The sequence below is a fragment of the Ambystoma mexicanum genome, chromosome 8, assembly GCF_040938575.1.
Source record: "Ambystoma mexicanum isolate Mex_15411 chromosome 8, UKY_AmexF1_1, whole genome shotgun sequence".
Classification (NCBI taxonomy): Eukaryota; Metazoa; Chordata; class Amphibia; order Caudata; family Ambystomatidae; genus Ambystoma; species Ambystoma mexicanum.
In genome coordinates this window covers 277,873,131-278,017,309 of record NC_090929.1, presented here as the reverse complement: position 1 = coordinate 278,017,309, position 144,179 = coordinate 277,873,131, and positions in this window count along the sequence as shown.

Below are 144,179 nucleotides of genomic sequence, written 5' to 3'. Positions count from 1 at the left end.
AAGGTCCACGAATACCATGCAGATCTTTATTTTCTGACGACAAGCCCTTTCTTTCAGGATTTGCAGCAGGAGGATGTTAACAGCCGTACCAAGCCCTTTCACGAATCTGCACTAGAATTGATCGTAACTCACAGTAGCCCTACACCAAGCATTAAGATTGTCCAGCAGGATCATACCGAACAGTTTGCCGATAACGTCCAGGAGGGCAATAAGGCGATAGTTACTTGGATCCGACCGGTCCCCCTTCTTGTGGATCGGAACCACTATCGCCCTCCTCCATGTGCTCGGAACTTGATGAATAGTGATAATCTGATCGAATAAGGACACAATTAACTTGGCCCAGTCCTCCAGGTACTCACGAAGCATGACATTTGTGAGACCATCGGGAGCCGGGGCACGCGAGATCTTAAGCTTCATGATGCGAGCCATTATATCATGAATGCCAAGAGTAAGAGCCCAAGAGCCCTAACTCGTAACAGGCCGGACCTACTTGGCGAATAGAGCTTGGAAAAATGACTGATCGTTGAATCCTCGTCAATGGGATTAGATTGATCTGCCCTTGAGGAGAATGTCATTTGGTTTAATGAGTGACCAGAAGGCACGGGCGTCTCTGCTCGCCAGTGTTCTTAGCATTGTTTCAGCATCTTTCTGGCATCTTAGGTGTTTAGATGTGCAGAGACAGTTTTTTTGTAGTCACGCTGGGCTGATTTAGCATCGCTGAGTGCTTCAATTGAGTTGGATTTTGTTGCCAGCCGCCTCAGGTTTCGGACCCATCTCCTCTTCACCACCAATATAGGGTCAAATGCCTGGCGACCAGTTTTAGCAGTGAAGCCGCCCAGTACAGGGCTAGAGCAAAATACTTCCAGCAATGGAGAATAATCAACCATAGGAATAATTTTAGCAAACGAGGAAGAAAAGGCCCTAACTCCTGTAGCCAACTTTCTCAGATGAAGATCCTTGTTGCCAGAGTCAACCACAATCGGAGTGTAGTCACGAACTAACGGACCGGAAGTTCGCCATTCGAGGAGAAGAAGATTGTGGTCACTTTGCGGGGTGGTAATTATCTGAAGGCTGAGTACCAAGGACAAAAAGTTACATAGATGTAGTCTAGGGTGGAAGAAAAAACCCTGCTTTGCCAAGTGGGTTGGGCAGGCACGTCCCCTGTGATAACATAACATAACATTAAATACTGAGTATAATTGTTGATCCTCATTGCAACAATAGAAATACCCTACTGTTACATATTTCTACTGCAGGTGATGAGCGTGTTGCAGTCACTTGTAGATAGTGTTGTGCTATAGTTGTTAATAGGTGTAGGAAAATAAAGAAACATTTCTTGAATAGAGATATAGAATCTGCGAGAAAAAAAATACGAAAAACTTGCACTTTGCTTTATATCATGAGCTAAAAATATTGACTGACCTGGAGTTAAAGATTTTCTCTTGCCAATGTTTTGTATATGTTATATGTAATCTTGATATTGAAGTGTCCATGGATAGATTTTATGATTAGCTGATATTACTGGAAGCCCAGAAAGAATATTGCTTCATCTCCCATCTCAGATATTGTCTTAAAACGATTCTGGCTATTCCCAAATCAACCAACGCCACTGCATGCAGGTGGGAGTTCCAAATAAATGCATAAATGGACTACCATCACTCCAGGTTTAATAATGTGAACTGCTTTGCTACAACAACAATTAGCATTTTCTCAGATCTAGACAATTTTGCCTGGTGCTTTAATGCTCTTTCAATATGTTGTTCCTCACAAATGTACAAAAATAAAATACAAAAATACAAAATTAAAGAGCTACAAGTCCTAGATAATTACTTCTCACTGCAGAAGAAGGCAAGTGAGGGCCTCGCTGAAACTACGCTGGCACTTAACAGAGCAGGTAGGAAGCTCAGTTTGTGTAAAAATTCACAGAAATAAAGCTTAGACAGGGGTGCAAAAGCAGATCCACCTGGGACCTCTTTTCCTCCTGAACCCTTATCCCATGCCTGCAACCCGTTTTATCCCCTCTCACAATGTTTTCTGAGTGTATCGTTAATATTCCACTATTCTAGCAGTATCCATGTATGTCTACCTCATTATTGGATGCCCCTGTTGTACAGTGCTCAGTTGCTTCACAGATATTGTAGGTTTTTACTATATTAAACAAAAACATTGCATGCATACATATATACATACATACCAACTGCTGCTGGGGCAATGCTGGCAGGATACATCCATAGCATAGAAGAAAAGCTGCTAGAGTGGACATTTAGAAATTCTGTTTTGAAGTCATTTCAATTCTACTAACTGGTTCATATCCTTAAGGGCTCGCTTCATGGAGATGAAGACTGCAGCTGAATTGTATTGTGAAAAACTGATCTCTCGTGTTAGTAAAGAATGACAATAAAGAAAGTGTATTTTCCTTTTCTGATCTCCAAGAGATGTATTCACGTTACAGCAGCTCGGCTGTGCCTGCTGGTTTGCAGAGGTTTGAAGCATTGTTTCACTTTCTGGTTGTCTCAACATCTTCCTTTTTGACGAGTAACTTTAGGATAATTGTTATGGAAAAGTGTACTTTATCTTCCTATCGGGGGAAAGTGGTATTCATGTACTACACCCACACCTGCCAGGTTCAATTGGCACCAAGGTCAATTTCACTCAGAAAAGTTACATTTCTTATTTGAGTGACTTTACTTCCAAAATATATATTTCACTGCATCACCCAGGCACTAACTTGAGTGACAATCTATATGTACTGCAACCTTAAAAATCCTTCTGTCAAATATTTGCTTCATTCTTCATGGATGTCACCGGCCCTTAGATCACGCTGGAGACATGCCTGTGTAGATGCTTACAGTAAACAGGCCATCCATCTTTACTTCCTGGACCAGGCTTCAAAAGTCATGCTACCCTCAGCTAACCGCTCTGCCTACCACCCACACATGCTCCAGGAAAGCCCTTGATCACAAGACATCCCCATGGATGCAACTGACAAAAATGATGTGAACAGAAAGGATGACGTACTCAAAACAAAGAGATATTTGCTATAGTCTGAAATCACTAAAGAATACATGTGTCGCTGCTATAGGACTGGAGGTGCAACACGCTGCACCTGGAAGGACGCAATGGTTTTATATAGTCGGATCACGTCTTCCTCCCTTCTGCACAATGCTGCTGAGGTGCAGGGCTATATTGGAGGAGGTTACGTCAGGCGTCCTTTCCTGTACGATAATAAATTCCTCTCTGTTTGCTGAGACAGTCATTAGGTTACTCTCCGTGACATGACCACTCTTCTTGATTAGCTTTTCCACTCGAGTCCTCGGCCAGGAGCCATTCAACGCCAGTCAGCAACTTCCCTTCGCCAAGTAATCAGCCTGGTCAGGGCCCGCCTACGGTCCAGCCTCTTTACCTCAGGCAGAAAACCTTCATGACCAACCACTGATGTAACTCCCTTTTATGGTCATCCTAAGGCAATACCTTTGCCCTGTCTATAGATGACTGTATGTATGGCAGGGGTCTTCAGATCAATTCCTCAAGAGCCTCACTCACGCCATGTTTTCTCGATAACCTCTGACTAGGAAAACATCTTCCATTAAGATTCACTATGGGCTAGTCTCAAAAAAATGTGTTGTCGCAAGTGATGAGATTTGCTAGTGTGTCCAATTCACAAAGGTCATCTGACTGTGTGCATAGTGGAGGCACACATTCAGAGGCTCTTGCATCACCCCTCGTTGCAACTCTGCAATTAATGCGGCATTTCTACACATTTCAATGCACATTCCAAATTCACAAATGGTATGCTCAGTTAAAACATTTCCCTGTGCCTGTTTGGAAGTGGCACAGAGGAATGTGTAATACCTGACAGGGCCAATTCTGACCCTGACATGTATTTTCTTTTATGTGGAACAGCAGCTATATGAATGGCTACAATCTAACTAGCATTTACTTTATCCCCACACACAGATAGACATGTTTTTTCCTTGACATTTCACACTGGCAGGAACTTCAATATGACCGTAACGTATGCAAGACGGCCGGCCAGCGCATCATTTGCACTCACCAACCCCCTAGAAATGTGTAGGTCATCTTTGTGGGAAAGGGAACATTCACATTTCCCAAAGTTGTGCAGGTAAAAATAAAGCATATCCTCCTTGCTGTTTGAGTGACTTTTTGAGAATTTGCCCAACTATATTGAATTGTGTTTTGTTTGGCTATCCGGAAAACATGGATTGGATTTAGCACTTGAGGGTTGGCCTCTGCGATGCCTGATGTGTGGCATTTAGGAGGTGTACGTCGGGGTAACCGGAAGAGTCAATAATGCCAGCAATATCTGTACAATCAGTAGGTAGATGGCACTGTCCACCTTCTGTTCAGGATGAAGTGTGTGTGATCAAGAAGAACTCTGCCTGTACTTGTGAAACATCCAACTGTGCTAGTCTAACTTATGCACAACTATGCCTCTATAACATTGGGCATCTGTTTCCTGTTTATACATCCTGGATAACATTCTACTTGCCACATTACAACTCTTTTTTGTAATTCAAACAGACGTCCATAACCAAGGCAGTGAACAACTTGTAATATTGAAGTGAAGAACTAAACGTTATTAGCTAATTAAGACCAAATTGAACACAGGCTTACAACCACTACACTGAAATCTTATACCAGATGTGAAGAAATGGGCATTTGATTCAGCGCCTGTTACACTGTGTTGGTCTCCGGGTCCTAAGGTTTGTTTGAACTGATATTCCATATTGTTCCCCTTCCTGGGTTTCCAAAGCTTGATAGAAACATAAGAGGGAGGTTTGAGAGGGCAGTGAAGGGAGCGGAGGATGATCCAAAGAGCTACAGGTGGGTAACGGTATCTGGTCATTGCATCAAATGCAATACCATCGAATGCCTTACCATCGAAAAAATGGCATCAAAAAAAGCATGGAATGCATTTTTTAAAGGTAAAGGCTTTAGTTTAATTATAATGGGTTTAAAGGTTAAAAAAGAACCTTGGGGGGACCGCCCATTAAAAATAAAATGCATTCAATGCAATTTTTTTTATGCATTTTTTTAGATGGAATGGTATGTCGATGGTTGGAAGTTGATGCAAAGACTAGGAACCATTCCACTCGGGCTGGGTATGTTTGTTAAAGGCTTGCTGCATATGTACTCAACTTCTCTAGTTCGAGAGAGAGGAAGTGCTGAAATCAAGCAGTATTGGGCTGAGATGTGAATACCTTTAGCATTGTATTCTCGCCGGCAGATCTGGTGCCAGCAGTTGGGTGTTACAAGAGGGAGTGTGGTTGATTGAGCGACAGTCTTCTGTTAAGATCAAGTAGTCCCATGTAGTTTGGCACCCATTTAGTTTGGATGTGCTTCACCTTCCGCAATCCACCCATCAGGGTTAGGGCACAGCAGTGCAATGGATATGCAGTATATGCGTCCACTGTGCAAGAAAGAGGAATTTGAGGGGTCAGGATTAGGGGACGAGTGAAAGAAAGTGGTGCAACTGCACCTGTGTGAAGACAGTCCCAAGTTGGTATGGGTACATTTGTGAGCCTGAAGTGAGAGTACATCTGATTTGTAAGTTCCCTTATTTTTTTTTTTTTATTTCACATTTGACTCCCCTGCGCTGTAACTTTCTCTCTGTACGGCTCTTACTTTCTTGTATTAAAGGTGGAATAATGATGATCCCTGAATTTGGTATACAACTTGTCAGAAACAACAACAAAATATACTTTTAACACAAAATGAAAATTATAGATGAATTTGCTCTATGCAACCAATCAAGAACTGAGAACTTTGCAGTTGCATTTATTTCCTACAGCACAATTTAACATATCACTGTGAGTATCTCTCCAAGCAAGTTGAAAGTTCTAAATCAATAACTAAGCTGTATCAGTCTGCAACTCTCAGTCATGTTTCCTCATCCTGACATTCTCTGAAAACAAAATATATTATATGATGTGATAGTGTAGCGCAAAAGCACCAAGGCTTCAAGCGTGTAAGTAAAAGCCTAGGTACCTCTCTACTCTAATCCTGTTAAAATTCTCAATCTACACTCAGTCTGCAGGAAATACATAATAAGTCTAAATTTCTTACTTACTGAGCTACTGTAATCCTGGGCCTTGAGGTTCCGTTTCTTTCACCCCGTCTTGGAGTATGGTTGTGTTCACCCAGCCTTGGGGTCTCGTTCCTAGTGCCCTACCTTGGGGTCTTCCTTCTTCCTTGATTATTACTTTGTTCACCCCGCCCTGGGCTCTGGTTTCTCTTGGCCTATCTTGGGGTCTTGCTTTTCACACTCGCCTTAGGGTATGAATTTGATCACCCTGCCTTGCAGTTTAGTTTCTCATGCCCTGCCTTGGGATTGTGCTTATATCACTCCACCTTGGTGTATGGTGTCCCTCGCCCCACCCTGGGGTATGGTTGGGCCCTGCCTCCCCTCTCCCGGTTCCCTGCAAAGACCACCTATCCCTTATCTTGTTGCAGCATTCCTTTGGAGACCCGGGGAGTCCAGTCCAGGTGTCACTGATTCCTTCGGGTCATCTTCTTCGCTTCTGATGGTGCTTGCCACTCTCTCCCGCTGGCTCAGGCATGTGTTCTCTATTGCTTGGTTCCTCTTTTGGCAGAGTTGTCAGTGTTGCATGGGCTTAGCCTCAGTCGGGCTCGCCACGTCTGGTGTATGCACTCACCTTTCTGAAACACCTTGCAGGGGAATGGCTCCACCCATCTTCAGCTCTGTGGATGTCTCTCTCCTTTTTCCAAAGCGGATTGCCCTTTTATCCCTCTTTGGGGGGAGGGGGGGTGAATTCCCATGACTCTCTCACTCCCGGCAGCTCCTGTGCACACAGAGGGTCAGAAACCACACCAAACACCTTCACAGGAAGTTTACAGTCATCAGACATTTCAACTCCAACAAAGGCAGCATTGGAATCTTGGCAAAAGGGAGGACAACTAATAACCCCTTGTAGGGACATTCTGTCCGCTAATGGGTGTCACCCCCAATGAGATCCTCCTTCCCCTGTCCCCTATGGGGTGTTAAGATGAGCAGTCGCACCTCCCTGATCCCAATGGGGGTGGCTGCCCCTTGGGGAGAGGGGATGAATTCCCTGGGTTTGTCAAACTGATTACAACAAATAGCAAGAGTTTGTCTTTCTGGTCTTTACTCATCTGTGCCTTTTCAGGATTTAAGAAAAAAAAAAAAACAGTGGAACGTTAAACAAAAAAGGGATGATGAAACAGAACGATTTGAGGCTTAGGTGGTACCTCACCAGTGGTGAAATGCAAATTCCTTCATCTAAAGGTAGACTTAGATAAGGTCATGGGGAGAGGTCTGTGGATAAGGTGCATAACCGTTTTGGTTCACTGTGATTTTATTGCCGAAATAACCGTGACATACAATTACAAAGTGTAATAAAAATTGAATGAAAAAAAATGTAAATGCCTCTTACAGTGCACATTATAAAAAAACCTATTTTCATGGGTGGGTAGCTCCCCCCAAACCTCCCTTACCTGTCCTACTCTGAAACTCTCCTTGTCTCCCTCCCCTATATCCTCAATTTTAACCTAAATATGTTTTTTACACCTAAAACCCACCCCTATCATTACATTGTCTTTTCTTTATCTCGATATTTTGTCTGCTTTTAGGTATTTTTTACTAACTCTGTTATTTATTGCAATATTTGTTCATCTTTGTAAATTCATTCTTTATTATTTCATGCAATATTATCACTGGATAGCAACATCACATTTGTGGGAGGTTAATCAATTGTCCATGATGGGGCTGATTATAAATCCTAAGGACTTAACTACATGACTGAAAGAGGTTGAGTGGTTGCTTTACCCTCATAGTACCTTCATACTCTCTGCAGTTTATGTATGGTTTTCTTCAGCTGGTCGCTACTTCCCCAAAGATTGAATGGAGGCAACCAATACTCCAACACAACTGGTATGCTTGGAATCCAAAAGTGCTGGCCTAAGAAAATAGTATTAGTGTACCTTGGTAATACGGGCACACTCTTATTTGACAAGCAATGTTTTTCAATTCATCATATATTATAATTAGCAAGCATGAACTTTAATATTATTAAAAGGACCATATAGACTCTACAAAATGATTAATGTTAAGGGGTATTTATTCTAAGTGCATACTAATAAACAATACATAACTAATAACATAATGGCCCTCATTACGATACTGGCGCTAAACCATGGCGCTATTAGCTATTAGATAATCAGGAGCTCTTAGGACTGGGGCTTGACAAAGGGCTTTCTTTAGCTTTTCAGCTTCAGCTTTTCAAAGGCTTTTGTACACTCGTCATTCCATCAGACCTTCTTAGGGAATTCTGGTGCTATTAGCACCATGGTTGGTGCTGGTATCGTAACAAGTCCGCCAATGTGCAATGGGGAATTACCACCCCATTCCAAGGTTGGCGGGGCGGTAATTCCCCATTGAACATTGGCCCTTCCCCATTCCCATTTTTGCCCCATAGGGCTCAATGGGGCTGGGGAAGGCGCTAAGTACGGTACCGCAAATTGCAGTACCGTACTTAGCACCAAGGTCCCTTTGCGGGTCCCTACTTTAACAGCTGGTCTAGACCAGCTGTTCTGGTGGGGTCCCGCAAAGGGACCTCGTAGTAAGGCGCTAATGGGTTAACGGCGCAGTGCCATTGAGGTTGAAAAACATACAAAACGGAGTTGCTGCCTTCAAGTCAGAGTAAGTACTTCCAATAAACACATAATATAACAGGGTGAAACATAATCACAATTCATTTAACATTTAGACATGTTTATCAACATGGTACAATAAAGACTTTTTCCCTTAGTGCATGTGAGTATTTTTTTCATGGTGGCTAAAGAAAAGGGGCTGATTCATGGAATTATGTGCGCCGAAAAAATGGGCTTTGTGCGCCATTCTGCCCGCAAATCCCTGTTTCTCAAATGGGGATTTGCGAGCAGAATGGCGCACAAAGGCCGTTTTTTCGGTGCACATAATTCCATGAATCAGTTTATATATATAGGGTGCAGCAGACTGAACCTTTTCCTATCTTCCGGTTGTGAGAGTGAGAAAGGGCTGGGTGTAATCCAGATAAGGGGGTGTAACTCTCACCCATCACCGTGTTAATGCTCTGCAATTCACTCGTCTTAAAAATGTAAGGATAGCCTATGCAATATTGGCTAGTCCTGCTTCTGACCTAACTAGCGCAATGAATAGGGGACATTATGAACCAAGTGTTATGCTTCCAGATTCTACTCCTGCTGTTACATAGTGACTACGTCTCACACAATCCAACATGTGTACCCTAGGTCCTAAAGATAGGGGGTTGTTAATAGGGTGTGGGGGTATGGCAAGTATCGGATAGTGCAGGGGCAGTTGAAAAGATGCATTTAGCAGTTCTGGGATGTTTATAGTAAAGGTCTTAAAATACTGCACTAGCCTGCATTATCAGGGAGGCCCATTATAAGGCTGGCAGACCACTTGAAGCCCACCACACCATTTGCTCTGTCCTCTTTGGGAATTACCCTCTGCTGGCTGCCAGGCCCTTCAGGTCGCTACTCGAGCTTAGCAGCTTTCTCGCTGAATCATTGGACTGCAAGTCTCAGGCCACAATGTAGATGGCCAACAATGACCTCGGAGAAAAGGAAAGTGGGGAATAAAGGGGAAAGCAAGTTTTAATCGGGTGCAAGCGAGGGATGGAGAAAGTGCAGAGAGATATAAGTAAACAAAGAGAAATAACAGGAAAATAACTGATGGATAGTTAAAAAGGAATTGAGAAAAAGTGAGAGGGCAAGAAAGAAATTCAGCGGTAAAAAAACAAAAAGATTAGGCAATGAAGGAAACATTAAACTGGAAAAAAATGGATGATGAATGAAGAAATAAAGATTAATTAAAGAAGGAAAAGCAATATCAAAAATGAAGAAAAAAAAACGTCAAATAGAAAAACTGAGTCGATTGGAAAAATAACTAATAATAATAACTTGTATTCTGCATTGAACATTGGCGCACAGTTGTTAGAGGTGTTACTCTAATGCAATGTAACCCTTTGTCGACAATTAGGCGGTGCAGAGACCTCCAAATAATGGTCCTGTTCTAGGGATTTATAACTTCGAATTGTAATTGGGAGACATAATATTCCCAGCATTTGGGCTCCTGAAGGCTGTTGGTAAAAGGGTTAACAATATTCAATTTATCAACCTTAGAAGGAGTGAGGCCATAGTCAGTCCTTCTGATATTTAAATTGGCTATCTGCAGGATAAACAGGGATCTCTGCCGCAAGCTCTTAACACACAGAGCTATCCAACCGACTGAGCGAGAGGGGCTCTTTAAAAAAAGAACGAATATGGAGGCACAGGAAGTGGGACAGGTAGAAATAGGGATCTAAGAAAAAAAAAAGGTTGACATTGTAGAGAGCAACCTGCCGAAGGATGTACTCTGCAAGGCCAACTTCTCCCTTTCCCGTCCTCCCCTCTGCTTGGGGGTGGGAGGGTGTCGGAGGGGGTCGGGTGTGTCCGTTAGGCAGAATCATATGCAGTACCCTTTGGGAACACCACATACAATTAAGACTACAAGTGTAAGTACAATTTCACCTTTGGTACAAGCCTGTACTACACAGTAAAGTGGTAGCGATGGCTGAGCAGCCAGACTTATCTCAAGAGTAAAGTGAGCAGTGCAAGAAGTTACACAAAGGACAACAATTACTATGATTCAAGCAAACACTGATTCAAGGTTTCAGAGTAAAAGAATATACATTTATTTACACCATCAGTTATGAAACAGTGCACTATTATAAAGCAGCAGAAAATCACAGTCTTAATACCCTGCAACAGCACCCAATCAATTCTGGACAAGTTAGGCAAAAAAATGAAGTGTGAGCAAAATGGAACTCCAGTAATTTAAAAGGGAGAAAAGACAAGGTTATTCAAAATCAACAGCACCAACAAGTTATAGGCAGGGCAATCTAGAAAAGGCTACCACAACTAGGATTCAAGTTAATAGGCCTGGGCCAATGTTAATGGTTCAGAGTCTTTGCAGAGGATCACACAGTTCAAAGTAGTTCACAGTTAAGTCTTGGACAAGAGTTCAAAAAGAAGTTGGTCGGACGGAAAGTTATTCAAAGGAAAAGAGAAGGACAAGCCTTCGGAGAGGCAAAAGATTTCAAGCCCTTTCACCCCGGTCGGACGGAATGAAAGACCAGATTTGCACAGTACCTTAAATGGAGAGAATGCTGTAGATGAGGCAGTTGTTCTTGGCAGTTCCTGCAGGCTCACGGTTCCTGAAGCTTCAGTCGTGGTGACAAGAAGGAGGATGACTGCAGGATCCTGCACTTCCCAGGGAAGAAGCCAGCAGCATAGCAAAATGTCGAATAAAAGGTGCACTCCTTAAAGCCCAACAGGTTCCGTTCCTCCTAGCTATCCGGTTCACTGCAGCGATGCACAGCAAATTTAACCAGGAGAGGGAGGCCGGCGTTCGGTGTTTGGCGAGCTGGTTGGTCCTACCAAGCTCAAAGGAAGAAGATTCCTTGCAGATCTTCTCTGTGATCGAAGTTTTGGGCGATTCAGACCTGCAGCAGGGCTTCACTGGGATGTCCAGTAGTTGCAGCAGTTGTCTTCCTTCTGCTTCTCTTCAGTTCTCTCGATCCAGTGGTGACTCTGCCTTTCAGTCCCAGAGACTGGCTTTTTATGCAGCAAATCCCCCCATTCACAGAGCCTGGCTGTCAATCACACAGAATGGTGGCTGTCCTGGCAGGACAGCCACCTAGCCAATCAAACTAGAGTCCGACTTGTGTCTCCAAGGAGACCCTGTGCCGGGGGCTTCCAACCCCTCCCTCACATCCTGTCCACCCAGACACTCAGGCCGACAAAGGTCGGCGAACAAAGGAACCAAACCTGGTTTGGTGCGCAAAGTAAAACACGAGAAAGACCATTTAAGAAATGGTGAATAAACTTGACGGAACCAAATAAAAATAAAAGGGGTCCAGAGCGTTAGAGTTTGAGGCTACCACCGTAGCCTCTAACGGTACTGAGGATATTATCATAGCTCGGGGTAGAATAAAAATGGTAGATACCACTGCCACCAGCCAAATCTTAGAGAAAGGGGAATATAAAAATGTCCCATGAGAATTAGACAAAAAGGGATAACTATTAACCCTTCCAGTACTCTATTGGAAGATAGGGTGTACTGGGTCTGTAACTTTAAGAAGACTTGTAAAGTCAATGGCAACTTTACATGTTCTGGGAGACAGCAGTCAGTCCCAGAAAATGGAGTTTAAAGTGGGAAGTCTAAAAAGACAACCTTGTGTCACTGCACTAAAGGTGCTTTGTTACACACAGTAAAAAGATTATGCCTATGGAGTGGGTGAGACTCCATAGTCCATGAGCAAAAAATGTACAACACACAGCAAAACACATATAAGAGTGGGAAAAAAGGCTCACACTTTTACCAGGTGAAAAAATTAAACCCTAGAAATCCAGCAAATCTGCTGAGGAACTCAACAAGTAAGGGAAATTAGCCATTCTGGAGAATTCTCCCTAATACTACCACTCCCCCTCCCCCAGACTAAGGTACAGGAGGATTTAATACACTCCTGGATGAATCTTTTCACTTTAGTCGGTCACAAATATCCTAGAGAAAACATCAGCATTTTGGTGGTGACATCCTGACCTGTGATCAATGGTGAAATCAAACCCTTGCAGGCAGATTGACCATCTTAGTAGTTTTGGGTTTACCCCTTTCATTTGCATTAACCATCTCAATGGTTGGTGCTCTGTCTGAATCACAAAAGTAGATCCATACAAGTATGGTCTAACCCTCTTCAGAGACCACACAATAGCAAAGCATTCACGCTCAATGATTGCCCACCTTGTTTCTGGTTCCTTCAGCTTCCTGCTGATGAAGCAAATGGTGTGCTCCCTACATTTCTCATCCAGTTGACTAAGGACTGCACCTAAACCAGTATTGGAGGCATCTGTCTGCAAAAGGAAGGGTTGATGATAATCAGGAGCTCTTAGGACTGGGGCTTGACAAAGGGCTTTTGTCAGCTTTTCAAAGGCTTTTGTACACTCATCATTCCATCTGACCTTCTTAGGGAATTCTGGAGAGGAGACCACATTCAAGGGAGACGCTATGGTCCCATAGTTCTTTATGAAGTTCCTCTAGTACCCAGTGAGACCTAGGAAGGCTTTCACCTGGGTTTGAGTAGTAGGGTTGGCTCAGTTTTGTACAGCTTGTACTTTGCTAGGCAACAGCCTTAATTCACCTCATCCTACCTCATGGCCAAGGTAAACCACTTTGCTCTGTAAGGATATTTGGCGTGTTACAGCACAGAGTACAGCACTACTGCACAGGATCAATGTGTAGCATGTTTTTTGTATGCAGCACCACTGCATGGGTTTGGTGCACTGCTATGATGCAGTTGTTTCAAGCTATGTGTTGCCAGTGTAACATGGACATATAAGTAAGGGCAGGTTATTCAGTCAAAAACTATTTTTACATATAAAATGCAAATACATTTTTCACAGTTAAAAGCACACATCTGTACCTTCAAAATGCACACCATTTCTCACCTGAAATGCCCATGTTGCAAGAGACACATTTGGTAATTAACAAACTAATATCACTAACAAGACTAATAATTATAACTCATTAATAAAAGAATGTGTCTTCACTGCAAAAAGAGGCAGACTCTGAAAATCAGTTTTAAACACACATTCAAGTTTTTTTTTCTTCTTCTTCTTTGCCTTCCTGTGCTCTGTCCACAGTAACTGCAGGAAGCAAAGACTTCGAATAAGCAGGAAATCAGCTTGTTACAGTTGCAACTGTACAAGAAGAACGATTGTTAAAAGTAGGAGGATAGAACATGATTGATTCTGATTGGAGCACGTCACATCAAGCATCATGTTGGAGGCTGTGACTAGTGCTTTGCTGCAGAATCTGGGGGAAGAAAGGCAGAGACATCTTGACACAGCTCGAAGAAGGACGGGGTTGACAGCTGGGGAGGCCTGATTCCTAAAGCAGATTCAACTTGGTTGCAGAGACTGTCTTTTCCAGTCAACAAGCCCCAGTTCGAGTGACGGCAGATGCTTGTCCTTGCTGGGTGAACCCCTCCAGAAGGCGAACAGCCAAAGAAGTTACATGCTGAATAAGCCTGGTAATTATCTCGCTGAGGTGTGGGGGCTGAGTGTGTACGAGAATATTCAGTCAGCGTAGGAAAGGAGATTCCTGTGCTTTACTCACGTGTTTAATGTTGCAAATTGAGTTCTTGTCTCCGCCACTCTCTTTTCAGTGTATCACAGATAATGCTGTTACTGTGCTATTTAATTTATTTCTGTAAAGAGTGAGATCGTGTTTAAATGGAACTTTTATAATACACAAAAATATTTGAAAGCAGACTGGTGGTGTGTTTTATATTTACCAATACAGTGCTGATGATGTGGGGAGATGTTTAGACAGTGCAATTGTCATTTTCAAGGTAGCTAAACATAAGATTTGGCTGCAGCCGTGTGCACAATGTAATTAAGTATGAGCAATTATAACTAACTCTGTGTGTTGTAGTCTGCCGGAGGTCTATGAGTCGGCAAAAAGGGAGGCCTGGGACATAGTTCACTACCGTATATAAGATAGTGAAAATACCACATGATAGCTCACTGCCGTAGATAAGACAGAGAGAAATTGCCCATGGTGGCACACTAAAAATGAAAATGTGGTGTTCCTGAAATGCAAGCCTGAGGTCTCTCTAGTGATTACACGAAAAATCTAAACGAAAATAAGGGGTTCTGGATATTGGGGCCACAAATAAAACAAGGGAATTATGCTCACCAAAATACCACCAACCATGCATACCAACCACGCATACCAACCACGCATACCAACCACGCATGTCTGTGTGCTGAAATAATGCATGTCCACTGTATTATTGTTGTACATGGCCCAATCTGAATACAATGAGTGATTGTTGCTAAATTATTTTTCGGCGCTAACAAAATACCGTCAGGCCCCAAATCTCCACAAAAATACCCAACAGCTCTGACCAATGTGACATTTACTTGCCTTTATGGTCAGATGGGCCTGCTCAAGATCCTGCAATACATATCCTAAGTGGCCAACATGTTCTTTCCAAGTAGGGCTGAACACTGCAATGTCATCCAAGTATGCCATGCAGAAGTCCCCCATCCCATTCAGAACTTGATTAACCATCCTTTGGAATGTAGCAGGTGCATTCTTTAATCCAAAAGGCATAACCTTAAACTGGTAGATGCCTGCTGGGGTTGAAAATGCAGTTCTCTCCTTGGCATAGTCTGTCAGGGCTATTTGCCAATAGCATGACAAAAGATCAAATGTACTGAGGTACTTGGCTGCACCAAGTTTATTCACCAGTTCATCTGTCCTCAGTAAAGGATAGGCATCAGTCTTTGTGACTGCATTTACAGCTCTATAGTCCACAAAGAATCTCAACTCCTTGGATCCTGCTTTTGGTACTAGAACAACTGGACTAGACCATGGACTTGTAGATGGCTCTATAACCCTGAGATCAAGCACCTTGTTGACCTCCTCCTTTATATGGGTCCTTACATGGTCTGACATTTTGTAACCAGTCACCAGTTAGAATCTCATGCTGGCCCCCAGGGGTCAAGCCTGGTGACAGTGAAAACAGGGAGGCAAACTGATTTAACAGAAACTTGCACTCTTCCTGTTGTTCAGATGACAGATTAGAAGAGAGATTAACTCCTTCTATGTTCTCGTCTAAAGGCTGGCCTCTCAGCAGGTCAGGTAGAGGTTCACTCTCCTCCTCCTCTTGAGCTGAAGCTAGAAGAAAAGCTCCCACTTCTGGTCTCGAGACATAGGCCTTCAAATGGTTGGTGTGAAAGACTTGGGGAGCCTCCTTAGGTCTGCCTAAGTCCCCCAGATAGTTCACCTCTCCAAGATTTCCCACAACCTTGCAGGGTCCTATCCACTTGTCCTGCAAGGCCCTCCGCCTTGTTGGCACCATAACTAGCACAAGCTGGTCTTGAGCAAACTCAACCATGTTGGCCTTCTGGTCAACATGGTTGAGTTTGGCTCCCTGTTTGGCACCCTGCTCTGGTCAAACATTCTGCCAATGTTTGACCAGAGCCTGACCTGCTTTCAAGTTATCTCTAGCTTCTGCCATCATGTGTGACATTCTCCTCTGGAGACCTATCACATAGTCAGTCACTCTGATCTTAATCCGGGCCAAAGGATCCCCGGCTGGATGGCCATAAAGAAGTTCAAAGGGACTATATCCAACTCCCTCCTGAGGGACTTCTCTATAAGCAAAGAGAAGTCATAGCAGTAGAAAGTCCCACTTTCTTTTAAGGGGTTCTTCGAAAGCACCTATCATGCTCTTCATAGTATGATTAAACTTTTCAACCAGCCCATTAGTTTAGTCCGTAGCTAATTGAGTTGAGACAGATTTCTTTAGCTGCAACTGATATCCGTTGGTAAAGTGGAGAAGTGTGTTTAACTTCACAAAGAACATTCACGGAATGCTGCAAAGGGTTGCAAAAAGCAGTGGAGTGGTTAACAGTAAAAAGTAAAAGTAGTGGAATACCATTCCCGCTTACTTCGACCACTGCCTTAAGCACAGAACAAGCCTCTGCCCTCTAAAATATGGTCCTGAAATTATCTTTCTGATCAATGTTAGTCTCAGAATTCATTTAAAAACACAATTTTGCATTATTTCTACAGAAAATTCCAAGGTGTAGAATGTAGTGCAGGGCTGATGGCAGGTTGAACTCGAGCCTGCTTGCAAAGTTCTTTTTTTTTCATCCTCTGATGTTTTGTTATGTTGTGTTAAGAGGGCATGTATACACTGCATGCACTCACAGAAGGCTTCTCTGTGCTTCTAAAATTACACAATAGAAACAACACAACCGGGCCTAGCTGATTATATTGGCATTTAACTTTGAAACTAAATGGGTTTTTAGCACGTTCCAGAATTTGATCCGATATAGCTTTAATGTGAACTGTGGGAATGTTCCTAATATCGGTGTGTAACGGATTTAAAGACATAGCACACTCCAGTACAGGACTCTTTCACTGGCAAGGGATGTGGCAAGGGATGTGGCGCACAATAAAAAATGCTTTTAATTTGATTGATTTTGGATTCTGCTTCGAGAAGGCACCCAACCCGTCTCACACCCCCTTTGACAAACACCCCATGTCGCAATGGACCATGAACCAGGCTGGTGTGTAATAATTAAATATTTATTTATTTAATTTAAAATTCAAATGCAAAATCAAACAAATCACATTTAGAGCAGCAATCAGCAGTGGGGAGATAAGATACAGAAAAATGTTATAATACAATTAATTTAACTTTCTAACATCAGATACAGAAGTTTTAAATGGAGATGGAAGCAAGATCATTTTTTGTCATACTTATAGATGGCACAACTGTTATGCATTCCCCCTGCAACACTCCCCCAAATCCCTACTGACTAAATTCTGTGTGAGTGGAAAGCAGTGGCAAGGGGTCACAAATAAGAGGGAAAAAACGGATTTTACTTTCAATCTACCACCCCAGAATGGGAGGCCAAAACGAAAATGAAACCCTTGAAAAAGCAGCACAATGGCACTTGGAACTCACTTGGTAGTTAGAGCTCAGTTAACAAGTGCCGTAGAATGGATAGGACAGGAATTTGTGTGGCTGTACTAAAGAGGAAAGAAAGCTTACAATCTACTGGGCAGGGAACTAAAGCAACATGAATACAGGTAAGAAAATAAACTTTGGGAAGGAAAGCAATGCAGCAAAAATCACAAGTGGCTGAATTGCACTTTCTTCTTTTTCATGGATTTTAAACAAGCAAACAGCTAAGGAAATTAGCTAAACAGTCAAAATCAGAAATCATTTTTTCTGATGCGGTACAAAGGCACATAACATATAAGATACTGAAGTGAAAGGATGACTTTTTATGGGGTAATAGTATGGGTTTCTTTATAGGAAATGAAAATCGGATTTTTAAATGAAAATTATTTCACAGGCAAAATCGGTTTTGTTGACAAAATGATTTGTTCTACTGAGACTGTATTTTAGTGGCTAGATTATTAAAGAAAGACACTGCATGCAAGGAGGTTGATTTGCAATTTTAACCAATTTGCGCCGCTTTCTTCTTTATAGGGGAATTCATTACGATATTTCAAAAAAGGTACTAAGGACTTACACAGATAGCTGAAATGATTTAAAAAGAATTACACCAACACATGGAGACTAACATGGATTCTTCAAAGGACAAGGTAAACAGAGGATGCTGACAGCTTGGGAAATTACTAGGCTTCTTATAGGATTTTTATGGGATTTGGACAGAATGCAAGGTAACAGAGTGGGGTATGCAGTTTTTGGTACTGGGGAGGGTGATACTTATAAAATGCACTTGAATTGGGTAATGCAGACAGCTTAGCCAGGTCTCTGGACAGCGAGGCAAGAATGTTATTACTGGGCAGCGGCTGGGTGCTCCTTTATGGGAACAGCTGGGGAAAAGGGGTCTGTTTTCTGGATTCTCGCAAAGGGGATCAGTGTCCTCTCCTCTTTTCTTCCTGGATTAGTGGGTCTGCCTGGATCTAGATGGGTAGTTATGCCATGATCTAGATGGGTATTTCTGCCTGGATGTGGATATGTAGTTCTGCCTGGATCTGGAACAGGAGAGGTGGTTCTAGATCAACTCCCTCTGGACTTGGTTCTGGATCCTTGGAATCTTGCAGGGTGAATTTTGAATGTCTGTCCTGAATCTCCCTATGCCTCCCTCTTATATAGGTAGAAAGACATCAGACAATGTTTACAATGTAGGCGGAAGTAATCTGAACATCCCCTTGGATGGGATAGGTCAGGCTATGGATGTTGCTACCCGCCTGCAGGTGGATTGGTTCCAGGGAAGTCACATCAGTTTAAGTGTGTGCGTTTTATGACTTGCATTGTTTCACCACAGTTACTAATACCAAAATAAGTTATGTAACACAAATCTTATATTTACAATTGTCACCCCCATAAACATCAGATAGGCAGATCCCATATTTCACAAGGAATATGATGGTTCAAACGCCAAGTCTGTGCGATGCTGCTCTGCCCTTTGGACACCATTTTGTAGTTTTTGGGGAGAAACATGTTATCTAAACTTCTACAAATGCTTCCATATACGCATAATAGTGTCTGGCATATTTTCTACAAATTTAATATCTGTGCCATTTACGCTTTCCACTGAAAACCCTTTTTACTGCCGTTCACGTCCACCACATGCCAGGAAGACACAAATAGTCTTATTTTGCTTATCCAAAAATGACATTAAAACTGTCATAATCGCACATTAATGCTTATTCAGATTATTGAAATAAATGTCTTAATGTAAAAAGTCTTTAAATCAAATGGGCTGGATTTGTCCCCAAATGTGGGCGGTCTTTCCAACTCTCCAGCCAAAATATCTTCCCTTGGTCAGCTTGCACAGGGGTTGCCATGACTCTCCCTTTGAAGTCCTCCAGCTTGAATGCAGAGTAACTCACACTTCTGAGACAAACACTGGGCCTGACTCTTCCTTTGTCCTTGGGAGCATTTCTGCCAGGCAGTCTGAGGCAACCTGTAATTATCACACTTGTCAGGTCCATAGAACAGGACCCCTGCCCTGGCAGTATCAGTTCACGGGGAGGTGTGACATTGGCCTTACCAAACTGGTCTGACAGGACAGCCTGAGTCTCAGCCAGGCTGTTGAAGTTCTTTTTGGGGGGGAAAGCACAGAGCGCAATATACATATGTCTTGCAGTTCCTCTTTCTTTTCAAATGTACAGTTGTGTTTCTGTGCGAGCTACAGTATTATTTCCCATTTAGTTTTCAAAATGTCATTTCACTGCTTTGCAAAAGCAAGTTTACACAAGTTCATTTTTTTCTCATGTTCATTTCACCAAATGCTATTTTCTTTGCATTTCCTTTATGAAGGCTTTTTATAGTTCTGGTCAGTTTCTGTACACAGGGATATGCTTGGAAAATGGGTTCTTGATAATTGACATATAGCAAGAAGGAGAGAGCTTCTTTTGAAGTACTTTGTGTGGGTTCATTTGTTTCCAAAAGTAAATTCAAGCTGTGTTTCAGTAGAAATTTGAAGTATTTGCCTTTCAAGTGATTTCCCAGTACATCAGCTGCTTTGGGAATGTTTTTGCCTCAATAAAACATGCCAGGAAGGGTTTCCATGAAGGGCACAATTTTGTAAAAAATGAAATCAAGAGTAATTTGCAAAGCGGTCTTGGGTACCATATGTGCAGCTTTAGTATTCAGCATGACAGAACAGAAAAGGTGATGCTGTTCTGAGCATAGGTGATTTTCTGCTTCATTTAGATGAAAGAAGAAAATGCAGCCGTTCTTTGTGGTGGCAGTGTTTAAAGCATGCCACCCCTGTGCCAGGGAAAGAAAGCACAGCTGCTTTTGAATGGAATGTGGAAATGTGTTTTTTGTTGTAGGGGGGGTTTCTGTTGCGGCTGGCTAATGTACCCCACAGGTGGCATGTGTTCTAAATTTCCTTCAGCCTACTCTGATTCTTTTAAATTGATTTCTTCAAACAACAGGGGATACTGCCATCTTAGGTTCTCTCAAAGCTACTCGCCCAATTTGCACTTACCATGTTTACACAAGAAGCCGTAACACTTCAGTACAAAACATAATTTGCTGGTAGCCTCAACATCTGTAAAACTGAGGCCCTCAAAAAAAAATCTTGGCCCTCAGAGAAGCACCAAACTAGAGTGTTTCCCACTGGGTTTTGCCATTATAAAACGCTTCCGTGAATTAGGTCCACAAGCTTTTGGCTGGACAGAGTAATTTTGTGAATACCCTATTAAAGATTACATGCCAAGTGCTTAGAAACATGATCAGAGTTCCTTTCCATCCCTCACATATGTCAACTAACATGATGCACAGTGTATGCACCCTAACCACACAATGATCCACAATTTCCTGATTTGTGAATTAAATAGAAGTACCTTTCCAAATGCCAGAACTGCTGGCATTCATGATTAAAGAACCATGCTGTATTTTCTTTGATGTGTTATGCTCCATCAGAGAGGGGCTGCTCCCTTTTCTGAGTTGAGTGCTCAAACCTCTAAACTAACAATGTTGTGACCATGAACCACTTTACAAGCATAACTAAGGTGGCACATTTCAGGGCAGATCACCTGATGTCACAATGCACTTTGCACCATCTCATGAATGCCATTTAGTGCAGCATGTTGCATATTTTCAAAACCTTGCACATTAACGCCAAGCTTTGCAACAAGCACCACACTGTGCATATAATGGAGAGCCGAGGTTCATTTACCTTTAGGTCTGCCAGAGAGGAGGGAAAAGAAAACAAATCTGTCGGAGGCTGCTGGCCAAGGTGAACGGTCTGACAGCGTGATTGACCTGTCCAACTCATTGGAATTCTGAGGTTTCTTGCTCCGCTTCCAGGCAGTCGGGCATATTTTTAGGGTGCTTTCCATGTTTATTCTAACAATCAAAGTTTTAAAAGATGCTGAAAAATGTGTTTTTTGTGAAAGGAAATGTCAGAGAGCTCTATTAAGGGAGCCTTTTAATGTGATCTAGCAGTGCAAATTCCACTGACCAAGACAATTGTCGAATGGTAAAAACGTGGCATCTTTATACTTTGCAAATGGGCGTTAACATTACATTGCATGCATAGTAGCATCATCGTTCAGCAAACTATAGTAGACTCTTAGTAGACCCTTTACTGGTACTTGTCATCTTGTACAAAACGCAGATATGGCTTGCCCCCCTTCTGCTCTGTTTGATTGATTGATTGATATTTTATTTCTATCACGCTCGTACACAAGTGTTTCAGAGCGTGACAAGGCAAGGGAGGCGAACAAGGGAGAACAAAACAGCGATCTTACTAGGCCCAGTGACATTGAGAACGCGCAAGTGCATGGGAGAGGGGGAGGGGGAAAGTGCATGGAAGGAGGGAGAAGTGGAAAGTGCGAAGCAGAGGAGAAACAGATAAATAATAAATACATAACAAAGGCAACAAACAGTGGTAATGCAGCCAGCAATTTGCAAGTGCTAGGTTTAAGTAGACACATAATGGTGCTTGCATTAAGTGAGGTTAATTGCCAGGGTTCTTAGGGGTGGGACAGCCAAAAACTCATGCATATAGCCCCACTGCCTTATATCTTTGCTTCTCTCACCATGCCCTGACCCCTATGATTTGTAAAGTGATGTGTTGCTAGGTCCACGCTCAATAAATACAACTATAGCAATAAAGATAATCATAATAATAATAATAATAATAATAATAATAATAATAATAATAATAATAATAAAGACACTGCTGAGCTGTGTCTTGTTTGGCTCTGAGGGACAAAAAAAGAGCCACGGGTCAAACATGGAATGGGAGATGTTGTAAATCACATAAGTGACATAATTTACGTTTTAATGTTGTAGCCTGTACTTATAATTTAATGTTCCTAATTAGAAATGTGAACTACAGGTACCAGAGTGCAATGAGAAGTGACGCTATATGCTGACACTCAATTACGATGTCCCTCCTGAAATATGACACATCGAAAGCTCTATACATTCTTCACACTACTGTATAGTCCTCGAGAGATACACTTCGAAGGGGTCTGCATGATAAAGTAATCTCATTTACAATATTACTAGACTCGGGTCTGCAGCTAGGTTTGCCTAATGCAAATTAAATAAAATGTCTATGCCAACGAAAAAACGGTTTTTTTGGCTTGTTTTGCCCGTCAAACAAGCAGGCTCCTTTTTAAAATGGGCACATGTCCAGAATCATTTCTACGGGCCCTTTGCACACATAGTTTCATCTGGGCCATTTTGTAGGAAATGTTTCAAGAACCACTTCCACTGAAATGAAAATGTTTATCTACATTCAGAAACAAAAAGCACTCTTCAACCCAAATTACATTTGTGTTTGTGTACTGAGCATATTTTGATTTATTTGCACTAACAAAATGTCTGACTGTCATCAGATATATTTTACAAGTTATCTTTAATATTATTTAAAAAAAAACTGATTTGTTTTATTATAACCTGACTACGTAATCATTCTTATACAGTAGTTGCAGTTTTTTCACATGAGAAATGCAGGGCCACAAGTAGCAGAATACAATGTGAGGTGAGCCTAGAAGTAAGAATGTGCTAATTATCTCACGTAAGACGCAGAAGAACTTGAGATACACCCAGATGAGCCTATGTGATAAAAGGGTCGATTCATGGAAATCAGCGCAAAACTCCTAATAGAGCCGTGTGCCGACAAGGACACAACGTGAGCCTGCGTGGGGATTAAAAATGCACGCCCCTTGTATTCATGGAATTCACTGCGCAAGGCAACCGTATTCACAAGTGGTGCCCAGAACTCCCCTGACATGCCCCCACGCAAAAGCACAAACAGCCGAAACAGCTACCCCCGGACGGAAATACATGCACCCTTCAAACACTGCATGGGTTGCCCCACAAGCAGGCCTGCATCTGGTGGACCCTGTGCATTGTCCACCGTAACTCTTCCCGGCACCCCGACAACATGCATATGAAAAATCGTAACTCAGTAAAATATGAACCACCGTAAACTGTTTGTGCACCCCACTACACTGCGTACGCACACCCCTAAATTAGATCGTATCCCCGTTTGTGTACACACACCCCTATATCTGATATGCAAAACCACCTCTGTGCTGCGATTCCTACGCTCAAGTGTACTTACACCTGCCTTTGGGTGGTGGATAGTATGAAGGACTTGCGTGGCCAATTCCCTGCCGAGAGGTTACGTGCTATAAATCCATGAATACGTCTTATGCCGCTCAGTTGTGGGAGTGCGATGGAGTGCCTGTGGGCCATCCCTTGTTACATGCACTTTTTTGCGTGTTCTTCTCCATTTTCCATGTTTCGAACCCTACTCTGCCCTCTGCGCCAGTCTAACCCATGCTCTGCATGGTGTCTCGTTTAAGGCACTCGACAGCTCGCACAGGCGTGCAGCACCTGCGCAAACTCCACACAAGTCCTGGAGAAGTACCATGCATTCAATTCCATGAATCGATGAATGCTGATTTGCGTGCTGTTTGGCACAAAAGGACTCTATTTGCCGCACAAATATTTCCATCAATCCGGCCATAACCCTCATACTGTTAGTCATTGTTAGACAAAGGTAAGTAACTCATTATGCAAGTTATGAATAAAATGTCCAATCAGACACAAAACTCAAATAGGTTTTGTTGGCTATTAAAAAAAAAAACATGGAGGGATTCCTCATATGTTGACTTGTCTTTGAGAATCAGATGCTTAAAATCTGAACACTTAAAATAGTAGTTGCGGCTTTTCTGAGAAAGGGTCACTTCTATTATACATTCCCCCATTCATGGCTCTGCCTACTGTAGCACCTAGTAAAGAAGTGCCAATGGTATTTGTTCAATCAAAGAAAGTGAACAACGCCATCACAGGTCAAGACTCTTATTGGGAAATTTGGCGAGGCACGCTCTGCCCTCAGGTCTTTCAGGAGCAGTCTGAGGCAGCGCCTGGACTGACAATCTGTTCATAGAGAGTGCTCTGAGATCACTCATCTATGCAAACAATTACTTTTGCAAGCATGTCGAATTCGAAAGTGTGCAGACATGCAAATATAAGTGTAGCCTCTTTATATGTGTGTAACCCTAATGCAGGGGTTTGTGTTGGGCACTGATTTCAGGTTGTGGTTGAGCTCTGATGGACAAACTACAATGAAGCTTGAGAATGACTCCAACCGTAATGGCAAAACATTGAATGGTGCCATCTGTAAGGGTTAAATCTGTAAGTGGCCCAATCTATAATGGTACAAACAGTAAATGGGCTAAACAACTCCTAATAAGAGTGTTCTCTTTGTTTGTTAGTGTTTTGGGATGTGTAAACGGGTGCTGCCCCCAGGGCCGGCCTTAGGGCAGGGGTGCCCCCTGGACATCTTCCCAGGGCAACTTCCCAGAGCATCATCATGTTCCTCTGTTGACATGCTCTTAGATCAAAGGAAAAAGAACCTGAATGGAAAAAGAAAATATAATGGGCAGCTGCAACATGTCTCTGAGAGAAAAAACAATATGGGTGTCAAGCCTTAAAAAACTGCTTTGTTTTCCAAGTTCTCCTCACCACTTCCTTCACCAATGTGGGTGAGCTAGGGGAAGCCTGCCAGAAGGTACCTGGCTGAGTTGTGGCCAGTGTACTAACGCCACAGGCTTGGTGAATAAATGCAGCTCCCTTTTCGTTGGAGGCAGTCTGTCCTGGTATGCCAACTCTTCCCCTTTGCGTGGTAAGGGATATGTTCATTATTATTATTGTAATTAGGGTTGTATTGTTATGTTATGTTATAGTTTCTCGTACCAAAGTACAGCGCAACCAACATCAAAAAAGGGATCTCGGCCCTATGACTGAAAACAACATGTATCAAAGGAAAAGGGAAGCTAGAATAAGGGCGGTTTCAAAGCCTTCCTGAAATGTATTGAGTGGAGTTTAGTTTTCAAAGCCTTCCTGAAATGTATTGAGTGCAGTTTAGTTTTCAAAGCCTTCCTCAAATGTATTGAGTGGAGTTTTCAAAGGCTTCCTGAAATGTACTGAGTCCAGACCTACCTTTTGGAAGCAGCAGAGCGCTTTACAATCACAGCTGGAAGTATATGGTGAGGGAGGCATAGAAACAAGGGAACGAACGGGCAGCTGACAGGGGAAGGGGAGGGCTGGCAGTTTGGTAGCAAGGGATCTACAAGCAATCAGGGGAGGAAACAGTGGGGAGCAAATCACCCAGACACGGGTAGGGTAGGGAGTGGAGACTGTGTGGACCTAGATGTTATGGAGAAGCCATTCATTAAAGAGAGGAGGATTCAAATTTAGTCAATCGCAATGGCAGGGGAATTTCTCGGAGGTTTCCTTAGAAAGGATGATAGTAAAATTACATATCTCCAGGGCCACTGGCCTCAATGGGACTTGTAATGCACTGCTACATCGTGCGCCCGAAGAATGGGCCAAAGCACTCAAAATCTTGTTTTCAAGGATTGGTAAACACGGTATAATCCCAGAATCCTGGTGAGACAGTATTATCCTCCCTATTCATAAAAAGGGCGAGTGGAAAGACCCCAAAAACTTTCAAATGCTAGCAATGCTAGACATTCCGGCAAAAATATTTGTGAAGGTCTTGTTGGAAGATCTGAACCAATGGACAGCAGAGACCAAGATCTTGCCGATCTATCAAGCTGGATTTCACACTAAATCATGCACAATTCATAACATCATAAATTTAGTGTCAGCAGTTGAGTATTCCTGGGAAGTGCGAAAATTACCTGTGTATGCTGTATTTATCGACTTTTCCACTGCGTTTGACACCATTGTAAGGGAAAAATTATGGATTAAATTAACAAAATGGGAGATCCCGCTAGGGTTACTATACATGATACAGCTGCTATACTCAGAAACATCTGTTAGAATTGTCTGAGGCAATCCCAACAGTATGTGGAGTGAAAATTAATCTTTGCTTGGCCGACTGTATGAAGGAGATGGATAAATCCACCACAGATGCGGTGAAGTTGGGTAAGACATACTTAGCCTGGTTAGGGTATGCGGATGATTTGGTTCTGTTGGATTACACGCCAGTAGGGCTCCAAAACAAATTAAATTGCCTGATACAATCTCTGAAAAGAATGGCTTGGTAATAAACATAGCAAAAACGAAGGTGATGGTTTTTTTAGGCACTACAAAACAATCCCCTTACAATATATATAAATGGATGGTGAAAAAGGAAGTCATCAAAAAGGTTGAATGCTATAGATATATGGGAGTCTTAATAGACCAGAAGTTTTCATGATAACTGCATTGGTGCAAGATAACAGGTGCTCTCAGTCAATTCATAGGTAGGCAAGGTGGTGTCTCAGTGAATACGATTGTATTGCTTTACTCCAGTAAAATAATATCATGCCTATTATATGCGGCAGAGATATGGGCAAGTAAGTATTTAAATGAAATAAGTAAACTGGAAGGAAAAATCTTAAAATGGCTTTTTAGAGTACCGTCGTCATGTGAATATATTTGATTTTATTTTATTGGAATGTGATTTTAGATATGCAAGAGATATTTTAGAGTATAAATCTGCTATGTTATACGTGAAGTTAAGTACACTGACTATTAACACCTATGTGAGGGAATTGATGGAAATCTTTGAGGATCGAGAGCATGATAAAGATTTTAAAACTTTGTATGCGCTGTATTTAATTTATGGGAAATGGGCCAAGGGGATTGCCTCAAGATGGCTAGTGTTCTCGCAGGCAAAGATTGATTGATTGATATTTTATTTCTATCGCGCTGGTAAACAAGTGTTTCAGAGCTTGACAAGGCAAGGGAGGAGAACAGGGGAGAACAAAACAGCGATCTTACTTTAGATTAAAAAGTTACTACAAGGCGAGATCTATGGTTGCGCTAAAGAAAGAGACATGATCTCTCCCTCTCTCTCTACAAAATCAACTAGTGGCCTATTTTTAGAACACTGACCCATAGAGGTACCAGAACCAAAATATCAATATGACTTTCCTTATCATTCTATAGTCAGATTGTATCTTATGTTTAAGTTTAAAAGATGTGACACCATGGAGATATTAGGTGCACAAATCGGTATCGAGAAAATATTAAGATTATGCAGACTTTGTGGGATGGAAAAAAGATCGAGACGGCCAAACATTTAATATGTGACTGTGAAAGTCCATGTAAAATGCGTGCCAATTACTGTGTAAGATATAAGAACTCGTGTCTATCAGATGAGATTGAAAAAACATGGCAAAGATTGATGGAAGGAAATGATATTAATCTGATCTTCCATATGATGAGATTCTATGAGACTATTTTAACAATTTTAAAGGAGCTATCTGATGGAATATTTATATATATTAATTTGTTTTTTTGCTTGATGGAAAAATGTAAAATGAGGTTGCTAATAAAGTGTGTTTTGTATATGTAAGCCATTGTTGGCTATGAACATATTATCAATAAATAAATACATTAAAGAGAGGGTCTTGAGCAGCTTCTGGAACTGTAGAGGTGAGGGGGCGAGTCTGATGGCGACAAGGAGATGGTTCCAGGTTCCACATCAGTGATGGCACCTTCTTTTGTGTGCAAGTGCCAGGGGAAACAGGTTGCAACACAGCTCCCTCTCATGATACAGGGAGAGCTGTGCTTACTCACCACACTGGAGAACTAATTGAAAGCACTGGGTTTGGTTTCACATTTTTCCCTCTTTGATGGGATTGGCTTCAAGAACCGTAGGAGGAAATTAGTAGAACCCGTAAACCTAGAAAGGTAAAGTTAAAACATGTAGTTAGTTATTAGAATCCATAAGTGCATTCAAGGAATCAGATGTAGTCAGCCCATTGTACTGATGGATTTAAAGTTATGCAGCAGGTGTACTTTTACCCGCAAGTTTCATTAGTTTACAGGTAGTGGAAATGAGTAAATGGGCCACGAAATAGTCATTAATGTTTGCAAAACTAAAGTGTCCGTTTCTATTCTTCCTATCTCTAGTCTCAAACACATTTGTAGAGCCTACAGCCTGCCCCTCTTGTCCATTCCAAGGAATGTAAGGAACCCAAAATCCCCTGCAGAGCCTATCCTAGTCCCTCAACTCATCTCACAAGAATAATGCACCCTCAGTGTGACGGCAACTTTCCTGTAGGGCACACGCAATCAGAATGTATGTCTCCAAGTAGTAGGCTGGTCCGCCCCTCCCAAATGCCTCTGTCACTGCTGCTCTTATCCAACCTTTAACCAAACGAAAATACAGCACGTTCCTCACCCCTTTATGATATCTTGTTGTTTCTCTAGTCGTGGTTCTGGCAGCAACAGATGGTGTGTTTCTTACAAACTTGTTCCTGGCAACATGACTTTCTCGTGCAAAGACAGAGACAGATACAGAGAGATAAATAGAGAGAAAAAAAAAACGAGGGCGAGCGAGGCGGAGAGATAGAGACAGAGAAATAAAGACAGTGCAGACACAAAGTATGAGAAGGAGGGATTGGGAGAGCAAGAGAGAGAGAAGAAAGCTTGATGGACAAATGAACACTCCAGGTCCATATATTGTCAGTACGTATTCAATGTTTAGTACCTTTATGTGTGACCTTTGGTTGATTTACACATCTAACTTTTCCTGATGTATGACAATTGGCAGGTCAGATAGCCAAAAAAAGAGGGTGAACTAGGGAGAAAGAGTTAAAAGGAGCAAGAAAATTAGGCCTGAGAGGGGGCTCAGTCATGTGTCTTTAGACTAGCACAGAGCTCAGGAAAGGTCAATGAGTAAAAGCATCAGCTAGACCCGAAGGTCCACAGCAGCAGAGTGAGCATAGACAAAGAAGGCCTAGGCCCGAAAAGACCACGCCAGTTTGTGGTAGGAGTTGTGGCGCAAGCAAGCCTCAGCTCGTGTGTTTGCCAGCTATTGACGCAGGGCCTGGTGATGCCAACTCTCCCGAGCTTAGTGATAGTTGAATCATTGGGCCTCATTACACGGAAGGCGGTAATGGTTAACGGCCACCGTTAATGGTAACGGTGACCGTTAACCATTACCTCCTTACTACGAGGTCCCTTAGCGGGTTGGTGCTTTAACGCCTGCTTTTTGCAGGTGTTAAAAACCAACCCGCTAAGGGACCTCGGAGCTAATTACGGCACCGCAAAATTGCGGTGCCGTAATTAGCGCCTTCCCCATTCCCATAGAGCCCTATGGGGCAGAAATGGGAATGGGGAAGGGCAATGGCGGAAGGAGGATTTACCGCCCCTCGAACCTTGGAATGGGGCGGTAAATCCCCTTTCCGCCAAGGCGGTGCCGTTATTTTACCGGCATGAGCCATGGCGCTAATAGCGCCATGGCTCACCGCCTGCCGTGTAATGAGGCCTATTGTTATTTAAGGGGCAATAAATCACAATACATGAGATTTGAACAGCTTTAAGTCAGATTCCATGTTCACAAGGCTCACCTTCCTGTTGATTAAACCTTTGAAGACCAGTAAGCAGACTTGAACCATTTCACATCACATCACATCCCTATAGCTTTGGTGATGAAACATGATGGATCGTCACTTGCTGGGTAGATAGGTGTTGCCACCAAAGATATACCCCCATATATATTAGTAAGGTCATGGGAATCATGTCGAGAATATGGAGTCAGGTCACAATTAGGTTTCTGATTGCCATTTTTTACTCCCTACTAACTCCAATCCAATTCAATGCAAATTTCACACCTGCCTTGGGATAACTGGGGCTTCAGAAGTGGAGAGAGGCCGGGTGCAAAACACAACAGCACACATTTCATATTGGAGAGGTGAATTCCTCCTTGATATGTAAGGAAAACGTTGGCTTATCAGAGAAAGATAACTTCCCTTGCATGTCATTTATTTAGTTATTTGTTCATTTATATAGCGCACCTAAACCTCAGGTATCTGCGCGCATTTTGCAAGGTTACACAATGAGTTTCATAATGTTAAGGATTTTAAAGGGGCATCACACTCCAGACCCGGACTCTTTATACTGGCCAAGGATGAGCGCACAAACAAAACGCTTTTAAATTAATGAATTTGGATTCAACTTGGAGAAGGCAGACAACCTGTCTGACACCCCCCTTAATGTACACCCTGTGTCGCAATGGGCCATGAACCAGGCCAGTGTTCAATAATGAAATATTTATTTATTTTAATGTTAACATTCAATATAGGGCAGCAATCACTGTGTGGTGATAATTTCACAGGAAAATGATAGACTACATAGTGCACAACTGAATGAAAGCAAAATTCCTTATGGGTAGTGCCTTTAAATGGCACCACAGTTAAACATTCCTCCTGCAACACCCACTCAAACCCCTGTTAACCATATTTTCTGTGGGTGGAGAGGAGTAGCAATGAGTCAAGTATGCTATGCAAAAATGGGATTGAAAAATCCAAAGTACCACCCCTGAAAGGGAGGCAAAAATCAGATTGAGCTGCTTTGAAAAATGAGAAAAATGGCACTCGGAATTACTAAAGTTGATGTTACATGTGCGGTTGAATGAATAAGGCAAGAATGAGTGTGGCTGTACTAAAGAAGCACAAAAACTGACAAGCTACAAGGCATTGTACTACACAATGGGCGGGCAGTTTAAAAATCGACTTTGGGAAGGAAAAATTGTGCAGCAAAATCACACGTGGCAGGATTGGAATTTCTTGACTTTTACAGGTTTACAATAGCAAAACGGCCTGGAAAATGAGCTAAACAGTCTGGTTTTAATAGTAAAGGACAAAGCCACATCAGAGGTATGATAAGAAAGTGAGAGGGTGCTTCTGGATGATTGACAGTATGGAATTCTTAAAAGGAAAGGAAACTCGGTTTTAAAACGGGAGCAATTTCACGGGGCAGCTCGGTTTTGTTAGTAACATGATTTCTTTTACTGAAACTATACTTTAGTGACTAGATTGTTAAAGAAAGAAACGGTATGTGAGGAGGTTACTTGCAATGGCAACCTATCCACGGCACGTTCAGCTCTATATTGGAATTAATTAAATTATTCAAAATAGTATTAGTAACTTATACAACAGACTGAAATGATTAGGAAAGAATGGCACTAACACACAAAGATCAACACAGATTTTCCTATGGACAGGATACAAAGAGGATTCTGACAATTTAAGAATTTACTAGGGTATTTATGGGATTTCTTATAGGGATTCTTATACGGTTTCTTATAGGGTTTGACAAATGGCAAGCTAACAGAGCAGGGGATCTAGCATTTTGGTAACTGGGGAAGGGTGATACCTACAACATGGGGTAGTTTGGACCAGGTTTCTGGACAGCAAGGCAAGATCTGGTTACTGTGCAGCGGCAGGCTCTCCTGGAGTGGACAGCTGGGCCTTGTCTGGTCACTGTAGACAGCGAGGTGCATCAGCTGGGCAAAAGAGGTAGTGGAGCAAAAGCCGGTCTGATCACTGGATAATCCCAAAAAGGGTTCCACCTCCTTTCCCCCTTTCTTCCTAAATTATTGGGATTTTTGTAGAGTTTCATTCTGGATTAGAGGTTCAGCCTGGTTAAGAAGTTCTGCCTCATTCTGCTCTCAGCTACCCCTGGCCTGGCACTGGAATCTGGAATCTTGCAGGGTGAATGTGGATTCTGGATCTCTGGATGTGGAGTTGGATTTTGGAATTTTTGATTTTTGAATGTCCTGACTCCCCCTAAGCTTCCTCCTTATAAAGACCTGATGGCATCAGAGGATTTTTACAATGTGGGCAGAACTAAGCTAGACCTATCTCTAAGAATCGGATAGGTCAGCCTGTGGATGTCGCCGCCTCCCTTTCAGCAGCTGGGACAGAAGGCAGTGACTCATTTTGGCTTTTGTTCTGCTGGCATTCTTCCATGATTTCTATGAAAAATACTTGATCAAATATCCTACAAATCGATATGCATGAGCCTAACAGTATTGGGCATATTTGCATTTAAGTTTTATAACTGTAGCATGTGCTCTTCCCCCAGAAATGATAATTTCCTTGCTTTTGCATTCACAAAATGTGAGAAGAACCTACAATGTCTTATTTTAATTGCGCAAAAATGGCACTTAAACGGTCATGATTCCACATTACCGTTTCTTTTGGTTACTGAAATGAATGCTTTCATATCAAAAAGTCCTTTAAATCAAATCGATGGCATCTGTCACTGGAGGGTGGTCCTTAGGGAAGATTTTCCCAGTCATCCTACCCCCCCTGTGTCAGCTCTGGGCAGCAGGACTACCATAGCAACCTTTCATTCTGGAAGAGGCAGCTGAAGAGAGGTGTCACCAGGAATTCACACTTCCCCCTAACAAGGCCAGTTCCCCTGATCCATTGTTCTTGGCTGGAGAAATGCCAGAAAGTCTGACAAAGTCACCACATCCCACACCTTGGCCACTTTCATGTGCCCAGGGGCTGGTCCACTTGGGGAAGATAATTCTGTTCCCAGGGGAGGCAGGGCCATTTGAAACCAGTGTCTGCCAAACCTGTTCTGCTGGTCTCAAAGTAATTTTAATATATTCTGTTTTCCTTTCTTTAAACAGAAATCAAGTCTTTTTGGGAGTACATATCATGTATATTTTAGAGCAAACCCCCATCTTCCATCACATTTCTATGCAAGCACAGGGCATCATTTTAACATTTCATTTTCAAAAGGCATTTTCCTGCTTGGCAAAAACACCATTTTACACGTGGATTAATTTTTCTTGGATGTGACTTTACAGATGTGGTTCTTCCTCGCATCTATATTCTGAACATTTCCATAGCCCTAGTCAATTTCTTATACACAGGAATCTGTTCAATACAAGGGTTCTTTGAAACTGACATAAGCAATGAGAGAGTGAGAGAGAGAGAGAGAGAGAGAGCTTCTTGTGCATAGTTTGCCCATGTTATTTTGTTGCAAACTGGAAAACATTTGCCGTACAGCCTGGAGTGAATTCCTCTGCTGTTTCCCAGATTTTACTTGACATATAATGCCTTTCAGGGAGAACTGCTGGTGTACAACCTGAATATGGATGAACATAGATGTGTCTTAATGGAACTAAACTGTGTAATGTCGAAAAAATGAAAAATGGAAATGGCATAATTTCACAGTCATTTTAAACCCAGAATATTTTCTTTTTCAGTGGGAAGTTTTGGGCTGGCAGCATAGCAGCGCTGCCTATGAATGCTTTTCTTTGGTGCACATGAAGAACATACTGGCAGCCATTCTCAGGGTGTTCCAGGTTCCATCTCGCCCCATATGTGCTCAACAGAGCCAGCACAGCCATTATTTTTGTAACTGCAAAGCGCAGTTTTGATGCAAGGGAATAGTGCTCCGCAGAGCCAGTGCAGCCATTCTGCTTGTAACCGCTGAAAATGTAGTTTGGTGATGTAGGGGAAGTTCTGTTGGGCTGGTAAATGTACCCCACACTAACAAACAAGAGAAGCACTACAGTGCATGAGTTAGTTACAGTTACATTACATAGATGAAGGATATCTAACAATCAAATACAGAATAGCAGGATGGAACAGACAATGATGGAGCCTGCTTAGCAAGTTGCCAGTTGGTTACTTTTTTTCCTGAAGTAGGAGTATGAGGGTTTTGCTCTTAAGGCTACAGGCAGGTAGTGCCATCATTTTGTTGCTAAAACAGGGAAGCTACTGCCCCCTGATTTCTGTAGCTTGAATCTAGGAACCCTAAGGCAGTGTAATTATGAGGACCAAGTGGGTCATTCTGATAGGTTTCTAGTGAATTTACAAGTTGGATATTTAGGGGCTGAGCTAGAAAGGCATTGGTGAGTGAGTGCTAGGGTTTTGAATGCTATTCTGTCTTTAACGGACAAGCATTGGGCATTGTGTCTTACTGATGAGTTCTTGGTATGTTTAGGGCAGTTCTGAGTGTTTATTCTGAAGTGTTTGTAATTGTTTTAGGTTTAGCTTGTTAGTTCCTGGGTTTAGAGCGTTACAATAATCCAATGTATATAAAATGAGCTCTCTAGCTAGAGCAATGCAGCTTGCTGTCGACAGGAAGGGTCTGCAGGTGTTTATTAATTTGCGGGTATAGGCTCTTGCAGAGGCTGTCGCATTGACTTGTCTAGTCAAAGTCAAGGTTGTGTCGAGGTAAACCCTAGTTGTTTTGACTTCCTTGGACACGGTTATGTTGATGCCATATATAATACAAGATTTAAACTGATTGTCTAGTATATTTATTCTGGGTTGGGAACCAATGAGAAGCAATTCAGTATTATCATTGAGTGGCTGTCCATGTCTGGATGATAAGGTACATTTTATTGAGCAATTTTGTGTCAGAGTCGTAGTTCCCAGTGATAGGGATGAGGATGTGTGTGTCATCTGCATAGTTAGTGTAGGTGACACCCGAATGGTCGAGGTCATCAAAAGGGGGCTTGGTAAATATATTATACAGCATCGGTGACACACTGGATCCCTGAGGTGCTCCACAAGTGACCAGTGCTGGATCAGCCGATGCAGTCTGTGCGAAGACTCTCATAGTTCTGTTGTCAAGGAAGAATTATATCCAATGATTTTGTGGCCCTTGGCATTAGACCGGGTTAACAAGGCTGTATAATGTTTGGGTCTGGCAGCATTTGAACAATTGATACTAACCCATCATGGAACATCAAATTTGATTTCTTTTTTGGATAAGGTCTTGCAGAATGTGCAGAATGTATAGTGAGGTTCTAGTTGGAACTTTAAAAGCAATTGTCATTGGATGGGCACGTACTAGAATATATCGGTCACAGTTATGGCAGGACATACCTAAATTTGCAAATCTATGTCTCATAAAGACGCCTGACTAAAGGTGTTTGAGTGGCTGGTTTAGGGCACCATACATGTAACTTGTCATGTATTCCAATATCTGTGGCAGCTGCTGGAGGAAGTATGGCTTGGGGGAGACCCACTTAACATGTGGTGCTATGGTGCTCCTGCCCAAAATTGACAGGATATGTATTCAAGGTCCCTGCTATTATTTAATACACCCTTTGCTTTCCTATACTGAATTATCCAGAGGCAATTGTTTTTGGAATGAGGGACATGTGGTTGGTGGGTATGATGGAAGCGGAGTAATGCATCAAAGCAATATCCATTAGTAGATGGTCAGTGCAGCAGAGTTGAACATTACTAAGCAATCTCTGGTTGACGTTAAGCTACACAATATTTGGGAACTTATGGCAGTCAAATCAATTACATATTCATTTGCTCTTAAAAAAGCTGCCTTTCTCAACAGCTGGAACTCAGTCATTAGTTTTACATGTGCACTTAGGTTTTGCATTTTGAACTTCTTTTGTTGATGTTGCTTTAATAGAAAATGCAATTCTGCACTGCTAAAACAGCAGGAAAGAAAGTGGGAAAGCTACAAGATTGCTTAAGGACACATTTGCTACTGTTTGAAAGTTTGACACCAGGCCGTATGTTGCTATTGATTCAGGCTTTGTGCAGTACATTTTCAAAATCCTCTTTTCTGATTTTGTACAACAGTGTTTATGTAGCCAGTAATGTCCGGGGGTTCCTAACAGGTAACAATGCAACATTTTGTGCAGATTGGTGAATCGTTGTGGAATTGTATAAGGAACAAAACTTTGCCATAAACCCACAAACCCACACTCAACATTTGACTTGTATTACACGTCCCACGATAGCGTGCGTGTAGTTATGGTTAAGTTGCTAAACCCATAGAAGCGCTTTTTGGTTGGCTTATAACTTCGGCTTCCCCTGGTCATATCCTCACCAAATTTTGAAAATGAAGTATATGGCCCGCTCTGAATTGTTTTGCAAAGTTTGGTGAGGTCAAAGTTATAGGGGGGTCCCATATTTTTTTTTTTGCCCATAGACTGAATGGAGAAAAACTTTGCTCACGCCTACAGCCAAAACCGCTGGACGGATTTTCACCAAATTTGCAGCAGAAGCAGTGGCCTGGTCTCGAAAGCATGCTTTTGTAACTTTAGTAGAAATCCGTCCAGTCGTTTTTCTTTAAATGTCCAAAAAGTAGGTCCAAATAAATTGTGATAGCTGGGACTGCTCCGCGGACAGACTTCCCTGTTTGCTCCGCGGAAAGAACACAGATTGGCTAGTGGGTCAACATCATGTCCACGGACAAGCAACATTTTCACTGATTGGTTGGAGTGAAGCGTGAGGTGCATCTAATTTTCTTGATGCGCCCGCCATGTTGGATCCGTGGATATCCATAGACAGTGCAGTGTGGAACAGAGCAGAAATCTAATTTTGGGGAGTGTGTTGGTGTGGAAGAGTGGCTGGAGAGGATGGGGAAGTGAAAGATGGGTGAATTACTGTATTTGTCTAGGTGTAAGAAGGCCGTGATGTGATTGTGGTGTCCGTGGTCACCGTGGTTGTCTGCAGACATATCATACACTGGACAAACTACTGGGTATTTTACTATGCTTGATGTATTGGTTTTGGGTAGTTGCAGAGTATTGGGTGAAGAGGGTATGTATTGAAGAGTTTTTGCATTGGCTGTAATTATTGTTTTATGATGTTAATTGAAGTGGATAGGTTTTGAGGTGGTTGTGTTATGTTTTTGGGTTGTGGTTAGTGGGCAGGTGTTTGCTTGCATGGGTGTGTTATGCTGCAGTGGGTGTCGCCAGGGCCTAGAGTCTTGGGTGCATGGCCGAAGGCCATAGACCGGAGGACATGCATCCAAGTCTCTAGGCGCTGGCCACAACCACCACAGCATAACACACCCATGTAAGCAAACATTTTGGGTTGTGGTTAGTGGTCAAGTGTTTGGTTGCATGGGTGTGTTATGCTGTGGTGGTTGTGACTAAAATCATTGCATACTTACTATTTGCTTTGTTTAGGCTGTATGCAGTTGTTTGGCCAGGTCCTGCTCTCAAGACTCTAGGTCCTGGTCACAACCACTGCAGCATAACAAATCCATGCAAGCAAACATTTTGGGTTGTGGTCAGTGGTCAGGTGTGTGCTTGCATGGGTGTGTTATGTTACGGTGTTTGTGACTGCAATCATTGTATACTTACTGTTTGCTTTGTTGAGGCTGTATGCAGTTTTTTGCATGGTATGGGAAAATGGAGCAGAATTTTTTTTTCATTCTCTGTGATAAAAGAAAAAATCACATGTTAGTGTAGATAGTTTATAATTAGTTATTGCATTGCATAGCAGACATTTCTGTACTTTGTCGACCCTCATAGTTAGTATTTTACAAGTACTATGCTTTAAACCAGTGTTCTGTGCAATTTTCTCAGTTCCTGTGTTTGTTTGTATAATCATTGGGTCTGTGAGAAAAATAAAATCCATGCAGGATGAAAAAAAACCTTTCAACATTATGGTACAATCTTTTTTGGTGGTTGATTTCATTGGGAGGAATCAAATAGGTCTATTGTTTTTGGTTTGGAAGTAGTGGTATTATTGTTGCAGTTATATACCAGTTGGTGTATTCTATTGTGCATTTTATGTTGCATTTTAGCAATATTCATTTATCTGTTTGGTTGTTGCAGAATTTTGGGGCAGTTAGATACCTGTTGGTGTATTTGAACTCTTGATAGTTTTGAAGTTGTTGAGGGTATTTTATACATAGTAAGTGTTGCAGGGTTTCCTTAGAAAAATATATATTGCAGTTTTCTAGCTGTAGTTAGATACCAGTTGGCATATTCTAACAGTTTATAGTTGTTCACTGTTAGATAGCTAGTAGTGCTATGTAGTGCAGTGACCTGCATTGGTTGTGGCTCCTGCGTGGTATTTATTATGTATTTATTTATTTATTTATTCAAAATTTGTAGATTGCGCAGCAGCCCGAGGGCATTGTGGAGACAGGGAGCTTAGTTACATACATGGTACAGAGGAGCACCAGTTAGGTTACATACATACAAATTAGCATAGACTGTTTTATACTGGTTGGGAAAAACATAATGAGGGTTAGATAAACAGGGTCATTTTTATTCTTATGCGGAAGGCAAGGAGAGAGTTTTCCGCTCTGATCTCTCGGGGTAGGGTATTCCATAGTTTGGCAGCTATGTATGGGAGGCCTAGACCTCCGGCTTTGGCTCTGTTTATGCGTGGGATGTGAAGAACGTTGGCGTAGTTGGACCTAGTGGGTCGTGTTGATGTGGATTTGGTTATGGTTTCTGCCAAGTATGAGGGTACTGTTAGGTTAAGATATTTGTGGGTGAGCGTGAGGATTTTAAAAGTGATGCACTCTTGAACTGGGAGCCAGTGAGCTTCCTGTCTGGCACGAGAAATGTGATCCCTTTTAGGTACGTTTAGGGCAGTTCTAAGGGCATTGTTCTGCGTGACTTGAAGTCGGTTAAGGTTTTCAGTAGATGTACCTGGTAGGAGGGCGTTGCAATAGTCTATTTTTGTGCCAGTGCTAGCTCTAGCTATAGATAAGCAGTTAGGCTTGGATAAATATGGTTTGCCTGCATTGATATGTTTGGTAATGTGTTCTGAGGAGGAGGTGATGGCGCTGACCTGTCTAGTCATAGATAGAGTGGAGTCTATATAGACACCTAGGGCCTTTACAGCTGAGGAGACAAATGGTAGAGTATGCCTACTGCTGTGAAGGTTTTCTTGCCAAGTGATACTTGTCCATGTGTGAATCCAGTCAGCTTGCAGTTGTTTTTGCTACAATCTGCATTGTAACGCAAAAGCATTACTATTACGTATTCACTATGTGACTGTATTTTGTAAGGTGGAACGATTATCAGAATTGCAAGTAGTACATAATCTGCCATGGTTTGCATTTGGTACAAGCTGCTGAAATGGAATGGATTGACAGTTAGGTATGGATAGATACTCAAAGCGTTCATTAGGGACTTGTTCCTGTGCCACATGGCTGCAGAGAGTGCATGTATGTTTCCACATGTATGAAATCTGGAATATTCCATTTATAGGTATGTTTTTGTTTTCCAGTGCTCGTAGTAAGTACATTATAACTTCATGTGGATCTTCCTGTGTGTTTATGGTGAATCTGACCATTACAGTCGAATTCCTGCCTTATTCCAGAAACACTGTAAGTGTTGTCAGGAGTGTTGGTTGCATTTCTGTGAAGAACTAACATTTGCAAACATAATTTGTCTGTCCCGTTTAAGTAAATATTTTTAACAATTGGTGGCAATTGGAATAGAATATTGTTTTCTACATTTGGATAGCAATTTACACCAGTTTATTTGGAAAATGTGAGTGGACCAGACAGTTCTGTGTCTAAGTCATTTGATGGAAGTGCACGTTGTTTCTTTGAAGAAGGTAGTTGCTTTTGTTTGTGCAGTAGATTGTTCTTTGTGGTCATTGATGAAGTATTAGCTTCTTTTAATTTCTTTGGAGGTATTGTTGTGAGAACCTGTATAATTTCACTCTGAACTAATTTTCTTTCATAAACTTTTGCTTTTTGAGGAACAGGGTAGGTTTTGAGATGGGGTGCATATAGTGCATGCAGTCTATTGTATTCTACAATGCAAGCAATATCAGCGTTTACTTTACTTGCATCAAAGTTGACTAGAAATAGTCTTTCAAGTGTAAGTAGGTATGCCAGTGCTACATAGCTCATGCCTTCTTTAAACGCTGTGCTGCCAATATCTATCAATGCTTGATTTTGGGCAAAACCTTGTGATTTGTGAATGGTGACTGTGTATGCTAGAGATAGAGAAAATTGTTCTGTGCGTACATACATGTCTTTGAAAACAAGGAATCAGGCTGTTGAGCGTCCTATCCTTCTAAATTCTGACAGTTTGTCAAAATGAATATTGACAAACTGAATGTTGTTGTCATGTGGGTATGTTTGAAAGCCAACAACTGTACCAAGTGCTCCATGTTCCACGTCAAGGTTACGTTTGAGCATTACTCTACAGTTTAAGACAATTTTAATATTTTCTCTAAACCAGCTTTGTTAGAGATAGAGTTTTCTAAGGTATTTAGTCGTTCTGCAGCTTGTTCACACATGGGTAGTGTCATACCGTGCACGTCCAGTTTGTCTGTGGAGTAAATTTGCAATCCACAGAAGTGAGGCCGAGGAATTTGCTCCATCGCCTTTCCTATGACACCCACATTGCTCGCCAAAAGAAGCTCAATAAGCAACGATTTACCATCATAACACATGATTGCTCTCCATTGGCCGCAGAACAGAGAAGAAACATTTTACAGCATTATTATAACTGGTTACGCCTTTGCAAAAAGACACAAGAGAGGCATGATGTTGAGCAGATGCTTGTCACATTAAAAGATTTGAACACCTGAGGAATGTGGAAATTAATAAATCAGCTAGACATTCCTCAAGATTCATTGACAATGTCTCCCATATCACCTGAGACGTGGATTTCTTACTTCAACTCATTTCAAGATCAAGCTGAGAAATCTGTAACATCTAATGTCCCCAGTATAGAGTGGAAGCTAATAGACACGTCTGTTGAAGCAGTCAAGGATGTCATCAAAAAATGGTCTTGATCAAGAGCGTATGGCCCAGGTGGGCTTAGTAACATGACTTTAAAAGAATATCTTGATCAACGGGCCAACTTTTTGTCAGTTCTCTTCGCCTATGTCTCTAAATCGTAGAAGATTCCACCTTCGTGGAAAGAATCTATCCTGATTCATAAGAATGGCAGTCAGCTAGAACCATCCAACTATCAGCCGATAGCCCTTCTGGATGCTCCAGGTAAAATGTTTGGAACCCTAGTTTTAAATGCCCTATGGGCATGGGCAAATCATTCAGGCCACTCTGACCCTTGGCAATCAGGGTGTTGGGACTGCCTTGAATATCTTTTACTAAATCTGCTAAAGAGTCGTACTGAAAAGAGGCAAGACCACATAATTTACATTGCGATTATCGATCTCATGCAAGCTTTTGATAGCATTTTACGTCCTTTATTATGGGTGAAACATTCCGATGTCATGCTGCCTTACTGGCTCCAGTCAAGGACTTTCACCAATATACCACCATAATAATATGACTTAATAAAGCAGGTTTATTGACTAAATCAATTTCCAATAACAAAGGCCTTAAGCATGGATGCCCGAAGGCATCAGAATTGTTTAACCTTTTCATCTCTGACGTAGACCTAGCATTTTCAGACATTAGATGTTTCCCACCATCATTAGCAGATATGCAATTGGGAAGACTTATGTATGCAGACAATGTGGTCCTTATTGACCAGACCCTGGTAGGCCTTCAGAGACAATGAAACGCCTTACAGACCTACATCGGCAAAAACTGACTTACCATCAACCCAAAGAAGACCGTCATCATGCCCCTTGGCATTCGCAAATGACAACCAAGAGCAAAAAAATTATCTTGGTCTCTTTTAGGAACTAATATCCCGGTGGTCCATTCACTTACATACTTAGGGGTTTGCCTGAACACAAGTACGGTAGATGCCCAGAGGTATCAAGTCTTCGCAAAAAAAGCCATACATTTGGCTAATTTAGGGAAGCTTCTGCTTAGATGATATTGCAGATTAGTCTAATCCCTTTGATCAAATTTTATAAATCCAAGGTCATGCCCATCTGACATATGGGGCAGAAACCTCTCTCAACTTTGAGATAAAGAACTGGGCGAAGTTGGAGGGAAACTTCTGGTAAAGGACATTGAGACTACCTAAAGGCAGCACGACACAAGCCGTGAGAATGGAATTGGGTTTGACCTCTTTGACAGCAGTTGCCGAATAGAAGACACTTTCCTTTTATAGGAAATGCATAGTGGAATCTCCCAAAGGAGGGTTTTGCATCTTAAAAAAGCCCTAATGGAACATAGAGAGTTAGGCCTGATCCAGAGGGAAATTAAGTGTAAAATTCTCCTACAAAATTTAGGGGAATCAAGTGACATTTTAATTAACAACCCTGATAAAGTCAAGAAAAAGTTATATTCTGAAGACTGGTTCAGAACAGAAGAAGAAAGATTGACATATAAGGCCTATGGGAAAGCATGGGACCACTGCAGGAAACCTAAGTCCTTACCGAGCTATCTCCAATTATTTCTGCATTCTTTTTTTGGAGACCAACTCTTTAGGTTTCGCTTGAACGTATTTAAGACGAAGGAGACTGCATGGTGCCGAACTTTGGATGCAAACTCTACCAGATGTAGACTAGGTAATGAAGATGATTACATTGAAAATCTGCAACATCTGGTAATGGACTGCACAACCTTGTTACCACAAAGAGAGCTTCTAATGACTGCTGTAATAAATAAATATGGACACCGAAGACTTTGCTGTACTCAAATCACAATTAAACAATGAACAGCGTAGCATTTTCAGAGAAATAACTAAACAAATTGAACATTTTATACAGCACGAAACTAAAACTTGCACCTGTCAAGAGTACAAACCTATACTGCTATATGTGAGTGGTCAAGCTGGTTCAGGGAAAAATATTCTTAATAAAAATCATGCTGTCTTTTATAGCTGAGCTCTTAAGGCCACACCCCTTAGCAAAGTTCTGAATGCCACACCCTGCCACTCCTAGAAGCTAGAAGATGCATGTGCAGATGTAGATGAAGATGGAGACCACACCCGGACTAGTTACACAAATGAGAGTTCTTGAGAGCTCTTTAGAGTATTCTTGCTCATAATAAAATAGTTCCTGTTCATTCTAAGCACTTCTGCTCATAATGGAAATGTCCTGTTTAAGTCCTTCCATGAGCCTGGTGCCTGAGGTGCCAGGACTGTGTCCAACCAGGCCCCCCATGTATAAATGTCCCAAAGGGACGTGCATGCCCCATGATGCCCCCTGCTCCCTCCACTTCATGGTACCGCTCTTGTGATCCTGGGCAAGTGGCCATGACAGTAAGTTGTTATTCAAAATGTCTTGGCTGTTGGGATCATTTTTGGCTATTGTTTCCTTGTCTTCATATGATTTGAGCACTCTTTTTCTGGATGTAGCAGGTCCAAGGCTTAGCCATACTATGTTTTCAGATTTCCCATACAAGGCAGTAATGGTTAAACAGTCTGCAGCTTTGTAGCAGCCACATTCTCTATGGTACAGTGTTTTGTCAGTTGATATGTTGTCCCAGAGGTCTTTAAGATCTGTTTTTTCTGCTTTTTCTGCTTTGGTTTAGTAGGTTGTGGCATATTGTGCACATGCAGTTGCATTGTTTGCAATCTATTGCACATCTATATTTGCATTCCATAGGATATCAATGATTGGATTGTGATCATTGATGTACTTTGGTCCTTCTGTTCCTTTTTTGCAGTAGTGTTCTAAGGTGATTTACCTTTGACACTATGTCTAACTGAAGTCATGAAGTTGTTCACTTGTCCTGTTGTTGAAACTGGTCTAGGAAAACCAAAGCATCATTTGGTGTAATATTTCCCTTTGTTTTTATATTTGCACCGACAATACTTGCCACACTTGTATCTTTGAAGTTGTAAAATGTGTGCATGTAGGTCGGTCGCTATGTCTAGTTTGTGAAGAGATTTCAAAAGCGACATATTTCTGAATGAAATGCAAAACAGTGGCATCACTGTCCTGACAAAATTTAGCAGCATCTTTAATCCACAAAAGCGTGTGGATGTATGGTGCTCCTCTGGCTTGGTATTCTTTTCTCCAAAAGAAGTGTTGCACTCTCCAAGGGGAGGAACTGTTTTATTACTAATCAAGTGTAGCATGGCAATAAAGTGATGATGGAAATATCTTGATACATTTACAGGATCCGGAGAGCAGAGTTCTCCTGGTGTTTTTATGTCTATATTTGTTTTGTTTTTGTTTGCTATGCATAGGAAATTCTGCAAATCTTCCCATGCATACTCTTTACAACTTAATGTCACAAACCATGTGGGTGGGCCAAGGTTTCATATCATATAGCATACTTCTGTGTGTTGTCAGAACTAGTATTCTTTTGTACCAGGCATGTTTGCTAAAGGATTTGTAAAGCTTGACTGTAAAACTTAATCTTTTTCTTGCACTTTTTGTAGTAATTGCATAGCAGACATATTTTGAATTGGTACCTGATTTCAATATGTGTGCAACTCTGTAGCATAGAGTTTCTAGTTCACTTTCAAAGAGATGGTGGAATATGTATTCCACGTTTTGTCTGAATCTGGGGTCTTCAGAATACATTTGTAAAGAGCGGTATTCTGATGCTGTTATTTGTGTGGATCTTTCATCGTACCTTCCTCCTTTTCCAGTAAGAAAGGCTTGTGCTTCTACACTTTTTTCCCATATGCTGATTGGAGATCCTTTGGCTTGCCGCATTTGGTAAGTTTTCAGTGCATCAACTATGGTGTCTTCAGAGTGCAATGGGTGAATTGTATGATAGTCTAAAATATTGGATGCTGTAGTAGGATCTAGAAGTTGAAATTGGCCAGTTCCTGCTGAGTATTGAATTATTTTGGTGGTTTCCCTCAGGTTTTCTTTGATTTTTATTGATTTGTAATATTCATTGTTGTCTTTTAGATATTGCAGGGCTTCTCTAACTTTATATAAGTCCAAATTCTTACAAGTGTAAGTGCTGCCAAATTCTTTTGTATTTTGTAGGTACGCCATTTACTAGGATAATCAAAGATTGATCTATTGGTGTTGCACTCCCAGAGTGTGTACAGTTTCTTTGAGATCTAATGGCAAATAAACTACTTTGCTACCAATGCCTTTCAGTAATTCAGAGGGAGGTACTTTTTCTGTTTTTGGTTGAAGGCGTATTATTGCTTGGAATTGGTGCACTGTTTGAATTATAATGCTCTCATACAAGTTAAGTTGTTGCAGTGGTTTTGGCAGTGGGAATATTGCCAAGTTATTAGTTATAGCCCATGAATGTATTTAGTTGTTGTCAAATTTTGCAGTGCAGTATCTGCAAATTATTGAGGAGTTAGTAATTTCATATTTGTTTTCTGCTATAAAATACAGAGTTAATTGGAACTACTTGTATTCTTCATTGTCTTCTATTTTGTACATTATGTCTACAGTTTTTGTGATATGTTTATAAAAAAGTCCCGTGGCAACACACACACACACATGGTTTGGTACTTCAGCAGATGTGGTTTTAAACTTTAGTATTTCTTTTTTGTATGTGTGTAGTAGAAGGTTGCCATCAGTAAAGTTGTTGCTACTCTGTACTAAAGATATGGAATTTTATAGGTGGGTTTCACTTCCAAAATATTTTCTCAGGATGTTCTCTATTTCTTTGAGTAGTTCATAGTACAGTCTATTAATGAGATTTCTTACAGTTGAATGGTATGTTCCTATCATTTTGATATGGTGAAAGGTGATTTTGCAAGTAGGTCCAGAAATGCAGTCTAATGAATGTCCTTGTAGCCCTGTGTATTTGCGCACTGGCCAGGAGTCCGTAGTTTGTAATACTTTTATTTTTAATTTATCTTTGCCTTTCACATACTGATTGAGGAACTGGTGTAAAGATGTGAATGATGTTTTGTGTATTGATGTGTACGGCCGTTTGTAGACTAGACGTATTGGTTCAGTGGAATGGAGAGCTGATGGCAAGTTTGCTGGGGATATTTTTGTGACCAGCATTTCTTGTTCCATGATGGTATTATTAACCTTGTCATACCCTCATCCACTGCTATATATGGCTATTGGGTTTGTTTGCTTTTGTTTGTGTGCTTCTTCATTGAAATATGATTCTGTGTATGCTGGTGTGACTCCACTCACCTGCACAGATGTTTGTGAAACTATATGTGTTGATATTCCGTTTGTTGAGAAGTCCTTATTGTAATTTAGTACATAGTTTTGTTAGTGGTTTCATTCTGTTTAAAACAAATATATAATTTCCTTTTGCGAAGAATTGCATTGTCTATGAGAGCTTCCAGGATTAGTTTTCTGCTGTAGGTTTTAAGGGTTGAGCATGATTTGTCGCTTATTTTTATAAGCTTCTGAAGAACTCTGTGGCAGAACATTTTTTGTAAAATATTTTTTTTGGTATGCGTACTTGTGGCTAAATCAAGATTTATAGGTGCAGTGTTAGTACTAGTGGTAGTTGCATTCTTTTTAATAACTTTCTGTTTAGTTTTACATTTTGAAAGAGAAATCAAAGTTTCTTTACTGCTTTAGTTTTGCTTAGTGACTGTATTAGCAGTTTTTGTTTGAACATTTTGTTTATATTCTGCTAGAGGTGGATGCTTATTTTGTACACTTTTACTTTGATTTGCTCTATTTCTGCACTGCTTTCTACAGAGTTGCTTTTTGGTAGGCATTCTTTGGTGTCTGTTGGAGAAAAAAAGAAAGTGTGGGTTGGGACATTGTGCAATGTATGTTCGCATTGTGCACACGTTTCTGAGTATGATGATAGGCATGTATGTAGAGGTGTGTGATTGTGGAGTGGTTTGTTATTTCAGGTTGGGAAGGCAATTCTCATATTTGTGTGTTACTATACTGGTGTTCAGATGACAATACAAAGTGTGCGCCTGCTGAGGTAATACTGAATCTAATGCTGTAGTGTTGATACAATTGTTTGTTCTACAATACTAGAACACTACAGTGTTTGAGTGACAGTTAGAACATTATGACATTATTGCACTTACTTTGTGGGATGCAAAGAGTAGGTTTCTTGTGGGTTGTGTCTTGTACTTCAAGCTCTACTGGTTTTCAGGAGTGTGGTCTTCACTGCAATTGTAAAAGAAGGAACTTAGTATATATGTGTGTTAATGGCACAGTAATTTCAATTGAAGCATAGACTATTTAAATTTGTAAAAGCATTTCATTCTAGGAATAGGTGCCGTATGTGTTAAATTGCAAAGCTTTGTATATGAGTGGGAATTTTGGAGCATCAGCTTCATTGCTAAGGGGGTTAGTGGAGAATGTATAGGTGTGTCATATGAGGTGCATTTTTGAAAGTGTATGTTGATGTTGCACTGTTTAGTGAGGCAATAGATTAGTGGAATTTGTAGTAGGGTGAAAAAAAAACTTGGAAAGATGTACAGATTGAAAAGGAGAATATTTTTGTGTGTGAAATTCCATTATTTTTTTGTGCATAGATGTTTGCTACATGGGTGCTGGAAACTTTTCAGTTCTTTTACTTTTGTATCCACTTTCCTATTACCACTGTCCTGAAAGCAGACTTGCATTTGTTTGGTTTTGCAAGGATGGCAAGTGTCAGACACTCTGTTTAAATAAATGCATTGTATGTACTTGCAGTGCTTTGGTAATATACAAGCTGGTTCCCGGTTTTGTGTGCATTCTAGGAATTCATAATAGTGTGTTAAGGGGCAAGATGTTGTAAAAATCACAGAAGGAAATAAGATAATAGCTTGGACATTGCAATGAGTAATATGGGTAAATAAAAATTTGGAAAGCAGACGGATTTGTAAGTGAACTTGATTATGTGAGATGGGAGAAATTAGAGTATGTTTTTTTTGCAGATTATGCAGGGTCAATGGCAGGTACCCTGTTCCCATGCATTTATAAAAGAGTTGCAAATGTACTGTAAACTAAATATTCCTACCTTTAATTTGTCTCGATGTATGTAGATGTGGATGAATCTGGAAGGAGAAATCTTGAAGAGTTTTACAATAGTTTTAGCTCTCAGTGCTTTGCAATCACAGTGCACTTGTACTCAGAGTGATGAACAGTTCATCTGAAGTGCTGAATTGTGATGACAGAGTTAGATGGAGAGTTCTTGGATGTGACTGGTGGATGTTTGTGTCACTGCTTATTTATAGCCAATGAGAGAGTGGTGCAGACAGTGATGTGGAAAGGAAAAAGGGCTGCCCCTGTGTTGTGGGGTCCACAGACACCGTGGTTGTTCGTGGACAGGGGGTGCCACATCAGGGGCTTCTCAGCATGTCTAGCATGGAAAGGGAACTGTGGGGATTAGCCAGTCAGGTGTTGAAGTTGTTCTTTGCCGGAACAGAGGCTGTGTGTGTAGTGAAGATAGCAGGCTTGAAGTATCTGAGGGTGTTGGTAGTTGGAGATGTGTTTGTAAATGTTTTAGAGAGGTATGCTATGTCTAAACATATGGCTGCCAGTTTTTATTTTGAAGGAGTGGAGGTTTTGTGGTCAACTGTGCCTTGTTCCAATATGCAGGCAGTTGTTGGAGTTTGCAAGAGTTTCTTCAAGTGAAACAGTCCAGATGTAGTGGTACTGCATCTGGACTGTTGCTGTTCATTTGGGATACATCAGTGCTCCTAGTTTGCTGAGTGCTCTTGAAAATTTGGTTCAGGCAGGTGGTTATTCCAAATGCCAAGGTGATTTTTTTCTGAAATGTTATCTAGTGTAGTATGGGACAAGTGTTAATGTTTTCTGTCCCCAGCAAAATGGTGCCAGATGTTTGGTTAACAAAGGCATGTCTGTTTTCTTGTTTAGAGCTGGGAGGTTGTCTTGTAATAATGACAATATTGATTTTTTTAATGGTGATTATTTCAAAGCAGATGGCATTTCTTTATCCATACTGGGAAATGCCATGTTATTTCAAAATATAAGGAATGCTTTACAGAGGATAATGTAAAGAAATCTGGAGGAAAATAAGAGAAAAAAACCAAAAATAAATACAAAATGAAAGGTGTTTTTTAGAGGCACTGCTTACATTTTCATTCCCCACTCTTTTTCAGATTTCACAATTTGTCTGCAGATCGCGCGTGTTACATATGGGGATTTTGAGGCTGGCAGGCATGCAAATGAGACTTTGTAGGCCAAGGGGTTGGTCAATAAGGTTTACTGGGTGTGATGTGTAACGAGAGACTTTGGCAGAAAGTCTGTTTCCTAAGAGCAGAGCAGATAGCTATGGCTGTGTATTTCAGAAGGCAGAGTGTCTAGATTTTGGGCAACTCATGGATAAATTGGTTGGAGGTGCATGCAGAGCACTTTGGAGTGGCAGCACATCTTGGATTCCCTCATGTGCATGTGCACTGGTATGGAGTGCCCGGAATGAAGTGGCTGGATTTGGTTCATCTTTGTGCCACTGTGATGACACACCGTCATCCAGACATTACTATTATTCATTGTGGAGGGAACAGTTTAGGACATGTCTCTGGAATCTCTTTGCAGTTTGCAATGAAAGAAGGACTTGGGAAAGTCACGGACATGCTTCTAAACTCCCAAGTAATTTTTTCTTGTATTGCGCAGAGACAAATGTGGCTGTGTTCTTCTTCATTTGGTCCCCAAATGCAGAAAGCGAGGCGCAATATCAACAAGGCTGTTTGCGCTTTTTTGAGAGATGTTGGCATGTCCTCATTTCACAATGAAAATATTATGTTTCGTAGCACAAACATTTTTTGCAGAGATGGAGTTCAATTTACTGATGCTGGGAATCTGATTTTTCTGCGAAATATACAAAATGCATTGTAACCCTTTTTGGAAGTATAGCAATCCTTTTTCCAGTAGCTGTTGAACACTTGAAGTTTTTGAAACTCAAAAAAACACCACAAAAAGGCTCTTTTCAGAGCCACCATTTCTTCCCGGAGAACAGTACAATGGTTTTGATAGCGCCGTACCCCAAAAATTGAAATGTCTGCAGACTTCTAAAAATGCAGAGGGCGCGCCAGCATTTCATTGGCACTTCTATTTTTAAACTGTGAAAGGTGGCTCTGAAAAGAGCCTGGTCTTTTTTTGTTTTTTGTTGTTTGTATTTATTTGGTGTTTTTTAACAAGACACACAAGGAAAGGAAGGGAAGCGAGGGTAAGGAAGGGGAATCAGCCACGGGGATAAGAAAGGGAAGGTGGATAGACGAAAATGTTGGTTTGGCTTCACTTAGGTTGGTGGCAGACTTTCCCATGCGACCGGACCGTATCTTCGAAAGCACTTCAAAGTGTTTCCTCCCGGCAGAGTACCGCATTGCAGTACATACATAATACAGTGACCCTCGAAAGGTAAGGGTCTACTGCGTCGCGTGTGGACTGCAAGGCTGGTTCAGGGATGCACTGCCCCACAGGAGTGTCTCTTGTGGTGGCAGGAGCAGAAACGGAGGATGTTGTAAATGAACTCAACCTACTACGCTGATAGAAGGGGATGAGCCTCCAAACTGCTACCCTGTGGAATGACCTTAGGTGTCGCCACATGGAAATGGTCCCGTAGCTGTACAGACCTGGTTTACCACGACTGAGAACAATGTTTTACTCAGTGCAGAGCACCTTGTCTGCACGTGCCTTGGGTACCCTTCCAATGGAGGTAGACAGCCTCCACACCCAAGACTCACAGTGGTCGGCAGTATTAAGGACTTCCACTACCTCATCCTCATCATCCTCTTCATCCCTCTCTACATCTCCATGCCTGTTCCCCTCTCTAGTCCCTTCGGAAGGTGGTGGTGGTGGAGGGGTGGAGGCGGTGCTGAAGCCAAGGCAGCTGCAGAAGTTGAAGCCATGGTTGCCATCTGGGATGTAGCACAGGCAGGACAGCACAACAGGCAGAGGAATGTTCTGCTCCAAATGTGGCACAGCACACACAGTACAGGAGGCAGAGATCAGCAGCCAATCCAGTACAGGATATCAGCAATATTGAGCAATGCTCTCTCTGGCAGCCAAAAACAGAATAAGGAGCAGCTCTAGGGTGTGGCCTTTTAGAGGGCTCTGGGGAGCACTCTGCAGACACCCACGCTGTCAGTGGACAATTCGAACACCAAAATGGCTGCAAAAAGTTCCAAAAAGTATCCAGATCAGTAGAGGCATAGTCTCTACAAGGGTGAGGTTTCTTTGAAAAACATCTTGGATTGCTCATAAAAGTGCTTTTTTGGTGTCTGGGGGCCCAGAACCTGTCCGCGGTCATGGGCGTACACTCAGCATGGGTGCGGTCACATGATGACATCGTGGACACGTTCGCGAATGGGACGGCTGTCCACAGGACACAAATTGGGAGGAATCGGTTGTACGCATGCGTGCAGGTGTTCTACCGACAGGGTATGGGTCCCTGAACTAACTAAAAGTGTGACACACGTGTGGCGGACAGTTACAGACAGGCACGATGTCCGTAGGACCCCAAGGGTGGGATGTGCATGTGCACAAGTGGCTGCGGGACAGGGATAGGGTTCTCAAACTAATTATAGGTATGTCACAACTTTGCAGATATGCGGATATGTTATGTGTTCTACAGACACTCTATTTTGAATGCGGGCAGTACGAACATGCAAAGTGTCCTTAGGACACCCCCATTTTGGTTAATTGTGGACATTCAGGAAAGTCGCACTGTCTGTGGAATCCCAAACAACCTTCTTTCTTTAAAAAAACAGACACATACAGGAACAGTATACATACCACTTTATTTATATACAAAAATATAGACATTTTGAAAGAGAGGGGGAAGCAGAAATTGAGACATACAGGGGAATTAGGGTTTTCTACATGTAGGGTGTTAGGAGAGCAAGGGATTGAGGTCTAATCAGAACGTTTTTGGTGATGGGGAATTTTTGGGGATAGTTGACTGGGACATAGAGAAGGGGTACAGGTGCATGTGGGACCGTGATATTTAATGTTTTCCATGATATGGTTTTCCTCAAAGTTCTTCAAAATATTGAAATTGGTCATTAATTGATCCATTTGTTCTTCTAAGTGCACTAGATGATTTTCCATACTGGCTGTTTCTTGTTCCATTACTACATGATGTACTCTTTTTGGAGTATTATTCTTATTTTCTGTATATACTGTTAAAGAAAAAGAAATGTGTTAGGTACATGTGAAATAATGTGTATTATTTGGCTTACTTTGAAAACTGCAGTGTCTACCAGTAGTATCACTGTCTTCACTCATTTCATCCCGGGGAAAATTGTCTTCAAGCCACTCCAGAGTGCTAGCCATTTCTGTGTAAAAAAATGATAAATTATTTTTTGTGTATCCTACTAAAGAAAGTTTATAACTATGGGATTAATGTAGTGTACTTACCAGTTTGTTTTTCACTTTTGCTGTTATTGCTTTGTAGGTGTGCTGTGCTGTTGATAGTTGGTTTGAGGTTTCTGTTTAAAGCATCAGTGAGGTAATTCTGCTGGAGGCATATGTAATTGTTTTTGGTGTGATCCATTATGTTTCATAACCTATATATTTGCATTGTTGGTGTCTTACATATACAGTTTGTACTTCTTATTTATTTTTGAATGTAATTCATATATATGCTGCTCTTTGAACATGTTCAGTGTGTTTGTTGTATGATACAACAATGTAAGATGACCCCTGAGCTTTTGGACAGTGTTGATGTTGCCTGAGTCGGTGGACATTCACCCAGTCCACGGACATTGTCGCAATTAGCAGGGGCCAGGGGGTTCAATATGTTGTATGGTATATCCATGTAAATTAAGGGTATCCTGGTGAAAACCTATGAAATTTGTGATATCTATATGTATATTCAGTGAAAATGTTTTGTTTAAGCGGCGTTATGGTTAAGTTGCGCTACTAAAAACCTATCAAATTCAGTGAAAAAGCTTTGTTAAAGGGACATTATGGTTACAAGTAAAACCGAAAACCCCCTGAAATTCACCAGTTATGGTCAGGTAAGCAACCATTACCCGCGCCACCATCATGCGCTGCTAAGACTAATACCCCTGACATCAAAGGTGACATCACAAATATCATTCATGACATCCCTGATGACACCACATGTCTGGCTACCCCTTCTTTTTTGTTCACTAACATATCATGCATTGTAGCGTAAAAGCATTACTTCTACATATTTACTATATATCTGTATTTGTAAAGTGGAGCGATTATCTGAATTGCAGGTAGTACATAATCTGCTATGGTTTGCATGTTGTACAAGTTGGTGAAATGGAATGGATTCACGGTTAGGTATGGATACATATACAAAGCGTTCATTAGGAAGTGCTTCTTGTGCAACATGGCTGCAAAGAGCGCATGTATGTTTCCACATGTATGAAATATCAATGATTTCATTTATAGTTACGTTTTTGTTTTCTAGTACTTGTAGTAAGTACAGTAGACCTTCTTGTGGATCTTCTTGTCTGTTTATAGTGAATTTGACCAATCCAGCACAGTAGTCCAATTCCTGCCTTATTCCAGAAACACAGTAAGTGTTGTCAGGATTGTTGGTTGCATTTCTTTGAAGGACTAACATTTGCAAACACAATTGGTCTGTCCCGCGTAAGTAAATGTTGTGAATAATTGGTGGCAATAGGAATAGAATATTGATTGCTACATTTGCGTTTTACAAATTTACAGTTGTATTTGAAAATTTGAATGGACCTGACAGTTTAATGTCCAAGTTATTTATTCGTGCAGTACATTCTTCTTTGGTTGTGGTTCTTGATGAAGTAGTAGCTTCTTTTAATTTCTTTGGAGGAATTGCTATGAGATCCCGCATAACTTGAGAGTGAAGTGGTTTTCTTTTACAAAGTTTTGCTTTTTGCGGAACATGCTAGGTTTTTAGATGGGGGTGTAGAGTGAACGCAGTCTATTGTATTCTAGAATGCAAGGAATATCAGCATTTACTTTACTTGCATCATAGTTGATTAGAAATAGTCCGTCAAGTGTACGTAAGCGTGATAGTGCTACAAAGCTCATGCCTTCTTTAAACACTGTGCTACCAATATCTATCAATTCTTTATTTAGGGTAACACCTTGTAATTTGTTAACGGTGCCTGCATATGCTAGATTTAGAGAAAATTGTTCTCTGCGTACATACATGTCTTTGAAAAGAAGGAAGCAGTCTGTTCAGCGTCCTATCCTTTTAACTTCTGATAGTTTGTCAAAGAGAATATTGACAAACAGAATGTTTTTGTCACATGGGTATGTTTGAAAGCCAACAACTGTTTCTCCAAATCAGCTATGTTAGAGATAGAGTTTTCTAAGGTGTTTTGCTTTGTTGTGGCTTGTTGACACATGGATAGTGTCATACCATGTATGCCGAGTTTGTCTGTGGAGCAGTTTCAAGTATTGGTTGCATTTCTTTTTATAACATTGTTTCAATGAATTTATAACAGGTTGCAAGAGTTGGCTTCAAAGACATAGAGTTTACATTTTGGTGTGCTAATTGTTCCACGACATCAATAGTACATAAATGATGGCCATAGAGTGCATGGATGTGCCTGGTTTTCAATATAGATTGTGCTTCCTGATTGTGCTTCCTGATAGTACACCAACTCTAATACTTTTCAAAATGTTGGCATATGTGAGGTCTGCAGACTGACGCATGTTTTCAGTTAATTCTCTGTATTGGAAATGTTGCCAAAGGTTGACATTTCCAATGCTGCCAAGGGTTTTACGGCATAGTTTGTGCCCTAAGGTTTTAAAAATAGGTTCACCTTAAACTGGTGTTAATTGAAGAAGATCTCCGAAAACAATAATGTGTTTTCCTCCAAATAGTTCTTCATAGTCTGTTTCTAGGACCTCTTGTAATCTGAGGTGAATTAAGGCTAACATTAGATTGGAAACCATGCTTACTTCATCTATTAGCAGCTTTTTATTTGTTTGAAAACTGAGCGTAGTTCCATTGCAGCTTCTCGAGAAAGTTTGTAATAGCCTAAGTTGTTTTGGTGTTCTTTGGGAAGGAGTAATAATCGGTCTAAAGTGACACTGCCTATGCTTTAGGCAGCTAAACCTGTGGGGGCAGTTACAACAGCTGACAGTTGTTGCTTATCAATTGTTGAAGGAACTTGCTGATGATTTTGTTTAATAATGTTTTGCCTGAACCAGCTTGACCACTTAACAGTATGGGTTTGTAGTCTTGGAAGGTACAATTTTTAGTTTCATGCTGTACACCACGTTCAATTTGTTTTGTTATTACTTGGAAAATGCTAGGCTGCTCATTGTTTAGTTGTGATTTTAGTACAGCAAAGTCTTCGGTAGATTGCTCATACTGACACATAGGGGGTAATTCATAGAATTTAGCGCAGAAGCAGTTCACACGGGCAGCGCAGAGAGGGAGCGTGCACCAGCGTGGGCCAGCCGCGTGCGCCAAAACCCATTTTCACGCACAGCGTATTCATGGATACTTACATCCATAACCAGCCGTGGCAAAGCGTGGCGCAACGACCCTGCAGCAGCACCAGTTATGCTGCCAACCCCGCCCCGTGTGCCAAAAACATTGCACAAATCCCCTACATGGCGCAAAGGCCGATGGACCAGCATGCAGCCCCCAACCATGAAAACACGCTAAAAACGCCACTCAGCTCTCCCGTGACAACCCAATCACGTGTAAAACTCCCCGTGCACCCCTCAGAATTCGAGTACCCCGCTCGCGCCTGCGAAAACACATGTAAAAGTCCCTGCGCACCCCTCGGAATATGCGTATCCCGCTCGCGCCAGCGAAATCGCATATAAACTCCACGCCACCCTCAGAATACGCGTACCCCACTCGCGCCCATGAAATCTCATGTAATTCTCACTCCCGTACCCCCAGATTCACACGGCAGTGTGGTGAGGAGCCACATGCACCCCTTGCAGCCAGACCACGCCACTGGAGTCCACCCTACACCCCACCCCATGCCCTGCAGGCAGCCCATCACCCCTAACCATGCCTCCGAGGTAGCCCATCACCCCTCCCCATGCCCTGCAGGCAGCCCATCACCCCTGACTATGCCCCACAGGCAGCCCATCACCCCTCCCCATTCCCCACAGGCAGCCCATCCACCCTGACCATGCCCCGCAGGCAGCCAAACCATCCTGACCATGCCCCACAGGCAGCCCATCCACCCTGACAATGCCCCGCAGGCAGCCCATCACCCCTGACCATGCCCCGCAGGCAGCCCATCCATCCTCCCCATGCCCCGCAGGCGGCCCATCCACCCTGACCATGCCCTGCAGGCAGCCCATCACCCCTGACCATGCCCCACAGGCAGCCCACCACCCCTCCCCATACCCCGCAGCCAGCCCATCCACCCTGACCATGCCCCGCAGGCAGCCCATCCTCCCTGACAATGCCCGCAGGCAGCCCATCACCCCTCTCCATGCACCGCAGGCAGCCCATCCAGCCTCCCCATGCCCCGCAGGCAGCCCATCCACCCTGACCATGCCCCACATCAGCCCAACAGCCCTGACCATGCCCCACAGGTAGCCCATCACCCCTCCCCATGCCCCCCAGGCAGCCCATCCACCCTCCCCAGGCCCCGCAGGCAGCCCATCCACCCTGACCATTCCCCACAGGCAGCCCATCCACCCTCTCCATGCCCTGCAGGCAGGCCACATGGCACCATGCACTTGGGACCCCCGACTCATGCCCCCCCATTTAAGGGCACCAGCCAGCAGGCCCGATTCATGTCCCCCCAATTGACAGGCACCTTCCAGCAGGCCCCGACTCATGTCCCCCACCCCACCCCATTGACGTGCACCTGCCAGCAGGCCCCGACTCATGTCCCCCCACCCCACCCCCATTGACAGGCACCGGCCAGCAGGTCCCGACTCATGCCCCCCCAATTGACAGGCTCCGGCCAGCAGGCCCTGACTCATGTCCCCATCATCCCCACTACATTGACGGGCACCTGCCAGCAGGCCCTGTCTCATTTCCCCCCACCCTCCCCCTATAGACAGGCATCTGCCAGCAGGCCCCAACTCATGTCCCCCACCCCACCCCCATTGATGGACATGATGCCAGAAGGCCCCGACTCATGTCCCCCCACCCGACCCCCATTGGCAGGCACCTGCCAGCAGGCCCGACTCATGTCCCCCCAATTGACAGGCACCTGCCAACAGGTCTTGACTCCTGTCCCCCACCCCACCCACATTGACGGGCACCTGCCAGCAGGCCCCGACTCATGTCCCCCCACCCCACCCCCATTGACGGGCACCTGCCAGCAGGCCCCGACTCATGTCCCCCAAACACCACGTCATAACTATACAGACCCATTGCCCTAATAACAAACCAAATCCCAAACCACCACCCCCCAGTACAAACACCCACAGATGCACTGCTCCCTAGTAAATTACCCATTCCATGATAGTCTGAAAAAAAACAGCATGCCCATCAACAAATGTCCTACAGAGCCACACAGTGGCAACACATTACTTAGCCAATGCTCATGGAAACATGCACAACATAAATCATAGTACACCACACCAATAATGTAGAATTATGAAATGTATTAAAAAGTATAACAAATGACAAAATGAAAACCATACATGCAAATGAAGAAATAATTAGTGCAATAAGAAAATGAAAGTCAAACCCAAGGAAAAAACAAATCCAAAACATGAAAAAATATAAGTGGTCCATACCCATGGTCCATAGAAAAAAATCATAATTTGAAAAGCATAAAAAAACATTAATCCATGTGAACATCTAAAAAAGAAAGTATGTACATGTCCGGAAAACCTGTAGACGAAAGTCTGCAGGGTCCATTATCCCAAAACAAAAGGAAACCAACCTAAAACCCTATCTAAAATACAACTATATACAAAAAGTGGAGCAAAGTCTGTGGACTCCAAATCATAAAAAAACCAAATGAAACCTAAACCTAAATAACTATATACAAAGACGGCAGGCTAGTCCGACGGTGCACTTATTGATGTCCTGGGCCAGGGCATCATTGAACTCCATGTCGATGTTCCGGAGGCGGGCCTGTTCACTGGCCTCGAGGTCTTGCAGGGATGCAGCTATGGACTCCTCCAACTCCCTGCGAGATGCCTCGAAGCACTCATCCCGTCTCGAAGCCTGGTGCATGGAGTTCTCCACCCAGACCATTGTGAGCCATGCCCTCTACGCCCTCCGCCGCTCTGCATCTATTTGGTGACCCAAACGCTGCCACATGGAAGACACTCCCAATCCTGGGTCCTCCTGCCCGCCGGCCGATGCCTACCCTGATGATGTAGAGGGCCCGAGGCCTCATGCCTCCTACACTGAGCCTGCCGGCGCCTTTCTGCTGCCTGCTGCTGCCACCATGACTGCCTCCGAGTAGATGGCAACACCCGGGACGTCGTACATGTGCCCTGCTTGTATGAGCCTGCACATCGTCCGTTGCCAGAGGTCCAGCTGCTGGGGTGACCACCTGTGCTGGAGCTCTGACTCCCGACTGTGGAAGGGATGGGATCTCCACCAGCCTGGCTGAGTTGGTTGGGGCAGGTCCACAGGGGGCCCTGGTGGCATCTTGGCCGGAAGGCAGCACAGAGAATGACTGGCGTATAGTGTGCACAGAGGAGGAGAGGGCCGCAAGACAGAGCGACACATGGAGGATACCCCCGACCATGAGCCCCCCAAGCTGGGCCACGTTGGCACACATCTGTTCGTGATGACGTGCGTGGTTGCTCCAGGAAGCACGCACTTCATCACAAATGTCACGTGTGCGCAACGCGACATCAATCAGGACGGACTCAATCCTGTCACGGGTCCCCACGTCTGCAGGTAGAGGGGTGCCAGATGATGTGGACCTCCCCTCTACCTGCAGACGGGCCTGGAACGGGGCATCCCTACTGGTGCATGGTGATGCAGTCACAGTGTCAGGGACAGTGACATGCACAGGCCACTCCGCGGCTTCCTGTGCTGCCTCCTGCCACTACCCCTGGACTGCACCACTTGCACCCCACCAGGCCCCATGTGCGGCTCTGAAGCGGCCTCCTCCTCCTCTGTACACACCACCAACCTGGATGGCTCTGCACCATCTTCCGCTGCCACCAGCCCCTGTGGGTCTCACCCGCCCCTTTTGCTGCAGCCACAGTGGCAGACACGGCACCAGTCCCCTCTCTCCCGGGTGATAGAATTACCTGGGAGGGTGACTGGGGCTTGTGTGGCTGGCTGGTAGGGAGGCATCCCTGCCGCTTTCCTCCTCAGCACTGTCTCTGCCCTCTTCTTTACTCGCCGCTGTGTAAAGGCAGACATTGAACACAAGCATCAGGGTACTGTACAATAGTTCCCTAGACACAAAGTAGCACATGAGTGGCACTGTCAAACGTCACTTCCACCATGTCCCTCCACAACACATGGGTTAGTGCAGGCAACACACATGCAGGAACAAGCATGGCACATGCAACAAACATTTGCATCCATTTCCAAGGCACCATAGAAACATCCAATGGTGGGCTGAAACTCACATGCATCATGGGACATGCTGATCATATGCACACACATCACCGGAGGGTCACGCATCTGGCCCTGTATACCCACAGACACAGTGGATAGAAGGATGACTAGGCGGTATCAGTGAATCAACACAACGTCAAGGACATGTATCATGCGTCCATGGCGTTTACCAGTCACTCACACACTACTCAGACACACGGACATGTACACCATGCATGTCCATGACAGCAGCATCCATCTCTCACACCCCAAACATGTCCAAGTACAGACACAAGCATGCATATATGTGTGCATTGCGCGTGCTGCTCTGCATGATGCATTGTAACATATAAACCATCCATGTGGGTCATGCCTGACTGGACTCACATGCAGCACCATCATGTCCCTGCACACACACATCCATACATGACCCATGTCACACATACAGCCAAGTAGCTAACTACCACCACTCTGAAACATGCAGTTTTAAATGGGAATGCATGGGCACTTACCCCTCAACTCCAGAAAGACCTGCATCCTGAGGATCTGGTTGTGAAGCACTGGGCGAATGCACTCCAGGACCCTCATCTGCTGTGTGGTAAAGTGGCCACGGCAACCCAATGCTTCCGCTGCGTCCAAGAGGCGCCGGGCCTTCTTGAAGGTCCTGGACTTGTAGTCCACCCAGCGCTTCTGGACGTGTATGATGTCGCGGGGTGCCACCCCCTCCGTGTTGATGGCACCCACTATGTCTGGCTAGATCCTCTTCCATCCTTCCTTGTCAGCGCATGATGGTGAGAAGAGGGCATCATAATGCCCCAGGACTTGCTCCACCAGGATGCCAACTTCATTGGCAGTGAAGCTGGCAGCCCTCTGCCTCTCTGCTGGGGGGTGGCCACTGGTGCCGGATGGTGTTGCGTCAGACATGGCAACCCCAGAGGCAGGTGTGGGTGGGCAACTGGGTCCTGGGGCTGGGCTGTGGAGTGATGGAACACCAGTCGGAAGTCTTCTGTTCCAGCAGGGGTGGTCACAGCAACTGGGCCCTGCAGATGGCTGATGTGCAGGCACCAAATGGCAGGGCACTGTTGGCAGCAGACAGGCAGGCAGGCAGCAGTAGATGGCTCGTAGGAGGCTCCCCAGGGCTTTGGGGGGGCAGGAAAATGGCCTTCTGTGCAGGAGCGTGGTCTTCTGTGTGTTGTCGCGTGGCCAGCTTGATGCAGAGTGAATTGGCTCGTGAAAAAACAGAATGTCAGTGTGTAATTAGAGGAAAGTGCCTTAGAGCGTAAGCACGTAAATGACGTGATGCACGCAGGAGTTTCCCTCGTACGGGTGCATAGTGAATCTGAATGTGCAAAAACAGCACGTCCGCCTTTGAATGCGTGTAATTCGAGGAAAGGGCCTTAGCATGTAAACGCGCCAGTCATGTTACACGCGCGGGCATTGCCTTCAGCGTGGGTTAAAGGTCCAGCAGGGAAGCCGTCCACTGTACGTGCTGTTTGTGGAGAAAGACGCGTCTGTTTACTCTTCTGGATTCACACGTGATCAGTTCACAGCATTTGAAGTTTGTACCTCTTCTTTTGGCGGGGTGTTGCCCACGCGCACCAGCGTGAGTGTTTTTCTTTTTCTTTTCCACTCAGGGCAGGCGGTGAGTCACGCACGCTATTTTTCCCACTGTGGTTCCCCCGTTCATCGCGTACCATTTTCGAGGTCATAGTAGTCTGCGTATAATCCACGTGTACCTGTTTTTTGTGTCCCTGGGTGCCACACCATACTGCTGGAGGTAAAATCCAAATCCACGCACTTGAGCTTCCGGGGTCGCTTGCACGTTTTTCTTTTGAAATTGTACTATTTTTTAATATTTATTTTTCTATTTTTTCAATTAAAAAAAATGTGGGGCGGGCCTGAGCGTTGCATGACCCATCATTTTTCCCCAGGGGTCACAGACAGCCTTGCAGGAGCACATGGGTACCTATTTGATCCAGTACCCTGCCCCTTTGAACCCAATTGCCCAGGACAATTGTTGAGTGCACCTCCCATTGGCTAGTTACCATCTGTGCCATGGTTGGGAGGCCACCAAAGGGTAAGGCATATGCATCACAACCTGTGGCCCATATGACCCAACAGCAACTCTCATCTGCTGTCACAGGCCCACCGGTGGTGGGAGATGCAGCTGTGGAGACCACCACCCGAGCTTGCGGTCGGGCAGCGCATGTTGAGTTGCGTGATGAGGACTCCCTGGACGATTTCCATCTTGTCAGGAGGTGTGGGTCACATGTGTCCAGTGTAGCTGTGACTTGGGCACACGTATCTGGGGCAGTTGTGACATCTTCTGCCCCAAGCAGCCAGGTGGTGGTAACTGCATGGGCAGATGCAGTCAACACCAACCCGGCAGTGAGTCAGACCCAAGCCAGACCTTCCGTCCTCATTCAAACACCCACTCCCTTGGTCCAGTCCACCAGCACCACTGCTCCCACTGATCAGGGCCACATTGGCCACTCAGGGTCAGTACCACCTCACAAAAGGAGGAAGTGTGCTCCTGCGCAAGAGGCTGAGACCCCAGACACGGCTCCGGCCTCTGGCATGTTGAGGAAGAAGCCTTTCGGCAAGCAGGAACTGGACTTCCTTGTGGACTATGTGTCGGCCCACCAACGCGATATGCTTGTGGGCCCACAGTGCCATACAACATATCACCAGCATTGGGTCCACTGGCAGCATGTTGCGGATGGTGTGACATCCATGGGATTCCAGGTGTGCATGGCTCAGGACTGCTACAAGCGTTGGAATGACCTCTGAAGCCATGCAAAACAAAAGCGTGACTCCATGTCTCGGGTAGCTGGTGATGGGCCAGCACCAGAGGGGGATGAACTTACTCAGCATGAGGAGATCGCTGGAGATTTCATCCCGGAAGAACAAATCCGTGGAGTGGGAGAGAGGATGGATTATGATGCATCGTCTGGTAGGTATTGATGCATGTTACTCAATGACATGTGTGTTTGGTGTGTGTGGCCCTCCCAGCTACATCTTGGGTCCTTCCTTTCATCAATCTCACTCTCTACCTGTGGTGTTCACCAGGGGTCTGACCTCTCAGCCTGGCTTTCCAACCAGCACCTGGTAGCTCTCGCCTACTGCATTTTCATTTTCTGCTACAACTTCCAGTGCTATGCTGATGACATTCAAGTCATTTCCAGGCTACCCTTGGCCACCTCTTCGCCCTTCCTCATTTCTGATTGCCTCATTGACATTTGAAATTGGTGTACTGCCAATGATCTCTGTCTAAATGCCAGCAAGATTGACTTCCTTCTCATCGGGACACCTTCACCATCCTTTCCCCTCATTCTCTGGCCGGCCCCCCTTGGCCCTCTTCCTACCCCCACCTGCAAGGCCAACAACCTCGGGGTCACCTTTGACTCCAAACATTCCTTTTGCGCACACATTTCTGACCTCTCTTGAGATATATTAACTTCTTGCTTAACCTCCTCAGGGGTACTGTGCCTTTCCTCTCGTTCACCTACAAGCTCACGGTTTTTCAAGCTCTGGTTGTCTCAAGGTTGGACTACTGTGACAGGCTCTTTCAAAATTCTACCTGCCTCCACACTCTGCCCTCTACCACTAATCCAGTATAGGACTGCGAGACTTGTCCTTGGCCTCAAGCCCTGGGATCCTATCTTTCCAGCTCTGAAATCCCTTCATTGGCTACCAGTGGATGCAAGGATGAAACTTTAGACCCTCTGCATTGTGCACAAGGATTTCTGGGGCCTGGGTCCAAAATACCTTTAGCTATCCCTCTGCCAATACCTCCCCTCTCAAGTCCTTTGCTCTTCTACCTCACACTCCCTCCGGGTCAGACATTTATCGAAGAAACAAGCTGGGGGCAGATCTCTGTCTAAGGCTGGGACCTCCCTTTAGAACAGCCTACCTGCCACATTGATACTTGAGGAGAAACATCTCTGCTTCCGGAAGCACCTAAAGACCTTCCTATTTGCTCCTGCATTAGCCCCTCTTCTCCCCAGCTGAACTGTTTCCTCTCTTGGCACTGTGTACCTGGACACCCTCTGTCCTTCGGACCCAGGTACCTGCTCACCCTGCCTCCCTCCTGCACTGCCTCCAGGTCTCACATTTCAATGGGTCTTGTACGTGTACCCAAACAGTCCCCCAATCTTCTACTGCACTCATCTGATTTTCCCTATCCAAATGATCTTGCACTTTCCACTTGCTGGCTGCACTACCACCTTTTGAATGTCTATTCTATCATTGGACTTCATTTTCATTCTTTGGTTGCCTCTGTTTGGCATGTTCCACTTCTTCCCCTTCCAGGGTCTTCAACCCTTTATCCCTTCTCCATGCACTTGCGTGTTCTCAATGACACTGTACCCAGTATGATTGTTGCTTATATTTCCTTTTCTCCCTTGTTCCCCTCCCTTTGCTTGGTTGTGCTCTGAGTCACTTGTGTACGAGGGCAATCTTGATGAGATGTCATATCATGTCATATACATCCTTTGTCCTTGGTACAGTGTGTCTCACTCTGACTGTGCTGATCTCAGTGGCTCCCTGTGCACACATGTTCCATGTGCATTCCATGTATGCCCCTAGGTGTTCTTGACCGCCTGCTTATTGTAGTATGTCTCCAGGATGATCCAAGTGTCATGTTATTTGGACAGCCATTTCATGCTCACTGTGGGTCTGTGTGATAACACGCATGACTTTGGGGTGGCCACATCTGTGTCGTGCACATGGCTCCCCCTGTTACAGTAACCACAAAAAGGAGTTAGAGGGCGGTTCCCTCCTGTTTATGCCAATCGTTTATAACACTCAAAACAACAGAAGGTAAAGTTATTGTAAGTTATTCCTGTAGCTAGATCCCTAGCCAACAAATAAGTCTCCCTACCTGTGAATAATCTCAAACCAATAAGAGGGGTCCCTAGTTAGTGCTGCTGGGCCGACTACAAATGGTGTTGAGATCTTCTCCCTGGTCTCTCTAAAACACTTTTCTGGTGTCTAGTATGTGCACACCGGTTGGGGGTCGATTCTTGAATTTTAATGTGTCGCCCCCAATTTGTGTGTCTTATCGTTAAAAAACACAACAAGTGTTGATCCCAGAGTATCTGGTTGAGAAGCCAGATAACAATGGCGAAAAATTAAAAAAGATTTTTTTGTGTTCAAAAAATTGTGTGGAAAGTGAAGATGTTAATTCTTCATAACTCCCAAAGGTTCAGATTGAACCATAAATAATATGGATAACGAATTATGTTTCCTTGCAACAATCCCTTTGTTTTTCTTTTGGAAAGGGAATGTGGGTCTGGGTTATCTTCCAGGCCTTTTCTATGGTCAACCGGTTTCAGCGGGATTCTTGAGTTGCCGCTTTCTTCAGGACGAATACTTCAAGTTGAGGTATCCTCAACAGTGTCTTCAACACTGTTTAGATGATAGAGGGTGTCCAGGGTTTGGTAGGGTAATTACTTCCTAGTCCTGTATGGACAACAAAAACAAGAAAAAATGGGGACTATGATCAGTCTCTTGTACCAACAGTTTCTACTTAAAAAAGATTTTTCTCGAAAAGGAGATTTCTAAGGTACTTCTATCAGTACCACCTCTATAGTGGAATCATATCTCTGTGTTGTAATTCCAGGGTAGCTGTTTGGTTTTTCAGCGGTATCCGCTTTGCAGCCAAAAATACTCGCAATGTAGGTCTTATTTCGTCCTTACTTCTGGATATTGTCCCTCTGGGTACCGAGTTGTTCCTTCCCGAATCGAGTCGTATCCAATACTAAGTTTCCCTGTGTCTGTTGTGCTTTTATAGCTGTGTGCGTAGTCACGTGACCGTAATGTCAGATCACGTGATCATGCACACGCAATAGCGTCTAAAGCGCGAGATCAGGCAACCATGCCCGATGTGGAACCGTGACTCTTAAAGGGGACTCCATCAAAAGCAGATTGTACGGAGTAAGGGCTTAAATGCACGGTGGAAGTTGCAAAAATCTGTACCCTAAAATGGGTCTTAGTTAGCTAAGTCTGTTCATCCAAGGGTCGCCAGAGCCTGCCAGCAGATCTCATCATTGAGGCCAATCACGTGACTGCGTGTTCTGTATATCCACTGTTGTTCCCTCTTTAATAGGAGTGCTGTGATGTTTCCACCTCTTGCTGGTACTTTCACTTTTTCTATTACGGTCCACATAATATCATCTGCAGTGTGATGGTTCTCGATAAAATGTTCTACTAGAGGAGCCGTCCTTTTGCATGTCCTAATGTTGGAACGGTGCTCTCCTATCCGTAGTTTTATTGTTCGAGTCGTCATCCCAATATATTTTTTGTTACAGGGGCATTGTATGAGGTACACAACATTGGTGGAATTGCAGTTGGTCAGAGTTCTTTGTTCCCAGGGATATTTCCAGCCTATATCTATTACTGTAGTACGTTTTGTATATTTGCAAATGGTGCAGTTTCCACAAGGTGTATGACCCTGAGCTTTAGGTGTATCCCATAGTGTGTTCGTGTCCATAGCAGGCAGTGATTCTTTGTAAGTGTGCACTAAAGAATCTCTTAAGTTTTTTCTCCTCCTTATGGCGAACAGTGGTTCCGGCAGTTGTTTCTCATTCACATTGAGTATGTGCCATGCTTGTCGAATTTCCTTCTTAAGGCGGTTAATGATCGGGGAATGGCTGAATACTGCAGTGATGGTCGTATCATCCCTTGGTCTTTTCTCATGTTGGTTAAGAGTCGTTTCTCTTTGTATGTTCCTTGCCCGTTTTCTTGCCTGTTTAACAATTCTGTACGGATAATTCCTCTCTAGTAGGTTGTTCGAGAGCCTGATTGCTTGAATGTCATATTCGGCTTCCGAGCTACAATTCCTTCTGAATCGGAGGAACTGCCCAAAGGGTAGATTTTCTTTCAAGGACCTTTGGTGGAAACTATTATAGTCCAGCAAGGAATTCCTATCTGTGGATTTTTGAAAGACCGTTGTTTCTAAAGTATTACCTCTCCTAATGATCGACAAATCGAGAAACGTTGCAGTCGTTTTACTGGCCTCATGGGTGAATTTGAGAAAGGGATTCAATCCGTTAAGCCATTCCATGAAGTTATTCAAAGTTGATTCATCCCCACTGAACAGTAGAAAAATATCGTCAATATATCGTCGCCAGCTGATTATATTGGCGGAAAAAGGATTTGTTTCCGTGTAGATATGGGTTTCTTCAAAGTTGGCCACATACAGGTTGGCCAAAGTTGGTGCGAATGTTGCACCCATGGCAGTTCCTGCAATCTGTTCATAGAAGGTGTCTCCAATAATGAAATAATTTTTTGTTAGCGCTATTTCCGCCAGTTGCATGATTAGCGTAACAGGCATATCCAGAGATTTTGCTCGTAGTATGCTTTCGATGACCCTTAGTGTTTCTTCTTGTGGGATTTTAGAATATAATGACTCTATGTCCATGGTTATAATGTAGATCTCATCGTTATTTAGGACCAACTCGCTTAAATACACTAGAATGGCAGTGGTATCTTTCACATAAGACCGCATTTTGCTGACCTCTTCTTTTAGAAAAAAGTCAGCAAATTGTGAGAGGGGTTCCAAGATTGAGCCAATCCCTGACACAATAGGGCGACCAGGAGTTGGAAGGACGCCTTTATGTATTTTAGGTAATGCGTAAAAGGCCGGGCATCTCGGAAATTTAGGCGCTAGGAAAGCTGCTTCCTTGCTGCTTATGTATCCCTCTGCTTCTGCCTCTTCAATGATCGGATTAATGAGGCTCCTGAGTCTGTTGGTCGGATCACTGCCAAGTCTTTTATATGTAGTCCGGTCATTTATTAATGTGTTCACCATCCTGTCATAATCAGTTCTATCCATGATAACAATCGCACCCCCCTTATCAGCCGGTTTGATGATAATGTCTTCGTTTTTCTTCAATTCTTTTAGGGCTATATCTTCCTGTCTGGTCATGTTATGGTAAGTACCCAAGTTGTCTTCTGTTTCTATTTCTTCAAGTTTCTTGAGAATAAGTTTCTCGAAGGTCTGGGACTCTACACTTATGCTGTGTGGAGGCGGATAGTATGTAGATTTGTTATGTAATCCAGTCACATCTCGGGGTCCATTGTTTTTATCCTCCGCAAAAAACTGTTTGAGTCTGATCTTCCTCATCAGTTGTGTAATTTCTATTCTGGTCTGGAACGGATCATGAGGAGAAGTAGGGACGAATGAGAGCCCCTTCTGTAATACATCTAGTTGAATTCGTGTGGGAATGAAAGTGGAGAGATTGACTACCAGGGATTGGTTAGTAGGTATTAAGGGTTGTACTGTGGGGTGCTGTTCTGCTGGTACCATCCTTTCCCTCTGTTCCTGGTGACCCTGGGTGATTGATTCGGCCACCATCCTCTGGCTCTGCCTCGTCCTCTCGGGGCCTGAAAACCCCGGGTGCTGCCACCTCTATTTTGTTGGTTACCAAAGGTGACATTGCCTCCTGTTTTGCTGGCATCTTCGTCTGAGCTTCCCCTGTTACAGGCCCACTGCCTCTTTTCAACTGGTGTTGTGTCTTCTGAATGCATGGGTGTACTACTGATGGTTCCTCATCTGTCCTGCATCATGTCCAATTCTCATCGGCTGTAGTGACACTTGACTGACACATGCAATAGACGCATGCCAACACTGTCTGCCAATGCACAGTTCGGTGGTGAAACTTTCATTGCCATGCAGTGCCTCCTTGCTATTGTCCAGAGGGTGGGTGTTTCACGGTATCCATGCTACATGGTGCATGCCATTTGCACATGATGGCTGCAATTGCCCTTACACTGCCGTCATGTTTGGAGATTGACATCACTACATACATGTTGATGTTGGAAGTTGAGGGGGTACACATACGCTGCACCGCACACACCCACTCCTGTGCCAAGTTCAGCCCTTCAATATGCCAATACAATGCTGCTGTGTGATAGTGACCTGCCATGTATGTACCCATGTCCCTCCTTTCACTGTATCGAAATGCAGTAGTGTAGGTGCCTCCTGTGACACATGTACTCTGCATAGTCAATGGTTGTTGAGTGCTGCACGTGGACATGCATGTTACATGTGTCATGGTGTGTTTAGTGTGATTGCCAGCTGTGGCTATTTTTGTGTTCCCACATGCTTATGCTACGTGCCATCTTTTTGTTCCCATCTCTCATTTCTGCCTTGGATATGTGCCTTCTAGAGGTTGTATGTGATGCAGGTGATGGGCAACATGCAAAACATGTGTTGGCTCACATTTTGCACACATCCTATTCTGCTTTCGGGATACCCTTGCATTGCAATGCCACTGGATGCATGTTGGGCTTTGAGTTGCGTGTGACATGTCTGCTTCATGTGTTGGCTGTCAAAGTTGTGATCTGTATGTGTGTGGTATGTGCTACTGACATGCGTGTTCTTGTTTCTTTTGTTTATGTTGCAGGTGATAAAGCACTGGAGGCAGAGGATGAAAATGTTATCCCAGACATAGTCGTCAGTTCACATGACCGTCCAGGAACCAGTGGTGGTCATGGGGTGGCAGTCCATGAGAACCCACTGGTGCTCCAGGCCATCATGTCCAGAGCGGACTCTGAGTCAGGCTCTGATGTATCCTCTGACCACTATGTTGAGACAGATCTGCATCATGACATGTCGTCGCCGGTAAGTGATCCTGTGTTGGATGATCTTCTGTCTGCGACAGCTGAGGTAGGGGGCCAGGCGGGTTGTAATGTCCGCCTGTGGTGGTTACGGGTGCAGGGTCACACTCCACACCAGTTGGCCATGTTCCTGGGGCATCAGGTCAAAGGAGGGATGCAGTCCTGCAGCCGCGGGCGGCACCAACCCAGCAAGGACCACGGCTTCTTGGGCCCGCCGGGTGTCATGTCCGGCAACACGGTGGCCGTGCGCTACCGGTGTCAACTGAGTGGGAGCATGCCGTTATTGCCATAGCACAGCAACGGGGGAGCAGTTGAGATGATGGCTCAAGGTATGGAAAGTGTGGCCCGTTCCATCCTCCCCCCTGAAAGGTAAGTGCAGCGCCAGCAGCAGGCTATGCGGTCCATGTGCTACTCACTCAGGCTGGGCATGGTGGCCTCTGACAAGGTGCGCCGGGCTGGAATGGTGGCTCTGCATCAAGCTATTTCTGCTCAGGCAGAGGCATACCGTGAGGCCCGGAGGATCGAACACCAAACCCTCTGATCTACTCTGGGTGCTCTCATGATGGATGACAGTAGGCGGGCAGAAGACAGGATGGAGCGGCTTGAAAGAACCATCTCAGCTGAACTCCATGCAAGCACGGAGGTACTCCGTATGTCATGTGAGGCCATGCAGGCTGAATTCTGTCTTACACGTGAGTCCTTGCAGGAGGAAGCACGTGTGACACGTGAGGTAATGCATGCAGATCTATGTGTCATTGTCATACAGGACCTGGCTTACCAGACCAGCATGCTTGCTGCCACTGAGGGGCAAGGCACAGATAGGCGTGGTGAAGCAACTGTGCCGCGTCCACCTTCTGATTTCCATCCAGAGGGTGACGATGACAAACTATCTCCCACATATGTCGGGCCATGCAGGTGCTGAGCCCAGTGAGCTTTTTTTACTCTCAACATCTACACATGTGGCTGTTGAGGTGTACCATGTATGTCCCCCCTCATGGGTGCCCCCCCCCAGGTCATATGTGGCCATTTTTTATATTTTGTTCTTATTTTTGTTTCCTGCAAGTAATTTCTTTTTTTTTTTATCGATTGTGCATTCATGTGACAGTGTGGTGCTTTGTGGCATTTAAAGGCATCCACTGTGTGTTCCAGCAGGGCCCATTCAGGCTTGTCTTGTGTATGTGTTTTGCTTGGGGTCCTGACACATATGCTACTCCTGCTTCCCCTTTCCAGGGGCTTGCAAAGGATGGCTCGGTGTGACAGCATCTCAGACAGGGGCATTGGGCTTCCATCATATCTGTGGCCAGCCTGCAGTCCTACTTGTGTGTACACCCCTAGCGGGTATTCTGGATGGCTTTTCCAATGCATGTCTACACTTCATTTTGGTGAGTATTCTGTTGACTGTGCATTTCATCATGTTGCTTATGATTTTTTTATTAATTGACTGTCTATGTTCATGCACTTCCTGCTGTAGGCGGTACCATGCACCCTTTGGCTGTGTAACACACACTGATGGTGGGAGGGGTCCGTGTGCTCACAATGTTGCATTGGGTCACTTGGCCTACAGTGATTTTGATATGCCACATGAATACTGCACGCTAAGTTATCGTTGTCACCATGCGTTTCAACTACCCCCATTTCCTTGCTTCCCCTGCATTGGCCATCTTGCAGCCCTGCCTGGTGTTTTGTTGTGCCATTGGAAATATGGCTGCATTGCTTTTGACTTGACTGTCATGTTTGTGGCCTGGACCTGCTCTCCCCTCCCATTGGTTTCACTTGGCCCTTGTGACAATCCGGCCAACCAGGAGGCTGGAGACTGCCACCACTTCCAAAGATCCACAATGGAGGCCCTGTCTACCCCTGTCCACCACCCTCTGGGTCCCTTGATTGTCCCCCTGTCTCCCCTGCCCACCTGTCTCCATCTGCCCTCTGCCAGTCTCCCCCTGTATCCCCTGCCCCCTACCTGTCTACACCTGCCCCCACTGCCCCCTGACTGTCTCCATCTGCCCCCTGCAAGTCTCCCCCTGTCTCCCTTGCCCCCTGCCAGTCTCCACCTGCCCTTCGCCAGTCTCCCTCTGTCTCCCCCCTTCACCATCACACCCCCTCCCCTTCTGCACCATCTTCTTTCCCTCTGCCCCCTGTGTGTGCTTTATTTCCCCTCTCTCCCTTCCTGCCTTTACACCTTGGCCCCCTCCTCCCTTCTCTCCTCCCTCCCCCTCTCCCTCTCCACCACCCTTTCCCCTCCTCCTTGTCCTCTGTCTTTCTTTTTCTGGCACTACCCCAATTGCCATCAGGCATGGTGATATGTAGCCGCTTGTTCTTTGCAGACACTTCCCCCTCTGCCTCTGTCCATCCACCCCCCACCTTCACTTTTTTGAGTTTTATTTTGGCACTTACTTTTATCATCAGTCCCTCCACCACTGATTACAGGTCATCTGTTCCCCTTTTCCCTTCGGTGTTTCTTCTCCCCTCCCCAGCACTATCTTGATTCTTCATCGACCTTCCATAGTTTGTCACTTATTTTGTTACTCTCCTCACCTCTTCCTTCCTCTTCCCTCATGCCCCCTCCTTATGTGACTCCTGCACTGCAACTATTGCCATCAGGCATAGCAATGTTGGTGCTAGTTTTGTTTTCCCACCTTCCCACATTCCCTCCCTAGACTCTTCCTTATTGTTACAAGCACTTGTACTATGTACTTTGATTTGATAGTTCATTTTCATATTCTGGACTGTTTGAAGGACTTCTATGAATATACTGTCCTTCTCCCTTGTTCCCTCTCTCCTTGAGGTGCTTTGATGCACTTTGTGTGTAGGCCCTATAAGGACTGTCCATGAATCAGTGATTGCTCACTGTCTGCCATTGTCGATATGGGGTACTCTGTACATGATATGTTCTGCTGGTCAATGGCTGATCCTATGTTGGGTTTCATTTTGAGGTGTCATGGGATTGGTGTGATTTAACACACAGGGGGGTCTTTGAGTGCAATGTTCACATTTGCTGTGTACAGGACGCTGAGGCTCACGTAATTTCACATGCATGTATTCGATGCATGTCCCTACTGACACAACACTTAGGCAACGTCCCCCAACACCAACTATGGTGACACCATGCACACACGTGCACGCAGATTGCCTTCTCAGGCATGCTGTATCCCTACAATCCATGTTCACTTCCAATTTATTGATCGTGTACATGCAACACAGGCTACTATTTTGTTGATTGTACTTATTTTTCATGATGCTCAAGTGATTTCCCCAATGCAATTCATACTCACTGTGCTATCCGGTGAGCGGTGTGTTGCAGGGGACACACACGCAGCACACAGTGTTTGTAATGCCAATTTGCTATTGTCCAATGTGCATGGCAACAGGTATTCTGACTTTTGTTGCTTGCACCACTGGTGGCATGAATTTGTGCCACAGTTTTCAGGTGTGACGTTTTGGTCAGTCATTTCTTCAGATTCCATAACAGGTGTAATTGTCTGGTGCCTATTTATATTTCTCATGTGGCACTTCTTGACTATTGTGTCATGTGTTGTGCATATGGTTTCATGTTTTGCTGTTGCATACCATGGTATGGTGTGGCAGATGGGGGTCATGGGGGTTGGGAGGGTTTGGGTGGCATACCAGTACTTTCATGGCCTGTTTTGCAGGGGGGTGGGATATGCACCTTGCATGTGTTCCTTTTGGTCACATGGGATTGGTTGTGTTTAAGTAGCTAGGGATGCACACAATGTGGCACTTCCATGGACACATTCTCAAGGTGGTAAGGTTGTGACAGTTAACTGTCCCTTTCTCATCATCGATTGTCACCTGGTATGTGCCAGGCCTGTGTGCACTTGGCAGGGCTTGGAGTTTATGTGAAAAATGTGGCCACAAGCTGGGTACGGGCTGCCTCCCCACATGCCCTTTCCCCTCCCATGTGCAGCGGCCGTGCATGCAGTTGGGGATGTAGGGGCAGCACCATGTCCACCGGTACACCTCGACATGTTGCAACGTAGTGCAGGACACATGCTGCCACAATGATCCTGCACACCACTGGGGTGCATATAGTAGCTGTCCGCCAGAGCGGTCAAGGGAGTGGAAGCATGACTTGAGCACTCCAAATGTGTGCTCCACTATGCCCCTGCTTGCAATATGGGCTGCGTTGTAACTTATCTGGGGTGGTGTGGTGGGATTCCATATTGGTGTCATCATGTAGGTGCTCAGAGGGTAAGCACTGTCCCCTGGTAAGGTGATAATGGTTGTCATTAGTTGGGCTTTTGTATTTGTCTGTGTGTGACATGCATGCATATGCACAGGCATTTGTACTCAACTATGAGCCATGTGTCGCCATGCTTCCCAGCTTCCAGGGCCCGGCTCAGGGTGGACATTCTGTATATGAAACTGTCATGGGTAGACCCTGGATAGTTTGCATAGACAGAGGTGATGATTCCCTTGGCATCGCATACAACCTGCACGTTGATGGAATTCTAGTGCTTGCAGTTGCAGTAGATGTTTTCAGTGGCCTTAGGTGGACGTAGGGCCACATGGGTGCAATCTATGTCACTGAGCACTTTGGGGAAGTGTACCACCCTGTAGAAGTACTGGACCACGGCCTGACTTTCTGTGAGTGTTCTGGGCATGTATATGTGCCTGCAGACTGAGGGGCATGCAGTGATGATTGCCAACACCTGGTAGAGGCAATGTGACTGCGTGGGCTGTGAGACGCCCCCCACTATGGCATTTGTCACTGAAATGACCCAGTGGCCAAAGAATGCAGTACATTGAGCACCTCCTCCAAGGGGCTCAATGCTTGGGAGCACATGGTGGGTGATGTGAGCTCATCCTCCCACTCAGTGACCAGCTCTAGGATGATATGAGGTGGAAACCTATACCTGCCATAGACCTTGTCATCCGGCATCCCAAAAAGGCTGGTCCTGGGCAAAAAAAAAGCAGGGCCTGGCTATTCTCCTCCTCCTGCGGTGTCCCACGATCATTGCTGCGAGGAATGGGACATTCGTCATAGCTGTGTATGCTTGTTTGTTGTTTACGTGCACTTTTATGCTGGGCGGGGGTGCTTCCGCCTGCTTCCGTGTTGTGGATGTATTTGTGCATGTGAGTGTGTTTTGATGTGCGCAGGTTTTCCCTATTCGATTCCATGAATACCTGTTGTTCACTAGCGTGTGGGTGTTGCATGTGTTTCCCAGTGGTACTTCCCACGTTATGCCTACATTTTCACACGTTGTTCCCCATTCCCTGTGTTCCGCCACCCTTTTTATATGCATGCGCGAGAAGATGTGCGCTTTCCCCGTTCCTGTCGCGCATGCGTTTGGAAAGGAACAGTGACTTGTAAGGTAAGCACGGATTTGGTGCACATCCCGGGAAAAACACACACAGGGCCTTCCATGATTCCCACACTTGCGATTCACGCGCTTGCGCTAGCTTTTTCACACTTGTGCCAGCTTGCACCACAAATTCTGGTGCACATTTATTCCATGAATTATAATCATGGTGTTTTCAACTTCTGTCATGGCTAATTCTGCCTCATTTGCTATTAGTTGCTGTCCAAGTGCTTCTTGGCTTCCTGTGCCAGAAGGTTGACTACTGTCAGGAGTGTCCATTAATTGCACCTGGAGTTCTTCTTCTTGTTGCTGTTTATTGTGCAACATTGTTTTGTACTGTGTAAAGTTTACGTCTGTTATAGTGCTTTCATTTGCTTTGAAAGGAGTTATAGTTATCTAGTAAAAAAAAATTCTCCATGGTTTAAAAAGTTGTAGCAGGGACATGTAATACAGTTCTTTATGTTGAGGAGTTTTTAATGACAATTTGATATGATTAACTAAGCTTTGTTTGGTAAGTTTCACTAAGCTGCCTTCACAATCTTCCACTCTGTTTCTAACTTTCTTCTCATCTGATTTAATATTATTTTTGTATGTGAAGTTTTGGGCTATGTGGTATACACACATGGTTTCCAAAGTGGTACTTCTGTTTGGGTAGAATGTGTATAGTAAATTGTTTTTCAAATTGTCTTGGCAGTTGGGATCATTTTTGGCTATTGTTTCTATGTCTTCATATGATTTTAGAATTCTTTTTCTAGATTTAGCATGACCAAGGCTCAGCCATACTATGTTTTCAGATTTTCCATTCAAGGCAGTACCGGTTAAATGGTCAGCTGCTTCATAGCAGCTACATTCTCTATGGGAGAGCATGTTTATGCCTAAGCTGTACAATTTCTGTGATAGTGTTTTGTCAGATGAATGTCATCCTAGAGGTCTTGGAGCTCTGTTTTTCTGCTTTGGTTAAGTAGGCTGTGACATATCGTGCAACTGCAGTGGAATTGTCTGCAATGTATTGGACATCTATATTTGCATTCCATAGGAGGGCAATGATTGCATTGGAATCATTGATGTATTTTGATCCTTCTGTTTTTTTTATGTAATATGTGGTTTTAGGTGATTTACCTTTGACACTATGGGCCTCATTACGACCCTGGCGGTAAGTTACCGCCAGGGCCGTGACTTTACCGCCATGGTGCTAACTACGTTAACGCCATGGCGGTAAGGGGATTTACCGCCCCATTCCGACCTTGGCGGGGCGGTAAATCCCCAATCCCCATTTACCCTTCCCCATTCCCATTTTTGCCCCATAGGGCATAATGGGAGTGGGGAAGGCGTTAATTACGCCACCGTAAATTACGGTGGCGTAATTAACACCAAGTTCCCTTACCGCCATGGTTTTTTACACCCGCTAAAAGCAGGTGTAAAAACCGCCATGGCGGAAAGGGAACTCGTAATTGGCGGTAAGGGGTCGGCGCAGCTAACGCTGGCGCTAACCCCTTACCGCCAGGGTCGTAATGAGGCCCTATGTCTAACTGAAGACACGAAGTTGTTTACTTGACCTGTTGTTGAAGGTTTATGGAAACCAAAGCGGCATTTGGTGCAGTATTTCCCTTTGTTTTTATATTTGCGACGATAATACTTCCCACATTTGTGTCTTTGAAATTGTAAAATGTGTGCATGAAGATTACCATGTGTCGTTTGTGAAGGGATTTCACAAGTGACATATTTTTGGATGAACTGCAAAACAGTGGCATCACTGTCCTCATCAAATTTAGGAGCATATTTAATCCACAAAAGCATGTGGATGTGTGGTGCTCCTCTGGCCTGGTATTATTTTATCCAAAAGAAGTGTTGCACTTCTCCGAGGGGAGGAACAGTTTTTTTACAAATGAAGTGTAGCATTGCAATGAAGCGATGATGGAAATATCTTAATATATTTATAGGATCTAGAGAGCAGAGTTCTCCTGGTGTTTTCATATCTATATTTGTTTTGTTTTTGTTTGCTATGCGTAGGAAATAATGTTAATCTTCCCATGCATATTTTGCACAACTTAATGTCAAAAACCAAGTGGTTGGCCAAGGTTTCTCATCATACAGCGTGCATTTCTGTGACAACGGAACCAGTATTCTTTTGTGCCACGCATGTTTGATAAAAGATTTGCCATGATTGACTGTAAAACCTCATGTTTTTCTTGCACTTTTTGTAATAATTGCACAGGTGCCATATTTTGAAAATTGGCACCTGATTTCAATGTGTGTGCAACTCCTAGCATAGAGGAGTTGCTAGTTCACTTTCAAAGAGAAGGTGGAATATGTATTCCACGTTTTGTCTGAAGCTGGGGTCTTCATAATACATTTGTAAAGAGCGGTATTCTGATGCTGTTATTTGTGTGGGTCTATCACCGTACCTTCCTCCTTTTCCAGTAGGAAAGAGTAGAGGAAAGACATGTGCTTATATACTTTTTTCCCATATGCTGATTGGAGATCCTTTGGCTTGTTGCATTTGGTATGTTTCCAGTGTGTCATCTATGGTGTCTTTAGAGAGTAATGGGTGAATTGTATAATGGTCTAAAATATTGGATTCTCTAGCAGAGTCTAGAACTTGAAATTGACCAGTTTCTGACGAGTCGTGAATTATTTCAGTGGTTTCCCTCAGGTTTTCTTTAATATTTATTTCTTTATAGTATTCATTATTGTCTTTTAGATATTGCAGGGCTTGTCTAACTTTATGTAAGTCCACGAGTTGTTGCCAATTTTTTTTTGTCTTTTGTAGGTATGCCATTTACTAAGATAATTAAAGGTTGGTCTATTGGATGTTGCACTCCCATAGTGTGTACATTTTCTTTGTGAAAAAATATGCCTTATATGCTTATAAATAGTTCCAGAAATGCAGGCTAAGGAATGTTCTTGTAGCCCTGTGTATGTGCGCCCTGGACAAGAGTCTATACTTTGTAATAGTTTTATTTTCAATTTGTCTTTCCCTTTCACATATTGAATGAGGAACTGGCGTAAAGATTTGAAAGATTTGTTGGCTATGTTACACATTGATGTGCACGGCCATTTGTATACTGGACACATTGGTTCAGTGGAATGGAGAGTTGATACTAAGGGCCTCATCACGACTTTGGTGGTAACCCTTAAATCCGGCGGATTTAAGGGTCCGCCAAATCAGGGCTTCGGCAGATTTCGCCCCAGCTCTGAGCTGGGGGGAAATCCGCTGAAAATTTGCGCTCATACTGCCAGCGGGAAATCGGCCGGTGGTATGAGCGTGAAATTTCTCCATTGAGCCCAATGGGGAATTGGGCATTCCCGAATGGTCTCAATGGGGAATGGGGAATACCATTACCGCCGACTTGTGATCCGGCACTATTAGCGCCGGGGGATCGGCGGTAGGGCAGATAGCGCTGGCGCTAATAGCGCTGGCATTATCGCCCAAGTCGTGATGAGGCCCTAAGTCTTCTGGGGATATTTTTGTTAGCAGCGTTTCTTGTTCCATAATGTTATTCTTACGTTTTTCATAACTTCGTCCACTGCTATGTTTGGCAATTGGGTTTATTTGTTTTTGTTTGTATGCTTGTTCATTGAAATATGGTTCTGTGCTGGTGGTTTGAGCCCAGTCACCTCCACAGATGTTTGTGAAGTTATGTTTGTTGATATTCCTTTTATTGATAAATATTTTTTGTAGTTTAGTACTTAGTTTTGTTAGTGGTTTGAGAAAGATTGCACTGTCTATGAGAGCTTCTAGGATTAATTTTCTACGGTAGGTTTTAAGGGTTGTGAGTGATTTCTCTCTGGTTTATATGAGGTTCTGAAGGACTCTGTGGCGGAAAATTGTTTGTGAAATATTATTTTTGGTATGCTTACTTGTGGCTACGTTGAGATTTATAGGTGCAGTGTTAGCACTAGTAGTAGCTACAGTCTTGTTAATCGCTTTCTGTTTCATTCTACATTTTGAAAAAGGAGGCACATTTTCCTTACTGGAAGCTGTTTTTGTTTCACTTAGTGACTGTATCAGCTGTTTTGTTTGAACTTTTTGTACAAATTCTGCTTGAGGTGGATGCTTATTTTGGACACTTTTATTTTGATTTTGTCTACTTTTGCGTTGCTTTCTACAGAGTTGCTTTTTGGTAGGCATTCTTTGAGGTCTGTTGGAGAAAAAAAGAAAGTGTGGGTTGGGTGTTGTGCAATGTATGTGTGCTTTGTGCATGAGTGTCTGAGTTTGATGGTAAGCATGTATGTAGAGTTGTGTGATTGTGCAATGGGCTGTTACTTCAGGTTGAGAAGGCTATTCTAGTATTTGTGTGTTACTATACTGGTGTTCAGATGACAATACAAAGTATGCAGCTGCTGAGGGGCAAGCAGTAATACTGAATCTAATACTACAGGGTTAATACAATTGTTTCGTCTACACTCCTACAATTCTATAGTGTTTGAGTAACAGTTAGAACATTATGGCAGTATTCACTTTCTTTTTATGATGGAAAGAGTAGGTTTCTTCTGAGTTCTGGTTCGCACTTTAGACGCTGCTGGTTTTCAGGAGAGTGGCCTTCACTGCAATTGTGAAAGAAAGAAGTTAGTCAATATGTGTGTTAATAACACTGTTGTTAATGTAGCATGATTTCTTTTTTGCAGTAGCAGTGCTTTCTGATAACTATGCATAGCATGTAGATGCACTTTCCTTTGTTTATGTGCATTCTGTATATTTTACCTAGAATCTGTCAGTTGAAAGTGCTTTAGAAATAATTACAATAGTAAGCACACAGAGCACACTTGGCTTTTTAAGGTGGCGTTATTGATGTTAAGAAATAGGAGATATAACTGTATGCTTTTCTTGTTAATTATAAAGGGGAAACGGCAGGAACTGTCTGGAAAAGCATGCAATGTAGGCATTTGTGAAGGTGTGGGAAATAAAGTAGCAGGATTTGATGGGCTCATCAGCCTATTACTCTCCAGGATAGTTGTAGGGGAGAAGGTTGAAATAAGAAAACCTGGAAAAGTGGCAATGGGATAAAGCAAGTTTACCTGACTGCAGGTGATTAGCAAACTCCTGGGTGATCCTGTGGTGCTTGGAGATGGTAGAGTCTGAAATAAAGTAAGGGTTGCAATGAAGGGTATGGTTCTTGCATTTCAGACTGAAGGGAAGGGGGAAGATGTTGTATGTGTTGTTTTACTACATTGTTCGTACAGAGTTCTACATATTGTGATAGACATGCCTGCACCTGTGTATAGTTAAATGCTGTGGTAAATTCTAAAATGGAATGGGCAACCAGCTGGAATGAGAGAGCTGTGTAGAAGAACAGTTGTAGATGCAGTGGTGCTGTTTCAGCTGGGAGCCATTCAAATGATATTGGCTATCTGTGTGCATGAGTAAAGATGCATGTACTCATCCTGGCTGCATGTCATTTGATAACACACTACAAAGCCTTCTCCCACAATTATACTGTTATTTTGCACATCTTTTAACAGGAAATGCCACTTTGTTAGGCAGGTGTGTGTGTTGTGTCTGTTGTGCTATTATAATCATTTCTAAAGGAAGTTCAAATGATAGATTTTGTAAAATATCCAGATTGTGTAGAAAGGAAACTGTATGTCATAGCTCTCAACTCACATGCTTTAGGTGGGTGTCACCTTCCTTGTAAACAGCTGACTCACCCGCCAAGCCTCCTGCACACCCATTCATTTCAATTGGGCCTCTCACCCGCCAAAAATAAAATCGGGTGTTTTCACCCACCTTTGCAACATAAATGGTTGAAAGCTATGGTATGTACATCCTATGCACTATAATGCATTAAATGCTATTATAGTTGACATGTGGATAAATAGGTGGCAGTGGTTACACAAATGACAGAAAGAATGAAGAGAATAACAGTTTGCACATTACAGTTAGTAATATAGATAAATACAAATTTGGAGGGCAGACAGCTTTGGAAGCGACAGTTGATCATAGCAGATGAGAGGAATGACAGTAAGCTTTTTTCACAGGTTATACATAGCTCTCAACTCACCCGCTTTGGTGGGTGTTGCCTGCCTTGTGAGAAGCTGAATCACCCACCAAATCCCTCACACGCACATTCACTTCTATGGCCTCTCACCCGCCAAAAAGCAAATCGGGTGTTTTGACCCACCTTGGTGACACAAAAGGTTGGGAGCTATGAGTTATACAGGATAAGTGGCAGTTACCCCATTTATATGCATTTATACAAGAGCTGTACATGTACTGTGCAGAAAATATTTGTACCTGTAGTTGGTGTTCATTCATGTGGGTGTGGATGAATCTGGAAGCAGAAATCTCAGAGTGTTTTGCAGTAGTTGTTGATGTACGCGGTTTGCAAACACAGCCCAATTGTACTCAGAGTGATCAACAGTACATCTAAAGTGCTAAACTGTGATGACGGAGTTAGATGTAGAGTTCTTGGATGTGATTGGTAGACGGTTGTGTGACTGCTTAACAGTAGCCAATGAAGGAATGGTGCAGAGTGTGAAGCGGAAAGGGTAGAAGGGCTGCCCCAGTCTTTATGCGCTCCGCAGACACTGCAGTTGTTTGCGGACAGGGCGTGCCACATCCGGGGCTTCGGAGCATGAAATGGGAGTGTATTTTGGGGATTATCCAATCAGGTGTTGAGGTTCTGCTTCGTATTGAGAGAGGCTGTGTGTAATGAAGATGGCAGAGGTGGAGAAAGTCAGGGTGTTGATGGTTGGAGATATGTTTGTGCATGGTTTGGAGCAGTATGCTAAATCTAGGAATGTGGCTAACAATGTTGACGTAAAAGGAGTAGAGGTGGTGTGGAGCACTGTGCCTGGTTTCAATTTGAGGGCAATGCTACAAGTTTGTCAGGATATGGCTAGGTTTAATAGTCCACATATAGTTGTCCTACATTGTGGTGCTTTGCATTTGGGCTATGTCAGTGCCCCTACTTTGTTGCAAGATCTGGAAAACTTAGTTCAGGCAGTCATGAAAGTACTTCCAAATGCCACAGTATTTTTTTCTGCTTTGGTACCTAGAGCAGTATGGGACAATAGTTCTGTTTTTTGTCCTCAGCAAAATGTTGGTAGGTGTTTAATTAACCAAGGCATGTTCGCTTTTATGATTAGAGCTGGCATGTTCTTTTGCTATAACGACAACATTGATTTGGGTAATGTTGTTTATTTTAAATAAGATGGCATGTCTTTATCTTTTATGGGAAATGCAATGCTGTTTTGGAACACAAGGATTGCTTTGGAGAAGCTAATGTGAAGATATTTGGTAACAATAAGAAAACAACAACAAAAACATTTACAAAATAAAAGGTGTTTCTGAAGCATCTTCAAAAAAAAAAACGTCTCTTTTCAGAGCTAACCTCAAAGGGGAAATGGGGCACATGATTTATATTTTCGTCCCCCACTCTCAGATTGTACGATTTGTCCGTGGACTCTGCGGTTGTCCGCGAACATCGCCTAGTACATACTGGGATTTTGAGGCTGAGAGACATGCAAATGAGACTTAGCAGGGCAAGTGATTGGTCAATAAGGTTTACTGGGTGTGATGTGAAAAGAGAGACTTTGTCGGAAAGTCATTTTCCTGAGAGGAGAGCAGATAGCTATGGCTGTGTCTTTCAGAAGGCAGATTGTCTGGATTTTGGGAGACTCGTGGATAAACTGGCATGGAGTGCGTGGAATGAACTGGCTGGATTTGGTACCTCTTTGTGCTACTTTGGTGACACATCGTCATCCAGACATTATTATTATTAATTTTGGAGGGAACAGTTTAGGACATTTTTCTGGAATCTCTTTGCAATTTGCAATGAAAGAAGGACTTGGGAAAGTCATGGACATATTTCCAAAGTCCCAAGTAATTTTTTCTCGCATTGTGCAGAGACAAATGTTGCTGCGTTCTTCTTCATTTGGTCTACACATGGAGATAGCGAGGCACAATGTCAACAAGGCTGTTTGCGCCTATTTGATAGATGTTGGCATGTCCTCGTTTCGTAGTACACACATTTTTCGCAGAGATGGAGTACATCTTACTTATGCTGGCAATCAGATTTTTCAGCGAAATATTCAAAATGCATTGCAACCCTTTTTGGATTTATAGTAATCCTTTTTCCAGTAGGTGTTGACCATGCGAACACCAGCAAAAGGCTCTTTTCAGAGTGCAATGGTTTTGACAGGGCAGCCCCCAGAAATGTCAATGTCCATGAACTGTCCGTGGACTTCTAAAAATGCACAGGGCCCTGCAGCATTTTATTGGCACGTCTATTTTGAACTGTGAAAGGCAGCTCTGAATAGAGCCAAAGAGCCTTTTCTTTTTTTTTCTTTGGTTTTTGTTGTTTTTATTTTTTTCAGACGTGACACATAAGGAAAGGAAGGGAAGGGAGGGTAAGGAAGGGGCACCAACCACAGGGATCAGAAAGGGGAGGTGGAGAGAGGAAGATGTAGGGTGGGCCCTAATCAGGTAGTTGGCAGTCCTTCTCATGCTCCCTGAACACAGCCTCAAAAGCACTTCGAAGGGTCTCCCCCTACAGATTACTATGTCACAGTACATACATAATACTGTGACCCTCGAAAGGTAAGGGTCTATAGAATCATGTATGGCCTGCGAGGCAGCTGGAGGGATGCGCTGCCCCACAGGAGTGTCTCTTGTGGTGGCAGGAGCAGAAACGTAGGATGCTGCGGAGGAACTCAACCTACTACGTTTATCGCAATGTACAACCTTACGAATAGCCACACTGTGGAATGACTTTAGGTGTCGCTTCATTAGGGTAGTACCGTAGCTGTACAAACCTGGTTTGCCACGATTCAGCACCAGCTGGCACAGAGTGCAGTGAAACTTGTTTGCTCGAGCTTTGGGTACTCCATCAAGAGTGGTTAACAACTTCCACCCAAAACGAACAAGGACCGACGCTTAGCATGAGTGAAGTCACATGATGATTTTGCGGGCATGTTCGCGAATGGGACGGGTGTCCGTAGGACATCAAATGAATGGGGTCGGGTTTACGCATGCGTGTGGGTGTTCTACGGATAGTGTTTGTTTCCCCAAACTAATTAAAAGTGCGACACACGTCACACATGCAGCAGACAGTTACGGACATGCGCAATGCTCGTAGGACCCACAGGTGTAATCCACATGCGTGCGGGTGTTCTACGGACAGAGTTGAGGTCCCCAACCAAATTAAATGTGTGTCACAACTTTGCGGACAGGCAGACGGGGTATGTGTTCTACGAACATATTCATTGTAGTTTCGGACAACTCAAACAGAAGGTTTGTTCCAAGGACACTTCTTTGTGAATAGTTGTGGACATGCGGACGATTTTAGTGTGCTGTGGACACCTCCATTTTGATTGTGAACAGGTATAGTGTCCTTGGGACATCCCCATTTTGGTTAATTGCGGACGGGCTGACATCTTGTGTGTCGTAAGGACACCTCCATTTTGATTGTGAACAGTATGAACAGGCACAGTGTCCTTAGGACACCCCAATGTTGTTAATTACCGACATCCCGGACACCGGCGCTGTCTGCAGACACCCTAAATGCCTTTTTTTAAAAATAAGACACAGAGGAATATAGTAACAGCTCGCATAATATTTTGTTATTGTATAAATATAAAATGATGAAAGAGAGGGGAAAGCCGAAACTGATACAAACACAGGGGAATTAGAGATTTCTACATGTTGCATGGCAGGGGAGGAAGGGATTGAAGTCTCATCATAATGTTTTTCTTGCTGGGGAGTTTTTGGGGATGGTTGGCTGGGACATGGAGAAGGGGTACAGGTACATGTGGGACAGTGATATTTATTTTTTTCCTTTATATGGTCCTCTACAAAGTTTTTTTAAAAGATCAAAATTTGTCATTAATAGATCCATGTTTTGCTCTGCACGCTGGAGATGATTTTTTAAGGTGTTTGTTTCTGTATTGTTCTTATTGTCTGTATGGCCTGTTAAAAATATATGTTAAGTACACATAAAATAATGGTTATTAATTGATTAATTTCAGAAGTGTAGTGTCTACCGTTACTATCACTGTTTTCACTCATTTCGTCCCGAGGAAAATGTTCTTCTATTCAAACCCTGTACAGGGTAAAAAATAAAGCTGAGAGAAGAGGTGATCACAGTGATAGAAGAAATTGTGAAGAGTTGAAAAGGTTACAGTTATTAAAGATAAAGAGTAGGAAAACGATTGGCGCCAATCAAAAGAATAGATAGGCTATTGAAACAAGAGAATTGAGCAGCAATTGATGGTGCTTGCTCACATTTGTTCTTTTAAACGTTACAAGTGGTGATTTAAACCGAGGTAAAAGATGTATTTAACAATCTGGTAAGTATTGACAGTCAATTGAGACTTCTCATTATGGGCAAAACTCCTCTCGTGCACCTATGCAAGAAACTGCCTAAACACATGCCCAAGCTCAAACAGTACAGTGCGGAATTGGTGAAGGGCACAGCAGATAAAATGTTCATGCCATGGCAACAAGAGGGATCATTGTCAAAAGCAGTATTGCATGTACTTGCACACTGTATACACAGGAAAAAAATTAGAGAAAAGATTAGTGATTTTAGAACTTTGGCCCTCAGCTCCCCTTTCCTTGTCTGAAGCAAAGAGTGTTGCTACGGAAGAGATAGGAGTGTATTCTTTAAAGAAATTAAGAGCAGTGACATGGTATAGTAATCCGATATATGAACCACCGCTTACAGTAGTGACAATAGTCTGTAAAAGTATATTTTGCATGAGTACGCCTGATAGTAAACATTGGCCTAAGCACATTCACATTACACTGTAAATCGCATTTGAATGAACCTGAAATAGGCTGACTACGCCGCCATTTTAAGTTATCCGCCATTTTGATTAACTCCTGCTTTCTGTCCCATATTAGAAATTGTGTTTTCAGCTCTAGCAGAGCAAAGTGAACCTTGTACTGTGTAAACGTAGATAAGCATGCTGAAGCTGCTAAGGTGGATTGTTTGTCCTGCACTAAGGAAACCTTGGAGCTAAACAAGAGCCCTGCTAGTCAGTCATTTAGATGCTATCTGTACCAACAGTGTCATCCCCATTCAAATAGCGAAACAGAATGATGAATATCTGAACATGTGCTTTTGTAGAAATCTGTGTTTTCTCTTCTTGAATCTAAGCTAACTTTAAACTTAAGAACAAATAGTAGACAAATATAAGTAAATTAAATAAGGACTATTACCTTTGTGTCCAATGTTTGAAAAACATATGAAGTGTTTAACAGAAAACAATGAGCTATTCAAGGAGGTTTTAACATGTATTAGTTTTGTGGAAAGGCTATGTACCCTAGGTAAATGTGTTACACGAAGAGTGGCTTGACGATGTGTCCGGGATTGTGAGAAAACTTATAAATACTCATGTTTTTGCAATGTTCAGCACTCGTCCAGAAATACGATGGGACAGAGTGGAAGAGATTCTCCCGATGAAGGAACTAATGTCAGCAGCATCTAGAGCAGTGCTAGAAGAAGAAAGAGATGATGCGTAAAGAATTGGCGAAAGAGTTGATAAGGTCTATCAACAGTTAAGGCGAGATAGCAAGCATAAACCTCGAGGGAACGATGACCGATCCCCAGGATTTTAATCACAAAGTGAGGAAGGAAATCTGTTTAGTGATTAACGCAGAGCATTGTCTTTAAGTAGATTAGATTTAAACCAAGAAGAGAAGGATAGTTACACCAGCTGGGGTTTAGCAATATCCGATGAAGAAAGAGAGTCCGGCCGTGGGGCAGAATGAGGGAGCGTGTGCGCCCATAAAGGAAGCCCCCGAAAGGATAAGGAAGTGAGATGGTCAGATCTGGAACAGCCTAAAGATAGAACGCCAGATCCTCTAGCACATCCTGAGCATCCCCGAGGATGATCGCATAGTGAGAAGGGAGAGTCGCCACCATATGTAAATAGGTTATGGTCATTACCGACCAGGAGACTGAGAGGGATGATCATCCCTGCCATGGATAGAATAATAAGGGGATTCAACTCTGGGATGCAGTTCAGACAGGTTTCCTTTGTTAGGAAAGGGGGAGCAAGGCCACAATACATTCCATGCCCACAGATGGGCAAGGATAACTTAAAATGCAAGCTCCCTAGTTTTACTTTGGGGGCTGGGAAATGGATATACGAATTAGAGAAAATGACAGGAGAAAATACGTTAGCCATTTGGGACATAAATGGTCTCCTGACAGCCATTCTTGTAGAGAGAACTGATGATATACGGAGGAGAGCAGGATATTCAAGTGCGACTGTACAAAATACAGTGCATGATGGAGCGCCATTTAATAATTGTAGAGCAGACGTTTGGAGGGCTCTCAGGATACAAGATCCTGACACATCAGATATGGGTGCAATTATGACATGTAAAATGAAGGAAGATGAAGACCCTATTGCTTACATTCAGGATAGTCAGGAGAAATGGCAACTTGAAACTCCCGAGCCATGGGAAAAGGCAGTGGCATTATTTTACCATATTTTGTACCAGGGGTTGCCTGAGCCAGTAAACAGGCAGATGAAGAAACAAGTTGGGATGGAAGCTAAACCATGGGCTGAGATACAGTTGACAATAGTGCACCACTGTTGGTATTACAAGAGAAAACTAAAATAAAGATGTGAATAGGAAGATCGTGGAAGCCAAGTTGGTACAGAAAGGTTGTCAACATTTGCCATAGAAGGGGTTACTGACAAGCGAAGAAGGATTGGGAATGCAGGAAGCAATTGGTACATTGCAGGCGAATAATTTGCACCCAATGGACCAAGGTGGGTATGAGTTTACACCATGAGGCAGAGGTATGTGTTATAGGGGAAGAGGAGGCACATTTCAGAATAACCAAGGTGAGTTTCAAAACACACAGAATGAGAACCAGAGTGCTCAGGGAGGATATAACCTTGGATAGCTTACCAGAAGGGTTTCCCCAGTATGTTGGAATTGTGGAATGACAGGACATATTGCGCTTGTATGCGAGAGCTGATGGAATGTACAAAATGGCTAGTTTTCCAGAGGGGGGACAGCTTATCCTCCACCATACAGCATGCAGACTAGAGAGGGCTTTTGTTCAAGATCACACATCTCATCAGACACAAGTACCAGAAATGCAGCAGGTGCCACAGCAGAGACAGGCACACATGATTCTACCTCAGGGACAGTCGCAACAAGCCCCTATGCAGACACAGCAGTACACAAATACAGGTCAAATATTAACACCTAGAATAGGAGGTGTCACTGTGGTAAGAGGAAACCCTTTCACAGGGATAGAAATGAGCTTGTACCTGTAATAGAACAGCTCACAGGGTGACTTGAGGTGTTCAGTACTATCTGTGACACCAGAACCCCAAGAGGAACCAAGGGTCGATGTGAGGATATGATGCAAATCTTTTTCTTTCCTTGTAAACACTAGAGCAACTTGTTTGTGTATACGAGAGGGGAAGTATCCAATGGCAGGTATTGCCATGAATGCTAAAGGGTTCTCTTGAGCTAGGAGTCTAGTTCCTTTTACTGATAAATTACCGGTCTCCAAAGGCGAATGTGACATGTCTGTACCTTTAGATACACGACAGACACCAGTTAACATTTTTGGAAGAGATTTAATGACAAAACTTAACATGAAAATCTCATTTACTGATCAAGGACTAGTGTGTTCCACTCCAGGTATACACTATTTTAACGTAGGGGAGTTTATATTGCTGTTTACAGAACAAGTAGCTCTACGGAGCATTCCAGTAGATTCAGAGATTTTTCCATATGGGGTAAGCATTTTGCTGACATGGTTACCAAGTCTAGTAGGAAAGATTGTGAGGATACTGGATGATTTTTTATTTAGATCACAAATACCTATGGATGGGGAAGGTGGACAGACTAGTCCTATAGAACTGGAAGCAGCTATAGGACGAAAAGAGATGGCAATGCAATGCTTGAAGGAACAGATGATGATGGTAAAACAAGGAGGTCAGTGATAGCCCTTGAGGAGGGGTACAGACTGACTGACATAACTGATGAGGATATGTTCAGAGAAGACCGAAGAGATGACGAAGTGGTGTTCTTTATGAGCATTACATACTGGATAAAAATAGAAAATAGGGAAGTCCCACAGAGAATGGCGATAATGCGGAACGGCCATCATTTCCTCAGGAGGATTTGTGGAGATTTATTCAGGATTTGAGACCTCTTAACCAGATTGTAGATGCTGAATTTCCTTTAGTTCCTAATCTGAACACAATATTGCGTGGTATCCCAGTAAAACCACAGTACTTCACAGTGATCGATTTAAAAAATGTGTTTTTCTCGATCCCGTTGCACAAGGATTCACAAGACTTGACTTCCTTTACATTTTGCCAAAAGAGACTAAAACACACTTGTTTCCCTCAAGGGTACTGTGAGTCCCCATCGATCTTTAACAGAGTCCTACACATGAATCTAGACAATATCGATCTCAAAAACGGAGTGATACAATACGTAGTTGACCTATTGATTTTCAGTAAAATCGAGGATGAATGTAGACAGGACTCTATCCAACTAATGACTATTTTAGCAGACAAAGGATATAAGGTGGACAAGGAGAATTTACAGTACTGTCAAGAAGAAGTGTTGTACATAAGTCAGTTAATTTCACATGAAGGAAAGAAAGTGACACATGAGAGAGCTGAGGCAATCATGAAAACATTGAAACCAAACACAGTGAGGCAGATGTAACAGTTTCTGGGTTTGTTCAATTAAGTTAGAGCCTTGGTGTTTGATGATAGCACATATACAAGGCCACTTCTGCAAACATTAAAGAAAGCATAAGTTGGTAAAAACAAAACTAGAATGGACTGAAGAAATGGAGGAAGGAAATGAGGAATTGAAATACAAAATGTGTGCAGCCCCAGTGTTTGGGATGAGGAATTATGTTTGTTTTCACACACAAATGGGTCGGTAATGACAGCAGTGCTTACACAGAAAATGACATTGGGGTACAAACCTTGGCATATTATAGTGGGATTCTAGAAACAGTTATTAGAGGACACTTCCCTTGTGAATAATCTTTGGTAGCTGCCGTGTTTTCAATTGAGAAGTCCACAAGTAATGTCATGGGCTGCTCTATGACCCTTTACGTGAAGCATACTCTATTTGGCATTTTAGAGAAATCCAATGGCACATTGACATCCCAAAGAGTTTCAGCTTATGAGGTAATGATTTCTTACAAAACGATTAAAATTGTAAGACGTAAAATAGTGAACCCAGCCACGTTCATAGCTGAGCCAATAAAAGAAGGTGATCATGTGCATGACTGTGCCAATTATGTTGAATTGTATGATGATATACCCTGTGTAAAGGAGAATGCTTTGGTGCGAGGGAAGATTTGTTTTGTTTATGGTTCTTCGAAAATTGATTAAACTAGTGGGGAAAGGGATTCAGGCACTGCGGTGCTAAGACAGCAATTAAATGGGAAATTCGAGGTGGTGGAAAGTGCAAGGCTACTATCTAATTTTTCAGTGCAAGGAGCAGAATTTGTAGTGCTTATTGTCACGCTTGAGAAATATGAAGGGCAGGAAGTGATGGTGTACAGTGACTCTGCCTATGTGACGTCAACCGTACAAACAGGGTTGTCACGTTTTAAAAGGAGGGGCTATCTCGGCGCAGACAGCACTCCAGTGCAACATGCGTCCTTATTGGATAGGCTCATTAAGGAACTACAATTCCCAGTAGATATAGCGGTCGTAAATTGTGCAGTGCATACTAAACGAACAGATATTGGGCCTCATTACGTGGTAGGATGTAGCCATGGTGCTATTAGCATTCTGGGTCCGGGTTCCCGAAATAGGGACTCACCGGGTCATTCCAACCTTGGAGGACCCGGTAAGTCCCCATTCCGGGAAACATTCCCCATTCCCATTCGAGCCCCCATAGGGCTCAATGGGAATGGGGATGGAGCTAATAACGGTACCGTTATTAGCTATGAAGTCCCTTAACGGGTCCCATCCATAATGCCTGGTAAAACCAGGCGTTGAGGAAAGAACCTGCTAAGGGACCTCGGAATAGGGTGGTAAGGGATTACCGGCACCAGTGACCTTACCGGTGCCGGTAATCCCTTACCACCTACCGTGTAATGAGGCCCATTATCTCTTGTGGGAACAAAGCCGCAGATGTAGAAGCCAAAATGGTTGCATATTCTCCAGAAATGTTGTGTTTTGATACTGAGAATATTAAAGAGAGTCTGATTACAACTATGTTAGTATAAGTGTGGTTTAATAAGTTGTCAGTAACCCAATGAATAGATATTCAGGGAAGCGCATCACAGTAAGAGCAAGAACTATGGAAGCATTCCCCCACGGAAGCTCTCTGGCGACAGGAAAGTACTGGAAAGCCAGTGATGCCAGTTAAATCATTAAAAGTTGCGCTTGAACAGTTGCATTACCCACCGCATTTAACTAGAGAAAGTCTTGCTGCCAATATTGCAGAAGACTGGTTAATTCCTATTTTGTTGGAATACGTTGCACTGTTTATGTTGAATTGCATTGTGTATCAAAGGTTTACTGCTGGGCATACACTGAGAGGGAATAGAGGAGTAATACCTCAACCGAATAGTCAATTTCAGCATTTTTATATCAAATATGTCGATATGTCATGCGCCCTGGTTATTTTTGCCTATGGAGCTGTTGGCGGACATGCCTCCAATGATGTGCCATCATGCTCTGGTGCCGCATTACGGTGTGGTCTAGTTGTTCTCAAGATGGCTGACGGCATGGAGGTTCTTATTCCGACATCTCCTAGCGGTCTGTGCATTGCAACCCTGATGATGCTTGTCCTTTGGGTTTAAGCACTGTTTTCCTCTTTTGGCTTCAGCCTTCTATCCACTTTTCTGCTGGTGCTCTCTCTCCAATATGCTCTCCTCTCTCTGTGGCAGGTTTCTGTCCCTGCACACAGCTTCCTTTTCCCCCCTCGCCCATCCATTTGGGGTTCTCTCCTGCTTTCTCTCTCTCCCTCTTTTCTCCCTCGCTAGCCTTCCTTGCTTCCCGTTCTCTTCGCCTGGCTGTTACTGGCTTCTCCCTGTGTTTCTCTGGCAACCCCCCTTCCAAGGGTTCACTGTTCCTCTCTCCCGGCGGTCCGGGTGTTTCCCCCTTTGGATCCACCCACAAGTCATTCTCCGCTATTGCTGCATTGGATACCTGCATTGTTACTCGACCCTCCTGTGGGTTATCTTCCGGCTCAATACCAGGACTCTGTTCTCTGCTCGTCCTCACCTTTTCTACCAGGAGTTCGTTGTGCCGTTGGAGGCTTTTTCCCCTTTCTCTTGGATATCCTGGGAGTGAGACCACTGGTATATGTATACTTCACGGTCACAGTGGCTACCTCCCGGGGTAGACCGTACCTGCACAAAAAAAAGGATTTCTGAGCAAGAGGAAAAAAGAAGGCACCCTCTCCAAGCCTCAGCACCCCAGGTGAGGAGGAAGGGGATTCTTTTGAGACCGATAGTGTGCCACCTGAAGCCGAAGTTGACAGATTGCAATGCCCTAAAGACGCTATCACAACTGCAGAGCAGGTTCAGGAACGGGTCGCAGAGGTGCAAGGCCTCACGCTGGAGGTGCAGAATCTGAAGAGTGAAAACACAGTGCTTCGCCAGCTAGTCACCACAACGGAGCATCACCCAGCAGACCTACCTCCCATGGCTTTAGCTTCTGGTAAATACGACGAATCTCTGAAGAAGTTGAAAGAATTTGTAGAAGACTGCATGGTGCATTTTACCTTTAGGGCCAGTACGTATGCATCAGAACATGAAAGTGTTGGCTTTATAATCTCTAACACGGTGGGTAATTCCCTTGCTTGGGCCACCCCACTGGTCACCAACATGAATCCAGTTCTTCATGATTATGGGAGTTTTCTGAGCCTGTTAAAGCAAGCCAATGAGCGCCAAAAGAGACCACCTTCCTAGCCTGTGAGGAACTGCTGGATGTACGTCAGGGCAGTACTGACCTGCTGTCGTACATCACTACATTTAAACAGCTTGCCTCTGCAGCTGGGTGGCCTGAGCAGGCACAATATGCCATCTTCTGGCGAGGACTTAAAGAGGACATTAAAGATGAACTGGTCAGAACCCCACGTACTCCCACTTTTCTGACCTGTTGTCTGCTGTCCTGCAGACCGACTACAGGTTGCCGGAACACAGATCTGAGAGGAAGAGGGTGAGACATTTCTCTTTTTCTCCTGAACATTTGCTACTGTTTCTCAGTCTTCTTCATGTCAACCCAAGGAAGGTGTAATGCTCACCTGATTCCCACGGAGGCGCTGGTCTAGGCAGGAAGGTGTCTGTGACTCGAAAGGTGACGTGCAGGACTCGGTTGGCTTCTGGGGCTGAGCCTCTTCGCACTGTGTGTCGAACTCGAAGGGTGAGATTTCTGCAGGTGAGAGAATATGGGGGTTAATGATCTGGGCAGTTGAGTGTCTCTCTCTCTCTCTCTCTATTCCCAGCTTCCCCGTAGAATCCCCCAGGTCAACGTGCTCACCTTAGATAGGTGAATGCTGGGCTCTCCAACTGCGTCTGGTGCAGGGTGCCGTTGCCAGTTCCTTCACTGGGGAAAACGTAGGCCTCTTAGCATCAGAGGATCGCTACCGCCGTTAACTGCACGAGCGGTGAGTTTCCGGACACCTTTTGTCCTTAAAGTCTTTAGGTGCGAGGGCACTTTTATGTAGATCAGGGTTTGGTATAATGCTTTCTCCTATCTGTTTTGCAGGGCTCTGGAGACAGAAGATGGTGTGAAGGGAGCCGAAGCTGGAGCCAGAGCCTTGGAATGGGAATGAAGCGCTTGGAATGCGTGAGTAAATGCAAGCGCTCTAACTGTTTCTTTTCTCTTGCAGCTGCGGGTTTGTGCTGAAGAGATGCTGGAAAACGCCGGAGTATTTGCAGGCGTCCTATTATGGCGAGCGCGATGGGTGTAAGTAAATACCTGTCTAATGTCTCTCCTTTTGTCTTTCAGGTCCGGATTGCAGCGTTGGAGACCCAGAGTGCCGGTAAGAAATAACTATGCCTTTGTTTTCACAGGCGGAGATGCAGCGTGATGAAATGGTCGCTGCCGATGGATCAGGTGAGTAATGCGCTTCGTATGAAGGTTGCCGTGCTAACCTGTAGTTTCTTATTTTGCAGGTGCTGCTGAAGACTGGATGCGGGGATGGTAAGTATTGTTCTTGCAGGTTCTGCTGAAGACTGGATGCAGGAATGGTAAGTATTGTTCTTGCAGGTTCGGGCCCGGATAGAAGAAAAGCTGGAACAGACTCGGTGAGCGTTCTGCTGCAGATGCAGATGCAGAATAACGCAAAGCACGTTTCATCAATCGGGTGTGGTTTAAATAGCCTTGGAGTGCTGAGGCGTCTTCCTCCACGGCCCCGCCTAGGTAAGAAAAGAGTTCCTGTTCCAGAAGAGTTCCAGTGTTGTATCCAGGGAGTGGAGCTTGCCCCACCCAGGTAAGAAAGTAGTTCCGGCTTACTGAGGATTCCTATGCAGCTGGTAAGTAAGCAGCATGGTCTGCTGCAGGTAAGTCCACCCAAGCATCTTCATATAGATTATGAGCCCCGCGCTTCCAGTGCCGGGACCGATGGCATTGATGAGCCTGGCGCCACCGGCGCCAGGACAAGGTCCAAAAGGTCCCAGTGGGGACCGGCTGGTTCCTAGGATTAAGGTTAGGGGCCTGCTTCCAAGGACGTTGGGCTGGTCCTGACTCCTTGGAAGCAGTGATCATGACAGTACCCCCCCTCAAGGCCCCTCCCAAGCGTGCCTTCTCCGGGGGTTTTGGTTTGTCGGGGTGATTCAGATGGAATTTCTTGACCAGGCGAGGTGCATGGACATATTCTGAGGGTTCCCAAGACCTTTCCTGGGGGCCGTATCCTTTCCAATCAACCAGATAATATAATTTAGATTTGGAGATTTTGGAATCTAGGATGTTCTTTACTTCGAATTCGAGTTCTCCATCTACTAAAACAGGTTCTGGGAGTTCGGTCAATCGGGTTTCTGGTTGTACTGGTTTTAGTAAGGAGACATGGAATACTGGATGTATTTTCATATGCGAAGGTAATTCCAATTTGACAGCTACCGGATTAATTATAGCAGAGATGAGATAGGGTCCAAGGTATCTCGGAATGAAGGTGCGGGGTCCTTTTAGAGGCAGGTGCTTAGTGGATAACCAGACCTGATCTCCTACTGCGTAGTGAGGGACCTCTTTACGGTGTTGATCTGCTCCTTTCTTGAATTGAGCTTTAGCTCTTTGCAGATGGGCAGTGGCTTCCTTAAAAGCACGAGTGATCTCAGAGTGCAAGTGATCCACCGCAGGTGCTTCGAATTCTTGGGGAGGATCCAGGTTCGAGGTCCTAGGACGGTGTCCATATAATAGGAAGAAGGGAGTCTTCCCGGTTCCCGAATGAGTCGAATTGTTATAAGCATACTCCGCGATCCAAAGAATGTCCTTCCAAGGGTTTTCAGTTTGTTGGAGCATGCAACGTAGATATTGCTCTAGAGTTTGATTTGTCCTCTCGGTTTGTCCGTCAGTTTGGGGATGGTGACTGGTTGAAAGTCTCACATCAATTTGGGCTAAACGACAGCAACTTCGCCAAAAGTGGGAGATTAATTGACTTCCCCTATCGGAGACCAAAACCGAGGGAAAACCGTGTAGCCGAACGATGTTTTCTAAGAATTCTCGGGCCAATACTGAAGCTGTAGGTAAGCCTTTCAGGGGAATGAAGTGAGCCATCTTGGAGAATAGATCCACGACTACTAAATTGGTATTATACCCTGAGCATGGAGGTAAGTCCGTGATGAAATCCATGGACAGGGTATGCCATGGACAGGGAGGGATGTCTAGTGGATGTAAGAGGCCGGCTGGTTTCTCCTTCTGACTTTTATTTTGGGCACATACACCGCAGGAGATTACGAAGTCTCTAATATCCTTCTTCCATGATGGCCACCAGAAATGTCTTTTGACCTTTTCCATGGTTTTGGTAATGCCAGGGTGACCCTCCATTAGTGAGTCGTGATAACAGGAGATCACTTGTTCTTGTATTTTCTCACTGGGCAAGTACAATCGTCCTCGGAAATATGGAAGGTCTTGATCCACAGAGAATTCTTTTCCCTTTAATTGCCAGTCCTGTAATTCGGCCGGAGTTAGGATTGATTTGACTGTAGTCTTGATGTCTTCAAAGGATTGAGCGCTGACCAAGCCCAAAATCCTTTGTTCTGGGATTATGGGTATTGGTTCTGGATTGGTCAAGTGTTCATCTATTCCCATCCGGGAGAGGGCATCTGCTTTTCCGTTTTTACTGCCTGGTCGATAAGTAATTATAAAGTCAAACTCAGCCAAAAACAGAGCCCAGCGAAGTTGCCTGGAAGACTGAGCCTTGGCCGTCTTTAGATATTGTAAGTTGCGGTGATCTGTCATTACGGTGACTGTGTGTCTGGCTCCCAAAGGATAATGCCGCCAGGCTTTAAAGGCCGATCTGATAGCTAAAAGTTCCTTGTCTGTAATTGAATAGTTGATCTCGGGAGCCGAGAATTTGCGAGACCAAAAGGCTACAGGATGTAATTGGTGTGTGACCGGATCTCTTTGTGATAAAACTGCCCCCATAGCTAGACTAGAAGCATCCGTTTCCACGATGTAGGGGAGTTCTGGACGAGGATGTTTTAGAACAGGTGCAGAAATGAATTTAACTTTTAAGTCCTGAAAGGCTTGTTCTGCCTCGGTAGACCACTCAAAACGTTTGCTCTTCTTTAACAGAGCGGTGATGGGTTGGACAATTCGAGAGAATTCAGGAATGAATCTACGGTAAAAGTTAGCGAAACCTAACATGCTTTGAACTCCTTTTACAGAGGTTGGTGAAGGCCACTTGATGATGGCATCGACTTTTTTCGAATCCATATGGACTCCGTTAGGTGACAATATGAATCCCAGGAACTCAACTTCAGTTACGTTGAAAACGCATTTTTCAAGCTTAGCAAAAAGGTTATGTTGACGTAATCTCTCGAGGACTTCTTTAACATGTTTCAGATGTTCCTCTTCAGATGATGAATAGACGAGGATGTCATCAATGTAGACAACAACACACACATCGATGAGTTCTCTAAGGACATCGTTCATAAAATACTGGAAGGCGGCTGGAGCGTTACAAAGTCCAAAGGGCATAACTTGATACTCAAATAGCCCATACTTGGTGCGGAAGGCCGTCTTCCATTCATCGCCCTCCTTTATTCGTACCAAATGGTAGGCTCCTCTGAGATCCAACTTTGTATATATACATGCGTCTTTGACTTGGTCCAGGAGTTCAGGGATCAAAGGTAACGGGTATCTGTTTTTAACGGTGATCTGATTCAGGGCGCGGTAATCTATACAAGTCCTAAGGTCTCCTTCCTTTTTCGGAACGAAGAACAAAGCCGAGGAAGCTGGAGATTTTGAAGGACGAATAAACCCGTTAGCTAGGTATTGGTCCAGATATTGTCTGAGGTGAAGATTCTCTGGCTCGGTGAGGGCATAAATCCTACTGCAAGGAGGAGTTGTTCCGGGTATCAGATCTATTTGACAGTCATAAGACCTATGAGGAGGCAGGGTGTTAGCTTGGTCCTTCCGAAAGACGTCTTGGAATTCCTGGTATTCGGGAGGTAATTTGGGAACCTCAGAAGAGATTGCCGCCAATGAGACATCAGGCCGAGAATAACAAGTGGTCAAACATTCTGGAAACTGAACCGTCTTTGCTCGCCAATCGATCAGAGGATTGTGCTTCTCTAACCAAGGAATTCCCAGAATGATCTGGAACTGAGGGGCCTTGATCACATCGAACACGATTTTCTCCCGGTGTCCATCTTGGCTCACTAACGTCACTTCTTGGGTGGGGTGCGTTACTGGTCCGGAGGCTATCTCCGTGCCATCCACTGTAGTAATGACGTCTTTTACTGCCTTAGGGACAAGAGGTAGATTCATCGTTGATGCCATTTCACGATCCACATAATTGCCGATTGCTCCGCTGTCGATGTAAGCTTCAATTGCATGCAAACGATCCGGACGTTCAGGGCTAATGAGGACCATAGGCACCACGAAATGCGAGGTCACGGGACAGATTTTAACGCTCGGCAAGAGGACCTCTACACTTGTTGGGCTAGGTCGTTTCCCTGTTCAGAATTTGTGGCACTGGTATCTGCGGCTCCTACAGCCTTCTTAGCTGGTTTCACTGGACAGTCTCGAAGAAAGTGCCCCGAGTTTCCACAATAGAGGCATAATTGCAGCTGTCTTCTTCTTTCCTGCTCCTTTTGGGTTAAAGGTCCTTTCATGCCCCCTATTTGCATGGGTTCCACGGTGTCAGCTCCCCTAGTAGAGGTCTGTGGTTTAGAAAACACTCGGGTGTCAAATTTGGAACGATCAGCCTTCCTGTTCTGTAATCTGTGGTCTAATTGAACAACTAAGTCAATATAGTCTGAGCATTCTTGTGGAGGATTCACAACTTGAGCTAACACATCCTTGAGCTCTCCACGCAGGCCTCTGTAGAAAAGCGTTATTCTTTTATCCTCAGGCCATTGGGTTTCCACTATAAGTCTGTTGAATGAAGCAATATAAGTCAAGAGTTCTTGATTACCCTGCCGTAATGAAAGGAGTTCATTGTCCAAGGCCTGCTCTTGTGCATGTCTTGCGAACAGTTTCTCCATGCTGGACTGGAAGGCCTGGAAATCATGAAGAACCGGATCATCCTGAGTGACTAAAGGGATCGACCAATCTGCGGCACTGCCACTGAGATAAGAAAGTACGAAAGCCACCTTGGTCTGATCTGTTGGGAAGGCAACTGGTCGACATAAAAAGTGTAGGCGACACTGGTTAATAAACACTGCAAACTTCTTTGGGTCACCGGAAAAGCGTTCGGGCGGAGCCAAGGGCACATTACCAGGTAGATTGATTTGCACAGGATTTGAGGATGCTGAAGGATAACTTCCTCCTGCAGCGGGCAAAGGTGTCTGTCCTGCCTGCGTTTGTAGCAATTGCCTAGCGAGATCCTCTGTTCGCTCCTTGGATATTATCAGCTCTCTTCTTAGTGAGTTTGTTTCCTGACGAGCTGCATGTACTTCTGCTCTTAATTCCCCAAGCAATTGGGCCAAATGATCAGTGTCCGAGGTTTCCATTGCGCCTGGGTAGGAGTTTTGCGGTGGGCTTCGCCTTCTGTAACGCTCACCTGATTCCCACGGAGGCGCTGGTCTAGGCAGGAAGGTGTCTGTGACTCGAAAGGTGACGTGCAGGACTCGGTTGGCTTCTGGGGCTGAGCCTCTTCGCACTGTGTGTCGAACTCGAAGGGTGAGATTTCTGCAGGTGAGAGAATATGGGGGTTAATGATCTGGGCAGTTGAGTGTCTCTCTCTCTCTCTCTCTCTCTATTCCCAGCTTCCCCGTAGAATCCCCCAGGTCAACGTGCTCACCTTAGATAGGTGAATGCTGGGCTCTCCAACTGCGTCTGGTGCAGGGTGCCGTTGCCAGTTCCTTCACTGGGGAAAACGTAGGCCTCTTAACATCAGAGGATCGCTACCGCCGTCAACTGCACGAGCGGTGAGTTTCCGGACACCTTTTGTCCTTAAAGTCTTTAGGTGCGAGGGCACTTTTATGTAGATCAGGGTTTGGTATAATGCTTTCTCCTATCTGTTTTGCAGGGCTCTGGAGACAGAAGATGGTGTGAAGGGAGCCGAAGCTGGAGCCAGAGCCTTGGAATGGAAATGAAGCGCTTGGAATGCGTGAGTAAATGCAAGCGCTCTAACTGTTTCTTTTCTCTTGCAGCTGCGGGTTCGTGCTGAAGAGATGCTGGAAAACGCTGGAGTATTTGCAGGCGTCCTATTATGGCGAGCGCGATGGGTGTAAGTAAATACCTGTCTAATGTCTCTCCTTTTGTCTTTCAGGTCCGGATTGCAGCGTTGGAGACCCAGAGTGCCGGTAAGAAATAACTATGCCTTTGTTTTCACAGGCGGAGATGCAGCGTGATGAAATGGTCGCTGCCGATGGATCAGGTGAGTAATGCGCTTCGTATGAAGGTTGCCGTGCTAACCTGTAGTTTCTTATTTTGCAGGTGCTGCTGAAGACTGGATGCGGGGATGGTAAGTATTGTTCTTGCAGGTTCTGCTGAAGACTGGATGCAGGAATGGTAAGTATTGTTCTTGCAGGTTCGGGCCCGGATAGAAGAAAAGCTGGAACAGACTCGGTGAGCGTTCTGCTGCAGATGCAGAATAACGCGAAGCACGTTTCATCAATCGGGTGTGGTTTAAATAGCCTTGGAGTGCTGAGGCGTCTTCCTCCACGGCCCCGCCTAGGTAAGAAAAGAGTTCCTGTTCCAGAAGAGTTCCAGTGTTGTATCCAGGGAGTGGAGCTTGCCCCACCCAGGTAAGAAAGTAGTTCCGGCTTACTGAGGATTCCTATACAGCTGGTAAGTAAGCAGCATGGTCTGCTGCAGGTAAGTCCACCCAAGCATCTTCATATAGATTATGAGCCCGGCGCTTCCAGTACCGGGACCGATGGCATTGATGAGCCTGGCGCCACCGGCGCCAGGACAAGGTCCAAAAGGTCCCAGTGGGGACCGGCTGGTGCCTAGGATTAAGGTTAGGGGCCTGCTTCCAAGGACGTTGGGCTAGTCCTGACTCCTTGGAAGCAGTGATCATGACAGAAGGTCCTACCCGAGGTCCTTTGACTTCTGAAGAACGACAACGGCGCAAAGAAAAAGGCTTATGTATGTATTGTGGTTCTGACAGTCACCTTCTTAGGGATTGCCCCGAGGTACCCCCCTGGCGTCCGGAAACGGACGACCTCGGTCCTAGGAGGGACAGGTTACCAAGGAGAACAAAACTGTCCCTATGTTACTTTATCAGTGGTTTCTTCTAATACCCTTGAAGATTCTCGCCTCATGGTTATTTCCATACAGTTCCGTGTAAAGGAGTGTAAGGTTGATGTCCTCGCCCTTTTGGATTGCGGCGCTGCAGGCAATTTCATGTTGCGAAGGAGGAGGACCAGAAGGTTGGAGAGGTGGATGGCAAGCCCCTGATCTCCCGTTTCCTAACTCATACTGTGAAAACAAATTCTAAATATCGAGGCTGAGTACCCCAAAATGAAATACACCGAACACGGGTTTCAAAGGAACATACAAAGTACTTTATTTTATACTGAATCCAGTTCCAAAAACAGAGCAAAAATCAGATAGCTATTGGCCCTCAGAACAACACAACGAACTCCAGGGTGGTTCAGTGTGTTCAGTGAGAGACGTTGTACATTAGAATGCATTTGGTTTTTATACACTTGGTGGGCACGATGTCAAGGCCCTTTTCGGGTTAATATTCCCCTTAATACATCACAGATCTAGGGTTTGTGCTAAGTTGCGAACACCCGCATATAACTGGTTTGCCTTTAATACATGTATCAACAAGCCTATGCAATAACTGTGTATTCTAAGATTTTCCACGCAGGCCTTCTCAAACATTAATACAATATTGTTAAACAGATGTTCTACGTTCAGTATTTGAATACATTGTTTCAACATATGCTCGTGGATTAGTTTCATTGCACGAGTAATCCTTTTACACATAGGTCAACAAAGGACAAGGTCTCAGTTCACGACCTCAACAAGTGGCCTGCAGGCAAGTTACATATTAGCTATGTACAGAGGTCAAGACGGCCATGTTGTATTCTGGAATGACATCATCCACCATTTTAACTCACAGGGTGACTTTTACAAAGCAAATCCTGAAATGGCGGATTGACCTAAAATGGCGGCTTACATTGTTTTAAGGTCAGGACCTTGCAACACGGATTCTTTTGCAAGCGACTTTCGAGCAGCTTGGCGTGGGCCAATATTAATATATTTATTACAATAGGAGGCACAATATAATTTCACTTTTGACAATACTAGGGAGGACCTCCAAGCCACTGTTCTTCAGCACTCGGAAATCATCAGGTTTGACATAATTTGTGCTGCTCACTTCCTGGTCATCCTCCGGATATCTTGGTTGCGCAAACATAACCCTACTATATATTGGGCAAAAAACCAGCTGAGCTTGAAGTCTGAATTCTGTCATAAGAACTACCTCCAATGACCTGGGTTCGAGATGGTCAAGGTGGATGCTGCCACAGAATCAGTGTGAATTCATTCTCTACTAGTGGAACTCAGAGAGTTTAAAGAAGTCTTTGCCGATAAGGTCCCTTTCGAGCTCCCTGCGTACCATCCAGAAGATTGCGCTATAGATCTGGCTCCCAAAGCTCTTCTGCCTTTCGGTCAGATGTACTCTCTCACCCTGAGGAAAAAGAAGGTTCTCTGAGAATATCTGGACGACAATCTCACCAATGGTCTTATCCAACCCTCTCGCTCTCCCACAGGTGCTTTGCTCTTTTTTATACCTAAGAGAGACTCCCTGGAGCTAAGGCCATGTATTGACTTTCGCGGCCTAAATAAAGTCACTATTCGGGATCGATATCCTTTATCTGATATCCTTGATGCCGTCCAATGGGCTAGTGTCTTCTCCAACCTCGATCTCAAGAATGCGTACCACCTTCTCTGTGTCTGCTCAGGAGACGAATGGAAGACGGCCTTCCGGACTCCGTTCAGCCACTTTGAGTACAAGGTCATGTATTCCAGCTCGTCAATGCTCCTGTGATCTTCCAGAGGTTCATGGACCGATTGTTCTCTGACTTATTGTTCCATTCCATCATAATATATCTCAAAGATATCCTCGTCTTCTCTGCATCTAAACAAGATCACCACAGTCATCTGTGAGAAGTTCTGTACCGACTAGAGACCCATCATCTCCTTGTCAAACTTGAAAAATGTGTGTTGGGGTGTCATCTATCCCGTATTTGGGATTTATTCTCTCCAACAAGAGAATCATGATGGACCCTTAAAAGGTCTCCACCATCCTGGATTGGCCCACACCCACCTCCATCAAAGAAGTCCAGATTCTGTGGACTGGCTAATTTCTACCGCAAATTCATACCGAAGTTCTCCAACCTCATGTTGCCCATCACCAGCCTACTTAAAAAGACAGCTACACCATTCCGCTGGACCGAAACAGCAGATGCCGGGTTGGCTTTACTAAAGTCTCGCTTCTGTTCGGCTCCCATTCTTCGCCAACCGGATCAATTTCTACTGTTCATTGTAGGAGCTGATGTTTCATCTGCCACATTCATTACTGCTCTCCTTCAGTAACACAATGGTTTATAGCATCCTGTCGCTTACTTCTCTAAGACCCTCACGAGTAATCAGGCTAACTATTCAGTGATAGAAAAATAACTTCTGGCCATGAAATCGGCTTGCGAGGAGTGGCAGAACCTGCTCCAAGGAGGAGTTGCCACTTTCTCATACGGACCGACCATAAAAATCTCAAGGTACTTCAACAAATGGAGTGCATAAATTCGCATCAGGCTAGATGGGCACATTTCTTCTCACAATTCGACTTCCCTTTTACCTACCTGCATGAAAGTCTCAATGTTCTGGCTGATGCTCTCTCCCGTCACGTCTTGCACAACAAATTCTCTGAAGCCCTGCATGAACGTCATTTTCTTAGGAACAGGATCGTATCTGCGGTATTGTCTTTTCTCCAGGAAGTTCAAGAAGCCATGGTTCAAGGCCCTGCTTTCAGACCAGAGGTCCTACAGGGAGATATCCAAGAGAAGGATGCCGTTTTTGTTAACCAGTGCGTGTATGTTAATAACAAGAAACTACGGCTTGTGTCATGTCCTGGTGTCATGACAATCGCACCGCTGGTCATCATGATAGGAAGTGTACTTTGGATCTCATAAAACGGTCTTTCTATTGGCCAAGTATGGCGAATGATGTCGACGATTACACAAAGGCTTGCCCCATATGCGCTCGCAGCACACATCATACAGAACAGCCCATAGACCTGCTTGAGCAAGGACCTCTGCCATCATGTCCTTGGAGCCACATCTCTACAGAATTTATCGTTGAATTATCTCCATCTCAGGATTGTTCTTGTATCATGGTTACAGTGGACACCTTTTCGAAGTTTGCTCATTTCTCTCCACTTCCTGGAATACCTTCAGCCTAAGTGTTTATCAGGGACGTCTTTCGGCTACATGGTCTTCCTGAGAAAATAGTGTCTGACAGAGGAAGTCAGTATACTTCCAGGTTCTGGAAAGCCCTTTGTGAGAGACTAGGAATTGAAAGAGCCCTGTCATCTGGGTTTCATCCACAGACGAATGGACAGACTGAGCTCCTTAACAGTACTCTCGAACAATACCTACGATGCTTCACTAACCAATAACAGGATAGTTGGGTTTCTCTATTGCCCACTGCAGAATTTGTATACAATAACTCACTCCATTCGGCGTTGGGCATGAGCCCTTTCTTATGCACATACAGTCAACATCCTGTGGGATTCTGCCCTTGCTCTCTTTTCCTTCCAACATACCTTCAATTGAGGACACTTTAGCTCAGATCACCGAAGACCACAGAAAGGCAGGAATCAGCCATCAAAACAGCAGAGAAAGCTACAAAAAACAAGCAGATCGGCATCGAGAGGAGGGCCCTGACTGGGAGGGTAGTTCCAAAGTCTGGCTATCCACCCGTTACCTTCCCTGTTGGGCTTGCCCCCCTCTAAACATTCTCCATGCTATTTAGGACCTTTCGGGTTCTCTCAAAGATCAACCCTGTGGCCTTTCATCTAAGGCCCCCCCAGAGTCTCAAATGCATCCATCCTGTGTTCCAATCTTCCCTCCTGTGCCCGGTCGAACCAGACGCGGCTAGTCACACTATTCCCCGCTCTCGCTCCACACCTGCTTAAGTACCTGAGGAGTATGAGGTGGTCCAGATCTCTCTCTCCGATTTGGTCTCCTCTCTCTGCGGCAGGTTCCTGTCCCTGTCCGCAGCTTCTATTTTTCCCCTCACTGTTCCTTTTGTGTGTTCTCTCATGCTCTTTCTATCTCCCTCTTTTCTCCCTTGCTCGCTGTCCTTGCTTCCCGTTTTCCTCGCCTGGCTGTTACTGGCTTCTCTGGAAACCCCCTTGCAAGGGTTCTCTGTTCCTCTCTCTCCGCGGTCTGGGTTACCACGACCGCTTGTTCTGTTGCTTGGTGGAAGGGGATTCTTTTGAGACCGATAGTGATCCATCTGAAGCCAACATTGACAGATATGCCACAGACATGTAATGGATAAAGGTATCTATTAGTGGTGGTGTGTCCCTTCTCTCAGTGGATTGAGGTAGATCTGTGTGCACACCCTAATACCACTTGTGCAGCAACATTTTTAGTGTGCAAGGTATTCTCGAGGTGGGGAGTGTGTGAAGTGCTAAGATCCGATAATGGTCCACATTTTGTCAATGAGCTATTTGAACAAATAGGGCTTTTAAAGTATAAAGCACAAGTTATCTTCTTCGTATCATCTGCAAATGAACAGGATATGAGGGGGAAACTCAATGGCATCCTCAAAGAGACGATCACCAAGATTAAATTGACTTTGAAAAAGGGATGGCTGAAAACTACCCTTTACGAAACGCTGATGTCTTGTTTTCAGGCAGCATCAGATTTGACCATAAGGCAATTGGAAATCAAATGTTTACAGGCCCTGACGAAGGGTTCATTTCCCGAAATGCATAGGCCTTCAATGTGACATTATTTCAGCCTCAGAATTTCAACACCCTGTGAGGGTGCCAAGCTTATGTGAATAATAAGCAACAAATAAAACTATCTTTGAACTAACTGTTTTTGACCAAAGTGAATAATTCTTACTATTTGAATGCAACCACTTTTCAGTGGTCAACGGGTGTGCAGCCCACACCGCTGGCCTCACGGCCAAGGTCTTTTCTTTTCCATGGCTGTATTGCCTACCCATGGTCTTATATGCCTTTTGGAATCAGCCAGGTTCAGACCTCCGCCTCACCCTGCATGAGCTAGTGGCATGGTCGTCAAATGGGAATGCCCATTACACCTCCATCTAGGATTAGGAGTGATGACCAGAGTGCAGCTAAAACTTTAGGTGATGAGATGCACAACTATTTGACATGTTATGTTAAGGCATTCATAGAGCGCACATCGTGCCCTTGGGGTTATGGGTGCGGACTGACACACAGGAAAACATAGAACAAGCGGAGGATATGACAGGACTCAGCGTGATGATAAGCAGAGGCAAGTGTGACTATGAGCCCTCTCTAGGCAAAGAGCAGGGTCTTCAACTGCTTCTTGAACAGTTCTGTTGAGGCTATCGATATTAGCGTGGGCGACATTCCAGGCGGTTGGGGCTGCTACTTCAAATGACCCCTGTTTTGCCTTGTTAGAATTACTACGTGGGACCTTGAGCATATTGGTATTACCTGATCTTAAGGTCCTAGCATTGTCTTTCAAGACAATGGCTTCCTTCAGATAAGATGGCATTTGACCCATGATACATTTATGTGTAATGAGAAGAAGCCTAAACAAAACTCTTGCTCCAATCGGTTTCAAATGGAGACTCCTTCTAGCTTCAGAAACGTGATCTCTTTTACTTAGGCCCTTCGCTACTCTCACTGCCCAATTCTGGATCACCTGGAGGCGTTGAATCTCAGCCTGTGGGATACCCACCAATAGGCTACACCCATAATCCAATTTGGATCCAATAATGGCCCTCGCCAAGGTTTCTGAATTTTTTTTCAGAGTTAAGAGGGCGTAGGTGGCGGAAGAGTTTGATGAAATAAGAGGATGAAGAAATAAGACTATTCACCTGGGCTTTCATGTTCATGTGTTTATCCAGGTACACACCTAGTGTCTTCACCTTATGCAAGATCTCGATGACGCAGCTATCCAGATTGAAATTCTTATAGTCGGTCCCCAGTTTATCCAGTTTACTGGGAGAGCCCAACAGGAGAAATGTATTTCTTTCATTTAAGATTAAGTCAAACATCAGGGGGACGGTATAAGAACACAGAAGAAGATAATTCTGCAAGCAATCAAGTGAACTATTACCACCACCTAAGTTATATGTTGAGGACATGATGCTGGTCAGAAATTTCACCCAGATGTGGCATGAGCCTTCCTGCAAAGGCCCATTCCTTGTTGAGGAAGGCATTACAAATGATTAATGAAGAAGATGGCATGATCACAGAAAGTGAACACATTCAGCAAACAGTAGGATGGCACGAGAAATGGTTGCCTAGATTTCTATGTATGATATATGTTTGATCGTTGTTCCCGTTGTCTTTTTGTTCCTTATGTTTTCCAGCCTCTATCATCTTAATGCTTCTACTGAAGAAAGAGTTCCTATGGCCCTGCCCATTATCATTACACATGATGACAAATTCCTTGTTCTCCGTGAGTATTTTAGGAGACATAAGAGAGATGCAGAGGAAGATAATGAAGGGATAAATACCTATCTAGGGGAATAACATGTGGTATCATCATGTGCAAAAGGTGGGGGAAAGAGCATCTGATGAGAGTTGTTATGTCTGCTCTCTCATCCCCTGTGCCATGAATACAGTAAGGACTTTCATTTCAAAGGAGGTTTCAGCACACAATGTGAAGTGCCTCAGTCATCTTGCAGCATGTACTACTCGAGGACAGTTCCAAGGAAGTTGGGCGACTTTGAAATGGAGATCAAAATGATCATTCCCAAAACAAGCTGACTATATCAAAACCATATAAATGGAGAAGGATCCTGAATGGATAAGCAAGATGTGTGTGTATCATGCTGCAGGACAGGAGGAGGCACTCATTGAAGAAATGAAGAGAATGAATTGTCCTGATGTGACAGAAATAGCAGGATCGCCTGGATGTTGGGAACTAACACAACTATTGATCTATGAATGCGTGCATACCAAGAAGGGATGAGGAGAAGGAATTATGTCCTGTGCAGCTCATCTGCTGAAAACAGAGTGAATGATGGATGCATAAAGTCATGGGCCAAGCACTCTAAGCTGCTGACATGTGTAGAAGACAAATCAGGCCCAGTCGTTGTAATCCCATTGGTTAATGTGACACTATGCTTTCAAAGATATGGGAAGAACCATGTGGGATATAACAAAGAATGTAAGACCACAATTGACCTCCCCAGAATGGGAGAAGGGACAGCCATCCATATGGATCGATATGGGCTTGTGGATCTGGAGCCTATATGATATTGCCCAAGAATTGGGGCAGAGTGTGTTCCCTGGTGTTCATCCATGTTCCAGCATTGGTGATTCCTCAAAGCGATCTAAACATTGGTGAATTTCAAAAAGTGGATGACAATTTGAGAAAAAGAAGATCACTTGAACTCCTATGGACAAAAAAGAGAGAATTACTTCTCAGCCAAATCAATAACAGCATATGACACCATCCCTGAAGAGCACACGTTTTTCAGTGAGACTGCTATGATAATGGCAACCAGATTTATGCCTAGGATTCAGACAGTAGCAAATGCCAAATGGTTGCAAATCACCAGATGGGAGCTTCTGCAGACAACCAATGCTACCATAAATGGATTCAACAATATTAAGGAAGAGCTGAGGGCCATATAGTTGATGATGCTCCAGAATAGGTATGTTCTTGATCTGATCACAGCGATGGAAGGAGGAGTTTGGACCACAATCGGGCCACTATGTTGCACATTCAAACCTTCTCACGACGGCCAGAATGGGACCTTGACAGAGGCCATAACATTGTTGACAGACCTGCATACAAAGATGGAAGACGAGACAGATGACATTTAAGATGACAGTTGGTTAGCCTCCTTGTTTTCATGGATTCCTCAGTGGTTGGCAAATCTATTCAAGGTTCTTGGAATTATACTGGTGTTAGCGATGTTTGGATTCTGTGAAGTCAGGATGGTGATCGCCTAATGCAAGAAAACATCCAAAAGGTAGTGGGAATGAAAGTCATGATTGAGAGCCAAAAATGAACCAAATGCCAAGGAGCTGACAGATGAGGCTGTCAGAAAATATATAGAGGGTAGCATCGTACCACCTGAGGGAACAAAGTTTCTGTATCCAAAGAATCATAAGAAATATGTGGGATGATGGGTCTTTTGTACCCCGAATGGACAATGTAACTTCATGACCTGGAGTGGAAAGGAACATGTCAAATCAGCAGGCACTGTGAGGGGGGTGATGAAAATATGGATGCCAAAGAAACACTTCTTCAAGAGACAATAGCAAGATGTAGAAAAATTTGAGGAGGTGGTCGAGGATTCGACCAAAGTGGGGAATGTAGAGGAGCAGTGGCATGCCTCTGAAGGAAACCCTGGCCCCCTTCCTCCCATATGTTGGTGACCTGAGATAGTGCTGTGTTTGACGGCAGCAGTTTGTATTTGTATTTGTATTTTATTTATTTGTATAGCGCACCAGGCCTAGGGGCAACCGGGCACATCACTTACTTACAACATAAGAAAAACAGACAGTTGTGCCAATACAGCAGCGTGTGTTCGAAAGAAGATACCCAGTAAGACAACCCTACTCAATGTATCCCCAAAGTGATGACCACCTAAGGGAGGAACTACCTGAAGGAATTTAAAAAAGAGCAAAGAAAGAAGCTAGTGATGTCACAAGAGACATATATGACGTCCCAAGATACTGGCTGAAGAGGATGTCTGGATCCTACAGAAACTAATGATGAAGTAAAGAATCAAGTGAACTTTTAATTTTGAAGAAGAAGATTACATGTGCATGAAGTGCTACAGAGAATTAATCATTCCATTATTTTATAGATGCAGAAACGCAAGGTAGACTAAGTCATCATAGAAGCTGGCTATACGTAGTAAACAGAAATGCAGGCGAAACCGCCATTGTATAGAAGCTGGAAATCGGTATCATGAATTTAGTAAGCCAGGACCCATGAAGAGGGAAGGGGAAAAACTGTGTCGCAGCAAGAATAAGCAGAATCGTGTAGCTGCATGGTGAGGTTGTCTGGCCTGGAGTCAAGCCTGAAGCAGCCAAGACCAACAATCTATTATGGAAAGGAGCAAACATGTGAAGGATGATTCATCCCTTGTTAAGGTGCAAGGAAGGAACACCAAGAGTGTCAAGTTTCATTCATTTAGAGCATTTAAAACCTGCAACATGGACCAAATCGTGGTTTCCTGTCACATGGTTCAAGGGTGAAAATAGATTTCAAACTGGAAGTCACAGAACACATTAGTGAGTGTTCTCACTCCCATGCATTTTAAAGACAAGGATACTTTGCAAGGCCAAGTTCAAAGACAATCTTCATGGCAGAAGGCCAGCGATGTCATTTAGGGGTTGCCAGGGGTCACAACTGTGACCACTGAGGTCTCCCTTGCTACCCCTGTGATCTCCCTTGCTACCCCTAAAAGAAATGTTTTCAAAAGTGTGTCTTTTCTCTTTTCTTCTTAATGCAAGCTCCTGGGCTGTGGCCAGGGCCATGTGGCTCTTTGCTTCTGGAGTGCTGGTGGTCTGGTTGAGGCCTCTTAAAAAAATGAACAGGGGTTCCACAAGTCTAACACTTTCAACAGTGACCCTAAATAAGAAAGTATAGGTATACCAAATAATGTGTCTTTCTGGAATTCTATACAATAATTGCTAGACTCATTAAAGGTTTATTTCAGGCACACTTCAGGAGGTGAGTCATTGTTTTAGTCTGTTCTTAAACACCTCAACTCAGCCTTTCTTCCTTCTGAGGTCAATAAATGAGTACCAACACAGGTTGGGTGATATTGTAACCATATTTTTCGTAATGTACTTAGGAACAATGCTATGTGATGCCACTTCCGGTTTTGTCAAGAGGTGAAAAGTTGTGTTCCATCACTTCCCGCGATATCACTTTGGGGTTTGGTCAAGTGACAATACTTCCTGTGATATCATCAGAGGTCAAGGGTCGTGTGTCATTTCTGCTACCCCTTGCATTTTGGTGAAATGACGTCCCTTTAGAAGGCATGGGCTATGAGAGATGCTGGGCTAATTGGGTGGGAAGGTAGTGTCATGTCCCATCTTCTTGCACCTGGGTCTGGGTTTACAGGCTGCTAAATTAACCGAATGTTCCAGACATGGCACAAGCGTGCCAACCAATTGTAGTAGTCCATATATTGAAAAGCCTTATAGTTTGAAAAACACTAAGAAACTGTGTATCTAATGTTTCTGGATGTGGCATGTTTTAGAGGTAGGCATATGTTGCCTATCTGAGAGTGGACAGCCAATCACTATCCTAGTTCCTATAGAATGTGTACTTAGATATTCCCCTTAGCCAATCCTGGCCCTTGATAGGTTGTTCATTATCGCCACGTAGTATGATGTCACCTCTGATGTATTTTTTATGTAAAAGCTATTGTTTTTGTAAAGATTGCTGAGAACCTGAGCATACGTTTGTTGATGTTCTTTGTAAACTCCTTGTGTTAGATAACTGTTAATAAAACAGTACTTTGTCATCTTCCTGAGTTGGTTCGGTTATTTGGACTTTGAGTTATTCTGTGTGATCCCATCCATTACATGCACATTCCTAAAGGGTCCTAAGTTCAGCACATACATGCCTTTCACTGAATAAGGCCCCTGTATTTGCATAAGTGCACCCCACGCCGAGAAAGCCCCTGCTGCCACGAGTATCGCTACCAGTGCTGCCTTGAACAATATAAGCTATACCAGTTGGGGAAACCATAATAGCCAGACACAGGCTCTCAGAGGGCCTGCACTGGCACTGCACCCTGTGCCATTCTCACTCTTAATGATAGGAGTTGAAGGAATAAGCAGTACCCAGGGATGCAGGCGGCCCGTGTTGTCAGTGTTCCCGAACTCCCTATTCAATACAACACTGTATTCACCTTCCCGAAAACAGGTGAGCTCCACCAGACTCAACTGGCGGCAGGTGTGGCTCGCGCCACACAATAGCATGTCTGTGTAAATCTTGATTCATTAATGATGTGAGGAGGCTCATGTGCAAAATAATAATGTTTTGTATGTAGCACGCATCATGACCTTCAAATAGGTGTCAGTGCTAGCAAATAGGTGCCGGGATAGAGCCCGTGCAAGCAAAGGCACACATGAAGCCAGGCTTTATGTGTGACGCTGCACCAACGGCCAGGCCCTGCCAGGTTTCTGTCTCAAGACTGAGTTCTGACAGGGGCGCCGGGCACGAGCATGGTCACCCCTGCTCTCCAAAGACACTGCAGCCTATGCCATGACCTGGAAGCATTGACACACAAAAAATCAGCCAGTTGGGCACATTAGCACATCACTTATCACTGCGTAAGGATTCTAGTGTGAAAATGGTAGGGTTTCCCAAATTCGAGTTCCTCCCAAGAAAAGAGGTTTCCTTTTGTTTTCTTTTAATGACAGTGATTTGGAAAAAAATATATATGGTATCCCGTTTTGGTGGAAGGATCTATCTCTGCAACAGGAACAGTTGTGCTTTGACCTGTTTTACTGCCATGGGACATTGTAGCCTGTTGTTTACCAGCATAACCCTGCAGCAGGCACTTTATTGCTGTGAGCTATCTAATAGTGGAGCCTTCATCGATCTATTTTGATGTGATAACACGTTTTTATTAGACTGTTTTTATTTTGGTCGTTTTCTTGTATTGTGATAGATCCTTTTTAACACACTCGTTCCTGATACATTGGATTGTTCATACAGGGTACAAAGCCCGAGTCAATGTAGCTGCGGATGTATGTGCTTAGGACTACACCCCTTTTAAGGCTCATCGTTAACTGTCATTCTTAGGCCGCACCAGATCATTCTTAGGACCTGCCCCAAAACATTGTTTTGTGAAGCCTTACGGCCCCATTAAAAGCACTTAATTAAAGTCTGTTTGTACCCATGAAAGATGGCAGATTGCACCAGTTGGCTGCCATAATGAATGACTCCATCCTCCACAGGGAGGTGAGGGGAGCGGTGCCGGGACAAGGGACACAATCATCCATTCAGAGCTAAGTAAGGGGCCTGGCAGAAGAGAACGCAAGATGGGGAAAGATAAGGAAAAGGTTCTGGGCTAACAGAAAACGAATGGAAAATGTCTCCCAGCAAATTCTGAAACAGATTTAATATAATTGGATTGGCAACACTGACTGGAGACCCAGCAGCGTCGCAACTCACATTAAAGAATAACAGTGGCAGAAAACGCCCAACCAAAACCACTGCAAAGATTCGCATATGAAAGGTAGCGCTTAAACTGGGGCAGACATTGTTATCATGTTGTATACAATAGACCAACATAATGTCCAATACGATCGAATAGAGTTTTTTTTTTCTTTTTTCCACTGTACATGAGTAAAGGAATACACCTGCGCCATTAATTTAATGTGAATCAGCACACGTTCACGCCTCCCCGCACTGCCCCACCCCGATATCCCAATGGGGAATACAGCGATTGGAAGCTCTGGTTTAGCAGTTTTCCAAGGTCTTTGAAGAGAAAGCCGCCCGAGGAGGGGGCTCTGGGATTTCACGGCCGCTTCCGAAGGCAGGAACCCTGACATTTCTACATTTTTTTTTCACCAGCTTTGTAAATGATTCATGGCGAACCTGTAAAATCGCTCTCCCCTTTCAATTTATTTATGAGAGCGGAAAGTTTCCGCCACAATAGTGTACCTAGGCCACAGCGGGTTTGAACCAGCCCTGTGTGTGAGGCCGTTGGTACACTGGAAGGCTGTTCTTTAGTGAGCTCCCCAGGGCCCGAGAAAAGGTTAAGCTGAGTGTGGTAGGAAACGCGGGGAGAGCCGGAGAGAGGCTCGCGGGCAAGGCGGAGAGAGGCAAACACTTCCAGCATTGTGTTCCTTCTGGTGCCTTCCCGGGAAGGGTAGGGCGTGTGGCCTCCCAGCAGTGCCAGCTTGTTGGCAGGAAATATTGAGTAGCTGTTTGGTGGCTTCTGCTCGCCACTTAAGTGCCTCATAGCCCAGGATGACCTTTGTGGAATACTCTGGCAGGTAAAATGGCAGCCAGTGGTAACGGTTAATAAAACGTACCATGGAATGCAATACGTAATGTGTCTCGTAAACAAGGCCAGAAAAATGTGTATTACAAAACAGGACTTGTATGCTTGATGTATTTCTCCATTTGGCAGAGTAAATTGGGAAGAAACCGTTCAGGAGGCCACAATTACTCATGACATCATGGCGGCTGTCTGAACAGGAAAGCGAAAGTCCAGGTTAAAGGCGTGTGTCCAAACAGTGTACTTGTTTGGGGAATGTTTCAGCCACCTTGATGCCATTGGCTGGCACCTGAAATGAATTTAGCACAATGGGATTACGGAGAACTTTGAAGGCTGTTCTCTAAATAAATTATGCCTGAGCTTTGGGGAAGGTTTGTTGGACCAGTAGTCACCACACAGGCCGAATTGTAAATCTGTCAAGTGATAGTTCCATTACAGAATGATTATCTACAAGCACTGGTGGAACAGCAAATAGCTATTAAAGTAATGATGTGACTAATAGCAAGTGCTGTGACAGACACATGACAAACTAGAGACCCGGGCTTGGTATCCACGTATCCCAACAACTTTGAAATGCGACTGTACAGAGTTTTTAGAAGACACTTTGCCACTACTCCACTTACTAACTAGTGTACATTTGTTATTTTGTCTTGTTATGGGTATACACCGAATAAAGGATATACCTACAGGACAAAGAATGAAATGAACACTCTCTTACAAGACCCTGATGAAGGCCATGCGCAAAATAAGTGTTGAACCATGTTGGGTATAGTTTTAGGATCATGAAAATAAAATGTTTAAAGACCTTTTAAAAAAAAACGAAATTGGGCAAGATTATGCACCCTCATAAACAATACATTCAATGTAAATTGGAACAAAGAATGGAATTTGTAAATATTGCTTTACGTTTTGTATCAATGTACTTTATGCTTGTATGTTTTAGGATCAATGCAATCTGACGAGAAAGTATTAGTAATATGGGAAAACTCACTTTATTGAGTGATTAAGAGATGTTGTGTGTCTTTTGTTGCTGTTGGAATCAGCCATGTTCACTATACTTTGTACCTTTTCTCCCGAGAAAGTGATGACTCTCTCACAAATGCACAGCTTTGAGTGGAACATTGTAGGATTCTATTGAAGATGAGGAAAAATAAGATATCGTCAAACGATTTTTGCTCAACATGTTACTGTAACAATTTAGATATTGTCAGGTTGGTTTACTATGGGATCTGTTCAGGCTTCAAGACATATCTGTAAAAAGCAGTATCATTTCATTTTGTGTCTGTATTTCTTTACGCTTGACTGTCATGACACCACCTAAAGTCGCACCACCATCACTTCACCCACACAGGTCGAGTATTTTTTTCTCAATTTCCTGCACTGGTTTAAATCTTATTTTTCAAACAAAAACTTACAGTGAGGCAGCATGAATCACAATCTTCCATCCTTCTGTTTATGCTTTGGTTCAATACATGGAAAGCACACCAAATAGTGTCATCTTGTGTTAAGGGCTGTGGTCAGATTGCTTGAATGCATTTTTGTTTACAAAATGTAATAAAACAAAAACATTTAACAAAATAATGTGTTAAAAAATCAGGGGACCACCATTAGCTCTGTAAACATCAGCATTACATGTTGCCATTGCAGTGTGTGTGTGTGTGTGTGTGTGTATGAGCACTTTCTGGTTTGAGAAAAACACAAATATTCTAGCTCGTGCATAATAATTACTTGTTTTTCATCCAGTGATTACTGTGGCAAATGTCACCCATTTGTCACACTTTAAATGATAGGCATTACGTCTCCTCTATTTAACTATTCATAATGTATGTAGATGGTCAGATGAAAGGCAAAGTCAGCTTTACTGGGATTTACACATGTGCACACCCAAAACTGCAGGAAGTTATCTCACTGAGCTACCTGACAGTCTAAGCTATGCGGATGTATACGGCCCTGTAAGTCCAAAGGAAACTCTTGAACACACGCCAACCTTCATTATGCCTATAGACATGTTGCCTTCATTCGAATAGTCTCATCTTCTATGCAAGTCTGATGCCCCATGCCAGAAACAGTGTCCTGCATACTGCATTCAGTATGTCCCCTTTATTAATGAATTGTCACAGTAGCATAGGAAAGAGGACAATTACGTCCTTCGAAATGCCGAATATATATATGTGCCCAGGTGATTTAGCCCAAAACAACATATATATTTTGATTTCATGAAAAAAGAAATCACGCAGAGAGACTACTATTGAAATTCAAGTAAATTAGGCTATGTTGCAATACACGGCAGCATTTCATTTGAGGCAATAGCAATGCCGCTGGCTAGCTGGAGGACACAGTTGACAGCACCGCAGAGCGTTCTAGGGGGGTCTGATGGACAATGTGCACGCCCTACCCGCACACGTTTTGCATCAGTCTTTGTTCGGGGGGGGGGGTTGGAGGGGTAGTTGTTCCAAGAACGTTGATGACTTCACCTGCCTAAAATATGCCTAAAATATGTCCTGTATCCCCTCATCGTGGCCTCTCCCTTCTCCCCTCTTCCTAGGGACGTACAAGGTTTCTGTTCCCCTTAATCAAATGAAGCAATACCACAAATACACAGAGCTGTCGCACCCCTTCTCGTGGGCAGAATATGAGTAAGGCGACAAGGGCGTGGAGCTGTCATGATGGGGTAATCATGCATAACATGGCCATTACTTGGCAGCCAGCCAACATTATTGGGAGATACGAAAGACACCCCTTAGCAACTTCAGGTCTCAAGAAACAATAATTGACCATTTCAGTTATCAAAATCATCCTTATTATTTATAGACCAGAACAAAAAGCGGCCCATTGTTATTAAACCGAGCTCACTGTGCTGAGTATTGACGTGCCCCCTCCTGTACATCCCGGCCCCAGAAATGGAATCTTATAATGATCAGCAAGTGGAGCTGGAGCCACCAATGTGCCAGCTGTGTTAATATTGGGCAAAGGAACGGCAAGTGCCTTGGCCTAGGAGTAGACTCCCAATTCGTCTGTGAGAGCCATTCCACCCCAGGGCTTATGGGTGACCTTGGTTTTCTTGGGAAGTCTTGGGAATCTCGAAATAAAGCGGATGGGCACCTTTTTCCCCCACACCAACTCTAGAATGATGACTAATTTTGGTCAAATGCCCTGCTTGTAGACAAACGTCCTGCAATGTGGACTGTTTCCGCTGCCTTTACAAATAAATCAAAAACCTGCAAGCCCCTTCAGCCAGCCTCCAAGTGCTGAACTGCACCTCATATGGTACGATGTTGTCCCATCAGCAGTATATTTTCCGATGAGATTTTTGATGAAAACATTTTCAAATAAAAACTCATCAAATAATGTAGGGGTTTGTGGGTAAGGGAATATAAGTGGTGGGTGGCTCACAAATAGGGTGTACATAATAGGAGAAGGGGGCTTTGGGGAACCACTCCCAAATATAAACAAGTTTAATGATTCTTTTCTCCAAAAATACATTTCAAAACTTATCAAAAGAATAACTGGTGATGTAACAACACAGAACCTCTGACACAGAGTAGGGAGGGTATATTCCCTGGTCCTGGAGGGGCGATGAAAACCTCCAGAGTGTCAAAGCCTGGGTCACTGACAGCTCCAGAATGAGGGGAACCACATCCTTCAGGGCCAATGTGCGGCTTTCAGCATTATCTCTGTCTGCTCTGATGCAACCTTTTCTGGCACTCTGTGGATCAGATGGAATGGCAGAAAGGCAGACAAGAGTGTCTTTAGCTCTCTGATGTTGACAGCATCCCATCCCCAGGCCTCAGCATCCAGGTATTGGAAACATAAAAGAAACACCATCCTATTGTCCTTGCTGATAAACAATTCCATAACAGGAGTAACAAACCTGCTGAAAATCTGTTGGAATGCAGTGGATGAAAGACACGGGTTAAAAGATGATAGCATTGTCCTGCTCAATCTGTCCACGACTGCGTTTAGTAAACCCCTAGTGTTAACCAATGTTAAAGACAGTAGAATCAATTCCTCCCATGTCAATATCTTGACTGTCACCAGAGGTAGGGCTCTATTCTTTAGTGCTCCATGGCAACTTGCATAAGGTTTGGAAATCGTATTATCTATTCGCACCCAAAACTGCATGTCATTATATTGTCTGAGAGAAGATTTTACGGAGTTAAGACGATGGTCGTCGTTTTTTTTTCCAATTCAATAAATTGTCCTCCATTAAGGGAAGTTGAAGTTCATCCACCTTGATCACCATTGAAGCCGATTGTTCCATCAACATAGGTTTCTTTGATTTCCAGGTTGCAGCCACCACCACCACGGTTACCTGATCTCCTGTGTGATAGGCACATGCACTTGTGTTTTGCACTGTGTGGAGATCAGTATGATAGAACTTGGTTGACAAGATTTTTCAAATTAAATCTTGCTCATGGGGCCTGTAATATGGTCGCTCCCATACCCTCATGGATTATCAGCTGAACCTTTGCTGTGTCCTGTTTTTGGGTCAGCATGTGCTGTAACCTTAATAGTAGCACTCAATAATTCATTATCGATACCCTCAACAAAGAAAAAATCCCAGAAACTTGAGAGGTTTTTCTGAAAGAGGATTGGGGTAAAAAATGCATGTTGCAAGCTACTAGCCAGCCTTGAAAAGTCTCTTGCCATGTCAATTCTATACATACACACAGCACACCATTTCATACTCACCAAAAACCAATCATCACTAGTCAATGACTGGTGGCGAGTGCACATTTTGTGCCCTGACGGGGATTGATACCTTTTGCCCCACACCACTCCTGCAAGGAAACCTGTGGTGAGCATATTCCCTGCTATTTGTACCACTTCTACAGATACCCTAAACCCCATCTAAGCACTGCTGCTCAACCTCCAAGCCATGACCTGCAGCTCATGGAGTGTCGGAGGCGGTATTCCTTGGCTTTGAATATGGAAAGAAACCTTAGAATGTGAGAACCTATGTCATAGACATCTCCAGAAGGAGAGGAAGCCACGTCCTTCTGGGTCGGTGTAGGGCTATCAGTGTGATCTCTACCTGGTCCGGATAAACATTGATCAGTCCTTTGGGGAAATGAGGAATCAGCAGAAAGGCATACAAGATTGTATTTGGTCTTCTGAGTTCATAGCATCCTATCCCCAGTATTGAGTATTATGCGACTGTGGAAAGAAAAGAGGTACCATCACATTTTCCCTACTGGCAAACAAGTTCCAAGCTAGAGTTCGGAGCTTGTTCAGTTGATTCTGTACTGTCCATGTGAATTTCATCTGCCACTAGAGAAACATTTCTGCTCTTTGTGCCCCCCTGTTGTTTCACATAAGCTTTGGCAATTATATTCTCCAATTGCAGCAAAACATCCTTCCCCCATATTGTCTGAAACAAGGTTTTCGGTGCTTGACGAATAGCTGTGAATTCTTTCCATGTTGTTAAATAGTTGAGTAACTGTGGCCATCAAACTTGTGCACGTTGATTCAGGAGAGTCGCACCCCTCTTGAGCGGAATGGAGTCCATTGTAATAAACACGGGCGCCAGTGGGTCCATTCACACCCATTACTCCGATTTCTAGCATGCAGCCATCACTTTAGCCATTACCTGAACTCCTATGTCAATGGGATAGGAATTCCATGTTTTACACTGTGGCGACCAGTGTGAGAACATGTTTAAGCAGGTTTTTCAAATCTTTCCCATGAGAGCAGTAATATGGCTGCTTCCAATTCCCCCGGTATCTTGAACGAAGCCTTTGCCGTGCCCTGTTTTTTGGCCAGCAAGTCCTGTAACCTTAATTCTAGCGATCAACACCCCTTTAGGAAATCCTCCAAAAATGCCCCTCTTCTCACACCACCCCTGGAAAGAGTACCAGTGATAAGCATATGCCCTATTTGTCAGTGGCCATATTGACATTTGTGCTACTTCAACTTCAATGGATAGGAAAATCCCATCCAAGCCAAGAACTGCAGCTGATCCAAAGTTAGAGTTTATATCACTTTGTCTTTGCGGGAGGAAGACATTGCAAAATTGTCAGAGCGTCTGTCTCTGACAACCCCTTCTGGGCCGGTGTCAGGTGATCAGTAGGGTCTCTGGCTGCTCTGAAGTAACCTTTCTCAGCACTCTGCGGTCAGAAGGAAAAGCAGGAAGACTTGCAATAGTGTCTTTGCCCACCTGATGTGGAGAACCTCCCAACCCCAGGCTCGAGTCTCCTGGGTTTTGTAAACGGAAAAGAGTTGCAGTCACATATTCCCTGCTGGTAAATAAGTCAGCTGGCGTACCAAACGTCCTGCAAATAAGTTGGAATCCATTGGATGACAGAGACAGGTTCAGAGATGTTAGGAAGTTCTTGCAAAAGGTGTCTGTCACTGAGCATAGCTGACCTTTTACACAAACCACATTTAGAGACGGTTTGGGGTTGAAAGACCGAGTTAAAAATGTGAGAGGGAGAAAAGACAGAAGATAATTTTTTCGAAATAACCTTCGTTCTTTTCTCCCCTGAGCATTTCTGACTTGTCCAAATCCCCGCCCACACCCCCACCCACACCCCCAACACAATCACACCCCCACCCCTCTACTTACCTTGCTTCCGACTTTATGGTCACTGCAATGCTTGTTCCCTTTCACTTCTGTGATCAGGAACTGGTGCCGCAGGGTCTTTTCCTTTTTTTTTTGGGACTGCAGGACAGCTGCGGAGACACCCCTGTAACCTCTGCTCACAGTATACTGAGCAGGGCTTTCGGGGGAGACCCCTGCAGCCCCCGCAGTCCATTTACCTCTTTTAAAAAAAAAACGTGAACTTTTCGAAAGTAGAACATTTGGTAGTACCTTATTTAGGACTTTTGGGTGGGTGGGTCATTTATTTTAGGTCTTTTTGGACAAAACCTTATTGACAGTAGATTCAATTATGCCCATGTAACTATATCTCCTCCACCAACAGAGATAAGGCTTTGACCTCTATCTCCGTATCAATTCACATACGTCCTGGCAGTCGTATTGTCCATTGGCACCAATATGTCTGGACTCTGTACTGTCTGGGAGAAGAATTTCAGTGCTTGGAGAGTTGTTGTCAGTTCTGGGCCCTTCAATCTTGTGCCTATTATTTCAGCAGAGTTGCTCCCCACTCATGATGACTGGCATCTGTGGTGATCACCATTGGAGCAGTTTGTTCCTTCAACATCCCTTTCTCCAGATTCCTAGGTTTCATCCATCACTTCAGCGTTTCCATGATATTGTGAGTCACTGGGATATATGATCTGACCTTGCACTGTGTGCAGACCTGCACAACAGATCAAAGTTTACTAGATGTTTCAAATGAAGCCTTGCCCATATGACCAGAAATATGGTTGCAACCATATTCTCTTGGATCTTCAAACAATACTTTTTGTGTCCTTGTGTTGGGCCAGCAAGTCGTGTAACCTGTATCCAAGATTGTCTGCTTTTTTTCTGTACGAAACACAATCTCCCTATCCACCGATAATCTGGCCTCTAAACATTCTAGGTTCTGCTCCTGACACAGCTGTGATTTGGGAAAAATTCACCAGAAACCCTAGTGGATTAAGAACCTAACACACTCAGTGAGTGTGGCCCGTTACACAGTCATTGGTATGGTCCATGAACAACACATTATTCACGTGTGGGTGTATGCATATGCATTACTTGTACAGGAATTTATCACTGAGGCCAATAGTTGTGTAAAAGTTCTCCTTACTGACTTGATGCCAATTGCCAATGCTGTGTATTGCAGAAGTTTGCTGAGAGTGGTGAACCAGACATACCACTGGTGAGCTGGTAAGAATTTGCTGACATTCATCTTGTAAATCTTGCAGCTTCAAATACATTCCTCTTTGAAGCATTAGTCATATTCTAAAAAGGCCCTACATTGTATACGGTGTGGAAGGCATCCAAACATTCAAATTCTTCAGATTCAGGGCACGTTTGTAGCCCCTGGATTCTTTTGTTTTGGAACAAAGATGACATGAGAATAAAATCCATTCCTACATGTTTTGGAACAACTCGAATATTTTCTCTTTTTAGCAACAGTTCTTCTATTATGCGTTCCAGGAAAACTATCTTTGCCGGATCCCTTGAAGTGTGAGTCTTGCTCATCTTTGTATTAACAAGCACTGCAGAGAATTTTGTGACATAACCGTTCTTGACTATATTTAGTGTTCATGTATTTTGAATCATGATTTCCCAAACATGAGCAAAGGTTTGCCAGCAACCTGTTGCTGGCAAACCTTTGTCACCTGAATGGTGTGGACTGCTTTTTTGCTGTGACCAATGGCTGGACAGTCTAGGGTTTACTCCTCTGAAGCCTGCTTTCCCCTTTGGAAACTCATTTGACTTTCTGAATGGTCCGTTCTTATCCGAGTAGGTCTTGCATATTGCTTCCTTCTCGTACTAGTTCCTTGTTAAAGATGAGAATATCTACAGTCCTCATTTTAATTCTTAAACATTGCATCTATCTCCTCGACAAAGAGAATGCTTCAAAGGAATGGCTTATTATTATTATTATTATTATTATTATTATTATTATTATTATTATTATTATTATTATTATTATTGCTGTTGTTGTTATTATTGTATATTGAGCGTGGACCTAGCTTTGAGAAGTAACAGATCGCTATACAGGGGTAATAGTAGAGTACAGATACATAACGAAGCTCTTTTCAGAGGTAACAACAGAACAGATATACAGCGGGAGTAGGATACAGAGGGGTACAGAGAAGGGGTAGAGATGTACAGGCTGGTGGGGCGGAAAGGGGCGGACAGCATCTAGTGGGTCAGATGGTGCAGCAGCAACGTGATGGCCGAGATGTGGAGTAGGAGAGACTGCTTGAGGAGGTGGGTCTTGAGTTATTTTCCGTATTGTAGGATCCTGGGGGCGAGTCTCATGCTGATGGGAGGAAGTTTGATAGTCTTTGGGCATAGGCAGAGAAGGCTTGTTTCTGGTTCTTTCCTTTTTGCAGAGGCAGATTTCAAGTCTGCACGTGTCCTGGTTTCAGGTGGTGCACTGTCCACCAAAGAAGCTGAGTTTCTCAGCGAAGTATCTGGGTGACTTGAGGGAGACTGCCTTATAGATGATGCAGCAAGACATGAAGGTGATTAGTGCATGCAGTGGGAGCCAGTGAAGGTCAATGAGGGACAGGGTGCTGTTGTATCTGCGTAGACACTTGATGAGGCGTGCAGCCCCATGTAGAACACTTATCAAAGGTACAAGGTAGGACGACGGGAGGCCTTAGAGGAGGGCATTGCTCCAATCCAGATGAAATAAGATCAGTGCTTGAATGATGGACCTAAAGCAGTCTAGAGGGAGGAATGGCTTGACATTCCACAGGAGGGAGACCTGATACCAAGCTTTCTGAGTTGTCTTAGATGTGTGTGTCTTGAAGAAGAGGTGTTTGTCGATGTGGAACCTGAGGGCCTTGGCACATGATGTGAGCTTGTGTGTGAAGCCCTCAGAGTTCATGATTGATAGTCAGGTCTGTATGTCTGGGTGTTCGGTGTTGTTGGTGAGGAGTAGGAATTCGGTCTTGGAGGGGTTGAGCTTCAAATATACACTGGACATCCAAGACTGGATCAGCAAGAGGCAGATTTTGAGCCGTGGATGTCTATGATTGAGTATGTAACAAAACATGTTTTTGGTTAGCATCCAACCAGTCAATAGATGTAATTGTGCTCCCCAGAAACACTGTTGACATGACTGTGTTTATCGCTGCATCATACATCAGCTTCATCTGTTGCTCGATATTAAACAGGGCATCACATTATTCCGCTCCATGTGCATTTCGGTGTGCAAACTTTGAAGATCTTTTAGCAACACATGTGTCATGTAGACCTTGTATATTCCTAATTCTCAGTACAAGGTCAAAATTAAAATTGTCTTTTACATAAATTAAGTCCAATCCAAAGTACTTTCCATGGCATCTTGCGGTGGTATACCTTCAGCTGCATGGCTGCTTTTCAGTTGCAGTGATGATCATTGAGTCCATCTGAGCATGCTCTGCTATTGCTAATTCTGTGGATATTTGTTTGGATATTAATTTAGGGACCACACTTTGTTCAGGTTCTTGTCACTAGCATTTTCATTATTGCTTTTGGTTTCACTAGAAGCAAGGAGCTACCCAAAATGTCATAGCAACTAAGGAAGACCCCTTCCTCTTCATGGCACGCATCTGTGGCAGTGTGATGAATCCTGCGGACTCATCACAGGGATCCTGCCCAAAGTCTCCTCTCAGGTGGCCAGGGAAAGGCAGGCACATTCTGATACTAACCCTTGGGGAGGTATTAGCCCATAGGATCATCTGGGAGGAGAAAGGCCCCAGGGGAATGGGAGGACTCTGTTGGATGAGCTGCAGTATTTGTCGTCCTCTAAGGAGGAAATATCAGTGATACCAAAATAGGTAATGAATTGCTGTCAAAAAGAATTGATCATTTCCCATGGTGGCGATTTTAATGTGGGTGAAAACAACCATAACCACTTATGCATTGAGAGGAATTTAACCCCTTTTTAAATTATAGACATGCATGCAGGGGAAAGCTCTCATAGCTTCCAGAGGAATAGTAAAGATGAGGCTTTAAATAGAAAAAGTTAAACCTAGAAAATCCTCATTCCTCTGTAAAGTCACATTCTTAATTGAATCATTATGATATCCCTTTGGGAAATATAATTAAGGAAAGGACTGAAAGTGATATTAATATTCCTCTTAGGAAAATTGACTTTTATTATGTGGACTCCAAGTCCCACATTTCCCAAGGTGCTGGGATAGGGAAGAGGACTGCAGAGGTGCAAGAATGCAAATTGCAGCCTATTAGTGGTAATGACCCACACCCGAGGAAGACTGGGAGGCATACAAAGCCCCCTACGGTGCAGGCCATGGAGAAGAGCACTGGTAGAAGGTGGAATAGTTGTCATACCGTGACAGGGCAGCAGAAGCAGAGCAGAGACGCTGGGGCATTGAGTGGATGTCAGTCCTGAGAAGGTCTTGTTGTCTCAGACCATGAATGCAGAGGTTATGCAGCAGGAAGCATTGGAATTGACCGCTTGCCCATGAGGACCGTAGCTGCAGATATTTTGCAACAGAAAGCGCAGAATTTGAAAGCTTTCCCCAACGTCAGCTGGGCTCTGGTGAACTGTGGGAGCAAGGACAGCTCCTTGATTGACTGGCGCAGGTCGCAGGAATCTGTGAAGCAGAGGATTCCAGGCAGCCAAGGAAAGCAGCAGCAGCAGAGGACCTGGAAGCAAAGAAACGAAACAGACACACACGCCAAACCCGGGGAGTTCACGAAGGGAGTGTGACCCTGGAGTACTCCATAACCGCTCGCTTGCCAAGTCTGGGTAACTAAACCTTAGAAGTAATACAAGCTGAGTGAGATTCAAAAGGAAAACATGTTTTTGAATACGGAATGGACCAAAAGCAGAAAAAAACATTATTTTGTAAATCAAGATGACTTTAAAAAGAGCATGTGGAATAAGAATATAATAACCAGACCAGAAAGGTGTGATTGTATGCATGTTGGTTAGATTAGAGGCCAACAACAAATGCGGGAAATAAGGCGAGATACCAATGTGTTGTATTGTGCTGTGCTCAAAAACGTTGCCCTTTTCCCCCTTCTAGGAAAGTCAAATCCTGGTGTTTTCACACCCTCTGTGGCAAAGCCCTTGCAGGACAAGGCTGCAGTATTTAGCAACGCAAGTGCACAGGAGATGCTGCCCAATTATGCGTAGCATGCTTTGCTACGTCCACGCTTTGTGCCTATAAGAACCGAGGTACGGACACTCTGCGGCAAAGCCGTTGTAGGACAAAGCCGCGTTGTTGAGTGACACAGGTGTTTGGCAGTGATGGGGTAGCGACGCAGACTGTGAGCAGGGACAACCTTGCCCTCCTGTCTGTGGCTGCATGGTAAAAAGGTTTGGAGAGTGTTAGCTTTGTTTCACTCCAAGCAGCCCCCCTGACCTCCCTGCTCCTTCCCGCTCTTACATATGTGTTGCTCCCCCTGAAACCAATCCTCCCACCCCCACATACTTGCATATCCTCTCTTCATGCGATCCCTTCAACTCAGGCCGTGTGCGTTCCCGCGCATCTTCATGCCATGTGTGCTCCCTGCTTCCCTAGCTGAATGCGCTCCCTTGCATTGTAGGTCCCCTCATCCTGTTGCGTGCGTGCTCTACCTCACAACTTGGCCGCATGTGCTCCCTTGCTTCTATAGCCACGTGCCCTCCCTCACATCGTAGGTCCCGGCATCCTGTACCATTCCCCCACTCCTGCATTTCCCTTCCTTCCTCTTGCATCTCAGCCCTTCCCTCTTCGATCTATTGTGTACTATTCTGACACTGGCTCATGCTCCACTGTTTTTCTGGCATTGCTTTGCATTGCCTGCATTCTCCTTCTAGGTTCCTGTTATGTTCGGTGCCTTGTTGACTGTATTGACTTTGTGTTCACTCTCTACGGTTCTTGGTATTGTGTTGCTATCTACAATTTGGTGCATCACATTGTATTTGCCTGAATTCTTTACTTCCAAGTTCTTCTTTGTTGCTCCCTGGTTTGCTGCCGGAATCCTCTTTGCTGGACTGTTTCGAGGTGCTCGTCGACAAGAGGAATCACTACGTTCCACGAAACGCGGCTTGCTGGACTGCTGCTGTGACGTGGTGCCTTGCACGCCCACAAGTAATTGCACGGGACATGTGTTTAGATTCTGTGTGGTGTTGTGTTGCACGGGGCCCCCCCATCCTGGGTGGTGTTGTGTTGTGCTGGGATATGGTTGGGAGATAGTGAGTTTGTCTCGCTCCCTTCTTCCTCATATTTGAAAAGGCTCCTTCTCCTCTGTTTCAGGTGTTCTCATTGGTCTCTCCCAGCCCACGCCCACCAATGAGTTCCCGCAGTCCATCTCTTCCGAGTGCACGCGCATCCGCGCGCGCGAATTGTGGAAGTGCATTCGTAAGTGCACCGACTGTTGGACTGTTTGACGGGACACGGGCTGTGCTGGTTAGGGGTGATTCATAGTGATTCGATATACAGTATTGTTTCGACGTGTGAGTTAGAAGGTTAGAAAGTCTCTTCTACCTTGGCTACACGAGAGTATAGGAAACTTAAAAATATGGTTAATGGCCTACGCAGTGGGCGGAAACTTCATGACACCCTACCTGAATTTAGTAATGACTCAGGTAACACTATTAATGAGTCTATTAAGGGGGTTTCTCTATCTGCCACTGCCAATATGGGGTTATCTATGACTGATGTCTCTCCCCTGCGCAACTCATGTTCCAGAGTCATGTCAAAGATGCTTTTGTTAGAGAATGCCCCCATTATCCAGCATTCGATTGGGGTTGGTGATATGGGACCGACTGACTCTGTAGAGAGTGTGGCTACCTTTAAAATTAATGACCTTAATGACTGTGAGGAGATATTGTATAATCAATCTCCCTCGACGACTTCAAAGTCCCTTATTAACATGTGCGTACCGGCTCTTGCTGGAGGAACTTCAAGTAATATCAAATTAGCGGATGTCTCTATAATACCACCTGGCATTGAAGCTGCATTGGGGAATCGTATGAGGTTCTCCAAGGCTCCCTCCACCCCCGTTACTTACTCAAGATTTGGCATAGAAAATGTCCATCTGTTTAACAACGTAGATGGCTCATCCCAAAGTATGAGTGGGACAGCTATTATGTGCCCTAACAAATTGATGGGAAGGGACTATAATAAAGTCAAATCTAGTTCCCCCACTGACACAAAAATTAATATTGACCCTATAGATGAACTCTCTTTGTCGGAACATGAAATTGCAATGTTCTCTGCATCACAGAATCCTGATGTTAGACACCTTGGCACTCACAATGTAATTGAGCAACAGAAATCATATAATAAGTCTATGGCCACTGATTTTCCGGTAATGACTAGACTATTAAATTTGTTAGATAAGGGACATGAACAAACTCATGGTGAAATAGGTATTCTAAAAGGTGTTTTAGTCGATGTTTTGTCAAAGATTAGCAGGATAGAAGGTTTTCTATTTGCCTGCGATGCGGGTGTAATGGGTAAGGACATAAAGAAGGTGGTTCACTCGACTGCTAATCAAATGACCCTGCCAGATCTGAAATTAGAGGCAATCCAACCTCGTTTTGAGGGCATACACCAGGCCTCGCAAACCTTGGCAGATCCAAGGATGGCAGGGGAGAGTAAACCTTCCTTTGCCGCCATTACAGCTGTCCCCAAAATTGATCCTAAAGTTGTGATTGAACCAATGATTCAGAAGCTGTCTCTCGCCATCTCAGCCAATGTGCTGCCTATACAGCAACTGACGAATCGTTTCAGTGACCTCCCGTGTGATTTGCCTCCTGCAGATCGCATTCTTCGAGAAATGGGGGGAACGGAGGAGGGGCAACACATTGAAGGGAGTGAATTTACTAGTAACCTGTCTGACCTCACCAATCTAATAGACCTTGATGATGAAATATATCCCAAAGGGCCCTCTATGACCATTTTACCCTCTCCCATTGATTCCCAAGTTCCGATTGGCGGTGTCATGACTAGGAAGCAGAGAAAAATGGCTGCAAGAGCCCAAAAAAGGAAATTCCATCAAGAAAAAAATATTAAAGCGGCCAACAAAAAAATAAAAAACGACTTCTTGAAAGCAAATGCCCTAAATGAGGCGAATAAGAAGCTGTGCTTTCCCATGATACCTGAAGATCAGGTCATTGACTTGGAGCAACTTAATCCAGAATCCAGGGAATTATTGAATTTACCTGAGTCTTGTGACTCTACCGGTTTGAAGCCTACGGGATTGCGTGCTCATAACAGCGAAATGCATGCCAATCTGAAACCGGGTATCCTAGGTGATATAATAGAAGCTGTACAACAAGATACAAATTTGGAACTTGCTAATCTTAAGCAATCGAATCTGTTGAATTTCTTCCCTAACATGAAAATCAAGAAAGCCTCGCACATAATGAAGGGAGGAAGCGGTCCTAGACCGTTGAAAGAGCATAGAAAACTAGCTCAAAAACAAGTAACTAAGATTGACACTAAAGAACCTCAAGGAGGTCCCCGGGCTCCTTCGCATGTGAGTGGCTTAATTGACCCCACGACTCTTGAGAACCATGGTGGTGAAATCATTGGGGCTGAAGTACCCTTTGATATACTCCCAGACGAGGCGGACTTACAGCTTTCTCCAGAGATGCCATCTATCATGGGTTGGGAATCTAATGAAACACCAAATGGGAAAATGCGCCTAAATCGATCTGCTATCCTGAAAGCTTTCCAGGATATACCAGCATTGAGAACTATCAGATCTGACGATATTGATTGGGTCAGACTTTCTTCCAATAACAATAATAGGATGATCTGTGGTTATCACTCGCATATCATCATGAGGATGATTTGGGCTCAAAGAACCGATTTTGAACTGATAGGTTTAACCCCATTTATATTTCAAAACGAAGATCTAGCGAAATCCTTTGTTGAAAAAACAGTCGCTAAGCAGACAACGCAAATGGGGTTCAATGAGGGAGCTTTCCCAGGCCCATTGAACGAGGAACTCTTTAAGCAATTTATGACCTTAGCGATGGCTTGCTCTGGTATTAAGTCAACTGAGCCTCCACCCCAGATTTCGTCTTTTCAGAACATGGCTAATAAATAGAATAAGGGGAGGGGACTGACATTAATGTCCTGGAATGCCTGCGGCCTGAAAAATTTCAGGCTCTGGGCATCTCGAGTGGAACCTGAAGCTCGCCCTGAGATCATTTTGATTCAAGAATTCATGAATTTGTCCCATTTTGATATCCCAGGGTATTGTACCCACGTCCAACCCGCCATTAAAGGTTCACTAGGACGTCCATCTGGTGGCCTTGCGGTCCTCATTGATAAGGCCTGTAGAATTTCTTCTGAATTGGTCTTTGCTGATTATTCCATAATAGCAGTAAAACTAAGAGGTATAGGACGTGGCAGTGGTACACTGGTGGTTATTTGTTTGTATTGGAATCATGTTCATATAGCACAGTGTGATTTACATGAGGTATTAGATAGAATTCTTGTTGATGTCATATCCAATGATCCAGGCATTCCTATAATTGTTGGGGGGGATTTCAATGCCTCGTGTTTCACACCACCTAATTGTATTCATTCCCGTTCGTTTACCCCTTCTATGAATTTGGGGAAGAAGTGGGTTGATTATTTTCTTGCATGGGACATCCAACTGGCAATCCCCAACCTCGACCACTATAGATATACTTGTGTTCGAGGTAAGGCATTTTCCATGATTGATTATTTTTTTGTCTCTACTAATCTTTTGGCAGATGTTGCATCATTAGATATATGTGACCCAGCTTTGGGTGATCACATGGCCCTACTCCTTAATTTGAAATTTTTGCCCCGACAATATGCTAAAGATTTGGCTCTAACCACAATTGTTTTAGATCAGCCAAAAATCAGCTTACGTTGGAATGGCAGATTATGCTTGAGAATGATGGAGCGATTGAGACATGATACTAGCATATATCTTCCAGAGGTCAGAGCTGGTAGGGATTGTCCCATTGTCGAATGGAATAATGGATGTAGAATCCAGACTCATGTTTGGTATCTAATATCTATAAACCAAAACAGTGAACCACTGTCTCATCACCATACATTTAATTCAGTAATAGCAAATCTTCGCAAAGAGAAACGTAAGGTCATACGTAGTCTTGGCCCTCCTTATTTAATGGAGGACAGATATGCGATGTTAAAAGCGAAAATTAATCAGAGATACCGTAACAGGCTTAAAACTATGACATATGAGTTGTTGATAGCTGATAACCAGAATATGCTAATCTATCTCCTAAAACATGATTCTCGACAAGTTTGGTCTGCCTTACGACTGCTGACAGGAGTTTCATCGTCAGTGAAAGAAGCAGCTGTATCTGCTACTACCTGGGTCACATATGTACAAGCTAAATTTGCCCTTCCCCCACGATTTGCCGATATCGGTACCACAAACTATCACACCATGATTTTAAAAAAATCCCCCTGGGTTTTGGATGACATTATTTGAGCGATTGGTAAGATTAAGCCCTCTCGGGCCCCTGGCCCTGATGGTATCCCACCATGTTTGATAAAGAAGGATCCCCTATTCTGGGCAAGAATTCTTGAGAACAAATTTGATAGTGTCTATTTGACAGGCTGCATCCCACCTTCCTGGTGCTCGGCGAATATCATCCCCATTTACAAAAAGGGGAGTTGGGATAATCCGAATAATTTTAGACCTATTGCACTCATGGATGCATCAGTGAAGATCTTTACCTGTTTACTGTTGGAATCCATTTTACAGATTATAGATCGGTTAGATGTTTTGCCTAAATATCAGGTGGGCTTTCGCAACGCTTAATGCCTTTATACTAGCACATCTATATGCCCAAACCAAGGGGAAACATACCGGTCCGATTTACATGGCGGCCTTGGATCTAACGGCTGCTTTTGATTCTATCATCCGTGCAGTTCTTTGGGAAAAATGGCCGCTTATGGTTTCCCGATGTATTTGGTGGCCATTTTAGCACTTCTCCATCAAAATACCACATACAGAATTAGATTAACTAAAGAAGGAGTTCTAACTGACAAAATACCCACAGAAATCGGCCTAAACAGGGGTGTAATTTGGCTGCAGTGTTGTTTAACTTATATCTGGCTGACCTTGATATAGCTTGGCCCGATGTTGTATCATTTCCAGTGAAATTGGGCAGTCTGGTAATTAACTGGCTTGCTTTCGCTGACAATCTCTTGTTTATGGATCGCACCCCGTTTGGCTTACAGGCCAAATTGACAGCTTTTCAATCCTATGCCTATAAAAATAACCTTCAAGTAAACACACTGAAATCGTTTATTATTGTGATTACTGATGGGAAAAAGAAAACTACCAAATTTACCTGGTTGCTTAATGAGTGTATTATCCCTAAAGCTAGGATGATGCGTTACTTAGGCTATCAGCTCTCCGATTCCTACTCTATAGGAATGTGGAAAGAGATGATTAAAAATAAAGTTAAACCACTTACTTCCCAAATGAAAATTATCTATCATAGATATTGTAAATTTTCTTTGGACCCTTTAATACAGTTCTACTTATTAAAGGTAGAACCAATACTTTTGTATATCTTAGACATTTGTATATTTGAGATAGAGGACTTTTTGGATTGCACACAGGGAAAATTATGGAAGCAAGTTCTGGGGATGGCTATGTCAATACTGAATACGATGATTTGCATGAAGTTGGGATCTTACCCTTATCTGTTAAATGGTATTGGCGACGACTCAACAACTATGTCAAACTATTGGCTCCACCGAAAAAATCTTTATATGAGGACTTGGCACAATTATTGAATGAGGAGGATGTACCCTCCATCGTAAAATATAAAGATAAAATGGATAACATTCTAAATGAAACCATGATTGATAAGGATGATCTAATAATAGGAATCCCAGCTTGTAAAAAGAAATTCCAAAAATACTTTTGGTGTGTTATGGTGGATCAAATTGGTAAAAGCAAAATGTATTATGAATATGCCAAATTCACCAGAAAACTTGGAGACCGTGCGCATTATTTGGACATTTTCCCGTGTAATAATGCAAGAAAGCTGTATATGAGGTTTAAACTGAATCAATTTATCACAAATGAAAGGTTGCTTCTGTGGGATCAATTCAATCTTAACAAATCTATGGGTAACTGTCGCTTTTGTGAACAAGGGAGAGTGCTTGAAACCTTGAAACACCTTACTATGTTTTGTCCATCTTTCGACTCCCAAACAAATGTATCCTTTGGGTTGTATATGTATAATGACTCTGATACTTGGAAAGAATCCTTGTGGATAAGGTGTATGGAAGGTTCTAGCCAACGGCTGACACTATGTTTGACAAGATTTTTAGGACCTCTCGATTCAATTTTAATTTCGCAGTATAAACTGCTTACAGAAACTAGGGTTTAGTCTATTTCTAGACACTTGGGCTTTAATTGGATAAGGATATTGTATTGTATTTTGTTTTTTGTGATATTGTTATGTTTTGTTATTGAGGAATGGCTGATGAGAAATTTTAGACTTATCTGAATTTGTAATTTCGAATTTGATTTGAAAACTGACTTGTAATTTTTTGAAACTTTTTATGTTCTTATTTTAATCTGTAACTTGTTTAATTTTGTAAAGGTTTGTTTTAAACCATAAACAATAAACAAAAAAAAATTACTTCCAAGTTCACTGTTGTGCTCTTTTCTTGGTTGATTTTTCTGTACTGCAACTGATTTGTAGGTCCGCTGTTCTTGTATTTCGTTGTGCCCCCCTCCCTTTTGTGTCCCCAACTGTGCCTCCCTCATTTCTGCCCCCCCTCCCCTGTGTGACCTCCCGTCCCCCTTTTCCTGCCTGGGATCCCCTCTCCCTACCCCCCTCTTTCCTCTCTGCAACCATTATGGTGCTCACTGTCTCATGTATCTTTTCTAACTGCTTTTCTATCGACTACCCTATCCTTCTCACTAAGTGTGGCAAGGAGAAGCTCAAAAGGGACATCCTGGTCTCCAACCCAGGCATCCCTCTCGCTGACAGCTGCACCAGTACTTCTTCCAGACAGACCCTTTGTGATATACTCTTTGTCGTTCCATCTCCAGGCATATGGAACCTCCACATGGTCTTGGTTCTCTCTCCTTTTTCCTCTTCTCCCATTAATGTGGCACCATCTTTAATTAATGTCTACTAAAATGGCACTGTCTTAATCCAGGGCCGTCAGGCCAATCTCTTCCTCTTTGATAGATGCTTCCTCACAGCTTATCAACTTATTTCCTCTCCTGCTATCCCTTCTTACCCCTGTCTGGCTCTTCACCACCTCCTTCCTCTGTTACCTCTTTGGCACTCCCTGCTGCTTCTCTGGCCACCCTTTTGACTCCCTCCTCTGCCACCCCTCTTGCACTCTCTTCTGCATTTTCATCCTTCCTCCTCTGCCCTCCCTTCGCCACCTCCAACACTTCAGCAGGCTGTACCTCTGGCCTGTACCCCTCCCCGGAAGTCCTTCAAATCAAGCAACCTGCTTCACATCGCTACGCTCAACTCTTGTACAGCTGTCAAACTCTCCTCTGACATCTGCCGTCTCCGGGAAGAACTTGATTTGGATGTACTATGTCTCACTGAAACTTATTTACGGCAGGCTCTGTCACAAGTTTTGACACTCTCCTTCCCAATGGCTGCAAGATCCTCTCCGAACCCAGAACCAACCATCCCGGTGGGCGTGCAGCCTTGATTCTCCTGGAGTGGATCCCTGCTGCTATCATTCCAATGCAGCACTACTCCTCCTTTGAATGCCTGGTCTGCAGGCTCTCTATCTCTCCTGGCATCTCTCTCATTGTGGCCACTATCTGCAGGCTGCATGGCCAGGTCGCCCTCTTCCTCTCTGAATGTGCTGACCTCTCCTCCTCAATCCTTGCCTCTGCCTCTAAACCTGTCAAGAAACTTGAACATCCACCTGGATGCTACCAGCCCTTCTCCAGGACTCTTTTGCAACCTCTGTGATTCTCTCTCTCTCTCTCGCTCTCTATTCTTCCCTCTGGCCCGACACACTCTACAGGGCACACCGTGGATGTTCTGATCTCCTCAGATCTCCTCTAACCCTCTCACCACCCCTCTCACCACTCCTCTCTCTTGGAGTGAATATTGTCTTCTTTCTTCCCACCTTTCCCTCTCTCTTCCCCACAGGTCAAGCTGACTCCAGCAATGCCACCTACCTTCTTGGTCATCTGACCCCTGAGTAGTGTCAGTTGAGGCTTTTGCTGCTACTTTCTCTCCTCCTCCGGCACCTTTGGCTTGCTCCCAGCCTGACACGGCCCTCTCTAAAATTCATCTCTCTATCTCTAACACTCTGGATGTCCTTGCCCCTGTCATAAGGATTTACTTGAAGCCCAAATCTAAGTGCCCTTAAACACAAGTGTAGGGTGGCAGAGATGAAGTGGAGGACATCGGACGCACCCCCTGACAGACTGGCCTGCCGCCTGCTCCAAAGGCAGTACAGATTCTTTGTCCTCTCAAAGAAGATGGCCTACATCCAAGCCTGCAGCTCTGCAGCATCTAAATATTCAGCCGAAACTTTAAAAATCTGCAAGGAGCTGGCCAATCCTGCTGCAATCTCTACTTCTGCTGTTCCCTCCGAGGCCCTGTGCATGGTCCTGGCTTCTCATTTCACTACTAAAACTCTGGACATCCTGTCCACTATCTCTTCCTCTAACTCCTCCTTGTCCTCCTTTACCACTCCTTGCCCATCTGAAGCCATCTCTCCTCCTCCTTTCTTCTCCTTTCCCCTGTTCACCCCTGACAATGTTTCTTGACATGTCCGATCTATTAAAGTCGTGTCAAAGCAGATTCTTCCCTGCTCATCCACAACCATCAATGACCACATACACACCCTTGCTCCAGCCTTGGCGATTTCTGCAATCACTCCTTTGCCACTATAACTTTGCCCTCCCCGTAAGCACTCTCATGTGCACCCCCTTCTAAAGAAGCCCTCGGCTGATACTTCCTCTCCGGCTAACTATCGTCCAATCTCCATCACCCCTTTCTTGGGTAAACTCTTCGAAAAGCTGGCCATCTCCCAGCTTGATCTACATACTGAATCTGTCAGTTGCCTCCATGACCACCAGTCTGGCTTCAGAGCTGCCAGACACACAGAAACTTCTCGCCTGAACACCTGTGAAGACTTACTCCCTAATCCTGACGCTAATCTCTATTATGTCCTCATTCTCCTGGCTCTATGCTCTGCTGTTGACACGGTCAACCATGCATTCCTGCCAAATTGCTTCCGCAGAACCCATGGTATTACTGATCATGCCTTGGCCTGGTTGACCTCCTTTCTCACCGAACACCCCTCTCAAGTCAGCTGGACTCTTTCCTATCTTCTATCCCTCTCTCTGCTTGTGGTGTTCTCCAGGGGTCTAACCTCTGTCCCTGAGTCTTCAACCACTACCTGGCACCTCTTGCCCACTGCATCGCTACTTTCTGCTCAAATTTTCTATGTTATGTGAATGACACTCAACTCTCTTTCAGGCTCCCCTGAACCATCTCTGCTTCTTCTCTGATACCATGCTGTCTGGCTACCCTTTAGGGATGGTGTGCCACCAATGATGTGTGCTTTAATGCCAGTAAGACTGAGATCCTCCTAATTGGGACACCTCCTGCTTGTCATGGCCACTGGTCATTGGACAGTCACTTCACATCCTGCAGGGTTCCAATTGACCCAGTCTTAGCGCCTTTGGCACCAAGCTCATGATAAAGTGTGCTTTGCACACAGACCGTTGAAGGCACGTGCATCTGGGCAAGGCGGGGCCCTAGCAATGCATGGAAGGCATGTGCAGAAGGCAGGAGGAGTGGCAAGTTGGGGCCTCAGGGCGGGACCTAAAGGGAGTGGCTGAGGCCAGACTATATAGGCCGGTCCCACCCACATGCTGGTGCTTCGTGTTAGTCTACTAGTGCAGCGTAATGCTTACCGCCGTTCAGAAGACCTTACCTGTTTCATCACGTGTATCCTCAGTCTCTGGAACCCTCCAGCATCTTACCTTGAGGTCAGCCACACCACTGCTTCGCTTCTGCAGCTACGTGCACATCTTACCTGAGTCAGCTGCACCTTCCCTGGAAGCACTGCTATCGCTTCACTTGGGCAACTATGCGCACATTTTACCTGGGTCAGCCGCACAATCGCTGAAAGCACTGCTATCGCTTCCCCTTCTGCAGCCACGTGCATATCTTACCTGGATCTACAGATCCTCGCGGGTGCCGCCCAGCATTCTTACCAGTCCTGAAACTTGCATCAACACGGGATCTTCTTCCAATGCACCATTCTCGAGGATCTTCATCTCCGGCCGCCTATCGGAGTTCGGGAACTGCCCATCAAGCACCGATCAGCTGCACCTGAAAAAGGGAAAGGAAACACAAGGTTAGCACTTGCATAGACATTCATACTCTAAGCAGCGAGCTTCAGGTAGAGGCTATTTACCTCTGGTAACTCCTCCGGAGTAGACTTTGTCATCACACGTTCCTGGGTCATCTTCATACCTACGGGAGAGAGAAAGGACAATATAGGGTTACAGACATTACGACATTAATCATGGAGGAAGATTCATACTATCAATACGAACAATAACCATAATTACAAAACTTACCTTCAAGATGGAATGGTCGCAGCCGGTCTGGACCTTCACGCCAAGGACCAGTGACGCAACTAGGTCCATCTACAGCGCCCCTGCTGGAAGAAAGCAGGACGGAGAGCTCATCTTTCAATCAAAACCGGTGAGCCTGCATGGGCAAACTCTTGCTCACAACATTCTAGCATGCAAGAGTTGAGGGGAATCCTGATGTCACTATGCCATTTTCACAGTCTTTCATCTTCTCTCAGGAGCTGAACCAGTGTCCTCGACAATGCAGTGGCTAGGGGAGAGAGCTGATCCACGGGAGCCAGGTCCAGGGAGGGCTCCAACCACGCCCCAACGACCCCGCGGAGACCAGGTGAGCGTAACACTGCTCCCTCATTTCTTCTCTCTCTGGCCACCCACTATGGGCCCTCTTCCTGCTCCTTCCTGTGAGGCTACGAACCTTGGTGTCATCTTTGACTCCAACCTCTCCTTCTCTCCTGACATCTCTGACATCTCTAAGAAGTCAAACTATCAACTGCGCCTCCTCAGAGGTAAGCTTACTGTCTCCAGAGCTCTGGTCCCTCTCTAGGCTGGACTATTGTAACAGCCTCTTTCTAAATCTTCCTGCCTCAACTCTTCGACCTTTGCGACTTATCCAGAACAGGACTGTATGACTTGTCCTTGGCCTCAAGACCAGGGATCGTATCTCTCAGCTCTGAAATCTCTTCACTGGCTCACTGTGGCTGCAATGATCAGGGTGAAGACCCTCTGCAATGTCCACAAGGCATTCTGGGGTCTGGGACCGTTCTACCTCCAACTTTGTTTTCCAAAACATCTTCCTTCTCGAGCTCTGTGCTCATCCACCTCCAACTCTCTGAGAGTCAGACTCTTCTCCAAGCAGAGATATGGGGAAGGTCTAGCTCCTCCACTAGGGCCTCCCTCTGTAACAGCCTCCCTGCCTCTCTCAAACTTGAGCAGAACCACCTCCGGTTCTAGAAACAACTCAAGACCTTCCTTTTTGATTCCGCTTTCTCTCTTCCTCTCCCCTTCTGATGCACCTAACATCTCTGCGCACAGGTCACCTGGTCACCCTCTGAACTTGGGCCCATGCTCCTGCATGTCCAGTTGCCCTTGCACTGCCTCTCCCTTCTCTCTGCACTTATGAGTTAACTGCAATTCCCCCTTCCCCTCCCCCGGGCACTTCTCCCCTTCCCTCTTCCCCGCACTTGCACGATCTGAACGACAAAAGGCCTAATAAGATCATTATTTTGTCCTCCTTTTGTTTCCTCTTCCTTGTCGTGCCTAGAAACACTTGTGTACAGGCACGTTATAAATGCCACATCATATCACATCATTCAAACAACTATAGCCCAAGCCAAAAGAGAAACATAACAAGGCAAGTTAAAGGGAACAACCATTGCCAAAATCAAGAGGGGGCAAACAACAATATTAATGTGAGTAAAAATGTATTTCCCATACATGAAGAAGCTCAGAATATTAGCTGGCATAAAACCACACTACCAAAGCCAAACAGGTGTAAGAGAGAGAGAATCATTGTCAGCATTTGATCAAAGCAGAAGAGGGGAAACAAGTGTGGCAGGGAGATTGCCATTCTGATAGAAGGCTTTCAGAAGGAGTGGAGCATAACCTGCATTGTGTGTGGCAATCACAAGTGTGTAGCAAACAGCACCACTGTGGTTCATGTTTTCCCTGAATACATTCTTGAACTTGATGTTGTGAAGCAAGAGGCATTGCTAATTTGTTGGAAGTTAACCTTTACCACAGTTTGTAGTTAATTCTGGCCTGGCAGGATAGTACACCTGAGCAAAGGACTTTGTGGTAGTGGGCCTGGCAGGAGAGTAAACCAGGTGGATGTCGCTAAAGTACTGTGGTTTGGTTAAAAATCTAGAAGAAGAAGTGGCAGAATTACAACAATGTTTTATGAGTTGTTGATGAATCATCCTGATAAAATGATATTACTGAAGTAAGAAGTAGAAACACCACAATAATTTTATACTAGTTGTTGCAGAATCATCCTGACATTACTGAAGCAAGTTTTGTGTGAACCTCTGCAGAATCATGTACAATTACCAAAACAAGTGTTTTAGGAACTGTTGCAGAAATATCATCACAAAGACAATTTCTGTTGATCCTAATGAACTATGGGAGTATTTTGAGTTGAAGAGAAGAAGTTACTCTAAGGTCCTTGTCATAATCAGAAGGAGGAACAACACTGTTGAACTATTGGTTAAAGTCTAGTTGAACCAAACCAATTTTGGGTTGGAACTTTTGTTGTCCAGTTGAAACAAACAGAAATGCACTGGAACTTTTGATTGTCAAGTTGGGACCAAAGGAACTGAGTGGGTACTTTGTTACAAGACAGGGTTTCCTTATTCTTTTTGCAGCTGTCGAACAGAATCCTTCTTCTGGGGAAGGGGAATTCACCCTAATTATATGGAAAGATAGTTTTCTGATTGTGAATTCACAGTTATATTTTTATATTTTGATTTGCCATATACTACCTTGTTGAGTTATTGTATGTAGAAGTGTGAAGGACAGAACTCTTTTGTTAGAGTGTTTCCTTTAGATTATTTTAGGCAGGGAAATCCTCAACAGTGTGTGGCGTTTATCCAACCTTTTGAGTTAATAAAATGGCATCTTTTGAAAAGTCTTCACAAAGTTGCCCGCCTCACATTTCTGATCCCTCACAGGCAGACAGTACAGCAAATGTGGTAGATTAATGAGGGTCTTGCTTTCTTAGTAATTTAGGGAACCAGAGCCTTCCACTTTATCATCACTCTTTGGGACTCATTACGAGTTGGATGGTATACTGGTGGCAAATCTGCCAGAATGCCGCCCAACGGCATTACCGTTACCATCACTTGATCTTGCAGATTTACAGTCAGATTACATTGGTGGTGGTGTTAGTTCATATTATTTCAGAGTCCCAAGAACTCCTTGGGGATTTCAGCCAAATTAATGCAAAGGTAAATCCACTTGTGGTAATTCTGCTGATTATCATGATTTATTCGGTGGTAATTGAGAGTATTCACCTCCAGCATGATCATGGAGGTTAATTCCCCTCTCCAGGCCCAAACTCGTAGTATGGCGGAGCAGCGAAAGTGGTGGTAATTGCATTAGCGCCACATTTTGTCCACACTGCCATACTCGTTAGGAGCTCCTTTGTCTTCCTTTCATTTTTTAACGCCTCTGCAATAGCTGCCACAATGTGTGGCTTCAACTTTGCTTTGAATTAAGGGAGATCAGATGAGCCCCCTCTAATCGATATTCTCCCTTCTATGGCAGTCATTGGAGCTCTCTTATCTTTCTGCATTATACTTGCTCCTCTCCCTGTGTCTGATCTGCCAACTTGTAACACTTCTTCATTCCACCTGTGGCACCATTTGCACGTCATCCTCAGCTATCACCTCTGAGCCATGCATCATCCATCACAGGACGCACCTGTTAGTGGGTGCCGGGCAATTCAGTAACGATAACTTCATTGTCATTGCTTATGGCCAAAGGCACGACCTGTGCCACGGAAAACAAAGCATGTTAATTGCTAACAGGAGACCCACTGCTGCACTCCTATAGGGATATAACAAATCACACATTAATTATCACACCGGTGTTCTGGGAGGTCCCACTACCGTGAGGTAAATGGCCCAAAAACCAGTCTTAAAGTTACATAAACTTGATAGTCACATTCAACATGCCTTCAAATTAAGCAAGGAATTTTAATGAATTGTTTTACAGTCAATTTTGTGTATGACCATATGGGTGTCAGAGTGTCCTGCAACAAAATTGACGCCACATTAGTCATATTTCACATTATTCTTTAGTGATCATAAGTGGAAACATTATAAATGAGAGTGGAACGTCAATTACAAAACACCATTGACAAATGATTTCTCTATTTGAAATTGATACAAACCCAATTTAAATCACAATGGTGAGGTATATAATTGTGTTAGTGTCACACGGAGAGGTAATCATCAACTTAGTCTACATTTAAAATCTGATCCTAATAGGCTCCTCAAGATGTTATGGGGTTGCCGACGTGTTTCGGATAAAATCCGTCTTCAGGGCTAAGTGCCTATTGTTCCTTGCAAAATTCTATTCTGTTCCTGGTGCATTCACTCCAAAAGACCTAAAAATAATGATGTAGAGCCTCTTAGTATCTCGCATACAAGTTATTGTGTATAATTGAATGTTTTATGAGAGCATTACTGACCTCAGGATCTTGGTGGCCAGTACATGTGTACGTATCCAAACACAAGACAGCCTGTTGGTGTTGCTGGCTACAAGATCTTAATGGAGTGACTGCACTCTGCATGTAGCTGCAGAGCGAGGGAAGGAGCGATCGTAATCGGTCTGGAATTCACCTAAAACAAATAGAGGGTGCTACTAGACCTGTGTAGGTCATGTGTGGCATTATCACTAATGTGCTAATGCGGCTGTCCCGCACTGAGGGTGCCCTGTGTTACTTGTGTTACTTGTGCATATTGCTGTACAGCTGATGGGATTTTAAGAACATGATTCCTTATAAAACCGTTCCCCATGTAGGAACCGGGCTTACCTCCTGAGCGCGTACGCCGCTCGTCCGCAGTTGCCAAGCCGGCGTTTGCTAGCGCCTAAGAATGTATATGCGTTGGTTGCCAAGTGACGACCGCGCATGCGTCGTTCAGCCTAAGGCATCCATCTTGGTGTGGGAACGTTGATATGACAACGTCCCATGCTAACATACGAGCAGTACAGATCCTAGTGCGTATAGTTCCAGACTCGATTCTGGAGGCCCCTAATGTCCAAGCCTGCAGAGGGTACGTAAAAGTAGAAGTTTTGTTACTGGTGACAGGTGGCGGGGCGAACAATGTCAGTCAGGCGCCCTTACCCCTGTGTGGTTCATGATTGCGCATGTTGTCTCCATCACAATCACGGCAGCAGGCAACAGCCAAGGCAGGTAGGTGCCTATACCCCGTATGGTACTATTACGTTAATACTATTGCTGACGTAATAGGACAATTGGATCTCATAGTCCCTCATCCTTCTGGTGTCGACTTTGCAGTAGTCCTGTGGTGTGCATTTAACATGACATGTATGTGGGTACTTCCACGGCACGTGATGGTGGTAATAAACATTACACATTAAATACTGTGGGCCTCATTACGACCCTGGCGGTAAGGGGTTTACGCCAGCGTTAGCTGCGCCGACCCCTTACCGCCAATTACGAGGTCCCTTAGCGCCATGGCGCTTTTAACACCTGCTTTTAGCAGGTGTTAAAATCCATGGCGCTAAGGGACCATGGAGTTAATTACGCCACCGTAATTTACGGTGGCGTAATTAACGCCTTCCCCACTCCCATTATGCCCTATGGGGCAAAAATGGGAATGGGGAAGGGTAAATGGGGATTGGGGACTTACCGCCCCGCCGACCTCGGAATGGGGCGGTAAGTCCGCCAACCACCATGGCGTAAACATAGTTTACGCCATGGTGGTAAAGTCACGGCCCAGGCGGTAACTTACCGCCTGGGTCGTAATGAGGCCCAGTTACATTTAAAAATCATGTACTCATGATTGCATATCAAGCATAACAGCATGAATGTTGATTCACTTGAATAAACCTCACCCTTTTTCCCCGGTGTTTGCAGGGATTGCTATACTTCCCAATTCACACCAGCATGTATTAGGTGTTTAGGCAAGGCATTACCCTCCCCAAACCTCAACACATATTGGAATCCAGAAAATTAAAACGACAAGGTAAAACTATACCACAACATTAATGCATATTCAAATCCAGAACAAATGGGTTGGAGTAAGTGTTCAAAGGACATACATACTTAAATCTGGTCATCAGACATAATCCCATTCAAGCGATCCAATAAGAAGCATCATGCAGTTGTAAACCACCCACAGATTTTAGATCAGAAATGTCCAATAGTTCTGTGGGTCAAGAGGTCTGTTGAAACTCAGTACGTGGAGCACATCTTTATATCCCCAAAGTTCTAGGGGTATCGGACCCTCCCTTGAGCTTACTGTAGGGAATAGAGGTTTATTAGACAAAACACTGAGATCGGATTCACAGTTCATTCCTCTCGGATAAATGCAATCGAGTAGGTCTATCCACAGCACCTCCCTTTGTAGTAGTTTCCTGTTCAGATCCCCACCCCTGCTACCCAATGTGACTTCTTCCAAAATTACGCATTTTAGTTGTGCGATGGCATGGCGGGCGTCCACAAAATGCATAGCTACTGGTGATTTAGAATTTCTGGTCCTTATGTAGGATTTATTCTCTGTACATCGAATTTACGCCTTCCTTGCGGTCATACCAATGTAGTAAAAACCACAGGGACATTTCAGTGCATAGATTACATTTTTGGAATCACATGTTGATGAGTGTCTCAGCCTAATGGGCTTGCCAGAATGAGGATGCATAATGGTATTACCAGTAATTATGTTGCCACAATGTTGGCAATTGAAACATGGTTGTGTGCCTTTTAACATCCTCCTGTTGGGTTCCAATGTACGTATCTCTGCATTGATCAGACTATTTTGCAGGGATTTGTTGTTGCGGTATGCAAAGGTTGGTGGTTCCCTGAACAGAGGTTGTAAAGTCGGGTCCATCTGTAGCATGCGCCAGTTTTTTCTGATGATCCCTCTGATCTTGTGACTCTGTGTGGAGTGTGTCGTAATGTACACCAGGGCCTCTCCTTGCTTAGATGGTCTGGGGGTAAGGAGAGTGTCTCTCTCAATTGCATCTACTCTTAATGCTATATCTGAGATGAAAGTGGGGTCATAACCCCGTTTCTTGAACTTCAACTTTAGGGTGTCTGATTGTTGCCTGTATTCGTCACTTTCTGAGATGTTTCTTCTGTAGCGGAGAAATTGGCTTAAAGGCATACTTTCAATGGTACGTTTAGGATGGAAACTTGTGGCCATCAGTAGGTTGTTATGGTCGGTGATCTTAGTATAGATTCTGGCTTCCAGGGAATTGTTCTTATTGAAGATCTCAAGGAAATGGATAATTGTTTTACTTGTGCAGGGCATACACCAGGCCTCGCAAACCTTGGCAGATCCAAGGATGGCAGGGGAGAGTAAACCTTCCTTTGCCGCCATTACAGCTGTCCCCAAAATTGATCCTAAAGTTGTGATTGAACCAATGATTCAGAAGCTGTCTCTCGCCATCTCAGCCAATGTGCTGCCTATACAGCAACTGACGAATCGTTTCAGTGACCTCCCGTGTGATTTGCCTCCTGCAGATCGCATTCTTCGAGAAATGGGGGGAACGGAGGAGGGGCAACACATTGAAGGGAGTGAATTTACTAGTAACCTGTCTGACCTCACCAATCTAATAGACCTTGATGATGAAATATATCCCAAAGGGCCCTCTATGACCATTTTACCCTCTCCCATTGATTCCCAAGTTCCGATTGGCGGTGTCATGACTAGGAAGCAGAGAAAAATGGCTGCAAGAGCCCAAAAAAGGAAATTCCATCAAGAAAAAAATATTAAAGCGGCCAACAAAAAAATAAAAAACGACTTCTTGAAAGCAAATGCCCTAAATGAGGCGAATAAGAAGCTGTGCTTTCCCATGATACCTGAAGATCAGGTCATTGACTTGGAGCAACTTAATCCAGAATCCAGGGAATTATTGAATTTACCTGAGTCTTGTGACTCTACCGGTTTGAAGCCTAAGGGATTGCGTGCTCATAACAGCGAAATGCATGCCAATCTGAAACCGGGTATCCTAGGTGATATAATAGAAGCTGTACAACAAGATACAAATTTGGAACTTGCTAATCTTAAGCAATCGAATCTGTTGAATTTCTTCCCTAACATGAAAATCAAGAAAGCCTCGCACATAATGAAGGGAGGAAGCGGTCCTAGACCGTTGAAAGAGCATAGAAAACTAGCTCAAAAACAAGTAACTAAGATTGACACTAAAGAACCTCAAGGAGGTCCCCGGGCTCCTTCGCATGTGAGTGGCTTAATTGACCCCACGACTCTTGAGAACCATGGTGGTGAAATCATTGGGGCTGAAGTACCCTTTGATATACTCCCAGACGAGGCGGACTTACAGCTTTCTCCAGAGATGCCATCTATCATGGGTTGGGAATCTAATGAA